The 106,116-nt window shown below is 35.5% G+C and overlaps 3 protein-coding genes across 6 annotated transcripts; 1 reads left to right on the forward strand and 2 right to left on the reverse strand.

Annotated features, from left to right (window-relative positions):
- The first annotated feature begins 1,988 nt into the window (after positions 1 to 1,988).
- On the forward strand, positions 1,989 to 63,536 carry LOC127620726 (sodium- and chloride-dependent creatine transporter 1-like). Of its 2 annotated transcripts, XM_052093928.1 has the most exons (14): positions 1,989 to 2,983; positions 23,674 to 23,805; positions 24,097 to 24,361; positions 25,352 to 25,484; positions 33,930 to 34,064; positions 34,790 to 34,893; positions 35,353 to 35,477; positions 44,196 to 44,308; positions 45,547 to 45,684; positions 46,439 to 46,541; positions 46,752 to 46,852; positions 48,082 to 48,252; positions 48,946 to 49,059; positions 62,210 to 63,536. In XM_052093928.1, the coding sequence occupies exons 1-14, from the start codon at positions 2,680 to 2,682 to the stop codon at positions 62,294 to 62,296; spliced, it is 2,025 nt and encodes a 674-aa protein (XP_051949888.1). In that variant the 5' UTR covers positions 1,989 to 2,679; the 3' UTR covers positions 62,297 to 63,536. The 2 variants fall into 2 exon arrangements, with proteins under 2 accessions (XP_051949888.1, XP_051949889.1); XM_052093929.1 differs by lacking the exon at positions 62,210 to 63,536 and having other exon boundaries at positions 48,946 to 51,174.
- A 787-nt stretch (positions 63,537 to 64,323) lies between these two features.
- bcap31 (B cell receptor associated protein 31) lies at positions 64,324 to 86,250 on the reverse strand. 2 transcript variants are annotated; one of them, XM_052094732.1, is made up of 8 exons: positions 86,112 to 86,250; positions 85,079 to 85,187; positions 82,308 to 82,408; positions 80,562 to 80,706; positions 77,041 to 77,176; positions 70,798 to 70,930; positions 69,754 to 69,854; positions 64,324 to 66,394 (listed from the first exon to the last, which is right to left on the reverse strand). In XM_052094732.1, exons 2-8 carry the CDS (start codon positions 85,168 to 85,170, stop codon positions 66,356 to 66,358), a joined length of 747 nt encoding a protein of 248 aa, XP_051950692.1. In that variant the 5' UTR covers positions 85,171 to 85,187; positions 86,112 to 86,250; the 3' UTR covers positions 64,324 to 66,355. The 2 variants fall into 2 exon arrangements, with proteins under 2 accessions (XP_051950692.1, XP_051950693.1); XM_052094733.1 differs by having other exon boundaries at positions 85,079 to 85,226; positions 86,112 to 86,207.
- Positions 86,251 to 87,142: 892 nt separating this feature from the next.
- slc35a2 (solute carrier family 35 member 2) lies at positions 87,143 to 103,685 on the reverse strand. 2 transcript variants are annotated; one of them, XM_052093701.1, is made up of 5 exons: positions 99,375 to 99,514; positions 97,765 to 98,151; positions 96,926 to 97,077; positions 94,236 to 94,930; positions 87,143 to 88,325 (listed from the first exon to the last, which is right to left on the reverse strand). In XM_052093701.1, the coding sequence occupies exons 2-5, from the start codon at positions 97,859 to 97,861 to the stop codon at positions 88,292 to 88,294; spliced, it is 978 nt and encodes a 325-aa protein (XP_051949661.1). In that variant the 5' UTR covers positions 97,862 to 98,151; positions 99,375 to 99,514; the 3' UTR covers positions 87,143 to 88,291. The 2 variants fall into 2 exon arrangements, with proteins under 2 accessions (XP_051949661.1, XP_051949660.1); XM_052093700.1 differs by lacking the exon at positions 97,765 to 98,151 and adding an exon at positions 103,424 to 103,685 and having other exon boundaries at positions 87,145 to 88,325; positions 99,375 to 99,557.
- Between the last annotated feature and the right edge of the window lie 2,431 nt (positions 103,686 to 106,116).

A 106,116-nucleotide genomic window follows, 5' to 3' on the forward strand; every position in this document is an offset into this window, starting at 1 on the left:
CATTGTGCTAAAATGGTGGATATTTTTATTGAAAAAGGTTAAATGTTCAAAAAGTTATAAAGACAAGAAGTACAGGTAAAGGAAAAAAATAATTACAAAATATATATACATATACACCAACACAGATGTACTATATTCATAAATAATATAAAGAAGATAAATAAAAGAAGAAATAAGTATAATTGAATTTTTTATAAGTCATGGGTCAGGAAAGTTCTCAGCATAAAAGAAATGGTATACATTTTTTATTCTTAATAACTCAAAGCATTTATGGCTAAAACTATCAAGGATGTGGAAAGGGACTATTTGAATACATTTCTTAGTATTATTCATATTCAATATGGTATTGCTGACTGGTACTGTCGCTCCCTATATGCATATTACTGCACCTACTCCCTGGGAGGGCACCAGAAACGGCTGCCGTTCCTCACACATACGAACCAATTATCACCCCCAAAATCTCCCTGTTATTCACAATCCGATGTTGACAGGTATGATATATAGGTGTTCCTAATAAAGTTCTCATTGAGTGTATAGTTTCAATGAGATAATTGTCACTGCATATTGAGATGGAATAGGAGTGATTTTTTTAACATCCCAAAAATTACATACTTCACTTTTAGGGAATATACAGATTCTTCAGTTCTATCAGGAAGACTTGAGTGATATTTAAGATGACATTTATTTGATGAATATAAAACAGAAAAGTAATGTCTCTCTTTGGCGTAGGCCCTGTCTGGCGGTCCGAGGAAGTCATATCCTGCCGGAGATAGGAGGCAGGTTAAGGAGCCTATCTCCGTGATGGACGGGACTCAACTGGTGGTGGTGGGGTGGTGGAGGTTGCCGTGTTAGCACACTGAAACAGCATTGAGATGATGTGAGCAGACTTATAAAGCAATGGCTATGTGGTTGGCCATGGTGCGATGATGTACAGCTGTTAGTCTTCCTGCTAGAACTACCCTGCGTTTACATTTCTGTTTTCATGGGAACATTGCTAGAAAGTTGTTATCATGTGAAACTGGCATATAAAGGTTATATACAACAATAACACATATAGTAAATATCTTCCTGGAATTGACCTACATTAGACTAGGTTGAGTTATTAGCCGTGGGATGTTATGATTCCAATTTGACAATGTATCAAGTAGATTAATACGGTTAAATCTGTAACATAAACACAGATGTTAGGAACATCAACATGAAACATTTGCCCAATTAACTTGTGAATAAAAACATGTATGTTCCCATGTTACCCAATTGCTTTGAAACCCTTATTAATGACTTTGCAAGAATGTTGGCGCATTTACAAGAATAAAATGCAAACAGGACACATATCATGATTCCCCATGACCAAAATTCACTCAAAATATGAATACTATTTTGATGTAGTACAGGTGTTGTTTTCTAAGAATGTGTGTTGCAATAATCAGAATCTTTCCATTTTGTGGGGGGAAAAAATGGGGTTTGAGAAACTTTTAGCGGTGTTATTGGTACAAACCTGACCTGAAGGAGACCTAAATGTTCTTAGGTGGTTTCACAAGGACTTAACTGTTTGTACACCGCCTTTATTTAGCCCCTGAAAATTACTTTGGATGATATAAAATAATTTGTCAGGTCAATTTAGTCATATTGGGGTATATAACATTTTTGAACTCCATAATATCAGTTCATTTGGATGTAACCATATGAAACACATTTTTTACCGTTACCTCACAAACCAGTTTTTACAGTGCAAAACTGTCCTAAAATGGTCCTAAAGTAGGCTTCGTTTTCTTTATGCTAACGTGGGGGAGGGGCATCATATTTGATGCCGCATTGGGCACCGAGTGAGCCACACTTGCTGTGCTGTATGCAGTAAACATTGTGTAGTATGCAGCGGCGGGGGCAGTGCGTGAGCGTTCCATTCTGTTTTCCATAAGCGGGACAGAGGAGGGGGGAGGGATGAGCTCTGACGTTACCGAGCCCGTTAAATCAGCGAATGGCTCGCGCGTACGCCTCATAGACAGTCCGTCCGCGCACACTGAGGGACAAAGCAGCAGAAGCCGCCGCACCTCCTATACACACCGAACTGCGTCTCGTTTATACATGCTGAGTGTTTATTACCGAATAAGACGATGGTCTGAAGAGATTTAGGCGATAAATTCACGAATGTAATTCCATTACATTCATCCGGTCAGTGCGTGCTCAAAGGGCCGCTTTGGTTTCGCCGTCTCCGCAGTCGCCTTCTCTTTGAGAGATATACGAGCCCATGCGATTCTTCAGACTCACCTTTAAGTGTTTCGTGGATTGTTTTTGAAGGTGCTGTTTAAAAAACGGTGTCTTTTTCTTTTACGACCTATTATTTATTTTACCAACGCGAATTTTGATTAAAAAAAACCCCGCCAAAAACCGTTGCTAATTCGTCGAGATATCTACCTGTGTCAGCCGTTTCTGCAACGGTCTGACGCTGAGGAGAAAAGAAGAAATACATTCTTCAAGAATAAAACTGCTGACTGTTTTTGTAAATACAAATAAATAAAGAAACGGACCAGATCTTGTTCTGATATTAACAGGATCGTCTGGGGGACATCTTGATAAGAGAAACAGACTTGAGCCAAAACAAAATATTTATTTTTACTGACGATTTAAGCCCTTCTTTCGTGTGGTTGAAGGTTGAGGGTCTCTTTGTTTACAAGTGAGATGGAGAAAACCTCTCTGGACGCAAACTGCTGCGCCTTGAACGTGGTCCTGGTGGAGGAGAAGAAGGGACATCTCATTCCCAATGGAAACGCGCATCAAGGCGTCAATGGGACCCTCATCGGAGGGGCCAACGGGGGCCCCATACAAGCGGCCCCTGGAGCCATAACAACGGCGGTGAGAGCGGGTTACCCCGAGCGAGAGACTTGGACCAGGCAGATGGACTTCATTATGTCCTGCGTGGGCTTTGCCGTGGGGCTGGGGAACGTCTGGCGATTCCCGTACCTGTGCTACAAAAATGGTGGAGGTGAGACATGCACATAGTTCTCTAGAACATATTCAGATATTCCCACCCCCTTTGACGTCACTGTACAGCGGAAGAAACGTCCTGACTCAGACCATTGATTCATTCATTCATTCATTCTTTCATTCACTTGCCGCATTGACTTACTGGGCATGTCCATCTCAAAAATCCTTGATAACACTTTAGCTACTTTCACTAATAAATCATGTAATACAGCAGTATCTGGCCACTTAAGCAACACATTATGCATGAATGCCATTTAATTTGCATTGCACAAAATCACAGTGGAATTTATTTGAAAGAAACATATTATATAATAATAATAATAAAACAATGTATGTACTGTTAAAATGCGGACAAACAAATATTTCCAGATACATTAGTGAAACATGTCCATAGTTAATGTGATTAACTACACCAGTGGGTACTCTGCAAGGACGCATGTGTGAACTTGAAGGGAACAAATTGATGACCTTGTGACCAGTTAGTTAAAAAGAATTGCGAAAAGTCAGTTAGTTCTGAGGAAATGCCTTGCATCATTTGTTTGCTGATGCACATTGGTTTTAGTTTTTTTTTTTTATGCAATGAAACTGAAAGTGTGCCACTGTTTTGTATATGAATCAAATTTGAACGAAATGTCTAATCATTTTAATATTAATTTAGCTATTGATTTGTTAAGGATTATATCAGTTTTTGTTAATCCTATTATAATAATAGTACATTTACTGTATATGTGTCAACGGTAACATGACACCAGCTTCCATTGCATGCTATTCGGTTCCTCAATGTACGTGCTGAACAGAAGGTTTGTAAGAGCGCTTGTCAGGTGATCCGAATCTTTGGGTTTTTCCCTTTACAAATCTGAGTGCGCAACGGCAGTGCGCACCTCGTTGTGCGCTGTACTGCTACGTGCCGCATCGCATACAGCCATATATGTAATGCTGCGCGATTAAAGGATAAATACTTGCCAAATACAGTGCGTTTAAATCTTGTTTCTTGTTTGCGTCTTAAATGCATTTCATAAAAGCAGACTTAGAGGTGACCATGTAACCATTAGAGAGGTCACCACTTTAATGACATATCTTGTCTATGTAACAAAAAGAGCAGAATCTTAGAGCTATAGTGTTAAGTTAGGCTACTTCATTACCATCTACAAACACTTAAATCAATCAATCAATGAATTTCACGTGTATTTAACTTTAGCACTAGTTTGCATCATTTTCTTTATAGCACCAGCTTGGTACAATAAGAGATTTATTGTTAAATCTTGCAGTTGCTATAATGTTGTATAATGACAGTTACATTGGCTTAGGTGTGTGAACCAGCATGAAGCAGTATGTACGACTGGAAAATTATGTTGATTCTATGTTTAAATGGAAGAGGACTTCCTACTTTGAAAGGTCGCTGAATGACATGCTGATATTGCTATCACTCTGAAAATGAAAAGAGACAATGCTCATATTTCAATGAAAAATAAGCCCAAAGATTATGCTACAATTACAATGTACGCATACTAGTGCTGAAATGAAATACAAGGAGCATTTATTGATTTATTTAGCGATTTAATAATTGTATAGTTTTAACACTTTTAACAATTCTATTGTGTATTTCATGATTTATTTAAATATTTATTTAATTAATTAATTTTGCGTAAATTGGCCCTCTATAGAATAGTTTACTTAAAATTATAATGCAATGTAAAAATGTTAATCATGATATGTTTTGTAGGGGCATGATATTGGAAATAAATTGGGTTGATTATTGTCAAATGGGTTTGTGACTTATGAGTGAAAAGTACACCAGGGGCGTCATGCACCTATTTGTTATTTACTGCAACCCCCATGTCCCCCCACACCCCTTCAGGCGGTTTTACATCACTTTTTTGCAATCTTGCCACCACTTTTTTCGACTAGGCATTTTCTATAAATGCCCTCGATAGGTGGTGCAACACAACAATGCACACAACTGCTTCAGCTCAAAAGAGTGTGAAAACATGTATCTGGAACCTTTCTCCCATTGAAAATACAGAACCCTCGGCTACCGAGGAACCATGTAAAACTGTTTTCTATACTTCAAGTTTTAAAATGACTGTAAAGGAGAGGATTTGCACTGGAATAAGATAATAAGCCGCTGCTTTCTTTGAACATGAAGAAAAGAGAGAAGATGCAGAGAAAGTCTGTCAAATGCATTTCAGCACCAAAGTAAATGAACAGCAACCATTCAAACAAAAACAAACATTGTATTTATATTATATTCGAAATCTTGATTAACCATTCCAAAGAGATCAGACATATTTGGCAAACATTAACTGTACTGAAGTTGATGCTATAAAAACACGAAGCATAAAGCATTACAAATATAATCACAGCCAATTAACTAGTATTGTTTTACATATCTATGATCCTCAAAAATGCTGTCTAGGTAGGCAGCTTGCTAGGTTTTATACACAGCCTTGTGTGATGACGAATAAGGGTAGCATTAGTAGGCATTGTGCACCACTCATCATCAAATCCACTGATTCGGCATAGATTCTTGCTCTTGCCCTCTATGAGTCATCTTCTGATGCCTTTAGAATGAGAAGCTTAAGTCTGCCTGACACTTTTTGTATTTATTTCTGAATGTTTCATATAATAAGTACATTATTGGAAACATGGAGTGAAGCATGATTATCCTGACAATCACACATTTTATGCATTAGAACACAGCTAGACTAATGTCCAGTAGTTCCTGTAGCTCAACTGGTGATTGCAACACCAAGGTCAAGTGTTTGATTCACAGTGAACGCAGATACAAATAAAATGTATACCATAAAAAGTAGCTTTGAAGAATTGTCTGCCTAAAATCATAAAATATAAATAAAATGTAGATATTTAGAGCCCGATCTCATGAAAATTACTTGACTGTGGTGACATTTTTGAAAGACAAAATTGCATGGCTCCTTAAACGTATTGTGGCAGATCTGATGTGAAATGTCCACTAAGTGGTGTCCAAAGCAAGATTCATTTTTTTCCCAAAGAGTTTAGTTTTTAAAGGGATAGTTTACCCCACAATGAAAATTTTCGCATCATTTACTCACCCTCACAACATCCCAGATGTGGATGACTTTCTTTCTTCTGCTCAACACAAACAAAATATTTAGAAGAATATTTCAGCTCTTTAGGTCCATACAATGCAAACTTTGAAGGCCTAAAAAGCACATAAAGGCAGCATAAAAGTAATCCATATGACTCCAGTTAAATCTGTATCTTCTGAAACATGTGGGTGAGAAACAGATCAATATTGAAGTCCTTTTTTACTGTAAATCTCCAATTTCACTTTCACATTCTTCTTCTTTTGTTTTTGGCGATTCACATACTTTATGCTTATTACCACCTACTGGGCAGGGAGGAGAATTTATAGTAAAAACAGTTGTACCCCCGTACTATACACTGCAAGTGCTAAATTCTATCAGTTAAGCTTCTGCGCAATTTGATCAATTTTGAACAAGCTTGTTTATGTAGTTGATTAAATAATGCAAACATTAAAATGTATCGCCTTACATTTCATACGCTATAGTAAAAGTGTTTAGATGTCATAAGATTGCAATGTCTGAGGAACATTTCCAAAAGTAAGTGTTTATGAACTGATAATCTTCAGTTTATTGTTTGAAAGGGATTAAAAGTGATTGTTGTTTTATCTACTCCAGTGTCCATTTCACTAGGAAATTGTTGCAAAATGTAAAAGAGGTCACATGAAAATAATTTTGAAAAAGGTATAGTATTGTTATGTGAGTCTATGAGACCAGGCTGGATATTTTAAACTACTACATCTATGGGATAGTTGTAACAATTCACTTTCTATAGTAGTTTACGTAATAACAACATTCTTTTTGTATCTTAGACTGAATGAAAAGTATCAAATGTCAAACAGTATATATTCTGATTATAGTCTCCCACTGTTCTTGGGAAAATACCAACGCTTTTTTTCCTGTCTCATTCAATTATGCGTCAGGACATAGATAGGCTCCAAAACTGACATCTCCTCATGGTATATAACCTTACATTGAATGTGTAAACTGTGACAGTGATCTTGGTACCTCATCTAAACGCAGTGTTTATCTTTGGCACTGCCCTGGATCCCTGTTGTGACCGAAATGTCAAGAGTTGATCAGTGTTGTATTAGCACTTGGGTTACAATTCCATTCTCTCTTGATGGATAACTTGATTTCGTTCCTTCTGGTTATTTAGACAAAGAATATGTCAGTGTATTTTGGCTCCAAAGACTCACCCACCTGTGGAAGAGGGGAAAGGTCATGGAAACCAACCGATGGGAACAGGCCTTCAGGACTATTAATTCTTCTGAAAACAATACTTGATTCAAATGGTACATGCCAGCTCGAGAAAGAAGAGATGTCATGAGCGTTGGCTGACTCTTTGAGCTCTCCGTGGTCAAATACTTGCTTTAACCCCAACAATGAGCGCTTAGGTAACAAAGTTTCGTCTCCTAGTGCTGGTTGCCAAATTCAGAGTGTCGTCTTTGTGTGTAATACTGATAGGCTCCTTAATTGTTTTGCCAAATCAAATCTGGGTTTTTAGAAAGTCCCAAAAGGTTCTTACTGGCAGGAGAAGAGTAAATACGGATCATTTTGCACATTCTTGACTATTGAAGCAATGTTCACTGGTTGATACTTGTGATATTTACTTTTAGAAGCTCATGTTTACAGTCACCCAAATTGTTTTAGTTCCTCAGACTCCGAAGACAAATTTAGCTGCAGAAAAATTCATACAATTTCAAACCCATATAATTTTTTTTTAAATCTATGTTTATGGATTTATTCAGATTCTTTCTTAAAGGTGAAGTATGTAGTAATTGCACCACTAGCATCAACATACGGAATTGCAAAAAATGACACTTCCCCATCTGCTAAAGATCGCAACAATCTTGGTTCCGAAATAATTTTTCCGATTAATTTTTTCCCCAAGGGGATTTCATAAAATTCTTAAAGCATTCTAAGCCATGAAACAAACCAGTCAGCTCCGAGATTAATCACAAGATTACAAACTTTGATTTGAAGCACAAAATAAAGCTACACAATGTATTCTTACCATCGTTCATGAGGGAATAAACTACAATCCCATGAAACATTGCGAATGCTGCATTTGAATGAAAAACGTTCGAAAAATACAAAACCTTTGATTTAAAGTTTTTGATTGTAAGTATAGAAACTAGTTATTTTTCAATTGCGATATATTCAAATATAGAAGTAGTTTGAGAGTGTTGGGAAACTGACTTGGTTGCGTCATTAGCAGTGCATCATTGAAGTGGATTGACACTACAGAGCCCTTTTTCTGTGGTTTGATGGCTGTGATTCTCTGATTTGTGGATTTTGCCCTTAGGATCATGGGTAGGGCAGTGTTTCGACTAGAATTCTACTATGAAACACAATTAAAAAAATTTTTTATTAGAAATAACACGGACTGCAGGCATCAGCAGAAGCATACAGTATACCATCAATTAACAACCTCACGTTAGATCTGTCTATAAAGGTTAGACACTTAAAGTTATTGTTCATAATCTATTCCTCTAGGGAATTAATTGGATTTTTACATCTGGATCCAGACTGTTGCTATACTCACAAACAAACAGAATAATTATTTGATAGTGCCACAGTTTATACTAGAGATGGGACCAAGTCACACATGTGCAAGTCTCAAGTAAGTCTCAAGTCTTAACCTTCAAGTCTCAAGTAAGTCCCAAGTATTTTTTTCTTGGGCAAGTCAAGTCAAGTCAAGTCACAGGCTATGTCAAGTCAAGTCCAAGTCAAGTCACAGGCTATGTCAAGTCAAGTCCAAGTCAAGTCACCTTATTATTGTAATTTTACCTGCAGAATCTGATCATAATAAAGTGAAAAGACAAGATATAAGTAACTGTCAGTAAATTACAATACTCATGTTCAGTAAAATACATCATGGAATCAAACAAAATTGTAACTTCATAAAATTATTTATTTTTCACTTCTGCCAACAGTGTTTGAAATGTTTTAAATTTTCAACATTGAGTCCATAAAACAAATAACAGCTTAACATCCAACAGACTCCTCTCAGACCACCTCCCTCTCTCTCTCTCTCTCTCTCTCTCTCTCAAACACAGTTACCTACATTAAACTTTGTTACATTTCTCCTCTTTCTCTCACACACACACTCCCTCTCTCACACACACACTCTCTCTCTCTCACACACACACACTCTCTCTCACACACTCACTCTCACACCCACACTCACTCTCTCTCCCACACTCCCACACCCACACTTACTCACTCTCGCGCTCACACACACACACACACACACACACACACACACACACTCACTCGTCTCTCGCGCTCTCACACTCCCACACCCACACTCACTCACTCACTCACACACACACACACACACACACACACACTCAGAGTATATCCATTAGTCATTACCTCTTTTAAAAGGTATTGCACCTTGAGGTACCAGCGCGCGTGAACGTCATGGCAACGTACAAAACAAAGTACCTCACGCGGGAAACACTTAACGTAAATGCGCGTAACTAAGGTAAATCAAGCAGGCTAGTATGCAGCATAAGCCACAAAGTGTTGGCGAAATAAAAAATTAATGGACAGATTTTTTTTTTCCAGAAAACTTCTTGCACAAAATAAATTCAAGCACTTTCAAGGACCTGTATCTATGTATGTTTATTTTCAAGAACTTTCCAGGGCCTTGAATTTTATTTTTCAGATTCACAAACTTTCAAGGATTTCAAGGACCCGTGGGAACCCTGCTATTATTACATTAGCTAACTACCAACTAACCAGATAAAATTAACAAATTGACAAGCACTTACTGGGCAGAATGGCTCTTCAAATGGCGGAAGAAATTGGAGGTTGTCGTCTGGCTGTCCGCGATCTTAACGTTGCATGTCTTGCAAAGCGCTGTTCGTCTTTTGCCATCTTGATAATAATTTTTGAAGCCGAAGCGATGACCCTCGGTAACGTTACCCCTCGGCTGACATGTTGATGTGTTATCTGATCTAAGTGGGCGTGGTGTGCGTAAGGTACGAGAGGGCATGGCTGATGATAGCCTATAGTGTCGTGAGTATTCTCAGCCTGCGCTCCAGCTGGATCAACTTTATTTTTTAAAATAATTTAAATATTTTATATTCAAATTGAAAACATGATGTCATTAACACTCAAGTCATTCAAGTCTTCGTGTCTCAAGTCAAGTCAAGTCCCGAGTCTTTAACTTCCAAGTCCGAGTCAAGTCTCAAGTATTTTATTTTTTGTCAAGTCAAGTCACAAGTCATAAAAATAGCGACTCGAGTCGACTCGAGTCCAAGTCACCAAGTCACAAGTCCCCATGTCTGGTTTATACTCTCAAGAAGTCGAAATACAAATGGATACAGTAGTTGCCTCTGCATATTAAGGTGGGATAGGAAAAAATATTTTAACATCGAAAAAATTTATATTTCTCAGTAATTGCTAAAGCCTCAGGGACATTTTTTTCTAAAGATGTTTGTATTCATAGGCTTTGCAGTTTTGAAACAAACTTACTAGTCTATTATTGCCAAATCATTTGTGATCTAAGCGTTTTCCCATAGATATCAAGAGAGGTTTCTCTGCACATAAGTTCACTAATTTCCTAAATTCTCTATAGAGAATTCGATAACAATTTACAATGGACCCTTTTCACATATCTGGGTTGGAGAGTAGAAGCAGATGCATAGCAGGATGAACTTGAATGGGGGACCACAGGAAATTACATTTTTGATTACCTGTTTGCTCCAACAGCAATATAAAAAAATCAATGATTACACTTTTACAGATTTCTAAAAGAGCACAGCTCCCTCAGCAGCTGTGTTAGAAGCATCATCGCTGCTATGGTAACTGATTTTTTTATAACGGAATTTATTCAAGGGTAATATAATACAAAGTACAATGTTATACATTTAAATATTTTTAAAACTGGAAATATAAAAAAGTTTGCTACATTTTCGTTGTTAAAGAAAGCATAAAAGCATTATAACAGGTCTGTGAAAAGAGTCAATAAGGTTCCATTTGTTAACATGTGAATAGAGAGGTATAAAAAACAATGAACGATATATTTTTTACAGCATTTATAAATCTTTGTTATTGCTACTTCATACAAATCCAATTGTTTATTGTTAGTTGATGTTAGTTCACAGTGCATTATCAAATGTTAACATATGTTTAATTTAAAAAATGTATTAGTATATGTTGAAATCAACATTAACCAAGATTAATAAATGCTGTAAAAGTATTGTGCATTGTTAGTTCATGGTAACTAATGTTGTTAACAAATGCTAAGAAATGCAACCTTATTGCAAAGTGATACCAAGAATTCAGATACTATTAAAACTGTCTAAAGTTCTCAATAAAACCAATTGAAGTGAAAAGACAACCCCTGTTGTGGTAATGTGTAGTGTTTGCTATAGCAAGCAGTATTACTATTTCTCATACTTGGGGTTAGGGATTTAAACAAACCCCTAACCCTTAGTATAAAATATGTAACCGTTTGTGCTACAGACATCAAATTATGCGTCTGATTTTTTTCCTGGCAGACAATAAATACGGGTGCTAAAATTCCATTACACTTGACCACATTAACCACCTAGCAACCACATTGCAAGGCCCTGGCAACCCCCCACAACATTGTTACGGTGAGTTTTGCATGGGAAAGCAACATTCTTGTTGAGCCCTAATCTTTATTAGGGTTTATGGTAGAAGGTGAAAGGTCACATTAGCTGTCTTATCTGTTTCTTTATTAAGCTTCACCGTCAACTCACTTCTCTCTTTGTGCTATCTGAGGATACGATGCGAATGAGCCTGTTACTTTAGTCAGACATATACAGTTTCTACCTTTGAAAAACTGTTTCTGTTGCCAGGTTACCTGTTTTGCAGTATTATGTAGCAGTACATCAGTGTCAACATTTCTTATTATAACTCTGTCTGGTATTATTTTTATTGGTCTTCAGCAATTGGACAAAGGTTATTTTTTCTTCCTGGTATAAAAAAGTTGACTGAGAGAATACACCCTCAATAAAAAATGGTGAAACAACATGAGAGTAAATTATGACAGATTTTTCATTTTTAGGTGAACTATCCCTTTAAGAAATGTGACACTATAATGGGTGAACATTTGATATTTTTTGTATTGACTCCTTTTAAATATAATGCATGACTGTTTTCTCTCATTAATGGATACTAATAAAGTCAATTGAATGAGCTTTGATACAAATTACTCTATTATAACGTTTTTAAGAATTTATGATTATTTTTATTTGCCGTCTTACATTCATGACACATCAACACGGTCAAACATTTATCATTATTATGCTTTGAAACAAAACCAGATTGCAAATCTTTATATTGGGTGGCTGACAAATAACATAGAAATGTAACAGAAAAAAATATTTTCAACATCTAGGTCTTAGGCTTTAATTAACATGAATGTATAAGTTAAAATAGATATTATAGATGCTGTGACTGGTGACAGTTTTACACAATTATATATATATATATATATATATATATAATATATATATATATATATATATATATATATATATATATATATATATATATATATATATATATATATATATATATATTATATATATATATATACAGGTGAAACTCGAAAAATTAGAATATTGTGCAAAAGTTCATTAATTTCAGTAATTCAACTTAAAAGGTGAAACTAATATATTATATAGACTCATTACAAGCAAAGTAAGATATTTCAAGCCTTTATTTGATATAATTTTGATGATTATGGCTTACAGCTTATGAAAACCCCAAATTCAGAATCTCAGAAAATTACATGAAATCAATAAAAAAAAAGGATTTTAAATACAGAAATGTCGGCCCTCTGAAAAGTATAATCATGCATATGTACTCAGTACTTGGTTTGGGCCCCTTTTGCATTAATTACTGCCTCAATGGCATGGATGCTATCAGCCTGTGGCACTGCTGAGGTGTTATGGAAGACCAAGATGCTTCAATAGCAGCCTTCAGCTCTTCTGCATTGTTTGGTCTCATGTCTCTCATCTTTCTCTTGGCAATGCCCCATAGATTCTTTATGGGGTTCAGGTCAGGCGAGTTTGCTGGCCAATCAAGCACAGTAATACCGTGGTCATTGAACCAGGTTTTGGTACTTTTGGCAGTGTGGGCAGGTGCCAAGTCCTGCTGGAAAATGAAGTCAGCATCTCCATAAAGCTTGTCTGCTGAAGGAAGCATGAAGTTCTCTAAAATGTCCCGGTAGACGGCTGCGTTGACTCTGGACTTAATAAAGCACAGTGGACCAACACCAGCCGATGACATGGCTCCCCAAACCAACACAGACTGTGGAAACTTCACACTGGACTTCAAGCATCTTGGATTGTGTGCCTCTCCATTCTTCCTCCAGACTCTGGGACCTTGGTTTCCAAATGAGATGCAAAATTTGCTCTCATCAGAAAAGAGGACTTTGGACCACTGAGCAACAGACCAGTTCTTTTTTTCTTTAGCCCAGGTAAGACATTTGACATTTGAAGCCCATGTCCAGGACCCGTCTGTGTGTGGTGGCTCTTGATGCAGTAACTCCAGCCTCAGTCCACTCCTTGTGAAGCTCCCCACACATTTGAATGGCCTTTTCCTGACAATCCTCTCCAGGCTACGGTCATCCCTGCTGCTTGTGCACCTTTTTCTTCCACACTTTTCCCTTCCACTTAACTTTCTATTAATGTGCTTTGATACAGCACTTTGAGAACATCCAACTTCTTTTGCAATTACCTTTTGAGGCTTTCCCTCCTTGTGGAGGGTGTCAATGATGGTTTTCTGCACAACTGTCAGGTCAGCAGTCTTCCCCATGATTGTGAATTCAACTGAACCAGACTGAGAGACCATTTAAAGGCTCAGGAACCCTTTGCAGGTGTTTAGCTGATTAGAGTGTGACACTTTGAGCCTACAATACTGAACCTTTTCACAATATTCTAATTTTCTGAGATTCTGAATTTGGGGTTTTCATAAGCTGTAAGCCATAATCATCAAAATTATATCAAATAAAGGCTTGAAATATCTTACTTTGCTTGTAATGAGTCTATATAATATATTAGTTTCACCTTTTAAGTTGAATTACTGAAATTAATGAACTTTTGCACAATATTCTAATTTTTCGAGTTTCACCTGTATATATATATATATATATATATATATATATATATATATATATATATATTTAAATAAAATGTAACATAGATTGATTTTTGTCAGTTAAATGTGCCAAATGTGTTTTGAAAGTTCAAATATTTCAAATATTCAGTGTAGTCAATTAAATTGCAAGTTCACCCAAAAATGTCATTCTGAAGCGATGCAATGACTTTGAATTTTTTGAATTTTCTAGTTCTAGAAAATTCAGAAAATTTGGGTGTGGAATGTCAGAATGTGAAAGTGAAAGTGGAGATTTATAGTAACAAAATGACTTAAATATTGATCTGTTTCTCACCCACTGCTATTATACTGTTTCTGTAAACATAGATTTAACCACTAGAGTCATATGGATTACTTATAAAACAATATAAAGTCATAAAGATTCATGCAAAATTTGAAAAGAATTAGAAACAAAATGCTCTTTTATTACATTAAGTTGGAGAATAGCATGTCACACTGCTGTGACTGCCTAATTGAAGATTTTTTTAGCACACCAGTCATGTTGATATTTAGGTTGTACTGCAGTAACTTAACACTATTGTTGTCAGTGTTGCTGTTTGTAAATGGTAAGGCATGAGAAGGCCTGTGATGCCAGCACAGCAGGGCTAATGTTGGCGTCTTGCCTTGACTGACATCAGTTCCCTGCTCCACGTGGATGGGCGATTAAGAAGAGCGCCTGTTAATCTTTTAATCCTCTTTTTCTGACTGGGGTCCAACGATGGGTGCTTTAGGGTTTAGGCAGCGTACAGCTGAATCCAGCTTTAAGACTCTCAGTGAATTTATCTTCACCTTATATCTCATTAAGCTGAGAATTAAACAATTCAGTTGTTCCTCGGAAATTCGAATAATTTTGTAAGATAAAACTGTTTTTCTAGAGCTTTTAATGTTGCAGGCATTGTGTGACTTTTGGGCCAGTAAGCAGCTACCTAGTAACGCTCTAGCGACAACAAAGCAATATGCTAAAATCATTTAGAACCCCATAACAACCACAAAGCTACACTCTGGCAACTACCCACAACACCCTGGCATTGCAGCAGAGACTTTTGCATGGGCAAGCACCACTCGCATTTTGGATGTTTTCTATATATCATACTGACAATATCAGTATACAGTATATGACTATCAGTGTTACTATTATCCAATGTTCTGAATTCATTCACCTGTGTTTATTGATAAATGCAGAACATAAATGTATGTAGGAACTTCCTCTTTTTTCAAGAATTGTCAGTGTCTTACATGTTTTTTACAATTATCATTTGCTAGAACAAGCACAATCAGTTTAGGTTGCAAAATATTTTATTATCTTTGTATCTACTGTATGGCAAGGTAAATAATCTCATAATCCACATGACTGGAAGAATATTGTGAGAAAATTTATAAATAACATGACGTTGACTAATCTTATTACAAAGCCCATTTTTCAGATATCTGACATGCATACATGGACTAGGGGTTGCATTTTTGTTCTGAAATTAGTGAAAGAGATTCTTGATCCCCAAGGGGCAACTGAGGTACAAAACAGGAACAGATCTTCAAATGTATAGTGCACAGTAAAAGCACTTGCTTACTATAAACACATGTGCATTAAAAGCAGACAAAAGAGTACAATGGTGCTATATAGCCTTCAAAATACCATCCTGAATTAATAAAAAACAAGGAAGTACAAAATATGCATACACACTAGGGATGTGCATCTCCATAACTGAGGCCGATGCGATACGCATTTCGATGCATAGCCAACGATAAGATACATATGAAGCAGCTACCGATGCGATACGATTCACCCCTATTACGATGCAGTGCGATCCGATTTCGATAAGATTCAACACAATGCGATTCAATGCAATGGGAAAAAATATGATACTATGCAATTCAATATGGTAGGCTACAGATAGTTCGCTTTTCTCTCTTTGGTTCAGACAGACAGCAAATCATAAATTTACTTAAGTGCCTTCTAACGCATGGACCTCTCACAAAAATTCTGTCTCCAACTACACTTTTAACAGTGAAACAATTTAAGGATGCTCAGGGAAATTTATACCATAACTTGCCAGCAGACGAATGTGCTTTCGTGTTGGCACTTCAAGTGTGTTGTTAAATTAGTCGTACTGCCTGTATGTTTTATAGTGGCATGACATATTTTAAAAACTGCATGGTTTTATCAAAATCTCCATCTCTTCTAAAACCTGAAGTGTTTGCATACATTGGATTTGTAATTATTTGGTCGAAGATGCAGCTCTTCCTCTGCCATGTTAATCTATATTCTATGTCAGGGGTGCCCACACTTTTATGCTTGATGATCTACTTTTAAATGACCAACTCAATAAGATCTACCAACTAAAAAACACAGTTTAATAAAAAAAAAAAAAAATGCTTGTTGGGACTACTGCATGTACATGTATCCCTACATGGAATTAATCTTCTAATTAATTTAAAAATATATATAATAATGTTCAATGTTGATATCATTCAGTTTTATCACTAAACCCAAAACACCTACAGCACAGTAGATTACAATAGCCAGGGCATTTACCTTATTCTGATGACTTGCACTGAATGGAATCAGACAGTTTTGCATAATCCGGGCAGTAGCTGCTGGTAGCTAGTCTCAAACACTGCTAGCTTTTTCGCGCTCTGTTCTCAGAAGCCCTTGAAAGGCACGGACCTAGTTATCATGTCAACGTCAGACAGAAACTAAAAGAAGGAAAGACATTTTATTTTTATGAAAATTTAACAAAAGCACATTTAAATTTTTTGCGATCTACCAGCATTGCCTTTACGATTGACTGGTAGATCATGATCGACGTATTGGGCACCCTTGTTCTATGTGACTCTCAGGACACGCCTCGGTGTCCGTAGTGTTGTGATACGTCATGTTCACGTAGCAGCAGCGGTGATGAGAGAATGCGTTGGAGAAACAGTTTAGAGAGGAGAAATCAATCTACATATAAAATATTGGTCTCAAATTATTGGTCACTTTCCAAATAATAAAAGTATTGCGCATCTACCATTTTTTACCGATGCAAATATGTAAGAAATGATGCATCGCGATACAAATGCCAACTTGTATCCGATTCACTCTTTTTTAAATCGATGCATCGCATCGTTAACTTTTATGCCGATGCACCAATGTGAATCGGTGAATCTTACTGTCCCTAGTACACACTGCAGGGTTATTATAGTTTTTACATTTTTATTAGTTTTTATTTTTATTTAGCTTTGTATTTAGATTTTCAGTTCAGTTTAGTTTTAATTAATTTAATTGTTCATAAATAGTTTTATTTCATTTTATCTTTGGAAGATGACTAGTTTTATGCCATTTCCACACTAATATTTATTATTATTTATATTAATTATTGTTCGAAAAACAATCATTTTGCTACGTTTATGCCTCTCATCTACACTTCTAATGGTGTTTTCCATTACTGAATACTGTGGAAAACGTTGATGTTAGGAAACTTAAAACGAAAATGGATTAGGGTGGATGTGGCCTTAGTTTTTCTTTTTTATTCTGTTTCAAAGCTACATCCACACTAATGTGTTTTCATTGTTTTCCAAAGTGTGCTGTATTGGAAAGCATTTTCAAAGTCTCAGTTTCCGGCATGAAACTCCATTGCAGTGTGAATGAAAGGCATAAACATATCAAAACCAATGCGTCTTCTGACAAAAATGTGGACGTGGCCTCAGTATTATTTGTAGTTTTTATCCCTTATATCTAGGCTTGGGATCAATGCCATTTTCACGCATCGATAATTGAAATATTTTCTTGATGATTATTGATATATATATCAGGTATTTTTCAGATATATAAAGGGCTGCTTGTTGGACTACAGTCTTTGTCTTTTCAAACATATTTATTAACGCAACTTTGGTAAAGTGCGAGCAGCATGGTAAATTAAAAGGGGTGGCACACCGGACACACGGACGGCATTGCTCGGTCTAAAATTCATAACTATTCATTTATACAAAGGAATGCAAACATCGCTAATGCACCATGCAACTAGCATAGTTTTCCATTAAATTCGGCCCAAATCATTATTAAAGGACAAAGATTATTCACTCTAGCAATCACTGTATGACATATTGTTTATATGTATCTTTCATATGGCCTACACAATGTATTTTCAGTTACAAGTATGTCGTTTTGTGGTTTGACAGTTTGAATGAAAGACCTACTCAAGGTTACATACAGAGAAATTGCATAATAAACGTCTAAACATTTCTAAATGTTCAGTTTGCACTGTTACAACAGTTTCATACACTAACCTGCAAACTCATCAACATCACAGTGTTCATTCTTGAAGTACAAAAACCTTTGTAACTTTGGACTGGCTTCTGCGGCGCTGCATCAGCTTGTGTGTGATACCGGTACTTTTCCTACCCACTACCGGCTTCAGAAAATTTTAAATCACCCTCTTTTGGTCTCCCAATGCTATTACACCACACTATTAATCAGAAGGCCAAATGAGTGAATTGGAAAGCATGCAAATTAGGCTTCTAAATTCAATTTTGGCTAATTTTAATATATCGATGCCTCAAAAATATATTGAAAAATTGTCTGATCAGTAATCGATATATCGATATTTTATGACATCCCTACTTATAACACAGCACCAAGGGGCAGGTGACAACACACATGACTCTTTATCAGAATATGCAACAAGCGAACTGAGATTGGTTGTTTTACATGTCAGTCAGATAGACAATTTAATGGGGTGGGTTACAGAATGCACCGATATTCTGAAGTTAGGCTAGAGAGTATTTTTCATTCTTTTGCAAACTCCTGTTTTATTTTCATTTAGTTTTTTTTTCTTTCCCCTATTGTAGTGCACATTTGTAGTGTCAGTTTAGTTTTTGTACTTTTGCAAACTCCCAATTTTTTTCATTTTATTTTTATGCAATTTTTATTTTTATGCTACAACATGAAGACAGCAAAGATTAAATATGTCAAAATTAAGGAATGGCAACTTAGTAAGGTGATGCCAAGGGTATATATTGCTTCCATTGAATGCATTTGCTCATGGCTAGTCGATAATTCCAGTGCCACACAATGACACTGTAGACATGTTCATTTTCACCTGGTAATACATGAAAACAAATGTCATTGGCTTCTAAGCCGAATGTCATATGTGTTGACAGTGAGACCATACCCATCTGTTGTGTAGGGGGAGGAGTAGGAATCTATATTTATAGCCTCCGTTCATCACTCGAGAATCCAATCAGATCTGATTGTGTTTTTATGTGCTCTTTGTAAACGATTGTGTTAAAGGATGATGTGAACTGCTCAGCTGGTCTTCACACACCAATATCACTAACTGGCAAATGGGATTGAGAGCCCTAACAATCAGTAACTCTCATAGCATTTTTAGCTCATCCAGAATAGAAAGCTTAGCCTAGCATATGTTCTCCTGTCTAGTCAGTATTAGCTTCACATCGTGCTGATATTTACACTAGGAGGAGTCACGGGATAGTTTAGCAAGTAAGTGTTAGCCTTATGAGCTACATAAATCTCCTTTTTAAAGGGATTACACCACCTTATTCCTTGATATATTTTCATTTCTTTGTACTGTAGTTAATAGTACCCAAGCACGCTTGCATGAACTAGAGGAAAATTGTATCTCAGATGATCCTCCTACAATTCCTAAAAACATTAAAGACATAATGAAATTAGATAAATGTTGACATAAAGTATAAACCTTTAAAATTAATGTGGATTTAATGTGTAAAATTACAGTCAAGTTCTACATTTGCTCTCCATTTAATCCCATTGCTATCTAAATAATTTAAATAGACAATGCATAAATTTAAAAGACATTTTGGCAATGTACTAATGCTATCAGGGTAGTATTACATTTTGGGAAGATACCCCAAACCGTTGTGTACATCTGATATAACATCTTCCAGTTTAATTATAGCAGTAGCAGACACCATTAGCAATGAAAAACTGGCTGTTTTAGACTGGAAGAAAGAGAGAGAGATATATAAAGATTCCTCGTCTTTTGTTTCTAATGTAAGAGATTTATTATTATGGGCACACGTTGATACAGAATCAGGTGCTCTATAGACGAGATTCCTCATCTCTCGGGCAGTCACGACATCAGCCACTGCAGTACGCACAACACTGTGTGTGTGTGTGTGTGTGTGTGTGTGTGTGTGTGTGTGTGTGTGTCGCGACTCACACTTGTTCATATTCCACTGTAGTGTGTGTGTTCTCCCATTGACCCGCAGTCACATTCTCATGCATCATCCGTTTGCTGTGTCGCACTCTCTTTTGTTTGCAAATCAGCCTCTTTCCTTCCTCGTGTTGTTTGACACAAGCCCACGTTTGCATATTTTGTAGCTGCAGTTACATCAAGGAATAGCTTAAGTCACGGCGTGTTTCCAGACATGCCTATTTGTTATCATTGTGTGGAACGCTCAGGAGATCTGTACCGCACATTGTGTTCTATGCATTGTCCTGTAGGCAGTTTATCAAAAGGCTTCTTTCTGAAGCAGGCGTCTGACAAAAGCTCTTGTTTCTGAATGGAGATCAGGCAAAGCTCCCAAAGAAAACTTTTCATTCATATACATTTAATTTGTTTTTTAAAGGAGCAGTGGTTTTTAAGTTTAATGATGTATAGATTTGTTGTTAATATAATTTTTTTTGATAAGATAGCTGTCTGTTTAGTCTGAATGGGATGTGTTGGCTGTGTTGCCAAGTCCACGGGTTTCCCACTGAATTGGACTATCTTCTATGTAAAGCACTTTGAATTACCATTGTGTATGAAATGTGCTATATAAATAAACTTGCCTTGCCTTGCCTTGCCTTGCCTTGCCTTGCCTTTTAAACTATTTAAGTGATTTGTTTTTTCCTCACGGGTTGAGGGTTTGACATGAAATAATAAAAAAATAATTACATTTGTATTTGGGTTAATGTCGTGACACACAATGTTTTGTCCGTATCTATTAAGTTATTCAAAAATATATACAAAAATGCTATTCAGAATAGACAATTACTATATACCTTTACTATTTATGAACATATTTTAATTTCATTTGTGTAATAAAGTATTTTTTTTATCCCTTTTCCTCCCAATTTGGAATGCCCAATTCCCACTACTTAGTAGGTCCTCGTGGTGGTGCGGTTACTCACCTCAATCCGGGTGGCTTAGGACAAGTCTCTGTTGCCTCCACTTCTGAGACCACCAATGTAGAGGCTAATGCTACCCTCCGCGATCCACGCACAACTTTCCACACGCCACATTGAGAGCGAGAACCACTAATCGCGACCACGAGGAGGTTACCCTATGTGACTCTACCCTCCCTAGCTACTGGGCCAATTTGGTTGCTTAGGAGACCTGGCTGGAGTCACTCAGCACAGTTTGGATTCAAACTCGTCGCTCCAGGGGTGGTAGTCAGCGTCAATACTCGCTGAGCTACCCAGGCCCCAGGTCTGTCATTTTAATATTTTTTCTGGGGCTTAAAGGAAAAACAATTACTTGGTGTAACCATCTGGAGAGTGTAAAAATAAATAAATTTAAATGCTCATTAAAAGCTGAAATTCTTGATTTTTTTTTTTTTTTTTTGCCATATTTTGTTTGGAATAATGTTATATTATTATTTCTTAGAAATAACCAGTAAAACAAATTTGTTTTATTCATTTTTAATATAATAATGTTAAATAATATTATTTAAAAAAAAATCTAAAAATGTGTATATATATTAGAAATGTTATGGATATTTGTGACTCAAAAATATTTTTAAATTTAAAAATGTGTGTAAAAAATATGTTTGATAACTTATAATCTGAAATTTAGCATTAAGATTAAGATAACATTCACATGTATTCAAAGTGCAAGGAAAGTATTTTAATACCTTTTATAGGATGGTAACACCACATAATTTTAAAATGTTTTATTTTTATTTTTTTTAGAATATGATATACATTGTATTCAAACATTTATGAAACCCGCATAGACACAAAGATTACATTTATACAAACCTGACGCTAAACTAGATTTTTTTAAAAGATTTCTCATTTTACTATTTTTTTTTAATCCATTTTTGTAATATTTATAACACACAAATACATACAATTTAAGTTTGAAAGAAATAAGTTTCATTTATTCAATTTCTATCTTACCAAACTGACTCCCAGTGACAAATAGAACAGTTCCCAGATGTAAACATGTCACCCACGACAATGCTTATCCATTCAACATACAGTGAATTTACAGGGTAAATAGTGTGTCAGCAGTATTAAGTTACCTATGGGTAGCACATATAGAGTAAAAAGCATAATGTAACAGTTTACCTTTATATTATGCAAGCAACCCCATTAAGCTCCTCTTGAAATGTGTTGCATTTACTGCTGCTACCTTTTATAGTGGTACTACAAATGCATATTTAAAAATATGGGAGTGGTATATTTGAGTGTTTGTGAAGGTTTTTGGGATAGGTTTGATTATTTTGATCATGAGGTTATTGGGCTGTTTTTATTACGCAAACCTGGCAACCCTGGTTTTGCCGCTAGCCTGCAGAGCCTGTGTTATGCAAAGAATGTCACTTCGTATAATGGCGCCCACTCTGTCATTCTCTCTCCATTTCTGTGTCTCATTTCCACTGTCTGATCTAGGTTTTTTTTTTCATTGTATCCCTCTCTTTTTCATACGCTGTCTCTCACACTCTCTGTCCCTCCCCTGCAGTCAACCTCACATCTGAGTGACAGGTGACATCATCAATAATTTCGTAGAGCGTGCCAGCACGGTATTCAATAGATAATCTGCATCACACCGGCGAGGAAACCCAACCGCCCCCTTCCCTGCACAACAACTCTCCCCCGCCACCCCCATCCATAACTAAGCTGCTACTGTGGCTGTCAATCTCAGATCAGTTGAGGGAAGGTTTATTGCTGCCGACGCATCGGTGTACTGCCGTGCTGACTGCATGATGAATACTAATGTGGACAGCAGTGGTCAAATCCTAACTGATATGCCGACATGTGAAGGTGTTGTGCTCAAATAGCTGATAATTCCTTCACACAAAATTGGCTGTCATGTTGTTATACCTTAAAAATATATGAAATGCAACCTTACGTTGTTGTTGTTTTTTTGGTGTGTGTGTGTGTGTGTGTGTGGGGGGGGGTTAATTAGTGCTATAGTATATGCATCACAATTCCCATAGATAAAATGTTTGTCTTTATACCTTCAAGATGTATAAAAAGCACTTATTTTTTCCGACGTGGCTCTGCTGTGTTGTAGTTCCTTTTAAGAGACATATAATGCCATCTTGCACTGTATTTGCTTTGGTTTTTTGGGGGGGTTGGAGGGGGTTAATTTGTGCTAATGTAAGTACATCATAAGACCTCGGTTTATGCTTTCAGTATATTACTTTTCTAGTAAATGCAACATTACCAACACCTCGTGACTAGATCTTTAGATTAAATTTGAATTGTTGAATTGTCCCCATGACTACAACCAGTCCCTCTTGCTCTATTTTACAGGAGTGTTCCTCATTCCCTATGTGTTGTTCATATTTCTGGGGGGCATTCCCTTATTCTTCCTGGAAATTGCACTTGGCCAGTTCATGAAAGCTGGAAGCATCACTGTGTGGAACATTGCACCTCTTTTCAAAGGTTTGTTGTTCATTGTGATTATTACAGATGCATATATCCATACCTGTTTAGCTGTAGTGCTCATGTACTTGTTTTAGGTGTCTAAAACTAACTAATGTAACAAATGTCCTATTTAATGTAACTCATTTGTATTAGAATTGTGTTGCAATAATAGGGAGCTGACAGACATGGACTAAAAGTCACAAAACTCCTATTTATTTATTTCATGAGGTATTATAAATACATAGCATATGTATTATTTAAACACATTGCACATGTAAATTGGTTCATGTTTGTCTTGGCTTGTTGTAGGACTGGGCTTCGCCTCCATGGTGATTGTGTTCTTTTGTAACACATACTACATCATGGTGCTGGCCTGGGGTTTCTACTACTTCATAAAGTCCTTCAATTCCACACTGCCATGGTCCACTTGTGACAACCCGTGGAACACAGAGCATTGTATTGAGATCTTCCGCCATGCCGACTGCCAAAATGGCACCATTGGCAATTTCACCTTTGGCAACCGGACATGCGAGGAGCTGGCCAATGGGCGTTCCCCTATTATTGAATTCTGGGAGTGAGTTGTTGCTATTTTATGCCATTCATACAGTATATATATATATATATATATATATATATATATATATATACAGTACTGTGCAAAAGTTTTAGGCACTTGTGAAAAATGTTGCAGAGTGGGGATGTTTTTAGAAATAATGAAATAGTATTAATTTATCACTTAATGTCATATGAAGTCCAGTAAACATAAAAAACCTAAATCAATATTTGGTGTGACCACCTTTGCCTTTAAAACAGCACCAATTCGCCTAGGTACACCTGGACACAGTTTTTCTTGGTTGTTGGCAGATACAGTAGGATGTTCCAAGCTTCTTGGAGAATTCGCAACAGTTCTTCAATCTATTTAGGCTGTCTCAATTGCTTCTGTCTCTTTATGTAATCCCAGACTGACTCAATGTTCAGTAGGGGGCTTTATGGGGACCATGCCATCTGTTGCTATCCCTATTCTTCTATACTAATATTTTCTATTTGCAAAAGTAACATATACTTTTGAAAAGTTGACAAGTCCTATCTTTTGACATGCTATATCCATTTTAAATGATTTTAAGCAGGATTTTGCTAATTATTTTAGAAGTATTATCCATGCTCATTATAATACCAATAGATGATTATTTCAGTCTGATCATAACAGTTTATACAGAACATTTGAGAGATCTTTGTTTTTCTAAATCTGTCACAATGCAAGATTTGCAAAATGGTTACTATTGAAGGATGAGGCAGTTAAACATTATATTGGACCCGACAGCAACCCTGCAGCCTGTGTTGTAGCGGAGCAAAGCTCTGTTGTTGATTTCAAATGCAAAGTTGGCATTTCGTAAAGGCACAGAAGCAAAAAGGGTCTGTTTAGTTGTAAAGGTCAAAGGAAAATAAAATAAAAAATGTTTTACTAACATTACAAGTGGATAACAATTGTGATTAATCAAAAATATGATGCACTATACGCTAGCTGTATACACATACTGTCTTATTTTATCTTTCTCTGTCTCAGAAACAAGGTTCTGAACATCTCTGAAGGACTGGACAAGCCAGGCGTCATCAACTGGGAACTACTGCTGTGTCTTTTGGCCGTGTGGGTGATGGTGTACTTCTGTGTGTGGAAGGGGGTGAAATCCACAGGAAAAGTAAGAAATTAAGTTATTTTCTTTGTCTGTCTGTCTCTCTCTCTCTTTTCTTTCTCTCTCTCTCTCTCTCTCTCTCTCTCTCTCTCTCTCTCTCTCTCTCTTAATTAGTCTGTCTCTATAAGTTTTTAATCTTTCTTAGGTGAGCAGGTCAAAGCAGTGCACAGCCACATGTCTCAGAGGGAATACAATTCCTGCAACATACCTTAAATTTGATTACATCAAAGTTGCTTGAGCTCATTGGCAATCAGTTTGAAACTAGCTACAAATAAATGTAATTACAGTCAAACTACTCCTTTGAAAGAATATTTGGCTTTATTTCAAGCTACTAACAAAAGTAGCTAACTATACTGAAGTAGGCTTATTAAATATAATGTAATATTTTATGTAGAAAAAATAGAAAACCCTAATTTATAGATTCAAAAACACTGTGATGAACAACAGCATTTAACAAAAATGTTCACAATTAAAAATAATAATGTTTGAATTGGTTCAATAACTAAACATTTTTTTTTTTTATTAGCTCTGATTAACATAGAAAATATTACTTTATTGCGTGTCGTTTGGCGTCTGAGTAGGACATGGTGTTACTGTAGCTTCCTTCAGCCCCATCTCTCTGTTTCTATCTATTCTTCCACTACAAACTCTTCAGACATGTTTTGTAAGTTCTGTTCTCTGGTTTGTGTGAAGCTATGTTGTGTTTTCTGTTGTTAATATTGCTGGTGGTCCTGTTGAAGCGGACAAAAATGTGTTTTCGCTTGAACGCCCCATCTTGCGCATGCTGCGTAAATACTGTTGCTCTCGTGCAAAGCGCTCTAAAACTTGCGTGCAGACTAATGAATGTGTACAGGAGAACAACAGTCAGTGAACATTTTTAATAAACAATACATAAGATATCGGTTTGTTTCACACCAAACCTTATTGTGTGCTTTCATAACAATCATGAGTCTCATGGAATACTTAATTAGACTTCTGAATTAAACTTTTATGTCCTTTTGAAGCTTGAAGAGGTGGTCACCATAAACTGCCAATGCATGACTTCACTGAGCACAACAATGTTAAGAAAAAGAAAGTCATATAGGGTTATAACAACACAGGAGGGGAGTAAACAATGGCTGAATTTCCATTTTTGGGTGAACTATCCCTTTAAAATGTAATTCACCCAACACATTTAATAACCTTCTCTTTTTCTCTCTCTTTTTCTTTCACACTCATGTGCTCTTAACCCAATTAAATCCAACCATGTTTATCTCATTTGACTCTTTAACAATAATTTAACAGCCTCTGCAGGACGTAAGGTCATTTAATAGGTTCATATAATCTTGCCTTGCTTTTATGTTGTACATAACATTCACATAAACATTCATATAACCCTTAAAAGGACTTTTATTTATCTGCATCTTATGTACTGTCGTTGACTTCTTTATTTGCAGTGCAATGTGACTTTCTCGTGTAACCTTGATTCGCATAGCTCCACCCACTGCTGTAGCACAGAAGTGAGGCAGAGCGGTAGCCATGGCAACGTTATTTGGCGGGAAATATTACAAAGTGCCCTGTCAGTGAGCCACTCTGTGATTGGTCATTCAGGAGCAGTTGTCTGCAGTGGGACGTGATAAGGCTCTCGTGCAAATGGCCAACAGCCATATTCCCTTTTTAGGGAGGCGGGATCACATGAAGCCTTAGTAATATAACAACTTTTTATTTCTGCTCCATATTTCTGTATTGAAGGTCAACCTCATATTATGAACACGTGTTTCTTATTTACTACACTGTAAAGCCTGCTGTATTACATTTGTGTACTCAAACCAGGGCTTAAAGGGACAGTTCACCTAAAAATGAAGATTCTGTCATCATTAACTCACCCACAGATTGTTCCTAGCTGGTATGATTTTAAATAATTTTTAATGCTGCACTTTTTCATACAATGAAAGTGAATGGTGACTGAGTTTGTCAATCCTTAACATTCTGCTTAGACAAGTTATACGGGTTTGGAAACGTTGATAAATGATGACACATTTTCATTTTTGAGTATATTATTCCTGTAACATTTCCAGTAAACAGTTAAAGAATGTAAACAGTGGAAATTACACAATGTCCAAGTTGTTTGAAATCCTATGTAGTTGCCAACTAGTGTTTTTCCTTCATAGTTCCTCAGTGATTGAAAGGAAACAGTAAATAAAAAATGAGTCAAGCTCATTCACAAGACACACAACAACCCATTGTTACTGTGAACTAATTGGCTACTTAAGAATCTGATTAATTATTATGGGGCCCCAATACAAAACAGCAGATTACCCCACATTCACAGGCCTCATTGGAATTAGAGCAGAGAATGTTTGTTTACTGACAGTATTTTTAGTCAGTATAGAGACTATTTGTGCATCTTTATAGTCACTCAATGAAGAGCAGACTGCTGAATCTTTGAATATAAACTAATAATGGAGATTATGGAAGGAGTTTTTGATTTAAACGGTGGTGTACCAGAAATTCTGATCCATAGGGATGTCGAATACCTTATTCGGAAAGGCACGAATAATGACTTCAAAATGAATAACGGATTAATCAGAATAATATAAAGATGTTTGTATGACTGATTATCCAAAAAGCAAAAGGATAAAGTGACATTTTAAATAAACTTATCCAAAATGACACCAAATTTATGAATCTGTTCAGGCAATATTTCTGAAGTGTAAACCTTGTAAATGAAAAGGCTCACATTGTTATTTCAGATCGTATGAGCACAGCCTCAACTCTGTTTCAGTCTCCATTAATTGTGCACGACTGGAGCTTGTCAAGAAACATTAACTAAGATATGACATCTTATATACTTGCCACTTCCTGAAATGTCTGTATCACACGATTCATACGTGATTCTCATGTATTTATTTATAGCCTAAACGTGAGCGCAATGTTAAATTCCTCACCTAAAGTGATTTAACGTCAGAGCTCGTATTTCATTCTCTTAAAGTTGACCACATTTATATCCTCATCAGCAATTAAGGTAATTATCTGGTTAATACTTTATAAAAAAAAGTTCAAATGCTCCATAAAAGTTGAAATGCTCCATAGAGTATTAATCTATTAGGAATATCCCTCCTTAAGTAAAAAAAAAGAAACTGAAACATGCACAATCTTTTTTCCTCTTCTTCTTTAAACAGTGCTAAATTTGAAAATGTTAATTGTTCTTGAACTCTAGTAAGGCACTATATAAATGTAACATTTTATTATTATTATTATTATTTAACTAAATAATGGTGTCCTATCTTAAAAATTCCTCATATACATATTCTGATTCACCTGGTAAGAAAAAAGTAATAATTGTATAATAATAATAATAATTATTATTATTATTATTATGAGGCTATTATTATGAAAAAGCATATATAATGCATATTTTATTAATAGAAACTATAAGGGTAAGAGTAACAGTGGGCATTTCATTTCGTTTTGACCCACTTCCGGGTTATGCCCCGCCCACATCCGGATCTATCCAAATACAGAGACAGATACAGATAATTTTGTCATATGAACAAGTACAGATACAAATACATATAATGGCTTCGCTGCACACTCCTATTAATCGACGAACCATACATGAAGATCTGTCCAAGAGGACAATTTTACAGCCCTGCAGTTGCTCTTTCTCTTGAGTTCACATCATGTTTCATTTAGGCATCAGCTAATAAAACAGATAGACATGAGAGACTTGTTGACTGGCGTCCTGTTGCTCTGACCCCCATCATCAGCAAATGCGTTGAGAGGTTAATCAGAGATTACATCTGCTCTGTTCTGCCCACTTCTTTGGACCCATTGCAGTTTGCCTACCGCAACAACCGCTCCACTGATGATGCCATTGCATCTACACTACACACTGCTCTCTCCCATCTGGAAAAAGGAACACATATGTGAGAATGCTGTTTGTAGACTACAGCTCAGCATTCAACACCATAGTGCCCTCCAAGCTTGATATGAAACTCCAGGCTCTGGGCTTAAACGGCTCGCTGTGCAGCTGGATCCTGCATTTCCTGTCAGGCAGACGTCAGGTGGTTAGAATGGGCAGCAACACCTCCTCATCACTGACCCTCAACACTGGAGCCCCAAAGGGCTGTGTTCTCAGCCCACTCCTGTATTCACTGTACACACATGACTGTGTGGCAACACATAGCTCCAATGCCATCATTAAGTTTGCTGACGATACGATGGTGGTAGGTCTGATCACTGACAATGATGAAAGAGCCTACAGAGAGGAGGTGCACACTCTGACACGCTGGTGTCAGGAGCACAACCTCTCCCTCAACGTCAGTAAAACCAAGGAGCTTGTGGTGGATTTCAGGAGGAATGATGGAGAACACAGCCCCATCACCATCAATGGAGCGCCGGTAGAGAGAGTCAGCAGTTTCAAGTTCCTCGGTGTCCACATCACTGAAGAACTCACATGGTCCGTCCACACTCAGGCCGTTGTGAAGAAGGCTCACCAGCGCCTCTTCTTCCTGAGACGGCTGAGGAAGTTTGGAATGAACCACCACATCCTCACACGGTTCTGCACTAGTACTGCAGAGAGCATCCTGACTGGCTGCATCACTGCCTGGTACGGCAATAGCACCGCCCACAACGGCAAAGCCCTGCAAAGGGTGGTGCGAACTGCCAGAAACATCATCGGAGGTGAGCTTCCCTCCCTCCAGGACATATACACTAGGCGGTGTGTGAAAAAAGCTCGGAGGATCATCAGAGACTCCAGCCACCCGAGTCATGGGCTGTTCTCACTGCTACCATCAGGCAGGCGGTATCGCAGCATCAGTACCCGCACCAGCCGACTACATGACAGCTTCTTTCCCCAAGCAGTCAGACTGTTGAACACTTGATCTATCACGATCAATAATTAGCACTGCACTTTATTCATCTATAATTTCACACTGGACTGTCAACATATTCTCCTCAATATACTACTTCATATATATATATATATATATATATATATATATATATATATATATATATTTCATATACTCCTACTTATTGTATTGTGTATTGTATATTGTGTGTATTGTTTACTGTACATTGTATATAATTATTGTGTTGTGTAAGTATGTGTACATTTGATTTGTAAATTGTGTTGTGTAAGTATGTTGTTTATTGTAATTGGTATATGTCTCGTCACTGTCATGACTGCTATGTTGCTCGGAACTGCACACAAGAATTTCACCTACTGTTGCACTTGTGTACATGGTAGTGTGACAGTAAAGTGATTTGATTTGATTTGATTTGATTTGAAGTAGGAGTGTAGATGAAATTAAATGAATGGCATAACTAAGATTATTTGTTCAAGGGAGAATTTGATGAGAAATGTTTGAGGTTCATATTGAAATCTCTGAATTTTTGTATCTGAGCACAGTTTGAGAAATTGTTTAGATCTCTTTTTAAATTCTAGTCACATGAGATCACTGGGTTTTTATTTATGTTTTTCTTGCTCATTGTTTGGAGGAGAAAAATCTACTGAAATTTATTATTTACCTATTTATTTTCTTATTTCTTTGGAATACAAAAATATTTTTTGAAGAATCTTTAAACAGATCTTTTTAATCCAATGACAGTTCATAGTGACAATGTCTTGCAAGCTCCAAAAGGACAAAAAATGCAATAAAAGCACATTAAAAGTTGTTCATACAACCAGTATTGGGTAGATTACTTCTGAAACGTAATCCAGTACTGATTTCATTTACACAACTAAAACTGTAATCATGATATTTGGATTACTTATTGCATGTTTTTAAAATGTAATCATTAATTTTAAATTAATTATTTACCAATTGTATTAAGTTAAAACTTCCCATGTTTAAGAAACAGCAACACGTTTTTTGTCCATCACTGAGTAAATCTTAAAGGTACTTTAAGGGTCATGAAAAATCTGTCTTACCTTTTTTATCATGTTTGATAGTATTTGTAATGTTACAAATATGTAATCAAGTAATCCATAAAAGTAACTCTTATCTGATTATGCACATTTTAAAGTGTAATGTAGTCATATTACAAGTATTTTGCTTTGTTTTACTGTAGCAGTGAGGTGTAAGTATCTCAAAGATATCTGAACAGTCAGAGAAAGGACAAAGACTTTTTTCTCTATATGAGTAACGTAGTGCAAATATAGAGACAATCACATCACTATTGATTGGGGTTTTTTTCACTCTATTTAGCAATGTCAGGATACATTATAATCTTTTGATGTCTTTTGACTACTCAAGACAACATGTTTTGTTGGCTCTGTACTCAAGCGAGCTCTGGACTGGAAAGGAGACAAAGAGTATACAAACAGAAGAAGTTAGAATGACGCAGTAAATCCAGAAAGTTCTTTCTATGCCATGCACGTCATAAATATCGGCCATGTTTCTGTCGTAACTGGCAGCATTGTACTTTGAGAGTGGATTCATCTTCCCCAGGGAATTCAGAAGACAGTTTTGCTAGAACAAGTAAAGTCTGTAAATAACTACGGTCGAGCAGTGTGCTTAAATGTGATGGGCTTGATCTAGAATGCCTGGCCTACTTTTATGTGGAATAACTGAAGAAGGCTGCCAGTCCTGTTGGACTTAACAGTAGCATATGAGCCTAGTTTATAAACCAGCAACACTGTGAATGAGCATGTCTCAAATGTTCCCTGATACCAGCCCCTTTCATGTCATAAGAGGTCAAAGTTCACACAGTTTAAAACCAACCACTGACTCGATAAACCACTCCTTGCTGAAGTATCAGAGATGATCTGATAGCAGAAGGGAGTGAGATGTGTGGTACGTGCTTCTCAACTTTATTCACATGACAGAATGCTGAACATGTGACTAACACTGTCTGTCCTTGCTGAGACCCAAGAAAGATAAAGAGTCTTTACAGACACAATGCAAGTAAATTGCAAGATAGTATTTGCTTGGACTAGATTACGTTTTATAGATTACATGAGTATAATTAGAAGATGGCATACTTTTTACGGTCAGTTTAGCATATGCAAGATCATTTATCAAACAATAACATTTGCTAACACCGTTTACCAATCATGGAAAAAACATAGGATTGGGAAAAATACCATCCCTCACCTAGCTAAAACATTTGCATTTTCTGCACTGATTTTGGTGGGAAATTTGCAGAATTCCTTGAAGTGGATTAAAATATGGTTAAATGTGTTAAACTATATATATATATATATATATATATATATATATATATATATATATATATATATATATATATATACCTGTATATATATATATATATATATATATATATATATATATATATATATATATATATACCTGTATATATATATATATATATATATATATATATATATATATATATATATATATATATATATATATATATATATATATATATATATGTATGTATATATATATATATACTTTTGTATTTTAATATTTTTAAATATTTAATAAACATACATATGTGCAAGGGATGGGGAATTTATGTGAAGTTTAAATGTGGGCATTAAGTTGTGGCCATTGAAATTTACATTTCAATTTAGTAATTTAGCAGATGGTTTTCCGAAAGCAACTTACAAATGATGAACATAAGTAATTTGTCATACAAAATTCAACAACATCTACAGCGTTGTACTGCCAAGCTCTCAAGTTTGCTTGATAGGTCATAAAATGCTTTTATTGCATTGGGGTTTAAGTTTTGAGTTCTTAAATTTATATTATGATTTTATAGTAGTAAGAACTCTCATATGTCAAAGTGTCAAGGAAAATGTGATTCCTCATAACATAACCCCTTTAAAAGAAATGGTGACCAGTCGGTTATAGCACGTAAAATATACAATATCCTTTTTAAATTAAATACATTTTAAAGACGAATAACACTATGTAGTCTAATATTCAATAGTCAAGACCTGGGTTGCTCAGCGAGTATTGATGCTGACTACCACCCCTGGAGTCGTGAGTTCGAATCCAGGGTGTGCTGAGTGAGTCCAGCCAGGTCTCCTAAACATCCAAATTGGCCCGGTTGCTAGGGAAGGTAGAGTCACATGGGGTAACCTCCTCGTGGTCACGATGAGTGATTCTCGCTCTCAATGGGGCGTGTGGTAAGTTGTGCATGAATCGCAGAGAATAGCATGAGCCTCCACATGCTGTGAGTCTCCGTGGTGTCATGCACAACGAGCCACGTGATAAGATGCGTGGATTGACTGTCTCAGAATTGAAGGCAGCAGAGAATTGTCAACAAACCTTCAACATGCGGTTTTGCATTAAAATTTTAGAATGTTTAATATCTAGTTTGGGCCTTTTTTTTACGTTGGATAATATTTTTTATATATATATATATAAACAATTACACTACACTATTTGGGCAATACCAACTTGACATCGGAGGGGGGGCAGAATTCTCTTTATTTGTCAACTACAATACAATATGTGTAATGAATGTTTTTCTCTGTTTCCATTTTTACAGATTGTGTATGTCACTGCCACGTTCCCGTATGTGGTACTGATTATTCTTCTGGTGAGGGGTGTAACTCTTCCTGGTGCATATGATGGGATCTTGTATTATGTTAAACCTGACTGGTCCAAGCTAGGAGAACCACAGGTAAGACCTTTACAGAAATGTTCACATAATGGTCTGCTTTTATCCAATTATTTCTCAACTTCTTAATTTTTTCTCCCTCTATTGATCCCTCTTTTTATTGTGATAAAAAATTCTGTTTAGTCCACTCGTAAAATGTTTCTGTTTTGTTTTATTTTTTTTTTATTAAAAATAATTAATAATTTCAAATGATATGATCAGAGTGAAAAGTTAACATGAGAATTTCTTTGTATATGGTATATCCCACTTTTGCTTTGTTGACACCATGCACTGAGACAGGCATGGACAAAATTTGATGATCCATGTTATCCCAGCATGAATTAGGAATGTTCCAAAAAGCATCTTGTGTGCTTCAATGAAATCTTTATATATAAAGGAGTTACCATGGCCAATGTCACATATTAGCTAAAATGTAATTAGTATAGAATCTAAAAATTTTCTTATTCACTTTGTCTTAACATCTTTAAACTTTCCACATTTTATCAAGGTTAAATTAGATGTAGAATCTCAGATTTTCAATGAAGACATTTGTACGCCACTGTAGGTCCCATACAAAATACTTTAATTCTGCTTTATTCTACAGATTCAAAGCACTTTACTCTAAGCAACTTTAAACTTACTTTGGTTTAACATCTCTCTCCAGAGTACTTTGAGCTACTTTGTGTTCAATTATCAGAGGTAGATGTATGTTTGTCTGACTGTCATAACTCATTCTGTCTCTCTCTCAGGTCTGGATCGATGCTGGTACTCAAATCTTTTTCTCCTACGCAATTGGGCTTGGGGCCCTCACCGCTCTTGGCAGCTATAACCGATTCAACAACGACTGCTATAAGTAAGCCACCACCGCAGCCTTGAAGACACAAAGGACAGATTTTGTTATGACGTTTCACTAACTTTGAGAGCCACAGTGTTTTTATTTCAAAAGACATTGTGTCTGTTATATTCATCGAATCAGAGAGGCTCTATTTTAATAATATGGCAATCCAGCAGAACACACTGCCTCTGTTTTCATAGATCTCAAATTTCCTGGATGCATTAGTAGCCAGAAGTGTTGAATTAGCAATGCTTTGCTTTGACTTTAATGCACAAAGCACTTTGATTGGTTATTTATCAGGTTGCCATAATATTCATAATATCCATTATTGTAAGTTCTAACATGAACTTCATATAACAAAAACAAAAAGTTTGAAAACAACCCCTGTGGTCAGAAATTGACAGACGTTAAAGAAACACCCATATATAATGTGTTACCCAACCTGTAGTTAATGTCTGTTTCTTCCTCTCCTCTCAGGGATGCGTTTGTGCTGGCTCTTATTAATAGTGGCACCAGTTTCTTTGCTGGTTTTGTCGTCTTCTCTATCCTGGGTTTCATGGCATCCGAGCAGGGTGTGGACATCTCAAAAGTGGCTGAATCAGGTAAGAGTCTAGTGCTCCTGCTACCATATACTTTATTACACAAGATAGATTATGCACTGTATTGGATTTGAGTGGTAAAGCAAACTGTGTATTCATAAAGTATATGTGTCTGCTTAAAATTACATTTATGTGCCATGCAGCCGCAATATAAGTACCAGACCTGAAAAACATGTATCTTAAAGCAGATGTTGAATAATTCACTTCACACACTGTTGTTTTTAGTGCACATAAGTGAATGCCTGTATTGGTCCAACTACTGGTTGTAGTAAATAATTTATTAAATCAATATTTAATGCAAGGATGTTTTTGTGAATTAATGAATTAATGCAGAGTGATATGTTGCTTGTATTGTGTATTACTGTTAATGTCTGTTTTTGTTTTGATATTATTTTTGAAGGTATAATATAAATGGAAATCATGAGATTTAATTAGAATGTTATTTGCTCTTAATCATATTTTTGTATTTTTTAATCATATAAGGGACTATAGAATCAGCTGTGTGTGTGTGTGTGTGTGTGTGTGTGTGTGTGTGTGTGTGTGTGTGTGTGTGTGTGTGTGTGTGTGTGCATACTTGTCTTTGTGAGTGAGTTAATAATGTTAATAAGAAATAATGGTTCAGAAATTAACACAACTGTGTGTCACTGTAAGTTTCTGTATTTCAAAATTTGTACAAGGGTGGGTAAGAGAGTGTGTGTGTGTGTGGGGGGGGCGGTAACTTAGCTAACTGGGGTCTATTACGAAAAACAATCCAGGGATATCATCAATTTAAAAAAAAAAAAACTAAGTTAATTTGTTTTTCTATAACATTTTCTTTTAGGGGTGAAGTTTTAGTTTTCTTTAGTACTCTGGTATGTCCTCACACTAAAAACAACTGTGTGTTTGTGTGTGTATTTGTACATACTTGGCTATTATTTGGGGTCAAAATTGTGTTAAATCTGACCTGCCTTTGAGGACATTCAGGGACATCCTCAAATGGAAAATCTATTCATAAATAAAGCATATACTGTTTTTTTATAATTCTAAAAATTATGAAAAACAGTTTTATTTTTACAGTTAGGGTGTGGGTTTGGGTTAGTCTGTAGTAATTATAAATAGAATTCCATGGTGTGTCCTCATTTAGATATCTTAGTAAATGTGTGTGTGTGTGTGTGTGTGCGTGCGTGCATCTGTTTGTCTGTCTGTCTGTTCTGAATGCAGGTATATACAGTATGTGTGAGACAGAAAGATATTGATTAGTCTCCTTTATCAAAATAAGAACAGTCTCACTTGTTTCTGCATACTGCGTCATCCACACACACAATCTGATTCCCGGGATGAAATGCCTTGATTTGCCCACATAGAAGTCGATCATTGATTACCGTATTTTGAGTTTTACTTTAATATTAAAAATAATCTTTGTCCATGTCCATAATGCAACACAGATCATTTATGATAGAAATGAAATTATATTAATGAACAGATGTCTCAGACTAGACTAATAGTATGCAGCAGGAATATAAAGCCCAGCATGCTCTACTTCGACACTCATGAATGCAAAACCTGTTACCACATTTCACGTACATGTCTCGCATTTAATGTTTGAATACCACTAGTCCTTCTGCCTATTAAAGTTATTGCTAATAATCTGTACATAACACAACATATTATATCTGTATATAACATCTAATGATAACAATCTACCATGTCAAAACAATCTTTTATAATAGACTTTGTACAACGTCTGTACAAAACTATAGGATCATGCAAAATGTTGAAAAATACATTTAAAAATGCACATGAGCACAAAAAATTTATGTTCTTTTTACAAAGCCAAGACATTGTTCTTTACATCACAATCAGTTGTTGTATTTAGGTAGTTTATTAAGGAGAAGACATTGAATTTATGTAACTTCAAAGCAATTTATGGCTTACTTCATGACAGTATAGCATGGTATAGCTAATTTATCAAGAACAGTGAACATGGCTGGTTAAAGGTCACTCATGTTTTGTAGCTGGTTTCAACATGTCTAATATATAACTTTTCCTAAAGACACGTATATATTAGCATACTTAACATTTCCTTACATGAACTTTAAATCCTAAGAAGCTTCGCTATGAAATTAAAGTGTTGTTACACTCCTGATAATGCCTTGGTAATAGTGTTATTTCTCTCAAATTCATAGGGTAAACTAAATTAAGTTGTGTGAATGTGAAGTCATTTTCTGAACATTGTTTTCATTAGAATTATTTGATTGAAACATTTAGTTTTACTGACATTCAGTTTACCCATCAACTGTATTTAACAGGGTGTTTTTAAAATCATTAAACCATATAATAATGTTTGAGCATGAGATTTATCACTTAATGCGAACCATAGCTGACCCCACAATTTAAACCAATATAGTTTAATCTTATAGCAAAGCATATTAATTGGATGTAGACTTTTGAAAATGGTTCCTTGTTATAGCCTGTTTTTTAAAACAAGAACATATCCAATCTTTAATATCATGAGCCCCATGGGCATTTTAGCGATAATGGTTTTACTCTGTTCCTCTGCATGTTCAATTTGTCCTGTGTGCCATTTCAAAATCAGTTTTACCTTGAGGCACAGAACTAGTGCACTGGTTTGTTAATGCTCTGTAAAGGACAACATGTTCTTGGCCTGAAGGAGAGAATGGACAGTGAGGTTACGAAGTGCTAATTTTTTTAAATGACCTGGCAAGGTGCCACTAGGTTCATACAAGTGACTCAAATCCTTGTCTCGCTAGCATGGATCACTAAATAGATGTGGCATGCAGTGACCATAAAAAGAACGCTAATATTACACAAGTGTTAATTATATCATAGCAGTCTACATCCCTTATAAAACATTTCTATAGTAACCATAGTTCCCTCCACCATGCCCTAGTAACTACAGTTAAGGTTTTTACTCTATAATGAAGAACACCCCTTTACAAACATACCTTTTCTGATTTTAATAATCATTATTTTTTAGCAGATTTGTTTTGTTTTGCCATGGTATGTATGTCTGATATAGTGTCTAATATGGCTAGTGCATACATGTAGCTATGTAGATGTATTCAGGCCGGGACTATTATCAAACATGTGAAGTTTGGGGCAGATTGGACATTGTATGTATGAGTTATAACAACTTCCTGTTTCATGGCGAAACATAAAAAATGTTCAGACCGCCACGGCGTGCAGTGAAAACTCAAAAGCTTTGCAATTTAGCATAGCCAAGGTGTTTAGATTAGAATAACCAAATAAGAAGTAGATCTGATGAAATCTCTTGGACGAGTTAAAGTACGAAGCCTGGAAATCACAAATATTTAAGAGAAAAATAAAAATGGCTGACTTCCTGTTGAGTTTAGGGCTTGGGTTTAAGAGACTTTTTTGTAGGCATTGGCATGTTACATGTGTGTACCGATTTGTACGTGTAGGTTAAATATAGCGTAAAGCACACATCAGATTGTAGGTGGCGCTATTGAGCCATTTTGCCACACCTAATTCTGAAACCAATGAAATACATTTTCCCCAATTCTGATGTGTGTGCAAAGTTTCATGAGATTTCGAGTATGTTTAGGCCCTCAAAAATGCAATTAATTTGGGGAAAAAATTGTAAAATCCTAGTAGAACAATAGGGTCCTCGCACCATCAGTGCTCTGGCCCTAATTCATTGATATTTTCCATTTCCTTTCTTCTTCTTGTAATATGAAGGTCACATTAAAACTGATTCTGACCTTTTACCGGTCCTTCGTCATTTATTTTTGGAACTTTTCAAATTCCTATTATTTATAGAATTTATTGTTTCAACCTTGTCCCAGATCCAAATGTGTATTATTAAACTATGAAAATCCAACATAAAAATACAGATAATGACATCTTTAAAACTATAGTCTAAACTAAACATTTAGTCTGAAATAACTAAAACTAAAAGTCTGAAATGAACATTTAAACCATTTCAGTGTTTGTGTGAAAACTATTTTTATACATTTTTAAAAAATGACTTCTGTCCCAAAATTGTTTCCACCATACCAAATGATTTTGCCCTTAATAAAGTTATTCACTTATGAAAGAATATTTTTATTGGCCATTTTTACCATTCAAGCTGTAATTTTGTCAAATTATGCAAAAAGTGTGATAATATTACAGAATTGTGTGTATTTTGAATTCATAAAAAGTTAGCTACGTAATTAGCCTTAGCAATACAAAGGATATACAAATAAAATATTCGTTAAAAATGTAATTTCCATCCCTGTCATGTCTACCACAGAATACTGTTGAACACAATTCAGAATTTGAGATGTGTGGGAATTACACTGTTGTGGGAGTAAAAAAAAAAAAAAAAAAAGAAATGACAAATGTGATATAAATCTACTGTGATGCATGTACATACTCTGTTGACATTGCAAGTAGACAAATAAAAAAAACTTGTTAGAGAGTAAATAAAAAAAAAACATTTAACAGTACTTCCATATTGCTGAAGGTACCCGAAGTTGAAAACACACCCTAATATTGGATCTTAAAACAGTGTTTGAAGCTATCTGAATCTTTCAGTCATATTGGCAAATTTTTTTCTTCATTAGATTAGGCAAAATATTACCTTACACAGTTTTGTTGTAGTAACGTACCTGTAGTAACTAGGGTGATTTGGTGGAAACTATGGTTAACAAGGTTAATTTTTGTTATAGGTGTTACAAAAATATCAGGAAGAACAGCAAATGTGGACACACACATGCATGTTTTGAAAGTGTGTGTGTAAGAATGCATGTGTGTGTTAGCCCTTGTCTTTCCCCTTATGTGTTTGTCTGTTGATGTGTGTAGAATGATGTTTAGAGGCAGATGCCAAGGTGCTGTTGTGTGTGTGTGTGTGTGTGTGTGTGTACTTAAAGAACAATGTTGTGATGTTCGATTGGGTTGTGATGTGGTGTATCCAGAAACATTTGAGATGGAAACCATTGACACATTGTTTGTGGCTTTTTCTTATTTTTCATTTTCCTGCAGCACACAATCGGAATTACAGTTACAGTTAGAAAGCAAACTAGATTCCCTAGTATAAATTTTATGCTTTGACTAGATTTCCTTGATTGTCTTCAGTCCCGTTCTATATCTTGTGATTCATATATATTCATTTATATCTCTATATCTATATTTTGGCTTTATTTAAGTATTAATTTAAGGATTATTTAACCAGGAACTTTGCCTCTTGAGATGTGCACATCTCGATTTCAAGAGGGGTCCTGGAGCAGTCTGCCAATGCAGGTAAACCTCTGATATCTAATGTTAGCATTTACACCTCTACTACAGCCTAGCCCTAAAGTCAGACCCTATGACTGTCCGCTTCACATGGTTGTGACACAGGCAGGCCCGAAATGCACAGCATAACGTAGTTCCAGAATTAGGCTCATCCATCCTCTGGTAAGGATAGGGAAAATCAAAATGTATCAAATTTATAGTTTTCAAATCCACAAATCCGTAAACCTGAAAGTGCCAGACGTACCGCTGGCATCTAAATCTATTTGAACTAAACCACAATGCAATAAAAAGCTTACATCTAGCACTAACCTTTTCCAAACATGAGACTTTGTTGAATCAAGGAGCACAGTCATTCAACTGTAACTCATGACATTAAAAATAGAATAGTTCCTCTGGATGTCACAGCGTATTTCCATTGGCTGACCTCTATCATGTCATCTGTCAGTAATCAAATAATTTCATTTATTTTATTTAAAGTGTAAAAACTTTGCTGGTAATATACACTGGCAAAACATGACGTTTTACCCTACCCCTGTAGTCCCTTCAAGGGGTCATATAACAAGAAATCAAAATAAATCTTTTGTTTGATATTTTAAAATAAAAGTGTTGTACTATGTAAACATACTGTAACTATCAGAACTTGAAAACTTCCTCTTCATTCCAAAACTAGTCTTAATTGAAAATAGCCTAAAAAAAAAACAAATTATCCTGGCTATGTGTAGCACCTACTCTCTGCATCTGCAATTTAGAAACAAGCAGCTGAAGTGTATTTTTAACAAGCTCCCTGATCATTTCAGTCTGATTAACAGTCTTAGCAGCACATTTACAGTGGCAAGAAAAAGTATGTTAACCCTTTGGAATTACCTGCATTTATGTATACTTTATACAGTATATTATACTGTAGTATATTTGTCTTAAAATCTGGTTTGATCTTCATCTAAGTAATGAACAAACACAATCTCCTTAACTAGTAATCATTTAAAAATTCACATTGTAGGTTGGAAAAAGTATGTGAACCCCTAGGATAATGACGTCAACAAAAGCTGAATAGAGTAGGGAGTTGGCAAACCTGGCATCCAATTAATAAAACTTGGGTAGGTAGGTATTTGAATATGCGTGCCGAGGGTATACTTTTAATGGATAATATTTGTTTATGTTTTTTTCCTATGCTGTTTTATGTGATGTGCTGGTGTTTTTATTGTGTATGGTGAAGCCGAAGACAAATTTCCACATTGTGGATAATAATGTCACTGAACTGAAACAAGATTGGAGGTGTGGGTTATAGATACTTTGATTTATAAATAGCACACAAACATTTTGAGCTTGCAATTCACAGGACGCATCTGCTAAAGTAGACCATGCCTCGCAAAAAGAGATCTCTGAAGACCAATAATAAAAGAATAGTTGCTTTGCATAAAGCTTGAAAAGATTACAAAGTTATCTCAAAGAGCTCAGATAGTCCACAGTTAGACAAATTGTTTATAAATAGGGATGATTTAGTAATTTGGCTACTCTCCCTAGAAGTGGTCATCCAGCCAAGATGACTCAAAGGGCACACCACAGAATGCTCAATGAGGTAAAAAAAATAAAGACTTGAAGGAATCAAAGGAACTGGTTCACAACTCTGTTCATGAGTCTACTATACAGAAAATGTTTAACAGGCATGGTGTCCATGGCAGGACACCACAAAGGAACCAGCTATTTACCAATAAAAACATTGCTTTCCCAAAAATGTTGTGGACTGATGAAACTAAATTAGATTTTTTGGGGGGAAGAATATGCAGCACTACGTATGGCACCACAATCCAACATGAAAACATCTTCCCAATGGTGAAGTATGGTGGAGGGAGCATCAAGGTTTGGAGCTGCTTTGGGGCCTGAACCACTTGCCATCATTGGGGGAAATTTAAAATATATCCTACAGAATAATATCAGGGTGGCTGTGTGCCAGCTGAAGCTCAGTAGAAGTTGGGTGATGCCGCAAGACAATGACCTAAATCCACCTTCAATTAAGTAAATCCACCAAAAAATGGCTTAAAAAAATATATATACACCTTTTGGAGTGGCCCAGTCAGAGCCCAGACCTCAACCCAATAGAGATGCTGTGGAATGACCTCAAGAGCCGTTCACACCTAAGAATATGACTGAGTTGAAGCAGTTATGTAAGGAAGAATGATACAAAATCCTGACTAAACATTGTGCAGGTCTAATCCGCAGCTTCCAAAAACGCTTAGTTGAGGATATTGCAGCCAAATTAAGATCGACCCGTTATTAAATCTAAGGGTTCACTTACTTTTTCCACAGCACTGTGAATGTTTAATGGGATGTGCTCAATAAAGACATGAAAGATTATAATTGTTTATGTGTTGTTAGTTTAAGCACATTGTGTTTGTCTAACTTGCAGAAAACCAGCTAAATCTAAAAGATTCAAAAAAAAATCTTGCCACAGTAAGCACAAGTTGTTTTGTGAGACTGATGTAATCCAGGCTGCGAAACGAGGCTGTTATTAAAGAATGAAGCCATTAAAAAACATAATGGATTCTACAACAAATCTGCCCTCTGTTCGTGAGAGCAGCAAAACTTGTAAAGAGGGTGTTTACTTAGAAGTCTTAAAGTTACAACAGCAAAAATATAAAAATGGTCATATTAATTCAAAGGTTTTGAAAAAGGATACAAATTTGTTATGAAAAGCAAAATTATGAATTTTGGCACAAAAAACTTTACTCACATTATACAGAAAGTGGATCTTAGGGAATCAGTATACATCATACAAATTTATAATATTACTTTTTTAAGAGTTTGGCTTTGTATCTGTTGTGAGTAGTAACTCTCTCCCACTCCAATACAGTATCTAATTTTAGATCGAAAGAGTGCACAATTTCATGTCATTTGATTACTGCATCAGCCAGCTCAGTTCAGTTTACATTTATTCATTTAGTGGATGATTTGATCTGCTTTTAGTGACTTACAATGTTTCAAATGACAAACTCAAGACTAATTTGCACTTAACAAAGTTAAACTTACTTTTTACATTTGTCTGAACATATACTAAAAAGTATACATTTTTGGACTTTGGTGTGATACCAGTATTATGATAAATGACCAATGTTAACATAACGTTAACTGATAGAACCTAAATATTAACATACATAGATGTCTCTGAGACACTGGCGTTTTCTCTTAAATGTCTAAAAACATTTCAACATCCTCAGTTATGCTAGTGATAAACAAATTCTACATGCCATATTTCTTACAACCAATAAGAATAAAAACTATAAAACAAATAGGAAAATATTAAATTGTCCCTCCCCTTTTTTCACGAGCTATCACTCAGTATCACCTCATCCAGGTGCTTCTTTCTCTCATTCTCTCTCTTTTATTCAGTGCTGTCTCTCTGTTCCGTTGGTGCTGTAAGTGTGTCTGAGTTGCGGGCGGCGTGTAGCCCGTGATGACATCCCTCTCATGCAACTTTTCTCCCTGCAGGCCCCGGTCTGGCATTCATAGCGTATCCTAAAGCCGTATCTCTGATGCCCATGGCTCCGGTGTGGGCTGCCCTGTTCTTCATCATGCTGCTACTGCTGGGACTGGACAGTCAGGTCAGTTCACTAAGAAAGACTTGCAGAGAGTGATGAGGTTAAAGGTCAGGAGGTATAGGTGGTGCGCCTGTCTGTAAGAGACTGGGCCTACATCAGTGTTTCCCAAACTTTTTTGCCATAAGTACCCCCACTGCAACTCCAGTAAGGCTCAAGTACCCCTTTATTGACACTAAACCAAAGATATGTACCAAAGACTAAATATAATTTAATGTTATCATTAACATTGATTATAATTAATCAAGTAGTATTGGGTGTATATATTAACATCCCTAGTAGGGCTGGGTATTGATAAAGATTTCCTGATTCGATTCCAATTCACAAGCTCTTGATTCGAATTCAGATACTTCTGGGTATATTATGTCCATTTTGCATCCATATGATAGAAAATGTCTTTGCTTATATTGGTAATCATAGAGAGGACCATCTAACTTGGTACATTATGGAATATTACTTTTACAAATTGTGTTGTATCATTAGTTTTTAATAATTTTGGTACCATTTAAGCTTTTACAAAATGTACAAATTCAGTGTATTACATCAGTAAATGATACCTTGAAATTGCATATATACATATGTTTATGGTAAAACGCGAACCAAACCAAACTTTTACTCTCGACATGCAGTGAATGGATCTGGGTGCTTTGCATTGAGCAAAAGATCGATCTCTGGATTTTAAGAATCAATATCAGGATCGTTCAGATGGAGATCGGAAAATCTATATTTTTAATCATCCCTAATCCCTATTATTTTTATTTTAAGCAATGCATTTTGTTTTAAAGGTTCAAAATAGTAAAATCCAATTATTTTCATGTACCCCCTGAAACCTGCTTACATACCATCATATCACTGGCCTACACGATATCACTACCATATCTGTGTGTAGGGAAACTTTTAATGCCACCCTCTTTTTTTACGGTCCAGTGCTAGAAATTAACTTTTTATTAAGCGATATTTTCTCCTTTTGAATTATTTAAAATTATTAATAAATTTCTACCTTTTTGTTTTGTAGGGATGTGCTGAACGACTAATTTCACTGACGTTTAAATGGAAATTTTGAAGCCGACTAGTCTAAAAAGAAAACAATCTTCAGAAAACAATCTTTTAAATCATAAAAAATATTTATGCGACCCATTTAAATTACTTCATATAAAAATAATTCATAAGCCTTTTATTAAAAACAAATGTTTTAATTATTAGTCACCTAGAGTAACAGATATGTTTTTCACTTTTCTTCACAGTTTGTTGGTGTGGAGGGTTTCGTAACTGGGATTCTTGATCTTTTCCCTGGAAAGTATTACATGCGTTATCAGCGCGAAGTTGCTGTGGCAATCTGCTGTTTATTATGCTTCATTATAGATCTCTCCATGGTTACACAGGTGAGTACCTTTTTTAAAACACCCCTTTATAATGAGATCAAGAGTAATATTGTCGAGTGTGAGGATGCAAATTGAATGCCCTTATCATCAATAGAGTGTTATACATTTTCAGATAAGAACATATTAGTTTAACACTTTCATTGTGTATTAGGTCATCATATTCAGATATTGAGAGACTGATCTTCCTTCAGTGCATGTTGTAGTAAAGTCTGGGGGTGATCTAACTCAGAGTTGTTTTTTCTACAAGGAAACTTCAAAGAATCTTAATGAAAAATAAAATAACTGACAGGTAGCATTAAATTAGGTTGATTGTTTTTTCTAACATGGATGACATTTTAACATTGTTCCTATTTAAAGACAATATGCAATGGCTTTTAATTGCATTTACAGTAACTTCCATAGTTTTACATATGTTCTATTGCAACAAGAATATTCATTGGGATATAATGTGGGATGGGACTTAATTGTTTGGATTATCAAAAGTTAGGTTATGATATTATTGGTTAATAGAATAGAAGAGAAAACTTTTTATTAATCCCTCATGGGACATTTATTGCTACAGTAGCAACACTTGTAAAGTGCACATTATACACATACAGTAAAAGATTATCAAACAATAAATATATATTGTTTTAAATATCATGCTGATTAGTCATGCACCATAAGACCAGGGACAATTATTAACATAGTAACTAGGGTAGATTTTAATTTCCTGTTGACCCATATACAATTTCTGCTACGTTTGCTTTTCTAGGGAGGGATGTATGTCTTCCAGCTTTTTGACTACTATTCAGCCAGTGGAATGACCCTGCTGTGGCAAGCATTCTGGGAATGCGTGGTTGTCGCGTGGGTTTATGGTGAGAATCGCTTAGTGTAATTATTGTTATGTTTTATCTCTCATCAGTTTTATTTACATTACATATGTATTACTAGCATTTATCTTGCCGTGTTTGTTGCAATAAGAGATAAAAATAGAATATTGGACTGAGAGTATACTGTCTGTGTGCTGACAGTAACACTTTTTAATCTTAAATAAAAAAGTGCTGAGTTCGTGTTGCTGTCTGCAGGTGCTGACAGGTTCATGGATGATATTGCTCGTATGATCGGTTACCGGCCATTCCCGTGGATAAAGTGGTGCTGGTCCTTTATAACTCCATGTGTTTGCATGGTGAGTACTTGAAAACTCTCCCATTTGTTGACTTGTTCATGCTCATGTTTTAGTAGTGGTCGAGTTTTTTAATGGCCAATAGCCAGTATAATACAATTTAATGGTGACTAATGAGATGTACACACAATTCTAAAATAAAAAAACATTTAGTTTACACAATTTTTACAGGTGTTTCTTTAATTATGGGCACTTTTATGTTTTGTACTTGTTTTTTTTTAATTAAAAGTAACAGATTTCAACTTTACATGAAAGTCACATTAAAATGGTGATGGAAATGTTCTGTCATGCCTTCATTATTTACTTTTGCTACTTTTTAAATAACTTTTATATATTGATTTTATTGTTTTACCATTGTTCCAGACCCAGACTTTAAATCTTAAAATATGAAAATCCATCATAAAAATATTACATTTTCAAAACTAAGATAATTTAAACAGAGTGAAATAATGAATAACCATTATACCATAAACCATCACTAACCAAATATTATTTTTCATTGTGTTCTTAGGATACAAATAAACACTAGGCTTGAATTAGCCTTAAAAAGCAAAGAAGTCTGCCATTTTATTTCAAAATTGTAATTTTTATCACTGTCATTTCCATCACAGAATTGGAAGTTTACTAAAAAGACTGAAAACAGAATGTTTATTTTCTGTTGACATGGCATTTTGGAAGATTTTTGAACTGATAACAGGAGGAACTAATTCTCCATTAATTGGCCAATCGGCACGATTATTATACAAGACAAAAAAATCTTACATTTTTGAAAGATACACTAACTATTAAATTAAAAAGAAATAGATGTCTGCCATTTTATTTCAAAATTAAAAATGTTATCACTGTCATTTCTATCACAGAATTTGAAGTTCACTAAAAAGACTGAAAACAGAATGTTTATTGTCTGTTGACAAGGCTGTTGTAAGATGTTCAAATTGATAACAGGAGGAACTAATACTCATGTTAATTGGTCAAGTGGCAGGATTATTAGACAAGATAAAAAAATCTTACATTTTCCAAAGATATATGGGTCTATGATGTGCATTCATTACTACAATCAGAAAGGAAACTTTATCTCTTAGAAAGCTGCCCTCATATATTCTTCAAGAAAGTTCTTATCCTGAGTAGAGTATAGGTTACAGAGTTCAATGTCTGTAATTGTACAGTAGCAAATCAGAAAATGATTTTAAATCTGGCACTGATATGGATGCTCTTCTCTCCTGTGTTTTCAGAGTATCTTCCTTTTTCATTTGATGAACTACAAGCCTCTGACCTACAATAATGTGTATGTGTACCCATGGTGGGGAGAGGTGATTGGATGGTGTCTAGCTCTCTCGTCCATGCTCTGTATCCCTGTTAGCCTTGTGTACAAGCTTGCTGGAGCCAAGGGAACATTCAGAGAGGTATGTAATGTGTAATCATAATTTTATTTTCCAATGACTGCAACTAGCTAAATCAAAATGCTTTGCAATAAGCTGTATTTTTATTCATGTATTCCAACATAACAAAAGTTAAGGAGAGTCACATCAGAGTAGTATTGTTTATTTGCATGATACCTGACCAGCCCCCACTTTTCAATGATTGAACCCACAAACAAGTAAATCAGATTCTAAACAAGAATTAGAAAGCAATATTACAAACAAAGAAGTTTAATTTAGCTGTTGGGTGCCACTGAAGTTTGGACTATTGGTCAGTTACCTCAATCAAAGGCATTATAATTACTCATGAGAGAGCAATGTGTGTATTTATAGTAAGTAGGCTAATGGTTGTCATTCCACTGTAGATAGATCACAGTGCTTTCTCTCCATCAGTTTTTGCTTTCAAACACACACACATGGAGTGTAGTAATGTGGGAAAACCTAATGAAACTAAATAAAATTTTTGAGTTTAGTTTTTCAACAACCAAGTGCAAGATTCTCATTATAATGGACATAGCTACATTAACTGTTCAGGGTGATATAAGACTGTACATTATTCCTTATTTATACATTTACACCTAATTATAATGTGAACTCCCTAAAAGCATAGTATTGTTATTCGGTAGAGAATGTAATTGCATGGGATTCATTCAGTATGTGCTTTGTGTTTGTATGCAGCGTTGGGAAAGTCTGACCAAACCAGTGTGGGGAGCCCATCACCTCGAATACATGGCCCCTGACACTGATATTAAAAGCCTAGCCTCTCTGTCTCCTGGAACTGAGGAGAACAAGGTGATCATTTTTGAGAGTGTTATGTAGACAAAAATCAAAGGGAAAGCCTATGACAACCCTCCTAAGGCAAGCTGGTTAATCAGTATTAATTTAACATTTTATGGAATTTGATGTCAAATTCTATCCTCTAACAGTCTTAATACAAATAACAGTTTATGGAAATTAATGATTACATGAAATCCCTCATGGACACCAGATTTCATTTTTCATGAGTTTAAAGACCCCATGAAATAGATTAACAAGTTTTGTTTTCTCCGTTGGTGTATTTCATATAGAAACAGGAATTTTGGGCAGGGAATAAGTCAGGGATCTTGACCCCTTTTTAAAAATGGCCTTAAAAGGCTTTAATTACGTCAGTTGCAAGCTGTATTTGGGGGAGGGGTATTATCATTCTCATATTTGATTGGACAAAAATGTGTTAAGTGCAAGATGAGTCATCAATATTTCTGGTCTGTTTTAATGTGTATATTGGCTAAAGTTTTGTTTAGTCAACTTTTAAGAGTACACTTGCATATAGATGGCTTCAAAGCTAATAAACATTAACTAAGAGCCACAAAATTTTGATTTCAATGGGTCTTTAAACTGCAACCTAAACTTAAAACATTATGTGCAATGTTTATTGCAGATATCCACACTTGGCAGGGCAAAATCAGCATGTCTTTGGAGGGGAAAATATAGTGTCTAATCTGACAACTCATAGCTTTGCACCTGGATCAATTGTTAAACCTGGGTGAAGTACATCAATTCTGAAAAGGGCACAATTCCCACAGGCCAATTTCCTGAACATGTCAACGGTCTCTTTGCACTGACACATAAGTATAAAACATATCCAAATGAGAAGCACATAGTCAAAATGAAGGTTAGCTACAAACGTTTTACCAATATATCCTTGACACAATTTGGCCCATAATGATATTCACAAAGTGGGATGATAAATAGCAATCCACTTTCTTAAATGAATAAAATCTTGTGCAGATTATTTTTTAAACTAAAATAATGTATGCTACTTATTAGAGCAACAAAAAAAAGAATCAAAAGATGTTTTAATAATCAAGAATAAATCTTACGTTCATACTAGCAATCAAACTAAATGTCACATCAATAAGACCACATATATTTGCCAAACGTGCGTTTTTATTTCTAAAGAGTGTAAAGAATGTCGATATGCTTGATGTGTCTTTGTTTGAGACAGGTGACCTCAATACCTTGAGCATGATATCACTGTGTTAGATATATGTGCCAAATGGAGCATGATTTTCCATCTCTGTTGGTCAGAAGATGGTTTCGGTTGCCATAAATCAATATCTCATCTACCTAGTACAGCTTAAACATACTGTGTCCTTGATGTGTCTTCCAGAAAAGTAAATCTTTGGAAACATCTAGAGAGTTTTTACTGCAGACATTTTGTATGAAGAGGTGCAAAAAAAAAACAAAGAAGAGTCAGAGACGCATTTAATTGTTAATCCAATTTGAGTACTATATTTTGAATTTGAGTGCCAGTATTAGTATGTTCTCAGACTATTTTCTTTTAATTTTTATGATTTAAAATTGTCACTTAATCATCCAAAGAAAGATATTTAGGCATTTTTTTTAAATCAGTGCAAAAAAAAAAAGTCTTTTCATAATGTCATATATATATATATATATATATATATATATATATATATATATATGTATGTATGTATACTGGCGGCCAAAAGTTTGGAATAATGTACAGATTTTGCTGTTTTGGAAGGAAATTGGTACTTTTATTCACCAAAGTGGCATTCAACTGATCACAATTTATAGTCAGGACAATGACATTATTGATGTAAAAAACAGCACCATCACTTTTTAAAAATAAAATCCTTTTTTATCAAATCTAGACAGTCCCCATTTCCAGCAAAAACTCAAAAACCTTATCCTTGAGTAATCATGCTAAATTGCTAATTTGGTACTAGAAAATCACTTGCCATTATATTAAACACAGTTGAAAGCTATTTGCTTTGTTAAATGAAGCTTAACATTGTCTTTGTGTTTGTTTTTGAGTTGCAAAAGTATACAACAGACTGGCATGTCTTAAGGTCAATATTGGGTCAAAAATGGCAAAAAAAAAAAAAAAAAAAAAAAGAGAAACAGCTTTCTCTAGAAACTCGTCAGTCAATCATTGTTTTGAGGAATGAAGGCAATACAATGCTTGAAATTGTCAAAAAACTGAAGATTTCATACAAAGGTGTACACTACAGTCTTCAAAGACAAAGGACAACTGGCTCTAACAAGGACAGAAAGAGATGTGGAAGGTCAGATGTACAACTAAACAAGAGCATAAGTACATCAGAGTCTCTAGATTGAGAAACATCATTGAGAGATTGAGAGACAGCTTCATTGAATTCTACCTACTCAACACTAGTTTAATGAACAACAGTAAAGAGAAGACTCAAGAAAAAGTCACTTTTGAAACAGAAATACAAAAAGAAAAGGTTTGAGTGGGCAAAGAAACACAGACATTGGACAACAGATAATTGGAAAAGAGGGTTATGGATCTTAACCCCATTGAGCTTTTGTGGTATCAGCTGGACTGTAAGGTCTGTCTTGTCCCGACAACATCTATGGCAAATGCTACAGGAAGCGTGGGGTAAAATGTCACCTGAGTATCTGGACAAACTGGCAGCTAGGATGTCAAGGATCTGCAAAGATGTCATTGCTACACATGGAGGATTTTTGGTGAGAACTCTTAATAGTTTATAATAAGAAGTTCTGAACAATGTTTTAAATTGTAATAGTAATTTTTCACGTTATTAATGTCCTGACTATACATTGTGATCAGTTGAATGCCACTTTCGTGAATAAAAGTACCAATTTCTTTCCATAAGAGCAAAATCTTTACATTATTCCAAACTTTTGGCCGCCAGTGTACAGTATATATATATATATTTCCAATAACAACAGTAACAGTAATGTCATATTTTACATTTTAAAGCAATTTGTCTCAATGGAAAGACAAAAACAAAAAAATGAATGTTAACAATGATTTGTCAATAAAATCAATTCAAAGTCAATCCAAGGTTTCAAGTAGAAACTTTTCCAATGTCAGGTGCTTGTGCTGTTTTTCACAGGTAAACGTTATACAGTAGGTTGACACATAGTTGCCAAACTTTGCCTTCAATTGTCTTAAGTTGGGAACCCATGGACAAATAGCCAAGATTTTACAGAAGTGTCCCAGAAAACTGACCTCATTCCGACCTGTGGGAATTCTGCCCTTTAGAAGTCACAACTCATACACTAAATCATTGTGACATCGTAGATGTAATCAGAATGTACAAATTAGACTGTATAATGTAAGGCTTCAGAATACATTTGCACATTTTTGTAAAATAATCTGCTAGCACTTTTTAATCGTGTTAGAATTTTTTTGTTTGTTTTTATTTTACATACTGTAAAATAAATCAGAGATTTATTTTGTGAAGGCTTTTATTTTGCTTATATGCATAAATAAATACATATTGGATAACTGTGTGTTATATTTTAAACATTTGATGCTGTATGTACTTTTGATAAAAGATACAAATATGGAGTGGGAATGATTACTGAAATGCTGCAATGCAGTTGCAGGAAGGACTATGAGACAGATAGCACAAGAAAATGATTTTATTTTGAATATCAAGTGCTACAGTTGTTAAATGTATTAGATTATTTGTGTGTGTAAACATCCAGTATTCTCTGCCGACCACCCAGAATCCAGCTCAGTTTGGTTCTCTTTGAACAAATCACCTAAATTGGAGATGTTTACTTGTGTTTATGCCTATTATTTCTTCGCTCAGTTATACCCATGAAGCTAGCCTACACCTGTACAATTCACAAATATTATGAGGGAAAATTAAACCTTCCTAATTCAAAAATGGCAATTCAGTGTTTTTACCCCTTAAACACAGAACAAGTTATATAAGACATTTTATTGACATGTACCCGTTGAGGAGGCAAAAACATTTCCCTGTTTGAGGTGAACATGCCTTTGTGACTTTCTCGGGCAAGAATGAAATGTTCTAAGTCAGTGGTTTTCAAACTTTTTCAAGAGAGACCCTTTTTTTTTTTTATTTTTGACGCGACCCATAGGCTTGTGCGCAGAACAAAAAGCACTTTTTTTTAACCACTTTTGATGATGCACGTGCACTTGCTGATCCTTGACGCGATTGGAACGCAAAGTCGATTCTGAAATAATTTGATCAAGCTATAGGCCTACATACAGGAATGTTAACCAATTAATAGCCTATCGTTTGCTGCATGCTTAAAAAATACACAAAACATATTCCACAACAAACTCTTTAAATGTAATATTCATTATATACAGAACAGAACAATAATTAAAAAATAATAATAACTTTAAACAAGCCAAAACGAAATAATTTAAAGCGAAAGTAAATGTAAGGGGCATTATGCTCACGTAACTCTCTCATTAGAATCACGTTGCAATATCAACAGGAAAAAAATCATCCTTTTCACATGCGCAAAAATGTGCTTGGAGCGGTACGTGCTTACGCTGAATAGTAGGCTACGAATTGTAGGCCTACTACTGACTATTTTAACAGAGCAGTGTGATTTTTATATTAGTTGACTATTTTATTATCATATTTTGCCAACTTTTCACCGCATATTACGCACATTGGTATTGCTGCATGGACTGCGTCCGAACAGTTGACAAACCCAAACTTCAAAAAATCATCTTTATATGGCCTTACTCCGGGTTTCTGCTTTTTCTTTGCTGGGAAAGTACTGCTACTCTGTTGACATGCATCGCCTTCATTATCTTCCCTGCTGATCTCCGCTGTTCGCGGCAGGGTTTGATGGTTGACCGCGTTTTCTGCTTCTTCATTTAAAGGGGTCTCGGTCTCTGACCCTCTTTTTCTTGTGAAAAAATCATAAATGGTTTTTGACTTTGGTTTGCTCATGTTCAGCATAAAATAAATTCATTACGGACTACTAATTTCACGGTACCGAACATTTTCATCATCTCATGGGAAAATAAAATAAAATGGCTGCATATCAACAACACTGCGCACAAGGTTTTTTGTTTTGTTTTGTGTTGCCTAGGGCTACGAGTAGGTCGGTCAGCCGGTCAGGTGACATGTGGATTATTTATTTTGCATGAATTTGAATGTTTTTTTTTTTTTTTGTTGTGTGTACTTCTTAATCAAAGCTATTATTATTCATATTAATATTATTAAAAAACGAAATAATTATTTTTTTTTTTTATTTTAATTTTAAATCACTGGCGACCCATTTTTTAATTCTCGCGACCCAGGGTTTGAAAACCACTGTTCTAAGTGACACTCAGAAACCTGAAGACATTAGACTGAACTGGACTGTTGTAGTGGTCAGTTTTAGTCCTATTAATCAAGCATACCTGCAAACAACAAATCAAATTTAAAGGGATAGTTCACCCCAAAACAAAATTATGTCATCATTCCAAACACATATGACTTCCTTTCTTGCATGGACACAAAAGGAGATGTTAGGTGGATTGTTAGCTCAGTCACCATTCACTTTTATTGTATGGAGAGAAACAAAATGCAATGACAGTCAATGGTGACTAAGGCTGTCATTCCGCATAACATCTCCTTTTGTGTCCTACAGAATAAATTAAGTCATATGGGTTTTAAATTATGACAGAATTTTCATTTTTGGGTGAACTATCCCTTTAAGAGCTGACCACTCATAGATTGATTTATATTTTAAAGACAAAAAAACAATTTTAGTTTTTAAGGCATTACTAAATATGCACAATTTTAAACATAATTTTAACTTTCCATCTAAATAAGAGCTTGGGTTGGTCAGTAGATCAATTATTATATAGTGATTAGTAATGTTTAATGTAGAAATGATTATCTAGAGAAAAAAAATTATATGTGTTAACAAAATAAGAAAAAAATGTTGTGTGTCATTTCTTGTGCTCTGCCAAAATTGTTCTCGACAGTATCTTTTCACGAAAAGTTTGCTGAATGAGGCTGGTCGAGATAGGAAGCAAAAATTACACTAAAGTGAATGTATCACAGCTAATAAAATTTTTTTCTCAAATTTAGATTTTTCTGGCTCTAATGCATTCTTTTATTAACTCAATGTACCTAAGCCGGGATAGACACCATATTTCCTTACATCAAATATAATAATATGCAGTCTATACTGACCAAGGTCCATTAGGAAAAAATGCTGATTCCAAAGACAATACTTTGTGAGATGGTTTAGACTTAGTTGCAGAATTCCAAAATCTTAATATAGTTGATGCGATAGGAGTAGAATGAAATGATAAAGCAGCTCTTGATAGAGTCATCTAATGAGAGGCAGTCCGAAGCTTTTTGGGTGAGGATACTGTCTTGAAAATTCACACTGCTGACCTGGTAATTATCTCATTGACGTCTTTCATTCTTGTGGTTTGTAACATAATGTGATGTAACATTGGTTGCCATTTTTAAATCTAACATAGTAATTAGGGTAAAGTGTACAGTAAATGTTAGTGTTCCATCTATCTAACAGTATCCCTCTCAGTGTAAGGAGGGCTTTGTGCTGATCCACCTGCCTAAATCAAAGCAACAAATGGCAATAAACTAACTCCATGAAAAATATGTCATTGCATTTTTTGTTGTCACCAAAGTACAGATGTTGAATGTTGCAAATGTTGACAACACACCACAAGACCAAAAAAAACAAAACAGCAAATGAGCGTTTCATTATTGGGTTGTGTAAAATCTTTATCGTCAAAATGAAAATAAATTTGACCCTATTGTACGTTATTCAGTGTTTGATAGGTTACTCAAAAAAAGTAACCCACTACAAATTACTTGTGACTTCACTAAAATTGTAATCAGATGGCAATGCATTCACATTAAAAATTACTTTTAAGTTACTTTTTTAAAAGCTTTTTTTTTCTACCAAACGAATTGAAAATATCTATTTCCTTCTTTCATTGTCACACTAATACATTCATTCACTCAGCACTATTCAGCTGTCACAAAAATGTAGAGACATAATTCATGTTTAAAAGATTTTTTTACTTTTATATTTTTTATAAAATTGTATATTATTTTAGAGATATTTCTAACCCAAGTAATGAGCTTGACCCTCCTACTGCGTTCAGAATCTGCATACACCTTTTGCTTTGGATCAATTTTGACCTGGTGGAATACAAGCTTATAACCTATTCATAACCCGATGGTTTATTAATACGTTCTTAACTGTTCATACATGTAAAAACATTTAGATCTGATAACTGACTAATATATTTTTAAAAGAAAATTAAATGTAGAGATTTTTGACATTTCAAAATATACATTTACTACAGCAAAACCAGTGTGATACATGTGAAGACATCTTTTTCTCTAAATATAAAATAATATACAATTTATATAAAAAATCTAATATGAGAATTACTAGTAAATTACATACATTTTCTATTACTTATAACTGCTAAATACTTGGTGGTCAAACGTTATGAAACCAACATATACTTTTTCAACTAAACTTCATCAAAACAACTGTACAACTATATAAGTATACAGCATTAATACTTCTTTACTAAGTTTTTAAGCAAAATCTATTCTATTTATTTGCATGAACTGCCGAATGTTGATGTGTGAGTATGCTGTAAGCTGGTTCAGCTCAGATGGCTGCAGAGTAAAATGTGGACAATGTCCTCTTTCGAGCTCTATTTAGACTAAAGTGTACATGACCTTTTGCTCTCACCACACCCCCTTTTGACAGTAATACATCCCCAATTCCAAAAAAGTTGGGACAGTATGAAAAAAAAAAAAAAAGGAGTGATTTGTAAATTATATTCACCCTTTACTTTATTGCAAGTTCTACAACTAAACTTTATATGATGTTTTACCTTGTGAATTTCTTTGTGTTTTTTAAATGTGCAGTAATTTCAAATCAGATGATTGCAACACAGGGGCAATTTAAGATTATTAACAATATGACGAGTTGAAATAAAAAGGCAATGTGAAACAGATGTTAAACAGGTGAGGCAATTGTGTAATAGTTCTGTATGAGTCTCCCAAAACAGCCTAGTCCTTCAAGAGCAAAGATAATTAAAGACTTATCAATTTGCCAACAGATGCTTCAGCAAATAATCCAGCACTTTAAGAACAATGTTCCTCATAGACCAATTGGAAGGATTTGGGGCATTTCACCCTCTACAGTCTACAATATAGTTAAAAGATTCAAGGATCTGGTCAAATCTCAGTGAGTAAAGTGCAAGACGATAACTACTTCTGAATGCCCGTGATCTCTGATCCCTCATATGTCACTGTCTTAAAAAACATAATTCATCTGTAATGGATATCATGAACATGGGTTTGGGATTACTTTAGTAAACATTTGTTAGTCAACATCATTCACTGCTGCATCCACAGATGCAAGTTAAGACTTTACTATGCAAAGCAGAAGCCGTACATCAACACTGTCCTGAAGTGAAAAGTCCACAGTTCAAACGTTTTCGAAAAACAAAGCTATCGTGTTATCCTTGTGAAAGAGGAAAATGACCATCCACGCTATTAACAGTGTCGGGTCCAAAAGCCAGTGTCTGTATGGGCCAGGGGTGTGTCAGTGCCCATGGCATGAGTAACTACGCACATCTGTGAGAACACCGTGAATGCAGACAGATTTGTACAAATTTGGGGCAACATATACTGCCATCCAACACCGTCTTTTCCAGGGACTTCCAGGAATTTTCAGCAGGACAACTTCAAACCACATACTGGCCAGAGTACAAGTGCGTGGCTCTGTAAGCAGAGAGTGCGGGTGCTAGATTGGCCTGCCTGCTGTCCTGACCTGTCTCCAATTGATAATGTGTAGTGCATTATGGAGTGCACAATACGGCAATGAAGACCCCGTACAATTGTGCAGCCGAAGACCTACATAATGGATGAATGGGGGAAAATTCCACTTTCTAAAATTAACCAACTTGTGACTTTAGTCACAAATGCTTAATAAGTGTTATTAGAAGAAATTGTGACGTTTCACAGTGGTAAACACTCAACTGTCCCAACTTTTTTGGAGCGTCTTGCAATCATCTGATTTGAAATTACTGTACATTTTCAAAAAACTATGAAATTCACAAAGTAATAGATCATTTAATGTGTAGTTGTGGTGCTTTCAATATAGCAAAGGGTGAATATAATTCACAAATCACTCCTTTTTGTTTTTATGATAATTTTTCATACTGTACCAACTTTTTCAGAATTGGGGTTGTACCTTTGATTTAGTTTATTTGTTATGCTTGTTACATGTTATATGTCATGTTTGTTTTATGCATGATGTGTGCATGTCTGTAAACAAGATCCAGTGAGAGTAAGGGAAAGAGGCAAAATGTAAGTGATGCTTATAAGTAAAAATGTAATTAATAGATGTACAAAAATCTCGACATAATATCATGTGTAAAGCCACAATTGATACCCGGGTCAAAATTGACACATGAACACAAAAGATGTAACTTTTTTAAATGGTTATCTCTAACAATTTTATTTAAAAAATCTGGAGAAAAAAATAAATACATTAACAATATGTGTATTTTGATAGTCTTGACAAAGTCCCAAAGTTTGGTACCTATTCTAAAAACTATGTGGTATTTAAAACATTATAATCTACCTCTCCCGGGTCAAAAATGACCCGAACGCAATATGAGGGTTAAAAGTAATTAACTTAATTGAAAGTAGCTGTAATCTGATTAGACTAATATATAATGCAATGTGTTACATTACTGTTTTATTAAAAACAATTCAATTACAGTAAACTAATACATTTGTAATCAGATTACACCCAACACTGCCTTTTATTTCAAAGATGTCAATATAATTTTTTGGCCAAAATGCAGTAACTTGCGCTGCAATTGGTATGGAGCACCCACTTTTAATTATCCAAGCAATTCCTGATGATTACAGAATTAAACGGCTGTTTCATGTTGACTTTAAAAATGTCTTTGCACTTGGCTCACTCTTACAAAGATTTTCCGTGGTAACCATATACACCATACTACCGTTTTGTAATAACTGAATTAATGGAAGTAGAAATGAAAATGACAGAAATATTCTTAAAGCTGTTTTCACGGTAGAAATGAACTATAGTAATGGTGGTATTTTGGCAGTAGGTTAGTCTCAATTTACCACTTATTTTCATTGCATTTTTTTCAACACAATGAAAGTGAATGGTGACTGAGGCATGTTTATGATGTTTAAACAGAAACTATAATTACATCAGTGCATTTTTGTAAGGGCTGTTTGTGTCAAGATCTTACTTAGCTCCACCATACACAAGATGATCACATGAATTTTCCTGGCTGCCTGGTTGTTGTCTTCAGACCTGATCACCAGGACAGATAGGTCATAATACCAATGCGGTTCAGACTGGTTTTAAAGACAAATGCCCATTTTGTCAGGAGTGCACAGCTGCCATATTAAGCCGGGACTGTGGCTGGCAGAAGTTTGTTGACTATGTTTAGCTGAGCTACTCTGCTCTATTTCTGTCCAGAGCTTGGAACAGACGGGCGTTCAGGATCAAAACAGCTGAAATCAGCTCCCACTCACTTCACCACATGTTGGCATGATGTAGTGGTGTCATTTTTGCACAATTATATTATGTGGTTCCTTACACGTATAACCTTAGTTCCGAGGCAAAATGTCTACTGTGTGCCGCTTTTATATGCAAGTTCAATTTTCTCTCAAACGAACAAGGTTTTTAAAGGTTATGCTCTATTGAGTTTTAAATCAACATAACCTACATCTCCACCTTAAACCTAAACCTAACCGATAGTGTCATAAAGAGTAAACGTGGGATGAAAGGATTCATTCATCTTCAGGATTCATACACCGGTCCTTTGCATTGCAAGTGCAACGCTCTTTCAGTTGAGCTACTGGCCAATTTGATTGTGCATGAACAAGTTTGTAAATGTTGTCATTATGTAAAGTAAACAATTCAAAAAAGAGGTACATCACTACGTTTCCCGGCTGATCCAGGTGCTCTGACCAAATGATTAAGTCCATGCAAGAGAACAAAATGAAGATTTTCACTCTGGAAATGTCTTACAAAAAAATAGTGGTTCTTTATTGTCTAATAACAGACGTTTCGTCCCAAGGCCTTAATCAGTGTAAACAGTTATGCAATATAGCTTTGATGTCATAAGATAACATTATGTGAGGAGCGGAGCAAAAAGTAAGTGTTTCTGAACTGATAATCTAATATTTTTGCTTGTTAATTGTAAGAAAAAGAATAAAAGTTTGTTGTTATAGCACCTCCAGTGTTCATTTCACCAGGAAACTTCCGTTATACATACAACGAGGCACGTAAAAATCATTTTGTAAAACTGCCGGTACACTAACGTAAGTCCATGAGACCAGACTGGTTGAGTTTGGTCTTATCAGGTCTCGTTTTACAGTAAAAAAAATTCACAAAATGCAAAACAGGTATTTACAGTAAGTTTCAAACAGGTTTCCCTGAACATTCCCCCATATTCTATTGGACGGGCAAGCAGATAGTCTATCTACTAATGGATTACATATAGTTGTCTTGTTAAAAAAAAGAAAGAAATCTGTTGTATTTTTGACTACTGTATGCAGTTACTAATCGAAACTCTGATAGAAGCATGACAGGCTTGTGTAGACATTACATAATAATATGTGGTTATGCAACATAGGTTTAAAATGGCATAACCATTCCTGATCCGGGCCTGCTATACAATGCTGTCAAAGTGGAATAAAGTTGCAGACTGATAACAGAATATGTTATTCAGCAAATACTGTAGTGGTATATTAGCAGATCTTGCCACGTCCTAACTGGGGCACATACTCTCAAATGAGACTTTGGCCCAAATGTTAGTCTGTAGTATCGTGGTATGTAGAGAGACTGAAGTGCGAGCAGTCACGACGCAGCATTTGTTTAATATCAGCAGCTCAACAACTGGAACACTGGCATACTGACAAAACAGGATGAAATGCAAGAAGAAATATTCTGGAAACATGGAACTGGGTCAAAAAAAATCAGTATGACCCATTTGTACTGTTGTGAATCATTTAGTAAAAGCTAAGATTACCAAAACTCCAACGGGTGTGTGCCTACATTTGAAAAAGCTCTGCAAGAGCTTGATGCAAAAAGGTTTCAATAATCCAGGAGTCCGTGGTAATAATGGTTTAATGTTCTATAAATATGTTCAAGCAAAATACATTTTTGGCAACTTATTCTTGTACTTAAAGCCAAAAATGAAAATTCTGTCACCGTTTACTTACCCTCATATTATTCCAAACCCGCATGACTTACTTTCATCCATGAAACGCAACAGATATTAGGCAGAACTGTAGAACTTGACAGCCTCAGTTCCCATTCACTTTCATTTATGGATGAATATATATATATATATGCAATGCAAGTGAATGGTACAGAGCTTCTTAGGATTGGGGTGGAATATATTTTCTCAAATAGTTTTGCATTCCCTTGCAATAAATGAACTATTTACTATACAGTAGCCATAGTTGAACTGTAGTATTTGTGGTAAAAATCATATTAACCACAAAATTTACCATAGTTTTTCTACATTCAGCATCTTTTTATTATGATATTCATAGTGAAACCAGTCATACAGGAAAATGAAAAATTAACCATGGTTAATTGTATCCAAACCATGTCTTTCTACAGAAAAACAATCATTGTAACTCTAGCTGTTGTTGCTACAATATTACAGTATTAAAATCATCAAAAACTCTATATAAAAATACAAATATATGGTTAATACAATCATGTTAAATAAAATATTACTGAACTAAATCCATGGTTACTATACTAGAGTATCACTGTAGTAAAACCATGGTTAATTGTATCCAAACAATGTTTTTTGGCCCAAACAAATAAATAAATATAAATTATGAATATAGTTGTTTTTACTACAGTATTGCTATAGTAACCATGGTTAATTTATTGGAGTGAATTCAACATAATTGCAAAGGAATGCAAAGCTATTCGAAAAAAACTAAATTCCCTCCCTATCCTGAGCCCCTTGGTGGACAGGGAGAGAATTAATTTTATAATTAATAATTCATTGTGAAACCATAGTCATGTAATAGATTTGTGTGTTTCAAGCATTTGAACGCAAAAAGAAAGAAAGAAAAAACAGTTACATTTCTTGTCTATGCAGATGATCTGGTGCTGCTGTCTGCTACTGCACAAGAACTACAGCAGCACCTGGACCTGCTGGAGAACTACTGTCAGAACTGGGCCCTGACAGTCAACTTGAAAAAAAAACTAAAATTATTATCTTCCAGAAAAAAGCCAAATTACAGGAAACCAGATGCACATTCACTCTGGGGAAACACGGCAATAGAACACATCCTACACTACGTCTACCTCGCTCTAAAAATCAGTTTTTTCTGGCTAAATGCACTAAAAGAGAAAGCTAGAAGCGCACTCTCTGCTATTGAGGGCAAATTTACCCAAATAGACATTCCTGTAACCATTTGGTGTAAAATCTTTGATGGTATTATTATGCCTATTGCTCTTAAAAAACGTTGTTATCTGCTTAGAGAGTGATTTATTTAACTTTTCATTAGGCTAAGAACCAATCAGAAAGAAGTAATTAAGTATTATTTGAGTTACGTATGCAATAAATGTATAATTTTCTTTGGTAGAGTCTCTACTGTGAAGAGATCTCTTCGGCTGTATACTAAAACACAAACAGAGGAGAAACTGGAGTCCGGGTTGAGTTAATATGCTGCAGCACAAGTCTAGATATATGTGAGATGAGTATTCTGGTAAAATCACTAGCGTGGTATAGCAGGATAAGAGACTCTCTGGTCTGAGTGAGTACCGACTGCCAACTTCTCACTGGACTCGGAGTAGTAATAGCTGGGCAACAGTGAAACCAGCGTAGTTTGGTAGTTTAGGGAATTTAATTCCATTGAGTCAGTATTTCGAATTTCCGTAACAATACAGGAAAATGAAAATTATGGTTATAAAAATCCTAATTTTGTGGTTATGGACTTACTATACAAATACCATTGTTTAACTATGGTTTCACTATAGTAATATTATAAACTGTTGTAACCATAGTTTTTGGGTGGAAAACATGTTTCTAAAACATGACTGTTGTATGCCGACCGTTTTAGTTTTTTTCCAGAAACCATAGTTTTACTATAGTAACATTGTAGTTACTATGAAAAGTAAGCTAGTAACAAAGTTTTTGTTTTTTGGCAGAAACCATGGTTTTAATACAGTATATTTGTGGCGGTGGGGGCGTGATCAAGTGTTCCTCTGGAGAGAGAGGGAGAAAGCGGTAAGGGTGCACACCGGAGCGCTATAATGTCTAATACGGTTTCTGATTGCAGTAAGCACTGGGGAGGGCAATAAATGGAGAGACCGCTCCAGAGTCCCGGAGAGAGAGAGAAAGCCGAGCTTCTGAGCGGTGTTTGTGTTAATAAAAGTGATTGGCTGAAAAGAGCCTTTTTGTGTACACAATAAATTACCCGTTTGAGTTGAACATACCTGGGTCTCACTTACTCTTTCCATAAAACTAACTTAATTACAATATTTGATCTTATAGTAACTATGGTTTTACTAAACAATGATATTTGTATAGTAAAACCATACGAACCACAAAACTATGATTTTTATTACCATAGTTTTCATTTTGATGTATTATTACTATGGTTTTACTACAAATATCATGATTAAAGTATGGTTAGTATAGTAAAACCATAGTAAATGTATTGCGCGGGAATGCAAAACTTATTACCAAATTCCCGCCCTACCCTCTAAGGGGCTCCGTACTCCGGTAACTGATAAAAAGATAAAAAAATAAAAATGACTATTCCTTTTTTTTCCCAGTCATTGTGACAAAAAGGCATTTTATAATGAGTTTGATGACCCTTTGGACATAATTCACTGGTCAAAAGTTCAAGGGTGTTTTTTGTTTTTTTACCCCTTATTTCAGGAAAACCCTTTATGTTTCGCTTTAGATCCTAATAACTGACTTCCTTGCTTTTGTTTATCAGCATCCCAAATAAAGCATATCACCAAAACACAAAATACTCAGAATTTGATGTGGAGAAAAGGGAGATGGACGCTTTGGCAGACAACAACAGCGCATCTATCAGAACAGTGTGTCACGATCATCTATTAATGATACAACGCGTTCCACGAAGGCCAAAGATTGTTAGTCCATCATTGCCGTTACAGTGCAAGTTCTTTCACAAAACAGATTAAGACAAAAATATACACAAATTAATAAGAACAAGCTACAAAGAAAGAAGCCCCTTGACATTATTATACAGTCTGTTTATTTATTTATTTGTTTGGTAATTACATGACATAACACGAGTTGCTTTTGCTGTCATCCTTCGTACAAAAACCTCCATCTTAATGTATAGATTGACATTTTGTGACTCTGGTAAAGTTTCACTAATGTAGCCACTCAAACGAACAAAACCATAAGCTATCATCATGGTAGCAGACAGCATTTCCCACATTGTAATGATTGCGAACAGCCCAGGTGGTCTTGAATCGGAATTATCTAACAGCATGTCACCGAGCCAATGACCTTTCCCCATGGGAGCGCAACAAAGCACAAACGGCATTCCGACACAAACCAATTTAAACTTGGCTGTGATGTCATTATGTTGGATGATTCAAAGCAACCTTTCAAAGCTATACATTTACATATGCTAGACTGTGACATTCACCAAAGAAACCAAGAGCATTTAACAACGTGTAAAATATTAGATTGTAAACAACCATGAATATTACCAGCAATGGCAAGTGAAGAGTTTCAAGTGGAAAGTCCACCTAAAAAAGGAAATTCTGTCCTCATTTATGACTTTATCTTCCATGGAACACTAAACATTTCCATGGAAGTATAAAATGTTAGACTGGAATACGAAAGCTATCCCACACCCAGGACAAATACCACAAGGATATCTTCCAATAGCATCGAGGACGAGACGGGCGATGGCCAAGAATAAAAAGCAAAGGTGGTTGATGGTAAACTGGAGGGATTTTCTGTTTTAAAGGGATAGTTAAATCCTGTTATCATTTACCAACCCTCAAAACTCGTATAATTTGTTTCTATGGAACACCATTCACTTTCATTGCATTTAACATCTCCTTTAGTGTTCCATCAAGGATATAAAATCATATGGGTTTGACAAAAACAGACATTTGTAAATGACAATTTTCATTTTTGGTGGAACTATTTCTTTAAAAAGGTGCTGTAAGCGATTTGAGCCATTCTAGAATTTCCTGAGCCGTTGGATAAGCCACGCCCCCTTTTTCCAAAATGCTGCACTCCAAAGATACCAAATGAGCTTTATTAAGACCATCATGAGCAGAAAAGGTTGTCAAAAACAACAGCAGCAAAATAGCGCCCTCAGCTGGCAACTGTTATGAGCAGCATGGCATAAAAATGGGATTATGTCTCAATAATGATATGCAACTACAACATAATGAGAACAAGCAAAATGATTGACAGGCAGAAAGCATCATTGCCATTAATATTTTACAGATAGTAGTATCATTTTTGGCATACCTTTCCATGAAAATAAAATCGCTTACAGCAACTGCATATTGGGTGTATAGTGTAAAGTGGAGCCTTGTAAATCAACGGTCTAAAATGAACCAAGGCATGCATTTGCACTGCAACTAAATATCCAAATTCACAGTAAGGAAAGAGCAAAGGTTTCTTGTAAGGCAAGAAAAAAAACTAGTTTTAAACATCAATAATGAATGAATTATGAATTTCTTGAAATTTCGACTCAAACCTCAGATCGTCATGCGGTAACGTTGTTCTTGGTCCTTTTAAAACAACAAACCTCGTTCATGAAACATAAGCAGAAAGAAAAAGTGTTCTCCTATAAATTTTCACATTAAACACACATTAAAATTAGAAAACAATTGCTTTATGAATGATTTACAGTTACAAGTTTTGGGTTTCATAAATGAGGCCAAATTATTAACGGTGCATACACACTGACACGTCAAGATCACATTCAATGTATTACACATGTCAGTGAACATTCAATAATTAACTTCAAGCTGGATATTTTATGCTGTCTTTATGACCAAATCTCTAGAAATAAACATTAAAAACCAGAAAAATCACAGAAAAAATTGAAAGAATACATTTTACAGTGTGTCAAAAACCTGTAGGCTATTAATAAATCATGTATTAAACACATTTATACATGATGAACCCTGCTCTTACACTCAGATGCCAGAGGAGTGATGCACAGCCAGTGGAGCTGCTGTCAGCCAATGAGGATGCAGGAAAGAGAGCGCGCAGTGCTGTATTCGTTCAGTCGGATTTCTTATCCTGTTGAGCATCACATTTGGCCTGTGTTCAAAGACAGGACAGAAAGAACTTGAATATTCAACATCCCCAACTAGCTCAAAGATTTACACAAACCTCAAGGATTTGGATAGGGATTTCTTTGGGTAGTTGACATGACATTACAAGCATTTCTAATTAGAATTTACATTTCTAATCTTGTATCTTTTCATCATTATTATACATGCAGTTTTAAGGATTTAATATTAATGTAGAGGCCACATGAAATATATTTACTTTTAAAAATACATTTGCCATACTGCAAAACTAATGAACAACAAAAAGGTTATTAAAATGTGAGGAAATATACAAACAAATGCTTACCAGTTACAGAATCTAAAATACACACTTTAAACATTTCAATAAAGTTGAACTTAAAATATTGATGTGGACTAAAAAAAAAAACATCATAGCCGTCACATATCCATTTTCATACTTCCCAGAAGAACTTCAATGAATGCTATATATATATATATATATATATCTCATGCGTAATATTAATTATGGGTATTTTTTTTAGTCCTTAAACCAGGATCTTTCTGCAGCGCTGTGATATGCATTGCACTTTAAGCACCTTGTCGACATGGCTGCTGTATGCTGCATGTGTAACATGCTCATGACTCACAGCCTTTTATGAGCTGACGATTTATATGTAAACGAGAGAGACCCATCTCCATAACCGCCACTCGCTTTCTAACATTACCCACCCCACCCCACACACGAGGCCCACTGCAGTCATAAAAGTAATGTTTACAGTGAAGTGGGCTGTAAGCAGGTGCGCATTGAGTTTTGTGAAATAAATGAGAGATAAGCGCCTATGATAAGAGGATGAGATCATCTTCAGAAAAACATTTCATAAATAATTTTATTAGATTATAATTTAATACATCTAATAACAGAAAAACAACTTTCTAGGGTTATTTGCTAGGGCTGGATGATTTACTTAATACTTATGAGAATAAAAAAAAAAAAGATTATTTTGTGTATATCACAGTATTCTAAGTTCCCAATTCAGGTTTCCCATAGATCAGTATTTCCCAAACTGGGGTACACGTACCCCTGGGGGTTCGTTGATGTGACGACGGGGGTTCAAAAACAAAATTCTGAAATGTACAGTTAATTAGTTAATTTCATCCCAGTATAAAATAACATTCAAACCAAGATCATGTATTTCTCACTGGCAAAACAAATAATATTTTGTGGACCCTCAAGTGTAAAAACACCAAACTGGCTGTTATAAAGGTCAGATAAACAGCATGCAATGAAATAACCCTATATTTTGTGGTTAAAAATGCATTTACTCATCTGTCGTCAATGAGAGCGCAACATACGTGATGCAAGTATATTTTTCGCCAGCCCAGCACACTCCAAGGTGACGTAGCTAAATGATAGCTAGTAAAATAGATACATTGCTGTTTTACCAGACACACACACACACACTTGTCAGACATCCACGATTTTAGTTTTGCTTCTCATGCACCGGCAGCATTAATAAAGTGCTGGAACTGTGTCCTGCTCCAGTGACATGATGAGGGAGTAGTTTTGTCATATCTAGCACACCCATCTCAGTAATTCAGCCATTTATTCAATATGTATATGATAAATACAAAATATGCACACATATGACATGCATGAATTAAGGGAATTTTTTCACAAAGCTAATTGTGTTAAATATACATATTTTCAAAATACCTTGTGTGAATGTTATCAATGCGTAGAGAGGGGGTACTCAACAGGACGTTGAATGTTTGGAGGGGTACATCACTGTAATTTGGGAACCACTGCCAAAGATCATGTCAGTAAACTAGTTTTACATCTGTTTCTTGCGTAAGACATCTAAACCTCAGTAGCAAAAACAGCGTAAGAGTTGGAAAGTTTGATTCACTTCTGCGAATCAGTCATTACAAACTGTTCGTTTGTGCACTGGATCAGTGATTTGCGTGCGTCATTAAATTGGTAAGTCAAAAATGTTCATAGATGTCCACGTGTGGCATTAGACTTGCTTTAAAATGTTTCAGAAAAATGTATGCAGGTAAATATTGCTGTTTATTAAATTGCACAGTTAAACTGGTGCATATAAACAAAAATAATTAATATTGTGTAAAATTTGTGAAAAATAGAAAGAAAAAAAAATTGAACATTTACAATATTCCTAACAATAAAAACGGTTTTGTAGAAATTATTGAAAATTAAAAATACACTTTAAGCCTTTTAATACATGTTTATAGTTCATATATCTAAAAGACTGAAGTTTGTATTTTTTTTATTTAGCTACATGTGATTCGATCTCACAATATATTTTAGGGATGTGTTGAAATTTTATACTATTATCTGATTCAAATGTACCGTGGCTTTCAATTTTAGAAACAGGCTGATGTCAGCACGTCTGTAATTTCAAACTTTACTTGGGATACTGATGTCATCCATTTCTTTTAAACAAGAATCACATGTTAGCGGTTGTCAACTAGTCATGTGCCAATGGTGCCAATGTCACTGACCCTTAGTTTTGCATACATGACACCCAAAAGATCTCAGAGACATGGAGCTTGCTGGATAGGTTTTCTAACCAGGTCTAGGATAACACTTTAATTACATAGGAATTGTCCTTCTGGTTCAAATATGATTTTGTGGTAGAAGCTGAACCAGTATTAACTGGTTAGATGTTCTGTTTTGTAACCTTCTGTTTATATCACAGCAAATTTAGAGTAAATAAAGACTTTAGAGTAAAAATCAGTCAAACACAAAAATGTATGTGATTTCAATCCCCTAAAATGAGGACAGTTTAGATAAATTACAAACAATTTTTCTCAGAATCCCATATTTCTAAGAATAAAAAGTACAGTAGTGGTGCTAATGAATATACTTTTAATTCTGTTTAAGGTTGAATTTACAACCGAATTGTAACCCGTTAACAACTGAATTGTTTTATATATATAAATAAATAAATAAACTCTTATTTAGCACTATATTTACTCAAATTCACACAAAACTAAAAAATAATGTAATTTAAATGGCAGGTAGCAGTTTCTTCAGATATCTCTTTAATCATAACATTTTTGTAATTTTGTTTATTTAGCTATTTATTTATTCTTTATTTAAATGGTCAGCAATTGACTTTAATGCAACCTTCTGAGAACCTTTGCATAGTCATATCGGTACAGAAACAATGGCACATAACAAGATTTGGAGATGCAATTTATTGTGCTTTTTGTTTTAAAGACATTTGTCATTAATATACTTCCACAATGTTGCCTTAGAAGGTTTCTGCTCTTGTAGACTCTGAGGCATCTCAGTTTGGAACAGAGCCATGGTTACTGTGTTTGTGGGAAAGATGTTAAGGGTGTGACACATGCTTGAGCACTGACCTGCAATTTGGCGTGTTCCTCCAGCAGACGGTCATACTCTGTTGTGAGGTTCTCTGCCTGCTTTTTCATGGCCTTCACATCACTGTCAGACTTCTGAAGAGCTGCACACACAAGCAAACAGCATTGAAAGTCAGCAAAAACATGAGTCAGACATCTAGATTTATATCTTTTCAAGCCATGAATCTAAAACTGTATTTTCAAAGGATTACAGTAGTCTTAAATTGCTAGACTATGACTATTGACAGTCTGGTCCACTTTATAGTTTATTCTGGCCACAAACCATCCACTTAGACAGAGATCATCTGATTGAATGTAAACTACCATTTATTTTTTGCATGATGTTTAAGGATGATTCAATCTGAAATCATTGATACCACAATAATAAACAGGCGTGCAACAAAGTGATAGATCATTGCGGACTCAAAACAAAACATGAAATGTGTTAATTAAGTGAAGTGTTATGCATCGCCCCCAAAAAAGTGCTTTCTCATAACCAGGAAGACATGAGATCTTAGGTCTACTCTACAGCATCATCAAAATACAGTGTACTGTATATGTATTCAAAGTGGGAATCAAGCTTAATTCCTGTGAGAAGGCATGTTCTGCTGCTGTTATCATCTTGTTTTGCTCATTATAGGGTCATAAGAAGGGCCAAATTACTTCAGTCAATTTTGCAACTTAAACACCTTACAGACCTCAGATGCAAACCTGAGGTGGAATTCAGTCATTTCTGGAGACTCTGTAGTCCCTTTCTTCAAAAATAAGAATAATAATGTCATTTCAACTCCAATTAATATTTCATATCCATTTAATTATTTAAGTAGCCATGTGAAATAATCTACAGTCAGTCTGTCATTATCGCTAAATAAACCTCTTCAGGATGATACAAGACCCTTGCCATTAACAACCACTTCGAACAAGGCTCATTCAATCAGATTTTGGAGCCTGAACTAATTGAGCACGATTCATTCTTTTGAATATATATTTACACCAGTGAATTTAAGCGTGCACTCCAGTGGGAAACATTCACAAGTGATTCAGTACCTTTCTTAGTTGCTTCGAGTTCATCCTTCAGTTGTCTGACCTCTTCCTTCAGATCTCTCTTCTCCTCCTCCTCTGTGCCACTTTTGGCCTTCCCGCCCACTTCAGGCACTTCCACGCCCGCTTGCCGCAGTTTCTGCCAAAATGCAGTCAGTGTTAGTCATATCTTGGCATATTCATCTATTTCTCAAAAGTATTATGCAACCCTTCGTTTTCTCCTGGGGGTCATGGGTCTCCAGAGGGTGTTGGTTCTGTGATTGGAAGCGGTTCATGTGGATATCTTAAAAGGAATATTCCGGGTTCAAAACAGGACAAGATCAACCGACAGCATTTGTGCCATAATGTTGATTACCACAAAAATAATTTCAACTCGACCCTCATTTTATTAAAAAAAAAAAATGCAAATACCGAGGTTACAGTGAGGCCCTTACAATGGAAGTGAATGGGGAACATTTTTGGAGGGTTTAAAAGCAGAAATGAGAAGCTTAAAGGGTTGCAAAGCCCCCTTATTTAGCAGTTGAGCCCTCATCACATTTTTAAAAGATGCACTCAAAGTGGGCGTGATCAGTAGCGAGTGAGGGAGAAGGGCAGTAAGGATTCAGAGAAAAATAGGCAGCTGGCAGCAGTCAATGGCAGCCGGAAGTACTTGCCAAAATAAACGGAAGAGGGAGGAGCTTGCCATTGAAACAGCCAATCACTTGCATGCTTGATGGGAAGTATTCTCTTCCTCCATAATAAAAGCACCAATGTTACATTTGATAAAAGCTCTAGCAAAAAGGTCAAACTGAACGCATTTCAAATAAAACTATGCTTCTGGAATGTCTTTTTTGTTTTACTTTTATAAAATCATTGGGGATTGTCATATAACTAGCTTAATGGCTTTAAGGGCTTGTTTAACACTAGCAATACAAAATTCAGCTTACTTATGGAAAGTGTTCTAAATCTTTTTTGTATGAATGGTTATTTACTTTGCCAATAACATCATTGAGAGTTTTTGCTACTCGCTATTATACTTATAAATGCAATGTTTTATTGCTTATGGGTCATTTATTAAGCATATCTTGGTTACGTTAAATGTAATCATGCACATCATTAACAGCCTAGTTTGTTCTGGTGGATAATGTGAAGTTATGCAAGTTGTTTAAGCTTCTGTAGTGTTTCAATCGTTTTTGTGGTGTAATTTAAGGTTAGATTAAATGACAAATACAGTGAAGATGCAGACTTTCTGTATGCACAGATCATGATGTTGTCCAATATTACATTTCTTTGCTTATTACTACATGACAAATTAGTACTATATTCACCACAGTTATTAATACATAATATCGATTTTCTGTGCAATGATGGTGAATAATCAGTCTCTCAAATACATGTATAAGAATACCATATCCCATGTGCATACTTATGGACAGTTATAGTGCACTTTTAAATAGTGCTTTAAACCGAGTGTAACAATAAATGTTAAAATTTTTATGGCATATTTTTTCCATACAATGATAGTGAAAGCTTACTGAAGCGGTCCTAAGAACATGGGGGGGGGGGGACTAATCTTTTAACAAATAACTGATTTTTGTAACGTGGTGTTTGAGGCGTCAAATAAGGAGTGTGACATTCAAAATAAAAGTGGCACAGGTTGGACAATCACATAACCGAATTTAAAGCAAAAGATACTAATACATTTCTAATGGATTATTCATATCATTAAATGTAGGTTTAATTCATATTACTTGCAATCAGTTAGAATAAAGAAACAGGCAATATGCCAGGAAGGCACTAGACGGCATAAAAGCTTGCCCTCCTGTCAACAATACAAAGAGTTATCTGGAAACTAGAACCAACAACTGACTCATCTGTGGTTAGCGTGTTTGCCAAGTAAATTCAAATTATACTGGACACAATGTTTGAATATATAACAAGGCCTTAGAATTCTGCCTTGTATGTACTGAGGTCATTCGTTTTTTTTTTTTTTGTGAAGTGAAAAAAAAAAAAAGTGAAGGCGGCCTCTTTAAAGTGATGAAACTTCCTTTTATGGTGAACTATCGCTTTAAAAGGTCCGGGACTTAATCTCCATCCCCCACTGACAACAATCAGAGTTTTATTACCAAAGACGACGTCTGGGCTAATTGCCATCTGAATTATTGAAATACTATTTTGCATAACCAATCGCTGCAATTAAGCTAAATTTTATGACACAGATCCTTGCAAAATTCATGATCTAATTCACACTTAATTAAATGCAAGAGCGTTCTAACACCTGGATGGGGACCAAATGATGGGAAAGGTCGGACTCTGGACAGATTTATGAGATCAATACAGGACATTTAGGAGGTCATGTGTCACACTGATGGTGTTGTACCCTTGAGGAAAGAGGCAAGGACAACAAATGACTTATGCAGGACTTTCACATTTATCAATAAAGTGCAACAATAGGATTCCTAGACTAAAAATGCAAAGAGAAATATAATTTTAGAGATTATGTAAACCTTTCAAGCCAGACCTACCATGAGCTCGGAGGTTAAGCGGTGATATATGCTTCCAAAGAGATCATTGTGATTTTAAACTTTTTAAAGAACTACACTACCAACACATCTACAATCCTGAAAAAAGCTCCACAACTCTGAGCAAAATGAAAATGTTCTAACATGAACTCACCCCATGTCATCCCGGATATGTATGGCTTTCTTCTGCTGAACACAAAGATTTTTAGAGGAACATTTCAGCTCTGTTGGTCCATACGATGCAAGTGAAATTTGAAGCTCCAAAAAGTTAATCAAGAGGCATAAAAGTAATCTATATGTCTCTATGGGTTAAAAGGAATGTTCTAGGTTCAAATTAATCGACGGTATTTGTGGCATAATGTTGATTACCACAAAAAAGTTTTGATTTGTCCCTCATTTATTTTACAAAAAGTTAAAATCATGGTTACAGTAAGTCACTTTCAATGGACAAGGTTTTAAATTAAAGCCACAAAATGAAAAAAATTATATGTTTCACAATTATGCATGATGAATCTGTTTACTAAGGTTATATCCAATATTACCACTTTGTTGCCATTAAGACACAAATGTAAAGATTTTTGAGCTGAGCAGAACTACAAAAATGTAATATTAACTGTACAAATTGACATGAATCTTTATAATTTTCTATGACTAGAGCAGTTATAAAAACGTATTGAAGTCCATCTTTTTTTCTGAATTTAATATATTTTTGCTTTGATGCAAAGTTTGTAATGTTGTGATTAACCTTTGAGCTGGTTGGTTTGGTTCATGGCTTATTTAACTAAAATGTCAAATGGAGAAAATTAACAGGAAAAATGGAAACCAACACCACAGAAAAAGTGATTGCTTTTGCACTCAAAGGTCAGGCAGGTCATCTCACCTTGCTCAAGGTCAGCCGTGCTGTCCTATTGCTTCTCAAGAATGATCAAACACTCATTCTGAGAGAGATTCACAGGCCTCATTCTGTTAAAGTTAAACTTAATTTACTAAATTAAAATATACAACCATCTGTTATTCAGCACGGCTTGTGCTCGTTTATGGTCCTGTCTGTGGAGTAATGCCATTTGACAGACGCGAATAATGGCAGTATGTGTGTGTACGAGTTTGTGTGAGAATCATGTGTGACACGCCTCTGCATGGGGTGCGGCATGCCAAGATCAATGCAGTGACATATTGCACGTCAGCGCTGCAATTGAACATAGTCTCAGCATAGGTCTGCTGATTCACCCCAGCATTCTCCAAGATCAGGCATCTGCATACTAACACGCACTACATGATCTGTGCTAAAGACAATAAGACAGCATATAGTGTTCCCAAAGCTTTTGACCATAGAATTTCCATGACTTTTCCAGTCTTTTTCGATAAAGATTTTAAATAATAACCTTATAGAAATTGCAATCCAGAAAGTACCACTTTTATCCAAAGCAACTTGGATAAACAGTGCATTCAAGATACACACTTTTATCTCAATAGGTGTGATGCCTGGGAATCAAACCCATAATCGTATTGTTACTAACACCATGCTCCATCATTTAAGCTACAGTACAAAGAAGTTCTGAGATCAAGGCTGAAACATGCAGCTGATCACGATATGTGTAGTGGCTTTTGTTATCTGCAGTCTGAATGCAATACGGTCAAAAAGCTCTAAATAGACAACCCAACATTTGGGTTACCAACCCTACTTTATGTTATTAAACAAACATGACTTAAATTATTTCAAATTTACCTAATTTCCTTGCAATGAAGTTTCCTTCCCACTTCTATACAACTGTACATAAATTAGTCAAATTAACATTGAAAACTACTTAATAAAACTATTCTGCCTATTAATACTAAAAATGGTTTCCTAGCAAAACATCTGATGGTAAATTCTCCACTGTGCTAAATGTATTTGAGATGCAAGAAACTGATCTTTTCTTTAGGAACTTCTTTAAGTGATGTAGATTTGATTCATTAAAAGAAATGGGAATTAATGAGAATGATTCACCATTCACTCTTTAAATGCATCTTTTTTGCATACAATAAAAGTGGATGGTGACTGAGGTTAAAATGTGATGCTAAAAAAAATGCTAAAAAAAAAAAACGGAAAAACTAGTCATACATGTTTTGGTGAACTATCCCTTTAAATGAATAAAATGTGTATGATAAATTAAATATGCAATAAAACCCATGACATTAATTTTATACGGTCAACAAATAAAAAAAAAAATCTTTAAAAAAAGCAAAAGTGAGGCACTTACTATGGAAGTAATTAGGACCAATTTTTGGAGGGTTTAAAGGCATAATTTTATAAAAGCATTTAAATGAATTGCTCTGTTAAACTCATATATTATTTGAGCTGTAAAGCTGTTTAAAACATCAATTTGAATAGTTTTAGGGTTTGTTGACACCACATCGTCTTGGCAACAAAGTTGTAAAATTGGCTATAATTTTACACAGAAAAATGTTAGTGAACTACTTAATCACACTAAAATCATGTTAACGTGTCTTGTGGTTTCACTTTTGAAACAGTGAGTATTTTAAAACTTCCATTGTAAGTGCCTCACTGTAAGCTCTGTTTTTAAAGAGAAGCAGGGGCAAGTCAAGATACATTTTTGTAGAAATCAATATTATGCCACAAATGCTCTCAGTAGAGCTTAACTTGTTTTGAAACTTTAAAAGTCCTTCTCCATTCACTGGTTTAACCCCTAAATATTAATCTTTTGTTATCATAATTACATATTTTAAAGTTTTTTTTTTCCCCCATGAAAATAATCCCTTCATGCCTCTACACCTTTGCCTCATTTCATATGCGTGGATCTATGAATATGCAAACTATTCTCCGCCTCCATCACCACTCACCCCTGCACCGCTCGCATGCAGCTAGGGCTCGCTGTGTTCCCAGAATAAATTGATGTTGGGCTTCAATGTAAGTTTAGTGGTAAAACCAATCTGTTTTTGGGTAAAATTTTCAAAACATTTCTCTCGAAAATGACTACAGCAAACCCGAGTTTTCTCTGGAAGTTCTGCTGGGACATTACGATTTTTCCAAATAAACTGCACCCATTTATCTCGGATTTTCCAATTGTCATTTCCTAACTTTGCATCCGAAAACAGAACATGTCTTGAAAAATACCGCTACGTAGCTGCAGCTGGCTTCTCCTGATACCCCTTGCTTCGCCGTAGCATTTGCTAATGACATGGAAAGCCCCAACACACAAGTTGATGGGATTGGTTCCTTAGATTTGTGACGCATGAAACCCTTGCTGTTTGAATCAGTGTTTTTGAGATTGTCTTTGGAAGACTGCAGTTCCAAGGTGAAAATGCCCAGCCACGGCATTGACTGCTGATTTCACTCATGGTATGTCTTCTACCAAATAAAAAACACCATATGGACATGTAAACAAGGTTAAAAATTTGATTTTCACTGGAGGGGGTCTTTGAGACCTACCCACAGAGACCATGTGAAATGCTGCACTCTAGGGGTGAAGCACATTAAGAGTAAAGTGTGCTGGCATGAGCTTCTGTGACATACTTACAGATATGCTGATTTCCAGTGTTTCTCAGAGGAAAGAGAGATAGGCAACTTAATAAAACAGAAGAACACAGACGAAGTGTTCTCTGGGATTTCGGGGAAATCAAACATGTTTGCAATCATTAACAAAGTAAAGGTTAATTCTTGGTACTCTTAAAGGAATAAAGTTGTCAAGATTTAAAGCTTTAATAAAGTGTACAAGTACTGTTAAAAGAGTCTCAAGGTCTCTCTCACCTCCTGCAGTTTCTCATTTTCCTCCATGTACTTCTTTGCAGCATCATTTGCTCCCTCCGCCTGCTTCTTAAAGGCTTCATTAGAGGCCATCAGTGTTGCCTGCTGGGACAGCAGTGTGGCCAGACGCCTCAACAGCCTGCAGGGAAAACAACAAAATAACTTCATCAGAAACAAGTGCGCTTACAAAACAGTCAGTGCATACCTGATCGTTACAGCTTAATGTGGCAGCCTACATTGTGATTTTGGCATAATTAGTGCCGTTTGCAAAGGCAGGCATCACTATTACTATTAATCATACTTATACGGTTAGGGGTTGTTTAAACCCCTAACCATATATATTAAACTTCAACATGTAACTCGCCCCATGCTGTTTGTGCTACAAACATGAATGATCCCTCAAATTGTGTGGCTGGATGAGGAGAGGTTCGCCATTATCTTTCTAAGTGATCAGACTAACCATTTTCCCCTGACAGACAACTGCGATGTGATGTGAATATGCTGTAGACTTTTATGTTAATGATGAACTACGTTAAAAGTTCCCCCAATAATGAAAATGATCTCATAATTTACTCACCCTCATGCCAGATGTGTATAACTTTTTCTGTTGAACATAAACGAGGTTTAGAAGAATATATCAGTTCTGAGACATCAGCAGAAGAAAGAAAGTCATACACATCTGGGATGGCATGAGAGAGTGTAGTTGAGATGATTGAAATTTTTGGGTGAACTATCCCTTTAAATTTGGGTGATATTAACAGTAAAAACCTAAACACTCCCCCATAAATGTTAAACCTAACTGTAACTATATGAAATGCATCAAGAATTAGTTCCTGTCGTACCCGAAGTAAGCAATGCACCATGAATTTCAGACAATGTACTTTCATAGTCCACAGCATTAAAAAAAGTTGGCACACTCACGTCTGGCCTTAATTTGTAGAGAATATGACTTGCCCCTTGGAAGCAAATTTAAAATTCAAAACAGAGCCTTCAGGCCTTTACAACATTTCTAAATGGATTGCAGAATTAACATCTCTCCACCTCAGGAAAAATGGTCCAATCCAAATGCAAACCAGGTCAGAGATTGGGTTACGTAGCATCACTCCACAGGCATGAGGACTAGCACTTCCAGGAAACAGCGATGTGCTTTAAATTGCATCTGACCGACAACACAACAAAAATCTGCATAAACAAATGACTTTGTCTGCCACTCTGAGATACAATCAAATACAAAAGTGGAATATCTTTCACTAATCTAATATCAAATTATGCCTTTTCACCATTCACTTATAAAACTACTATTGTAACTGTCAGATCTTGACAGATGACATTTGTAGTGTGCGTCCTTGAATTCAGCAGTGTAAAGGCCATAGGCATTGCCTTTATATTTGTGTTTTCATATGTAGAAGGGTTCAATATTTCATAGATGGCAGTCATAACCAATATGCAAATGAGGTTGGTGGGGTCAACCATGCTAACTTGCATTACCGCAAGATTAGAGAAACCCACATCTTGCTCAAACACTTTGCATGAGATAACCAGTTCACCACAGATGACTTGCATTCACTTTAGACTATTCTGTATAACATGTTTTTATTTGCCAAATATGAGATTAACATTTCTCTTGTGCAAAATACAACTACGATATATATTTTAAAAAATTATGCTGGAATTTTCATTTTTGGGCGACTATCCATTTAATACTTGCATTAGAAGCAGATTAGCAATTTCCAAAATGTGTTACCGGATCTGTTTCAGCTTGTTTCAGGCTGCATGGTGACTACTGCACCCAACACCCATGCAGCATATGTCAAACTGTCACGGGCCGCTTCAGTCACCTTTCTGGCATCTACACGTCTGCTGCCAAGATGGGAGAGGTCCATTTTGTAACAGGAGTCGTGACCTTTCAGCCAGTGAGAACGTCATGAACACAGGCTAAATATAATACCTGTCACCAGTTGCTTGATCACACGTCCTGCAGCTGTCCGTATGATTACGAAAATTACACACAAATCGTGGCAGTCAAGGGAAGTCTATCGCTAAAGGATGTAGTAGCTATCTGCCAGGTTATAAATAGCATGTCATTCAGAGAATTACGGTGAAACCCCTGTAAGGAAAAACTATGCAGCCTGGATACCTGAGCTGGGAGACTCTCAAACGTTATGTACAGTACGCAACAATAAAGCGGCCAATCAAGTTGCAGGAAGTTAAGTGGCCATGGATGAGGTTTGTGAATGGAAACAGTGTGGGGGGCCCCCCATCAGATTAACAAAAGATTCTTTCCACATCTACTGTAATATAGACATATTTGCTTCATTTGTACACAACTTATTCACCTTTCTTTACTATAAATAGTCACCATTTAAAACAACCCTGCTGAAAACAGTCTAAGATGGTTTGCTGGTCTTAGCTGGTTTTAGCAGGTCTCCCAGCCTGGTGAAGCTGGTTTATGCTGGTCTTCCATCCTGACCAGTAAAAAAAAAAAAAATTGCTAAAACCAGCAAAAAAAATATAGGCACAGAGAACAGCCAAGACCAGCAAACCACCTTAGGCTGGTTTAAGTGGTTTCAGCAGACATAAGCTCAACTGTACAAGTTAAACTAGTGAGCAAAAGTCATTTGGCAGGAGAACAGCATTGTAGTATCTTTTGTTTTTGTGCTTTACATTTTCTGATATTTCAGGAGAGAAACAACATGAATAAATTATGATTTTATTTGGTTTTTGTTAAGATTTGACTTAATGCAATAATTTGCTGTTTGAATAACTAAATGTTCAGAATACATTCAAATATCAGCCAAACAAATAAAAAAATAAAAAAAAGTTAATAAATATTTACTTTGTATGATTTTATATTACCTTTTAATATGTAATTTAACATTCTAACAGCCATTTTCCTGAAGTGACCTTTTGTTCATATAGCAAAAGAAAAAGCAAGATCTCATGTTTTAAAATCGGTACAGGAGTCCTAATTTTAGATATGTTTACTTACATACACAGTATATTATATATATTTTATTTTTTTTACTTAGTTGATCTCACGAAAATGTAATTACTAAATAACTAAAATTAAGAAGTTGAAAATTTCTATTTTGTTAATACATTTATACAAATATGCACATTATAAAAAGGTAAGAAAAATTTAAAGTTACAAATCAAAAACATTTTAGCAAAGTTTCATTAGTAAGTTGATTTGACTGTCAGCAGGGCTAGACTGTGATTGGCTGCATTCCACATGGGCTGTGGACAAAACCAGTAGAAGACAACCTGCTAGTGTTTAAAAGTAGACCCAGGGACAAAATGTGCAAGAACTGAAGACCCTGTTCTACTAACCAGGCTGATGTTCAGTACAAAACTCTGTCGGGTGCCACCGACTGAAATAGAACAGTGTTCATGAAACTGATCACTTTCAGAGAAATTTTGCCAAAGCTCCATGAGGAGGGTGACATGTTGTGGTGGGGAAAAACAAAGAAACGAGAGAGATTTGTGGGACTGAGAAGAACAGAAACTGAATGAGAGACACTCACAAACACAAGAGCAAAGCGAAGCCAGCGATGTACTCGTTCCTCTGGGCTCTGAACAGCTTCATGTGGATGTGTTCGACGGCCACAGGGTTGTTAGTCAGATCCACTTTCTCTGTCACACTGTACTTTTTCACTTCTCTAAATGCATCTGTAGTGGTAGAAACATCAACTTAAGTTTTATTCATTCATTGAGACAATATTACAAAAACTAACAATATTTTGTCCTTCTTGTGACCTTAAAGGGACCGTATTGTACTTTTTTTGGTTTATCCCACCCATTCTCTGACCCATCAAGTTTTTGCTACTGTACCTTTAAGAAAAGCATTTATAAATGGAGCATATCTATTTGCAAAAGAAGCATGTCCTCCTTACCTGGCCTGGTTGCCCAGTTAGGTCCGCTGTCGTCGAATGTACAAGATCATGTTAGGAGTCTAGGGGTAATTTTAGGCTCATCATTACTTTTCAATAAGCAGATCAGTGATATTGTCATGGGTAGCTTTTTCCACCTGAGATCTATCGCTAAAGTAAAACATTTTCTTTCCAATAAAGACCTGGAAATTGTGATCCACTCACTAATTTCATCAAAGTTAGATTACCATAATTAATTGTACATTGGTCTCCCAAAAATTGCATTATCCCACCTACAGCTGGTTCAAAATGCATCAGGTAGGCTGTCAAGAATGGGGGGGAATCACATATCCTGTTTTAGTCTCCACACTGGCTTCCCGTGAAATTCAGTGCCAAATTAAAAATTCTGCTTTATGTCTATAAGGCACTTTCTGTACTTGTGCCCCAATATATCAGTGACCTTCTCCCCCACCAGAGTGCTCAGGTCTTCTGATCGATTTCTTTTGAGGGTTCCTCATTGTTGCTATAGATCTAAGGGTGATCGTGACTTTTCTGTGGTAGGTCCTGATCTCTGGAACAGTCTCCCTTTCCATGTGAGGTCAACTTCTTCATTAGCCATTTTTAAATCTTCTTTGAAAACTTATTTTTATTCTTTGTGTTTTGAATAGGTTGAAATAGGTAAATACATGATGCTGTGTTTAAAGGTATTTATTTATTATTATGTTTTATATATATATATATATATATATATACACATAACTCTGCCATTGTTTATTTGTTTGATCTGTAAAGCACTTTGGGTCATCTGTTGTTTTTAAATGTGCTCCGTAAATAAAGGTTGACTTGACTATAAAATTTGTAACAAAGTCCCTGCGGACGGATGGACAGGAGGATTTGTTGCAGTTTTTTTTTGTTTTAAATAAGTTACTGTAAGGCACTTGCAATGAAGTAAATGGGGCCAGTCCATAAACATTCAAATACACACCATTACAAATTTATAGCCACAAGACGTAAACATTATAAGTGTTAACATGAATTTAGTGTGATAAAAATCACACATAGGGTTAACCAGCGTTGCATTGTCATGGCAATGAAGTTGTAATATTGGAGATAACTTTACACTAATAAGGGACACTGAAACACTAAAATCATGTTAACATGTAAAATGTTTATGTCTTGTGGCTGTACTTTTGAATTGGTGTGTATATATATTAATGTTTACGGACTGGCCCCATTCACTTCCACTGTATCTGCTTTTTCTTTTAAACAAATAAGGAATGAGTCAATCATTTTCTGTGGTAATCAACAGTATGTCTCAATTGCTGTCAATTGAGCTTAACTTGTAGAATTATGAACAAGACTGCTTAATGAGAATGATATAGAAAGGTTTTCCAGGCTCACCTACGAGCAGAAAGATCAGGATACATATGATCACGATGAAGGCAGTGTTGCCATACGTCGTAATGACAGTGACCAGGCGAGATTTGAAAAACTTGCTCCATCTGGAAAAGACAGCACAATTAAGAGACAGATATATGATGCTGATAAACAGAGGGCAAATATCACAAATTTTATTACACTAATCTTGATCAACAATACCAAAGAGGGGGGTCGGCAACCTATGGCACGTGGAGGGTTAATCACTGGCACGCTAGCAAGAGAGCTAGACTATTTTATTTATATAAATTCCGAACCTGTACTCCAATCTACATCAAACACGCCGAGTGATTGTGAGGAAGGATTACATCAAGATGTAGATTGGAATAAAGGTGCGAAAAACTCTTGCGGATGCTTGCCTGCTAGTGATTACATGATTACAATGACAATGAGAAATATTAAAGATTCCACACAATTTTGAGATCAGTAATCAAATTCATTTTGTACAAAAGGACAGGTTCTTTCATTAAAGCATTTTTACAAGACGCTCTGTGAAAATTAACATGCAGGATCATGATTAGATCATAATCGTCGAGTGTTTAAAAAAAATAAATAAAAAAAAAAATCACTCAAACTGTTATGCTGATCATCATCATTTGTAATGAAAAATAATTAAATTATGAAAAATTCTAAATATGTGTTAAAAAAAATAAAAACACACACACACACACACACACAAACAAACATGTCAAAAAGGTCGCCGACCCCTGATCTACAGACTTCCTGAAAATCAGGCATTTCTCTCCTTTTTTTGCAATTCAAAGAAATTGTTGTTTAACAAGTTTCACAACTTTTTATTACCTAGAAACCTTTAAAGTAATTGTAAAATCATGTGAATCATCTCAATTTTAAGAAATGACATCAGAAGCACATGTGTGGAATGAGAGCTCTGAACAGAATTCAATTATACTGCCAGCAGCGGAATCAAAACACTCAAGTCAACAACTACATATAAGAATCATTCATGTTTAAGGAGTTCAAGAAACATTATTTCACAACAACTGGACAGAATTGCAGCGTTGGGAATACTCAGAGCTTTCCTGGAATCAGGCTTCCTGGATGTTTTGAGGAGATCATCAAAAACCTTTAAAAGGTGATGAGATTCCTCTATATTTACAATCAAATACTTCGTCCCATGCCAGGAAAAGGTTATTAATGATCGTATTTACAAGTAAAACAAAGAACAAAGTCGTAATTACGAGTGGGAAACTTTCCAAATTGGGGACGTGTCAATTTAAGGATCATGGCAGAAGCAAGAGCACAAAAGTGACCAACCACTTTTTCAACATAAAACAAATTAAGAAATTGCAAAATGGGTTGGTTCTTTCCGGCTAAAAATCAAGGAGGACTTAAAATGCACTGTTAGCCCTCAATGCATCTTTTTTTCCATTAAATTGTCGGACCACTGGCAAACAGAGGTTCAGGGACTCATTTTTGCAGTTCTGTTTGCTGGTTCTACTGGTGCAAAAATTACACACTTCACCTTTAACCCTTGAGCGTCAAAAAAAAAAAAAGTAATCAGGTCCTTAAAGGACAATAAGGTCCATATAAAAAAATAATTAAATTATAATATTATTTCCACTTTCAAGGAGATTTCTAGTTTTTAACCATCAGTCCTGATCATAACCAAATATTCATTCATTTTCAGGATTTTAACCCTTTAAATGCCAGTGTGTTTACATAATGTCACTGTTGTTTTTTATGAAACAAACACAAAATAAATTTTTTTTTTCCATATACTAAATGCTAAGGGGATTGTTATTTTTTGTTTAGTTTTTTGGATTATCACAGTCTGGGGTGTCAATGATTAACAACAACATTGATTTCGATGCATTATAATTTTTTTGTGCAGTCAGATAAAAAAAAACAAACAAAAAAAACACTCAGGACCTTAGAGGAAAAAAATGTCTGCATCAAAACTGCAATAAAAATATTACATATATATTAATATAATTTTTCACTTTAACTGACTTAAGATTTTTTTTAACGTTCTGATCTGATCATAACTACCAAATATTTGTTTATTTTCAGGATTTTAACCCTTTAAATGCCATATTACACACATAATGCCACTGATGTTTTTTACACAAACACACACATTTCCCAATACACACATACAAAACACACTCCGACAACCATATCAACACACCCACACAATTTTAGCTGCAATATTTATTCAATTAGCCTGCAGTGCTCTATAATACAGCAAACCGAAAATAGGAAAAAAGCATGTATTTGCTCCATAGGATAACATGAGAATAATGGCGCCATCTGGTGAAAAAAAAGAAATGTGAAGCCAGGGCTTGATAGTAATGAAGGCATACTATCATAGAATTTAAGATTTTATGCTTTAATGGCACTAGAATCAAATATTGCATTTTAATGGGTTTCAATAAGGACATCATTGTCCTGAAGTTGCTTAGTGTAACTATGTTGAGTACAGTGTATTATAGCAGTATTTTAGGAACTGAGGTTCCCCAAAAATACACGCCTTTGGCAAACTTTATGCTGTTGGTATTAAAACTGCCAAAATGATATAAAAAAAAAATGAAAAAGATAATGTCCAGAAGGTCGCACAAGGGTGGCTGTCTCGAGATCAGACACCAAGAAGAAAAGGGAAGTTTAAAAGGACGTGGACTTTTAAACATAAATGAATTGTAACGTGTTCCAGCAACATGTGTTTGGTAAAAAAAAAAAGAAAAGAATTACATATGACAAAAAAGTGAGAAACTTACCGTTTTGGGGAGATAAATGGGACACAAAGCAGTAGTACCGCAAACACTTCGGCATACAGAAATGTAGCCACGGCTGTCCACTGAAGACTCATGGCTGCAACCTGCAAGTCTATAAGTTGATATCAGCAACAATCAGTCAAACTTTACCCTAAAAAAAATATGAGTCATTAAAGGGACTTTTTTATTGGCATCAGTTCACTGCCTAACATAAAATATGTGATTGCACAAGGTTAGTGACAAATACATTTAACCAAAGAGTAAACACCTCGAGGCAAAGCAAAGTTATTCCTTTAAACGGTTAATGCGCAAACATTCAGAAAATCCTGTCTGCGGGGTTTGCATGTATGGTTTTTATATGTTACCCCTAATTGTATTCAAAACACATTCAAAATTGAAGCAATAGCACCATCTAATGTCTCCCAAAGAGAACCCAACCCACAAGATAAACCCATTTGTCCAGGCCTTTGCAGATTTCGAAACGTGATCAATAACCAAGGCATGACACATTCAGTTTGTAGTGAATCACCCAACTGGTAAAGTCTAGGATTGACGTTAGATGAACAAGAGCAAATCTCCACTTTCAAGAGGAGAATATTCAAGCAACAATAGTTGGTTTCACTTAATTCTGCTGCAAACATAACAATAAGTAAAAACGATACAGATGAGACAAAAGGGAAGATTATCATGACATCACACCCAGCTCTTTGTTCAAGAGGTGAGGAATGAATATTTACATACAGGCATAAATTAATCAAATATATGCATACATGAATTACAAATGATTCCCAGCCAAAATAATCTTAGACAGACTTCAAATTAAAGCAATGTATGATTTTAAATTGCAAGACAATATTGGAAGTATATCTGGGAAAAGAATGCATAATAGTAGGAATACATTTGTAAACAAACACGTTTCTATATCGGAACAGTAAAACATAACATATTCAAGATTATCTGCAGTACTTTATTCCACTATTAAGAACGCTAACTACGTCTCAACGTAGGATGAAACAATAAAGGAGTTAAAACTTACAGAATCTGAAGTAAACTGAGAAATATTCGCAGAAAGGCCAGCAAGAATCTATCAAAACTTCTGCTGCACCCTAAATTGTACTTCACTATAATCTGCTTCCGGTATGCATGCCAACTCACTCTTAAAACGGCATGACAACATCCGGTGCGTACTATTTAGCAGAGACGGGCCACTGTCCGTGCAAATTAATGGGAGAATATGGAACGTCCAACCCACCAAGAAGCGCGCCCCCAACGGTCAACGGATGTAGAAATAAAGTCCCGCCTTACAGGGAAAATAACCAATATTTTTTAGACACAGACATCGCCTGTCAATCAACTCGTGAAAGCGCATGCGCATTAACGAGTCAAGCAGTTAAAATTTAGTTTTTCAGCGAAATCTGAGGTAAATACGCACAATTTGTGACACCAGTGTTGTTTGATTTTACTGCTGATTTGAAATATGTCGTTTTAACGTAAGCTAGGCAAACGGGTTTTGAGATTTCGGTGTTCCCCCATTAAAGTAGATAGGAGCTGAACTGGCATGACTGGAAATAGAGTCTCTGGAGCGTTCCAAAGATGGGCGACAGTGGACTGACTGGGACTGCCATCCCAGATGTGTATGACTTTCTTTCTTCAGCTGAACAAAATATAGAATATTTCAGCTCTGTAGGTCCATGCAATGCAAGTGAATGGTGACCAAAACTTTGAAATCCAAAAAGCACATAAATGCAGCATAAAAGTATGGTTTAATTCACATCTTCAGAAGATATATAACAGGTGTGGGTGAGAAACAAGGGACATTTAATGCTCCAAAAATACGCTTAATTTTCTTTATGATCAATATAGTATCTTATTTTTTCTTTTGATTTAGGGGTGGAGGTGACCTGGATATTTTTGTGAGAGTCACCCAATTCTTCAATCTATTCATTATAGAAATTGAGAAATGGATTAGTTTGTTTGATTTTGTTTTACACAGATAAACACAAGCAAGATTGACTTCTGAAGCTCATATAAGACACACAAACTCTATTCTCTATTGGGTGTTTATTGTTAGCCTCATTGAAATATGTTGTTTAAACGTAAGCTTGGCAAACAGGTTTTGAGATTTCGGTGTTCCCCCATTAAAGTAGATAGGAGCTGAACTGGCATGACTGGAAATAGATTCCCTGGAGCGTTCCAAAGATGGGCGACAGTGGACTGACTTGCTAGAGAACTTTGGTGAATGGGGAAAGCGTCATGCTAGTGTAAAAGTCTCCTAAATAAAAAATAAATAAAATAAAAGTATGTGACAAAAATTCAACTAAAGATTATATGATACTAACGAACAGTTTGTGGATTCAAATAGTAAAGCATTCATTGATATTCAAAGAACATTCATATTGCAAGCACACACAAACAATAAAATGTGTTTGTGAAAAGAGCGAAACAGAAGAACAATTGTTAAATGCAAAGCAAAAAAATCAAATAAATAAATAATAATAAAATTCTTTTTTTTAACATTGACACGTCAACGAGGCAAACTGCCTTTATTTTGTCCATTGAAAACACACATTCTTTCACGTGATATTTATTTATATTTTTAAAAAAATGCATAAGGGCGCTGCTCATCTAATATAAATGCAATATAGATAAAACAGTTGAATTCTGAAATAAAAATATTCTTTAAAAATATGTCTGTTTCTATTTAAATTCTGTTTAACATAATACAGTTGATATGTATAAAAGAGAAAAGCACCAATGAGGAATTAACATGGAAAAATCACATGTCAATCCCACAAGAATAAATGAAAGAATACAACTAATTAGACAAAATGAATGAAGAAAAGGCAAGAAAACTATTTCACAATAAGGCAGCACCTTTTGAGTTTAGCTTGATAAGGCCACTGAACAATAGACGTATACTTTCTTTTACTTTTCCAATTCTGGCAAACAAAATACTATAAAGTTATCTACAACGTACATTAGTATCATAACTTCAGTCAATCATAATATGAAATGCAAAACATTAATGAGGTATAGGTATAAATATGACATTTTTAATACTAAGTACCAGTTGTAAAACAGAGTTTAAAACTGTCAGCATAATTAAGGCATTTGAAATATAACCCTGCATATTTTCCTTTGGAATTGGGACAGGAGTGTGTGAATTTCAGGTTCAGTATGTTCTCCTCATGGCTTCTCATGTAAATGTTTCTAATTTCAGTTTCCTTTCTTCTTTCCAGGGGTCTTGGGACTAAAATAAGAGAGAGAGAGAGAGAGAGAGAGAGAGACATTATGTGGTTTAAAAAAAAGATACATTTCGAGTTCATTATATACTCGTTTTTATACGCTCAAAAAATATTACCCTATTTTTTAGACTTAAGCATTCCAGTTTCATAACAAAATTCTGTCAAATTGAAGTGTAATGTTTGACTAAATTAAACTAATAAAAACTAAATGATTATTTATTGTTTTATTAAAGATTACTCAATTCAAATTGATAGAAATTGTTATGAAATTGAGAGTGTACACACTAATCAATGCTTTCTTAAATATCATGATGCTGTGTAGTTGTAAACATTTAAAACATGCTGGGCAATCTCACATTGCATGTTTTATTACATTTATTTATATATTAGAGTTTTGGGGTATAAAGTGTATTCTCATTATATTTGCATAAAAGGTACATTCTCAATATTTAGCAAGATTAATGTCAATGATTGTTCATGTTAGTAGTTAGTATGCTCACCCTGCATTGGGCAAAATCACCTGTGATAACCTGTTTTGGTTGCTGGCTCATTTTTTAAGACAGCATGTGCCCCAAAAAGCCTGTTTCATGTTGGTGAGGCTGTGCAGAACACACCATTACATTTGACAGTGATTTAATACAGAAACTACAGTTGGATAGTTTTACTATAAAGTAGCCAATTATGATTGACAGGTTAACAAAACACTTTTCGATTTTTCAATTCAATGGAAAGAAACATGACTTATAGACAAAAACTTTATGTAAGCTTTCCTTATTTAGATATTTTCTTAAGTACATTTTCCTTTAGGTTTGCTCTATGGTCATTTGCTCAACTATTGCTTACCTTTACTCTAAGGCCCCGTCCCTAATTGGCCAATCTCATGAAACCAGTCCAAAAAATGTCCTGGTCACATTTCAACCAAAAATCAACAGCAAGATATTTGAAATATTGTTTTGCTTAAAAAAAAAAATAATAATAACATTTTCATTAATGCAATGTGAAAACAAAGATATACTATATTTATATATATATACAGTGTATACAAAGAGTCTTAAAGGGACACTTCACCCCAAATGAAAATTCTCTCATCATTTACTCACCCTCATGCCATCCCAGATGTGTATGACTTTCTTTCTTCAGCTGAACAAAATATAGAATATTTGAGCTCTTTAGGTCCATACAATGCAAGTGAATGGTAACCAAAACTTTGAAATCCAAATAAGCCACATAAATGCAGCATAAAAGTATGGTTTAATTCACTTCTTCAGAAGATATACACTCACCTAAAGGATTATTAGGAACACCATACTAATACTGTGTTTGACCCCCTTTCGCCTTCAGAACTGCCTTAATTCTACGTGGCATTGATTCAACAAGGTGCTGAAAGCATTCTTTAGAAATGTTGGCCCATATTGATAGGATAGCATCTTGCAGTTGATGGAGATTTTTTGGGATGCACATCCAGGGCACGAAGCTCCCGTTCCACCACATCCCAAAGATGCTCTATTGGGTTGAGATCTGGTGACTTTGGGGGCCATTTTAGTACAGTGAACTCATTGTCATGTTCAAGAAACCAATTTGAAATGATTCGAGCTTTGTGACATGGTGCATTATCCTGCTGGAAGTAGCCATCAGAGGATGGGTACATGGTGGCCATAAAGGGATGGACATGGTCAGAAACAATGCTCAGGTAGGCCGTGGCATTTAAACGATGCCCAATTGGCACTAAGGGGCCTAAAGTGTACCAAGAAAACATCCCCCACACCATTACACCACCACCACCAGCCTGCACAGTGGTAACAAGGCATGATGGATCCATGTTCTCATTCTGTTTACGCCAAATTCTGACTCTACCATCTGAAAAAAAATCCCAATTTTCCTTGCATTGTATGGACCTACAGAGCTGAGATATTCTTCTAAAACTGTTATTTGTGTTCTGCAGAAGAAAGAAAGTCTTACACATCTGGGATGGCATGAGGGTGAGTAAATGATGAGAGAATTTCCATTTTTGGGGGACCTTTAATGCTCCAAAAATAAGCTTCATTTTCTTTATGATCAATATAGTATCTTATTTTTTCTCTTGATTTAGGGGTGGAGGTGACCTGGATATTTTTGTGAGAGTCACCCAATTCTTCAATCTATTCATTATAGAAATTGAGAAAATTATTAGATTGTTTGATTTTGTTTTACACAGATAAACACAAGCAAGATTGACTTCTGAAGCTCATATAAGAAACACAAACTCTATTCTCCATTGGGTGTTTATTGTTAGCCTCAAGAAAGAGGCCACTATCTGAAATTAGCCATCAAAGGCTACTTCAACTTTTCATAGACTACTTACAGTATTTATTTTTTTTGTTTAGGGTTTAACAAAGACTGTCATTTTTGATTTATCAGAATGAAGAATTTGTCTTGACAGCGGTCACAGAACATAAAATCTCAACTGGACATGTGCGTTGTTTTGTATTGTTTACATGAAATCATCTTTACACAAGTTATTTAATTCATATCTACTCTTTTCACCAGTGAGACAAAAATATATAAGAAAACAAAAGACAATATCTTCTGTTTATGTCTCACTGAATTGTCCCAGAATTATCTTTTTTTATTCACAAAAAATGCTTTCATCTTTTGCAACCCTTGTAATATCAGCTCTTTTGAGGGCTGTGTTCTGAAATACAACAATCTGTGCTCAACAAACAAAATCATATGAAAGATTTACATGAAGTTTAGCATTGCACAATGGTGTTTTGTGTCAGAATATGGCTTATAGTAAGTTCTCTCGTCCCAAACCACACTCATCTATTTCATTATATATATATATATATATATAAGTAACCTGAATTGTTTTTATTGTTTTGAGTTTGATGAACTTGTCTCTGTAGTGTATACTGTATGGGACATCTTACTGAATATTTGAAGTTAAGAGCAATTAACATGCATGTGTAGTACAAAATCAAAATCTGAAAGTTTGATGAACTTATTAGGGTTTACAGTATGTACGTGTGTACATACATACATATGTATGTATATATGTATACACACACACACACACACACACACACACACACACACACACATGCAATCACTTCAGCTGCCTGAGGCTACTATTGGCTCATTAGTTTCTAAAAATGTTTGATATTTTCACTTGATGGAATTTAAGATCTAGACAATGAGCTTGGATAGTCTCTTTTAGAGCTTTGGAGAACTACAATCATTTAAAGTCAACATGAAACAGCATTTGCAACACATACTGCAGTTTTGATGGTGGCCTTTGTAAAACGAATACATGGAATCACTGTAGCCCACTTTTCTTCATCAAAAACAATGAAGAAACCAATTAAATTACTTTCTCTGCAGTTTAGCGATGCAAAACCAAGTCCTGTTAACCCTATATGAATTATAACATACATTTTAACCCTTTAAAAGTGATAAAGCAATTTACCAAACCAGACATCCCAAATCACTATGCGTTCCATCATCAAATAAAGTTGTGTGTTCTGAGAGCATATTTTGTTCTCTTTTTTTTATAAATCAAATATTTGCACAATATTACATTATATTTGTACAATACATAAGAGTAATCCACAAAAATGTGATTCATTTTTTGCATCATAAAAAGAAGATATTATATTTTTATATTAAAGTGCAAGAACTATATTAACATCTGTAATTACCATTCAGTCACATGTGGATTGAGAAAGGCACAGCATTAACCACTGGTTTATCAAGCAAAACTAGTCCCTCTCACACATAGAAACACGCTTGTGCACACATGAGAAAAATGGTCTGATGCCATTTGGTTAGAAAATGACCACGTTAGCCAGATAACGCTACAAGCCAGAATTTAATTGCACTGTGTCAAATGATTGCTCGTCAAATATTTAACTAGTTCTGGAGTAAGCCACGATTCAGCATTTTCAGGTTTATAGATTTCAAATTACATTATAATACATTATAATAGTATTAGTGTAGAATCATGTCAATTAGTTAAAACATCACTTATAACATTGCATTATGGCTAAAGAGGTTTAACAACTTGGGTTGTTTAATATGAACTTCATTACATCGATTACAACGGATCTTAAACATTCCTTTGTCTGGCTCCTTGTAATATTAGGTAGCTTTTTAGCACTCTGCTATTATTATACACATCTCAAAATCACTCACAATGGGACTGAACTCAACAAAGTTCCACATGTCTGATAAAGCTACGAATGCATCAAAAGCTCTTTGCCACTGTACAAATAAACCTTAGAATTACACAAATGAGGTATTGCCATGTTTTCCTACCTCCATGTACTAAAAGTGTAAACAAGGTAGACATTTACATAGACTTTCTTAATCATTATTTTCTTTTTCTTTCTATTTTACATAAGACAATTATTTTGGCAAAGGGCTTTAATTACATGTCGCAGTTGCAGTAGGTGAATCTCACAAAAACCTGTCAAGAACATGTCCATAATTCACCCTGAAATAAAAACCTTTTATAATAGGTTAATAATAAAATCTACAAAAAAAAAAAAACAAAAAAAAAATGAATACTCTGCAGGAAGCATTTTGTAATTGTGATTTTCATGACAATTAATATATATATATATATATATATATATATATATATTTATACTTAAAATATACAAATATAAATGTGTATATTCTAATAAATATATACATTTATTACACATGTATATTTAAATTATAAATGTATATATTTAATAGAATATACACATTTATATTTGTATATTATTTTAAATATAAAAAAAAATATATATGAAATGTTAAGTGTTTATATATAATGGTACCATTTGTTATACTGATTTTAGTTTATAATGATTTTAAATCAACATAAAACAACAATACAAATCCAAATATAAAGACAAAAAAAAATACAAAAAATAATAATTGTCATCATCAATGAGAATGAGATTTCATTGCTTAAAAGTAATGAGCATTTGGGAGGAAGGGTGAAATATGATCCAGACATTTCTTTGTGAGATTCACCAAATGACATCTTAATAAATCTTTTCCAAAAATTACAGCACATTCCTTTGCTCAGTAGTACCATAATGATTATGTTTACGTCAAACTCTCCCCCAAGATTGCAGCGTAGTGATCTGTCTAACAAGAAAATGTAGTTAAAAGGAATAGTTCACCCTAAAAATTCAACTCGTCATCATTAACTCACCCTCATGTTGTTCCAAACCCAAGAGACTTTATTTCTTCATTGGAAAACATAAGCAGATGGCAGAATTTTAGCTTTAGTCACTATTCACTCAATGTATGGAAAAAAACAACCGAGACATAAGAGTAACATAATGTGTTTGGAACAACATGAGGGTGAGTAAATAAAATTTTTGGGGTGTACTATCCCTTTAAGGCAGACAGGAAAGTTAATGCATGGAAATCTAGAGCTACATCTATCTGGTTTGTGCTTCTTTCCCAAAGAACAAAATCAATTCAAGACACTGGATTAAAAGGGCCGCTCATAAACGACCTAGCCGGAGAACCCTTAAGGAACTCTGAGGTTGTGGCGCTTCCATGAGCACTAAACCCTAACGACAATCTGCTTTAGAAAATGGCAGAGCCCAAAACCCCACAGCAGCAGAAAGAAACGGAGCGGAGAGAGTTAGGACGTCCAGTGAGAGAGGTAAAGAGTTTAATGGGAGTTAAAGGGATAGTTCTACCAAAAAATGAACATTTGGTCATCATTTACTCTCCTTCAAGACATTCCAAACCCATAAGATTTTCTTCTATAGTACACAACAGATATTAGAAGACTGACGGCTCTTTTGTGTTCAACGGAAGAAAGTCATACAGGTTTGAAGGTAAAAAATCCTAGAAGTTACATTTATGGGTGAACTGTTCCTTTAAGAAGGAAGAAGATGTGGGACTCAATTCATTTAGCCAGCACTGACTTTGGGAGAAAAGCATCCATCTCTGAGTCTCCTCCTTTGCTGTGGCCTGACGAGGATGTATTGGTACTGGAAGTGCTGGTGTTTGGTTTGGGGAGACTGTACATGTAGACGGCGCCTATGACCAGTCCTGCGCCCAGCGTGAAGATCAAGTCCACGTGGAAACCAAAGAGGTAGACAGACGTGACGGTAGATACAATGATGGAAAAAGAAGTAGCGAATCCTTTGAGAATATTGTCTGCGTATTTCACAACCACGGCCACCAGGAGGCCACCAAACGCTTGGTTGAAGATGACGCCCCACACCATGGGCGTGTAGCCAAACAGGAAGCCTTTTTCGACAATGACATCTCCATCGTTCCACCAAAGGCCGAGAAGACCCAAAAGAGTCCCGAAGATCCCGAGCTGCACGTTCCTCATCCACACCGAGGCAGAGCTGCCCTTCAAGATCTTCTCGAAGTAAACGCCGGCAAACCCAGACGACAAACAGGACACCACCACCGACGCCAAGCCTTTGACATAGCTCTGGTTAGTGCTGGTCAAAGCCTCTTTCTGCTTTCCGCCCTCTTGTTCCATTTGGACGATCGCCACACCGGCGAAGAGCAGCACTAGAGAGATCCATTGGACTTTAGAGAGACTCTTCCGCAACATGAGAACTGAAAACAACGCTGTGGTCAAGATCTTCAGCTGATATGTGACCTACAGAGAGAGAAATATAACGTTATAATAGCCTCTCTGGTTTAAACTTCAGTAGAAAAAATGGGCTTAGTGTTGGTTGGCTTGATACATTTCAATGAATCAATTTAAACTGTTTTAACGAATCAATTCAACAATTTGTGTGAATCATCACTCAATGGGAGTTTATTAAAAATATACGGTATGTACGTAAATGGGTGTTTCTTCAACCTCGGGCACTTGCATATCCCAGAGGTTGATTTTTATTAAAACAAATATATTTATACTTTTTTCTTTTGTTATATTATGGTTTCGTTAAAACTGCATTTGAATTGTTTTTTTCACCAGACCTTTATCATTTATTTTTTGGTACTTTTCAAATGCCTTCTGTATACAAATGTTACTGTTTTAGCCATGTCCTGGTCCCAGACTTTTAATATTAAACTATAAAAATCCATTATAAAAATTATAATCATTACATATTTAAAACTATGATAATCTATACAAAGAGTGAAATAAACAAACCATTGTAATATTTATTGTGTGAAAATTATTTCTATCAGTTTTCCAAAGATTACAATGGTCTCATTTGTGGCTGTAATTTTACCAAATTATACAAAAAGTTTGACAAATGTTATTTAATTAAGTGTATTTAGGATTCATAAAATGTTACCTATGAAAACAGCCTCAGCCAGACAAAGTGGTTGGCTATATTCTTCTTTTTTTTTTAAATACAAAAAGTCAAAAATGTAATTTCCATCACTGTCATTTTCACTACAGATATCTATAAAACAATTCAGAATTTGAGAAGTGCTGGAATAGACACTGTGGTGGGAAGATTCATGGGTTTCATAAAACATTGCAAATCTCTTGTGATGCACTGTTGGGAAACATTTTTTAACAAGCCTTTATTTACTAAACATCCACAGTGCTAAAAGTGTCCTAAGCTGAAGAAACACCCATATTCAAATACTGTTAACTGTTAGCCAGAAAATGTATTGAAACAAAAATGGGTCAAATTAATTTCGCACACAGTTACATATATTAACCTTCAGCAACTTGGTCTGGAGAAGTTAGCCAAACTACAAGTCAAAAAGAGATCATTTACATAAAGAAACCTTAAAGGAATAGCTCACTCAAAAACGATAATTCTCTCATCATTTAAGTCTCAAACTCATATGGCTTTCTTTCTCGTGCCAAAGTGCGAGGGAGTGAAATCGAGCTTCAAATCAAGATTGTGCCAAGGAGACTGAAGATGTCAAGATTTATAGAAAAAAGGGGGGTACATTTTGGTCTGTTTCTCACCCAAAATAAATCATGATGCTTCAGAAAGCATACATTAAACCACTAGAGTCATATAGATTACCTTTATGCTGTCTTTATGTCCTTTTTGGAGCTTGAATGTTTTGGACCCCACTGACTTATATTTTGTGGATAAAAACACACATCATGTATCCATTAAAAATCTTTCTAAATCATAGAAGAAATAAAGTCATGAGCCTGAGCCAGCATAACGGTGAGTAAATCAAGAGAGAATTATAATTTTATTTTCTATATATAGTCTAGGGGGGGCCTGGAGTCGCGAGTTCGAATCCCAGGGTGTGTTGAGTGACTCCAGCCAGGTCTCCTAAGCAACCAAATTGGACCGGTTGCTAGGGAGGGTAGAGTAACATGGGGTAACCTCTTCGTGGTTGCTATAATGTGGTTCGCTCTCGATGGGGCGCGTGGTGAGTTGTGCGTGGATGCCGTGAAGCCTCCACACACTACGTCTCCGTGGTAACATGCTCAACAAGCCATGATGAGGCACGGGTTGACGGTATCAGATGTGGAGGCAAATGAGATTCGTCCTCGAGAGCATTGGAAATTGGGCATTAAAAGGGGAGGAAAGAAATGTGTGTGTAATATATATATATATATATATTTGTAGTTTATAGTCTAAATGGTATAAAAGTGTTGAATATGGACCCTTTAAAAAAAAAAAAAAAATCACAAGAAAAGTGTGATGTAGGGCAGCCTTACCTGGAAAGTGGCTGCAGGTAAATTGGAAATGGCCACATACTGCAGGTTGTTTTGTAATGTGTAGATGAGGGATGGCACTGCTAACTTAAGGGTGTCTGAATACTGTATGACTATAGAGTCATACAGCAATGTTACAAAGTCCTTCACATTACCTGTATTTACAAAAAAACAAGAAAGAACACTTATCACACACAAACTTCTGTGAATACAATACTGCCTCCAAAACATTATTTATAACAGCAATAAGCCATGAGAGGCCATCCGCTTCAGTAATTATACTAAGGTTAACAGGTTTTAGTGGTAAAGTAGCTTGAAGAGCTTGTTGCTTTTATAAAATGGCAGCAACAGCAATATGATAAAAGACACCAATGTTCAATAAATAATTACATTTATTACAAAAATAATTATCTCATAGTCAGAATAAACAATTCTTCGCCAAGTAATATAGTTCATTAGCCTAACTATATGATACTTACGATTGCCAAACAGTCACAGGTGAGCGTACGTTGCTATTCTACACGACTCAACAATTTAGAATCTGAACGATCCATTTTATATTTAGCATAATGATACACATTTTATTAAATTTCATTTTGATTAGGCCCATTATTTGTTTTAGGGAACAAAAGTAAACAACACCACAGTGTAATACAATCATACGATATTAACTTTAATATAATTTTTTTTTTATATATATTATCCTGATATCCTTAAATTCATATTATAAATATATTCACATTATGATATATGACACGGAGGATAAAAAAGGGTATCTGTGGGGGGGTCGCGTGACGCCATGCATGGAGCGGACATGTGAGCGACGAGCTTTGGTTATTTACATGTTATAATCCGGTGAGATTCGATACACCATGTTACAAATTTGTTCTTTGAAGTAAACATGGCAAAGAAGTCCAAATCCTCGGGGTCTGGAGACATTAAAAGACACTTATGTGCTCAAGCAGAAACCTCTGATGGGCCTGCAGACCAGGGACTCGATTAGAAAGGTGCGGCGGGAGTGATTCAACGCCAACTGTCCAACATGTTTGTGATGCTGACGAAGGTTGTTGCTGCCATGGAGGATCTTGCTGTGATATGGAGTGCTGGTGGCATAGTGGACTAAAGCACTTAACTGGCAATCAGAAGGTCGTTGGTTTGATCCCCACAGCCACCACCATTGAGTCCTTGAGAAAGGCACTTAACTTCAGGTTGCTCCGGGGGGATTGTCCCTGTAATAAGTGCACTGTAAGTCGCTTTGGATAAAAGCGTCTGCCAAATGCATAAATGTAAATGATATGTCGATCGATTATGGCGATGGAAACAAACAATTCTCTGAGTTGGTTACAAGAGTGGTAGATGTTGAGAAACGGATCGATTATTTGGAGTCATCGGAAAGGGACTTGTCCACTGATCTGCTCATGTTAAGTCTACATCTAGAGATGCAAGGGTTCGCCTTATGCAATTTAGGATTTTACATAGATTTTATTGGACCCCCTCTAGATTACATAGGCTTGGTCTTAAAGACACACCCACCTGTTGGCGATGCCAATCAGAAGATGGAGACACAACCCATGTCTTTTGGGGATGTGTTAAGATGCAAGATTTGTGGTTAAAGGTTCAGAATTATTTGTGTGATGTTTTGTGCACTCAAATTTTACTTTGCCCCAGACTTTGTATTTTGGGCGATGGGGCAGTTATAAATTTGGGGGACAAATATATAAAAAATTGGGATTTGAGTAGCATGATGATTGGCAGACAAATTAAGGGGTTGGAAGTTGGATGGAGCGTCACCATTTCCAGAGTGGTTTGCGGAGATGGAGAGGGTGACGGCTTTTGAGGAGATGTCAGATAGAAGGCTGGGGTTGGGGGACTTGTTTTTTAGGAAGTGGGGTAGGTATTTGGTGGTTTTGGGGGACTCTCAGGGAAGGGATGAGGAGAGAGAAGTTTAGTTTAATTATGTATGTTTATTATTCATTTTATTTGTATCTATTTTTCTTTGGTGCGTGTGTATTATTTTATGTGACCACAGGGGTGTTCTTAAGCAAATTAAACTTAAGCATTCAGTTTGGTTTGTATCTCTATGTATAGTGTCTTATAATGCATTTGCAATTGAAAACTTAATTTTATCTTGCCAGTAAAGCTTGATATGAATTGAATGTGCCCATTTGATCCCATTATTAAAAACTACTGGAAAACACCAGAATAAAATTTTAATTAAAGCATATCCACTGATTTTATGGCATGTACACATATACTTGAATCAAAGATATATACCTGTAAAAATGTGTGTACTTAAATCTATCCGCAAAAAACTGAATATTTTCATATTCTTCGGAACGACACAGACACATAAATGCAGATATAAATACAAACTACGGAGCCTATGGCGTAGGTTTGATGCACAATCATAAACCTGCCTAAAGAATCAAGAGAATGTAATTTATGAACGCACCTCTCTTCTGCATCAAGATGATAACCAGACTTGTAAGGACTTTAAGAACCTCTGCCATGACAACAGCTGATGTGGTGAAGAAACGGTCTCCCGGCAACGTCCGCACATAGCGGATGCTGAGGATGAGTGATGCATTCTGGATCACCAGAATCGCCAAACTGATATACTTTAACTTCTTATTAACTGCATTGGAACACAAGCGTGAGACAACACAAACCAACTTTTAAAGTATGTTCCAGGTTTGAAAACGTTTAATGTGTACAGTAATTACGCACTTACAGTAAGGGAAGTCTATGGGGCAAGGCATTGCGGAGGGTTTAAAATCAGAAATGTGAAGTTTGTATTTTTGTTAAAGCACTTATATTAATTATTATTATTTTAACATTTATCGCGATGCAATACCTTGCCCACCATCATGTAAATGCATTACTGTGTTTTGTTTTAAGAGAAATTAGTCAAAATGAATCTGTGTTAAATGACAAAAGTCACAGATGCTGTCTATAGAGTTTGACTTGTATTTAGCCCTCCTATGGTATTCAGTCATTTTTGACCGAAATTCATTTATAAAATTTTATACAAATGGTTTCCATTATTTGAGCAGTACAAGACTTGGTGACTTTTCCTCCATTTCCCATCTGAACATACCCAAAAAATTGGGCTTGATTCGTTAAGTCTAAGTGGTCGTTAAAAAAAAAAGTGCCACCTTTGGTATTCAAATTGACCGACCATTGAAAATGAATAGGAAAGACCAACAAACAGCATTTTTTTTTTTTAATCTGTCAAATACAATCAATAAATCAGACAGAAATGATAGGGTGAGACTCTAAAACATGCACACCCATTTAAACAGACTTTAACAACAATATCTATATTTATATACATGATATTTTTATTAGGACACTCGATTTAACGCGTTAATTCAGTGCGATTAATTTTACAAAATATACTGCGTTAAAAAAAATTCACGCATTCGCAATGCCCCCCCGGACCATAATAAGGAAGATTCCGGAGAAATGCAAGCTTGTAGTACCACCTGTTTACTCCAGAGGGCAGTAAGTGAAATTTCAGCTGTGTGAGCAACGCGCAGTTTATATACAGTGAAGAAAAACAGCAGAACATCACTTTGCGATTAATTGTGTTAATTTATTTAACATGTTATTTTTTGTCAAATTAATCGCACAGAATTAACGCGTCAAATCGACAGCCCTAATATATATATAAATATAAATATTGATCACTTAGTTATTTTAATTGCTTTTTCGTTTTGTTTGGAGTGCAATTTGAAATTAGAAATGTGGTGGCCAAAAGTTTGGAATAATGTACAGATTTGCAGATCCTTGGCATTCTAGATGTCAGTTTGTCCAGATACTCAGGTGACATTTCACCCCACACTTCCTGTAGCACTTGCCATAGATGTGGCTGTCGTGTCGGGCACTTCTCACGCACCTTACAGTCTAACTGATCCCACAAAAGCTCAATGGGGCTAAGATCCATAACACTCTTTTCCAATTATCTGTTGTCCAATGTCTGTGTTTCTTTGCCCACTCAAACCTTTTCTTTTTGTTTTTCTGTTTCAAAAGTGGCTTTTTCTTTGCAATTCTTCTGATAAGGCCTGCACCCCTGAGTCTTCTCTTTACTGTTGTACATGAAACTGGTGTTGAGCGGGTAGAATTCAATGAAGCTGTCAGCGGAGGACATGTGAGGTGTCTATTTCTCACACTAGAGACTCTAATGTACTTATCCTCTTGTTTAGTTGTAAATCTGACCTTCCACATCTCTTTCTGTCCTTATTAGAGCCAGTTGTTCTTTGTCTTTGAAGATTGTAGTGTGCACCTTTGTATGAAATCTGAATTTTTTTGGCAGTTTCAAGCATTGTATTGCCTTCATTCCTCAAAACAATGATTGACTGATGCATTTGCAGAGAAAGCTGTTTTTTTTATTTTTATATTTCTGACCTAATATTGACCTTAAGACATGCCAGTCTATTGCATACTGTGTCAACTCAAACACAAAGACAATGTTAAGCTTCATTTAACAAACCAAATAGCTTTCAGCTGTGTTTGATATAATGGCAAGTGATTTTCTGTTGCCCTTCACAACTGCTGTAAAGCCATCGTTCAAAAAGTTGAAAATTAGCAAGTTAGCATGATTACTCAAGGATAAGGTGTTGAAGTGATGGCTGATGGAAATGGAGTCTCTCTAGATTTGATCAAAAATGACTTTGTCATAGTGATGGTGCTTTTTTTTTTTACATCAGTAATGTCCTGACTATACATGGTGATTAGTTGAATGCCACTTTGGTGAATTAAAGTACCAATTTCCTTCTGAAACAGCAAAATCTGTACATTATTCCAAACTTTTGGCCACAAGTGTATTTAATTAATAATTGTTTTAAATAAGTTAAAGGGGTCATGACATAAGAAACCAAATTTGCCTTGATCTTTTGGTATATAAGAGGTCTTTGTATCATTAAAACGTCCTGCAAGTTTGATATTTTAAGACGTCCTCCCCATTCTAAACGAATCATTTATTTAATCAAACTCAAAATACAGCTCGTTCTGGATTCATGGTTAGAAGTGACGTGTCGGTTAGAAGTGACGTAACAGCGTTTGCATATGACCGCCTCCAGCACAAGATAACTACGCTCTAAGCGCCAAGACAACTACGCTCATTTCAGTATCGCCGTGCGCCTCACAAGTGTTCAGTCGATGGACAGCGAGCTCTGACAGAGACTACTTGTGCACAGGAAAATTACGATGCCACACAGATGTGCTGTTCCTGGCTGTGGTCAAACAAAACCTCTGAATAAGCTGCCGAAAGATCCAGACGTCAGGGAAAAATGGATGCAGTTTATTTTTTGCGGACGCTCCAGTCACGGCAGTGTTAACTTAAGCGTTTGTTCTGTACATTTTAAGGATGACTGTTTTGAGAACAAATCTCAATATGATGCTGGCTTTGCCAGAAAACTGTTGCTCAAAGATAAGTCCGTGCCGACTATTCTGGGAACAACGACGACGCAAACTGTAAGTAATCTATTTTAAACTTTAAACTACTTTTTAAAGCGCAATTTCATTCATTATGAATAATCACAGTGTTTTTACTTAGTTTACTTGCATATTGTTCTGGCTGGGGCGTCAATAATTGATACATAGGCACTGACGTTAGCCAATCATAACAGTGGGCGTTAACACTGAAGTCTTAAATGGAAAACGCCTCCAAAACAGACTGTTTGAATCAGAGGATGAGAAACAGGGTGGGAAAAGGTCATAAATCACTAGATTTTAAAAGTTTTTCTTAAAAAAAATATATTAATACTATAATTGCACCTAAGGGAACATAATAATACAATAAAAAAACCATGTCATGACCCCTTTAATTTAATTTTTAACGCAAAATCACTAGAGCAAGAATATTCACAGATCCCTCAGCACTGGGGTTGCTGATATAATTTGATATTGTGGTAAACATATATATATATATATATATGAAGGAGGGAACAAAATAAATTTATTAACATGCATTATGTATTTTCCCGGACAAAGAAATACCCGGCCTGTTAAGAATGCACAGATAAAGTAGGTTCTTGCCAGAGAGATGTTACCCTTCACAACTGTTGTAAAGCCATCCTTCAAATAGTTGAAAATCACACATTTTAATTGCAATTATTTTTTCCAGTTTCATTTGAATTTTTAGTTAACATAAATAAAAAAATAAGGTTCAATGTTTGAAATCAAGGTGTCTTGCTTTATTGTGTAAGCTTCACCATAACCCTGCTTAACGTAAATTACCCCATAGTACCACTTAGCGTCCAACCAGCGGTAATACCGGTGTTCGTCGGTACACCGCAGCACCCCGATCATATCGGTTATTGGCATATCAGATAGGACTATCGGACTATGGAGAAGATCGCCCAACCCTACATGTAATAACTTTGTTAACTCTACATTAAACTGAATGGCATTGTATGGATCTGACAGTCAGAGGCAAACAGTGACATCAATTAGCGATATTTAGGAGATCCAAAAGATGAGCGAGTAGATCAGTCTTACCTTCATTCTGTCTTCGGGATGTTTTATCTTCACCATTTTTGTTTGGACTCAAACTGCCTGGTGCCATCATCGTCAAACATGGGTCTGACTTTCAACACAAATCCTGCTCTTCTCGATCGATCTGTGAGTAATGCGGATGTTAATGGTAATTTCTCCACCGCTGCGCCATGGAACAGCTCATGGGAGACTGTATATGCAGACTGGATGTTCAGTGGTATTCGAGGAAAAGTGTTGACGTCCCCCACACCACCAGCACACAATAATTTCCCTGTTGCCGTCAATGAGCGCAGCGACCAATCACACGCGCCCGATGACTTCTTCGCGGTATTTTATGCTTCAAAACACATCAGCGACACCTGTAGGTTTGGAGTGCTGTGGGAGTGCCTATTTTAAAAAATTATTATCAAGAATATAATTTGTGCCCTAATTTCAAAGGTCTTACAAGAAAAAATTAAATATTATCAAACGTGAATTTCCTTGATAAAAAAAATATATGATCGTGTCTGGTAACATGTGCATGTAAAATGGCTAGAAATAGCATTTTTGCTTAGCGTAAAGCTGACAATTTACACAAGGTTTATTTATATTTCTTCTGCTCCAAACTTACATAAAAAGTACTTCTCTGTCTGCTCGTATGAATGTAACACATCATAAGAAAGTGTTTCACCACTGTTCAAATGCACTTTTGATCGCATAATTTATATGTGTAAATGTTTTCCATCTGAAAGGACTAAATATTAAAATAAATAATGACAATAAAATGCAAAGTAATCAAAAAACTTTTTGAATGTAACTGTATTCTAATTACCAATTATTTAAATTGTAACTGTATTGGAATACAGTTACTTATTTTTTGTATTTTAAATACATAATCCTGTTACATGTATGTATTCTGTTACTCCCCAACCCTGCTTATTCCTCACATGACATACATATTCACACAGCTTGGGGTGATGGTAAAGCATTCAACTTGTTTGTAAGGTGCCGTCTTCACAGAAGTTTTGCTAGTTGCCATGTTCACCTCACCATTGTTTTATCAACTGTTCATTCCGCTAAGGGGGGCAAACAGCAAGCACTGAGTGCATGAAGTGTCCAACAACCGGTGAAAGGTACAATGTGTAATATATGTACTGCACTAATAATATGTTATCAGAGAATTAGAAAACATGCTAAGTTGAAATACTGGCTTCTCCGAAGACAATTCTACAGCTAGTATATTCTACTTTGGAATTTATGTTTGTGTTTTACATGCTGCAGCCATAGAAGCCAGCTATACATCTAGCTAACATTGACAGAGTTATATAAAATCCACAGGAGATGGTTTATAGTTTGCAAACAATAAAAACATTGCAAACGTATACATTATCTGATCAAATTACTGTGTAAGGCTCGTGGCTTGCCATTGTCAGTTTGCTCGTTCCTGTTGCGTGTCCTCAACCTTACAACTCACGTGATCATCGAGTCTGGGGAGGAGGGGCAGGGGAGACAGCTCTCTCCAATATTTTGAATTGGGACAGCAGTACCCATTTTAAACGCTTGATGTCAATGTTACATATTGCTCCTTTAACGAAGTACATAATCTGGGTACTTGTAGTACATGTCTTTTCAATGCACTTTCATTGTGAGCATACTACTCACTACATCCCAAACTCTCCTAAAATCCCAGAGAGGGATATTGAATCATAGCCTGAGGTGATAGTCAGTTAAAGCTACAGTCTATATGCCCACTAGTTCATGTGCCCCAGTTTGTTTTGGTTATTGTTTTGGTCGGGAGAGAGGGGTGGGGGTTGAATCTGATTGGCTGTCGCAGAGTATTGTACTCAGTAACTTTTGTCTTTGTGTCATCTTGGACTTACACTGACACCTAGTGGCTTGGATGCAGCATCATTTAAAATCAATAGTTTTCAGTTTCAGATGCCATTGTAGATATTTAGTATTCACTGTCAGACATGATTAATGTAATCAATGAGTGAAAGTATCCCGCAACAGGACGGTTACTGAGATTAAGCAAGTAGTATTCGGCTGGTCATGTGATTCTAACATGGCAGCCCCCATGTGTGGACCCTCTCCATGTAGAACAAAACAGCTTTTATAAGTTTAATGATATGACTGGAGTCTTCATTCCTACATGTATTGCAAAATTACAATTAATGTTTTTAGGAGTTAAAGTTTTTTAATGAGGAAAAATTTACTGATTGCACCTTTAAAGTTTTTCTAAACTTTAAACTTTTTGTGAGGATACAAAAACTAAACCGTGGTCAATATTTGTAGTAGTTTTAGTTAAAACACGAAACACAATTCATGTAAATAGGATGACATCTACTGTATACTTACATAATGTTGTACATTTTTAACGTTATACAATTTGAAGACTATGCAGGGCGTTTTTTATTTTCTCACAATGCATCTTTATTTGAATATATACTGTGATATACTGTCATTACTTGTGTGGGAGACTGCATACAGGCAAGAAGCAGATGTACAGGCATTGTTCCCCAATGGCCACTAGGGGGCAGCAGCACCAAATAGACGCTGCACAGTCTTATCATATGCTGAGACGTCACACTCGAGTTTCAAGTTTACTGTTTCCTTTAAGGGATAGTTCACCCAAAAATGAAAATTCTCTCATTTACTCACCCTCATGCCATCCCAGATGTGTACAACTTTCTTTCTTTTGCTGAACACAAAGATTT

This window comes from Xyrauchen texanus, chromosome 27 (assembly GCF_025860055.1).
Source record: "Xyrauchen texanus isolate HMW12.3.18 chromosome 27, RBS_HiC_50CHRs, whole genome shotgun sequence".
Taxonomy (NCBI): Eukaryota; Metazoa; Chordata; class Actinopteri; order Cypriniformes; family Catostomidae; genus Xyrauchen; species Xyrauchen texanus.

Coding starts and splice junctions, on each gene's coding strand:
- LOC127620726 (XM_052093928.1), top strand. CDS start 2,680: ATGGAGAAAACCTCTCTGGACGCAAACTGCTGCGCCTTGAACGTGGTC. Junction 2,984..23,673: donor GTGCTACAAAAATGGTGGAG/GTGAGACATGCA, acceptor TCTATTTTACAG/GAGTGTTCCTCATTCCCTAT. Junction 46,542..46,751: donor GGTTGTCGCGTGGGTTTATG/GTGAGAATCGCT, acceptor TGCTGTCTGCAG/GTGCTGACAGGTTCATGGAT.
- slc35a2 (XM_052093700.1), bottom strand. CDS start 103,493: ATGATGGCACCAGGCAGTTTGAGTCCAAACAAAAATGGTGAAGATAAA. Junction 99,558..103,423: donor ATCCCGAAGACAGAATGAAG/GTAAGACTGATC, acceptor GTTCCAATGCAG/TTAATAAGAAGTTAAAGTAT. Junction 94,931..96,925: donor TACCTGCAGCCACTTTCCAG/GTAAGGCTGCCC, acceptor CTCTCTCTGTAG/GTCACATATCAGCTGAAGAT.
- bcap31 (XM_052094732.1), bottom strand. CDS start 85,170: ATGAGTCTTCAGTGGACAGCCGTGGCTACATTTCTGTATGCCGAAGTG. Junction 82,409..85,078: donor CCATTTATCTCCCCAAAACG/GTAAGTTTCTCA, acceptor TGTCTTTTCCAG/ATGGAGCAAGTTTTTCAAAT. Junction 66,395..69,753: donor AGGAACACGCCAAATTGCAG/GTCAGTGCTCAA, acceptor CTTTGAACACAG/GCCAAATGTGATGCTCAACA.